Source organism: Balaenoptera ricei, chromosome 1 (assembly GCF_028023285.1).
Source record: "Balaenoptera ricei isolate mBalRic1 chromosome 1, mBalRic1.hap2, whole genome shotgun sequence".
In the NCBI taxonomy this organism is placed as follows: domain Eukaryota; kingdom Metazoa; phylum Chordata; class Mammalia; order Artiodactyla; family Balaenopteridae; genus Balaenoptera; species Balaenoptera ricei.
In genome coordinates, this window is record NC_082639.1 from 116,950,884 (window position 1) to 117,070,786 (window position 119,903).

Sequence of the window (119,903 nt, forward strand, 5' to 3'; positions counted from 1 at the left end):
TTAATATTCTACCACCTAAAACCTACTAATCATTTTTACAACACTGATAACACTTGATTAACTTAAGCTCTAAATGAAATATGTTTTTTAGCAATCAGCAAATTAAAGGGGTAAAAGAGAGTTCTAAAATGTCCTTACAGTGTGTGACCTCAAACATATAAAAGCAAGATGCTATTTTAAAATATGCTGAAAAGTTTAAAGATGGATGAATTTAAATTTAATCCTTTTTATAAAAAACCAAACAGCAGTCTATTACCACTGGGACTAAGCACTGAAAAACTAAGTTATAAAACAAATACATGAAACATGACAATTTAAATTCTTTGGATTCTTTATCTTCTAAGCCCCCACTTTTAATACAGAATTAACTTTCCCAACCTAAGCACAGCATCATTACTTAACACTTCATACCTAAAAGCTGTACTTTAGGAACATTTTATGAGTTTTCAGTTATCAAGAAAGCTTCAGAACGAAAAAGTGGGAGTTAAAAGATAAGACAGCTTCAGACAGTACCACAGTATAAATACTGGGACAAATACTGGCTTAGACTATGTTTTTTGACTTTATGTTTCCTCTATTTTCTACGAAAACCTTTTAGCATCTGATAATTTCATCAGCCCTTCTGTTTTCAAACTAGTAACCTTTACTTCCCATCATGTCCCTGATAAATAAGTCCTGAGATTTCCTAAAGGGTGGACCTCAGTTACTGAGTCCCCTTTATAAGGCAAACGTTCATTTAAATTTGTTGGAATAGGGCCTTATGCTCTAAACTGAAGTTTCACTAGAGTGCTTAGGATGTTCAAAAAAATTCTTTCCAAAGCTCTCTTTGGTCCATTCAGAACAATCAGAATGGAAGTTGCAGAAGAACTGGAGCATCTATCAGTCATATTTGGTTCTGTCTGTCAGGGGTTCCTCCTTGTAATGGGAAATGATTTGAATGAGGATGGAACAGTTGATAAGGAGGAAGAACAAACCAGCTAACCAGATAAACAGAAAGGTGTTCTTTCCTTGAAACTCAAGAACATAAGCAGGAGCCAGCCATAAGGCCTGCCCTATGAACCATAACGTCAGGAGAACCACAGCTCTTCTCCAAGGCATTCTCACTAGTGGCATCACAAGGGGCAGGAGGCAGAGGTACCAAAGAAAGTACTGGGAGGTGCAGACTTTGTTAAATGTCACAAAAATAGACGTATGAAGAAAACAACAAAAGGCAAGGTCTCTGTAATAAGCGAAAGACACTGCTGAAAGCAAGATGAATTGTGGCAGGAATGCGGCAATTCCCAGGGAAAAACTCCACTTGCTCTCTGCGGTCAAATACAGCATGTAGAAGTATGGAGAGAAGTTGTGACGGATATCCCGCCTGGTCAGGTGATACAGGTAGGTGTGCTCCAAAAACTCCCAACCATATTTGTAGTAAAAACCGAAGCTCAGGGCAAAAAACGTGAGTCCAGCAACGGCTACGAAGAGCAGCACAGCCCGATTACACAGCCTCTTCAGGAATTCATACAGACGAGCCTGGGAAGAATACCGGGATTGACGGAGGCCTTCGTCACTGTCGCGTTCCGGAAGCAAGTGGAGTGCTATGGGAAGGATATAGGTCGCCGGATACATCTTCAAATGCACTGCGAAACCATAGAATACAGCGGCACACGCGACGAGCCTTTTTTCTATTAGGTACAGGGTCATAAGCACCAGGGAGGAGACGATTGAGTCCGCATTGCCTCGGCTGGACACGGCCATAGGTAGGGGGTTAAGAAGCCAAAAGACACAGTAACCGCAAGCCTGGTGGCGACCCAGCCCCCTAAGAAGCAGTAGCCGGTATAAGAGGAAGGCGGTGAGGAGGTCGAAGCTGACGAAGAGAAACTTTCCAAAGAGCTCATTGACATAGATGTTGGGCGTGAGGAGCCACCCCAGCAGCGGAGTGTAACGGTACGTCGCCCTCAGGTAAGGGGAGCGCCCTTCCGTGACGAAACGCGCGGCGTCGGTGAAGACCTGGTAGTCGATGTCTGTATACCTCACGAGCAGGGTCCGGTCCTGGAAGAGCCCATAGAAAACCAGGGCCACTCGGGCAAGGAAGGCCACACCAAATACCCCGGCGGGGGGCACCCACAGATTCAGGAACCACTCTCCCCAGTGCCTGGTCGGGCTCATGACCTGACTGCACCACAGCAGCTCAGTCGCCAGCTCTAAACTGCCGTGGCAGTTCCTTGGCCGGCACTACTCCTACCAGCTAGACTGCCGACCGAAACAACTGCGGGACGACAACTTCCGGCAGGAAAGCCCGCCCCCGTCCTGTTTCCGGTCGCACGCCAGCGCTGGGTTCTCAGTGGCCCCAGCGGGAGAATTACCTTCCTTCTGGACAGGCTGTCTCGCGTCCTCTCCTCCTCCGGCGGGGGCGGGGTTTCCGGTCCGGCGACTTCAGTTTGCCCGGAAGGCCGGCGCTGGGAGGTATTTTTACAGAGCTGGGCGAGTGTTATTTGTGGGTGACCTCGTACTTCCCCCGCCTCAACTCCAGTTGATGGAGACTGACCCCTGAAGCGGAGCGAGCTTCGAGCTTCATCCCTCAGGCCTGGGCCGGTGACCCGAGAGTGAAAAAAAATAGGAGTGAAGGAAAAATAAACCTGTGATGGTTTCTCATGCTTTACCTCGCCAGCTCGTGGGTAATACCGAGGGGGTTTGTGGGCTCCGGGGGGGCCCGAGCTAGGATGAATTGAAGGGGGCCCAGAGTGTGTGCGATATTTGGGACATACTTGTATTTTGAAATTATTAGTTGTTTATCTAAATTTGAATTTAACTGGGCATCCTGTATTTTATCCGGCAAACCTTGGTGGAGGGATGGGAAGGGAGGACAGGAAGCTTCGTAGGGTTCCTAAATTCTATCACGCCCTCATGCCTCAGTGTCATTGCACTTGCTATTCTTTCTGTCAACGTTGCCTTCCCCTCAGCAGTCACTACTTAACCCTTCAGGCCCCGGCTCAAGTGTTAACTCCTAAAAGCATATCCTGGCTCTCAGCTCACTTTTTCATCATGCACTGCGATTTAGATGCCTTTCTGCTAACTGAGGGTAGACGAACAGAGGCCAAAGGGCTCTAAGCTCTAGAAAGCCACTCACACAGAAGCCCCTGCCCCTCTATGTAAATATAGAGTCCTGTCCATTGCCTGCCCTCCCATTGCTCCAAAATTCCCTTTGGGAATGACCATCCCTATAGTATAGCATTTGTCAGTGATAACTTTTTTGTTTCATTTTCCTAGTTTTCTGTCAGGACATTTTGAGTTCTTTGAGAACAGAGATTATTTTGTTCTTTTCTGTACCTCAGTATATAACACATTACCAGACACAGTAGGCATTCTGTACAAGTTGAATTGATTTTTGAGGTTCCTCTTACCAGGATACCTCTGGAGTGGCATCTTTGGGGTGCTCCCAACTCCCAGTCCTTTCCTCTTTCAAATATCCTTTATCTATTTCAAGTTCTTCCCCCTTCACGCATCCCACTCCAACCTTACTCCCATGAATTTCTCACCAAGGACTCTAACCCATTAGCTCTTTCCCTTCTGGGCACTTATTGAACTTACAGTCTGCAATTCAGAATTTCATAATTTATTTTAGATTGTATTCATAATCCTTTCAATGAGATTGTAGGGTTTTTGAGGTTAGGGGTTATATCTTATCCTTAATTTTTAAAAATTACTCATAATTTATTGCAGTCTTAGGCACATGGTACATGTTCAGTAACTGCTGACTTACTTGATTTTACAGATTGATCCTGCTTCCTCGGGGACGTCTTCTAAACTAGCATCTACTAGAGTAGGTGACTCCATCCAGTCTGAACATGCAGCTCCCAGGACTACCCTCCATTCATCCATCATACAATTTACATTTATCCTTTGTATGAACCAAGTTAATCTCACACATTCCATATTCATATTCTGATATCTCTTTGTCTTTATCTGTACCTTGGTATAAGTATATGCCTTATGTTGATAATTACTTTTAACCATTTTTTTTGCAGTACAGTAGCCATATATACAATGGCAGCACATCACCATTCAAATAATGATGATGATGATTTCTTTTTTTTTTAAACGCTATTCTCATATTTAGAAATCAAATCTTAAAGATTCATGAAAGCTGTAGGTTTTTTTTAAAAATTTACTTTATTTATTTATTTATGGCTGTGTTGGGTCGTTGTTGCGCACAGGCTTTCGCCAGTTGCGGTGAGCGGGGGCTACTCTTCATTGTGGTGCGCGGGCTTCTCATTGCGGTGGCTTCTCTTGTTGCGGAGCAGGGGCTCTAGGCACGAGGGCTTCAGTAGTTGTGGCTCGTGGGCTCTAGAGCGCAGGCTCAGTAGTTGTGGCGCACGGGCTTAGTTGCTCCGTGGCATGTGGGATCTTCCTGGACCAGGGCTCGAACCCGTGTCCCCTGCGTTAGCAGGCGGATTCTTTTTTTTTTTTTTTTTTAATAACCCAAGACTATTGGATATCCTCTTGGGTCTTACTAAGATTTCATTGTACTTGCTTTTCTTTTTTTTTTTTAATTTTATTTATTTATTTGTTTGTTTGTTTATTTATTTATTTATTTATGGCTGTGTTGGATCTTCGTTTCTGTGCGAGGGCTTTCTCTAGTTGTGGCAAGCGGGGGCCACTCTTCGTCGCGGTGCGCGGGCCTCTCACTATCGCGGCCTCTCTTGTTGCGGAGCACAGGCTCCAGACGCGCAGGCTCAGTAACTGTGGCTCACGGGCCCATTTGCTCCGCGGCATGTGGGATCCTCCCGGACCAGGGCTCGAACCCGTGTCCCCTGCACTGGCAGGCAGATTCTCAACCACTGCGCCACCAGGGAAGCCCAAGCAGGCGGATTCTTAACCACTGTGCCACCAGGGAAGTCCGTGATGATGATTTCTAATAGCCAGCTTTGTTGAGAACTTATTTGCAGTGTGTCAGTCAGTGTGCTAAATACTTACCATGTAAGGTAGATATTCCCACCTTCACAAATGAAGAAATCAAAGCTTATGGAGATTAAGTAATTTTCCTAAGTCATATAGTCAACTAGTGGCAGAGCTGGAACTCAAAAGCAGGTCTGTCTGGCCCAGAGTATTCTTAACTACTATGTGGCTAACCTGCAAATAAAATGTTGATGATGAATTCCAATTTCCCTCTCTGCTCCTCTCATTGATCTCTTGTTTGAATCTTTCTGATATTTTCTGTCACTGTAATTCTATATATTTATTCTTTTCTTCTGCCAGTGATAGATAAGTGAGGGTTAGTCCCAGAAGGTAGAGGATATGGGAGGTAGATGTCAGAAGATTAATTAAGTGAGGGTTCCTCTGGTTGGGTTGGTTTAGGTAGTATGACAGAAAGGCCTCAGCTAATTTGTCCCTATAGAGCCTACCTAGTAAATAGGTGAGAGGCACCAAATTTGGGCAAATAAGGAAACAGTAAACAACTAATCAAAAGAAACGAAGCTTGGATCAAAGTGAGATGCAGATAGTGTTTGTGGGACTGAAGAGGGGACGGAGTCCAGTAAAATTAATTGGACGTGGTGTGCCAACTATTGGTACTATTTCTAGGCGAGACAGAAGTATCACAAGGTCTAAGGACCCCATATTGAGCTTTTTGCATTGGGCGTAGGGGTTCTGTTTTCTCACTTCTCCCTGAAAGGGCTGCATTTTTTCAAATGCTCAACTGTTCATTACCTCTTGAATTACTACTTACAGTCCTTCCTCATTCTCCCTTTCACTGTGTGTCTCTAGGTTTCCATTCTTTTAGAGCCAGTGGCTAGGGAAGGCACACACATGCATACCTCATCCCTAGCATCCTTAGCCAGGACCTTGGCCTTGGTCACTATGCCATAATACGCTGTCATCACCTTTTTAGATCCATTCTCCATCTCTTCTGCCCTGTTCTGTGCAGCATCACGCAGTCTCCCTTGCCCTCTGGCTTCTCATTAGAATAAGCCAGTGGCAGGCACTAGCAGATCTTTGGCAGTGGCTGAGTTCCTCTACCTAAGGCCAAGGCTCCTGCTAAAGCTGTAGCCCTCTCCCTTCAGAAACTCTCACCAGGTTTCAATGATGGTCCCTTCAGATTTAATACCGGTAAAGGCTTCCTACTGTTGCAAGTCCCTGGGTGCTTCACCAGCCCTTGTTGGTTTATTGACCCTGCCCACACCTTTGTTAATACTCCCTTCATTAAGTCCTGTCCAGTTAGCCCTTTGAGTGTACCATCTGCTTTCTGCTGGCACTGTAATTCAATCACCTTCTTTTTTCTTTTTCTAGATCTTGCTTATATTTCCTGCTTTGTAATTTCTTTTGAATCTATCCCTAATTCTTTTTGTACTCAGCATCCTGCACCTTAGTTCAGACTTCAACAACTCAATTTGGTAACAGTATTGACACCTGTACTCAACTAGGATCTGTGGCAATTACCTTTCCCCTAAGGTTTTGCAAGTCTCTTAACTGGTTTAGTGTCTCCTGTCTCTCAATTCTACTGCCAGATTGTTATTCATAAACAGTACTATAATTAGATGCTTTCCTTTCTCAAACATCTTCAATAGCTCCCAAGCCTGTGGAAAAAAAAATAATTTAAACTGACATTTAATCCCTCCATGACCCTGCCTTTTCAACCTGTTCACCTAGAAAGCCCTCTATTCTAGGTTTTTTAAATTTAATTTTTATTTTATATTGGGGTATAGTTGATTTACAATGTTATGTTAGTTTCAGATGTACAGCAAAGTAGTTTAGTTATACATATACATAGATCCATTCTTTTTCAGATTCTTGTCCCATATAAGTTATTACAGAATATTGAGACAGTTCCCTGTGCTATACAGTAGGTCCTTGTTGATTATATTCTAATCTAATGGTTAGATGGTTAATCTCTTAAATATGCCTTTTGCTTTCTTACTGTGGTACTTTTGCCCATGCTGTCCCACCTACAAAGAATCCTATTTCTCATCACTTATTTGTATACTATTTGTCTCTCAATGCTAGGCTCAAACCTGAACTCTGTGGACTCTTCCTAAATCTTAACTAGTAGTGGAAATGATCTCTCCCCCAAAACATTGGTGTTTATTGTCTGTTCTATTTTTTTAAACAGTTAATTTTGTCATGCCTTATGAAATATGTTATCTAAACCTTTTACGGTTCTTTAACCAATATACCACCTCCACTGCATACTAGCTGTGTGAACTGTAGGCAAATTCCTTCCCTCCCTCTTTTCTTCCCTTCCTTCCTTCTACATTTATTGAGCATCATACGTGCAGGTGCTGTGCTAAGTGCCCAGCTGTACTGGTGACCCAACACTGACAGGAATCCCGGTTACAGTTACATGGCACTTAAACGCTAGTGAGCGAGGCAGACATTAGTCAAATAAATTCACAAGTAATATAAAATTGCATCTGTGACAAGTGTAATGAAAGACTGGTACATGATGCAATCACAGCTTTTAACAGGGTTTGGTCTAAGATGGGCATACTGAGAGTTAACTTGGGAGTTGGCAAGCAATATGGAGAATTCCCCAGAAGGAATAGCAGGTATAAAGCCAAAAAAACTGTACGTACCTTGCTGGCATGTATCATGTCTTCTGTTTCTTTGTCACTTGAATGGTACATTTCATGTAATAGGAACTCAGTTGATTTTTCTTGAGTCCTGTGTCAAATGTGTTCTAACCAGACCTCTTAGATTGATACCATCCCTTGCCTAGTACCTATCCCTGGGGAATGTTTTCCACAGAGATCTCACTGTTTAGAACATGTTGTTAATGGCATATCTGGCCCTAATGTATGCTACTTGTTATTTTATCTTATTTTCTTCACAAGTTGGCAAGTTTCTTCAAATGTTATGGGACTGTATATTTCATATATCTTATATATCTCTCATGTCTTATGACTCATCCCTAAAAAACAGTGTTTCCCAAATGTTGTAGATAAGTATTTACTGACGATGGTAAGAGACCCAATTTTCTCCCTCTGTCCTTCCATTTCTGGGGAACAAGAGTCAGTGACCATAGGGGTCTGTTACTTCAATTCAGGGCTGGATATTGATAGCCAGGCCTTTTTCAGGCTATTGATAGATAAGAATAGAAGAGAAACCCACTTCTTTGAGAACTGGGGCAGGAAATGCCCAGTGATTAAATGAATAGGCATATAGAGCCTTGAGGATATATAGGGAATGACCTGCACTGTAGTGTGGCAGGGAAGTTGGGTGCATGATCACTGGCTGAAAGGGACAGTGCCTGGGTTCCAAAGCAACTTGACTTTCCTGGATTAACCTGAGCCAATTTTCAGATGTCTAGGTCTTAACTTTTTTTGTAATCCTTTAAAAACTGAGTTTAACAGGTATTTGCTACAGGACCCTGAAGTTAATGAGGGGAGGTGTGGGAAAGGAGTTGGGGGAATGGATGATAGCACCAAAGGGGAAAGGCCTGGCTGTGTGGTCAGAAGCTGTTCCAGCACAACTCAGTTCCACCCTCCTTTCGCAAAGGTAGGTCAGTGAGTTCAGGCCTTAGTAACAGGATTAGTTTTGTTTTGTTTTTAATTTTTATTTATTTATTTATTTTTCTTTGGCTGTGTTGGATCTTCATTGCTGCGCGAGGGCCTTCTCTACTTGCGGCGAGCGGGGGCTACTGTTCATAGCGGTGCGCGGGCTCCTCATTGCGGTGGCTTCTCTTGTTGCGGAGCGCGGGCTCTAGGCGTGCGGGCTTCAGTAGTTGTGGCTCACGGGCTCTAGAGTGCAGGCTCAGTAGTTGTGGCGCACGGGCTTAGCTGCTCCTTGGCATGTGGGATCTTCCTAGACCAGGGATCGAACCCGTGTCCCCCGCATTGGCAGGCAGATTCTCAACCACTGTGCTACCAGGGAAGTCCCTAGGATTAGTTTTGATCTCTAAAAGAAGCTAGAGTGAAGAACAGAGATTCAGCCGTTTTATTTAGTAACTTGTTCTGAACAGACAAGAATAAAATAAACCAAAAAAACTCACATGTCTTTTTTCCTAGGTACATTTGACCTGGTTTAGTCTTTAATGCAATGAATGGAAAAAACATCCCTAGATATTTCTGCTTCAGTAGAGTTGGCCATTACTGAGCTGGAGCCCAGGCTAACTTTACAGCAAAGGTAGCGTGTTATTTTACAAATAAGCTAGGTTAACTAGCAAGGGTAAAGGACCAGGGTAGCAGCCTTGGGAGGGGGCGGTGTCCCTGGCTTGTAGCAATAGTATAACTGGCTTCCTTTCTCTTCTCAGGCCTCAGAGAGAAATCCCTGGATGGTCTTATTAGCTGACAGGTTGGGGTAGGAGGTTGGGCAGGTAATGAGGTGAAGCACAGAGCAGGGATTTCAGAAGCCTCTCCCCATCCCCTAGGGCAGCTGGTACCCCCACTCCTCATTTTCATACAGAGGTACAAAGCTAAAGCACCACGCCCTCCCCCATGCTCAGATGCCAGGATTGGGACTCTTCTAGCATAGAGGGCATTCTCTTTGGGCTGCTTGCAACCATACAGAAATCTGGTCCTCTGCCTTGGGAGTATCTTGGTCCCAACAGCCCTTTAGTCCTGGCATTTAGATTCTAGAATTGAGGCTTCCTTTTAGTGCCTCCCACACACTGAAGTGTTCAGCTTCTTGGTTGAATAGCCATCACCTCCCGGGGCTGGAGCTGCAGTTGCCCCACCGCTGTGGAGGAAGGGGAAATACAGTGTACCTTAAGAGAGGGAAACAGGATTTTTTCTTTTTAAGTGCTACAGTCACAGGACACTGCTAGGGATGGGAACACACAGCCTAAGTAGTAGATTCTCCTAGATTTCCACAGATGGAGTGTCTCCCCTCCTCATGTTCCTCTTATCTCCCCTCTTCCTGGTCCTGTCAGCAGCACAGGGTTTGTCAGAAGCCTCACTGGACGCCTCTTTATTTCTGAAGAGCAGCTTCCACCCCTTTCCCGTCATCAAACCTGAAAGCCTTAGTCAGGTATCTCACTTCCATGTTGAAACCAAGATCACTGGCTGTAAGTCTGGGAATCTGGGGAGTCCTACCCCCAAACCAGAGCAAGATATCTGCCCCCATGCTAAGCTCTCTGAATACTTTCTTTCTGTACATTCAGTATATTTGGTCCTATATACATATACATCTCTCTACATATATATATATTATCTGTTTCTCTTTCTTAGATAAACCTTTCATTTATATATCATAGCTTGATTCCCTGAGCCTCCACCTACCTCTTCCCTGCTAGCCCAAATAACACTCAAGGGTTTCATTGACTTCACCAGATCCCACAGCACCACCCTTCCTCATCTTCATACCCTGAGTATCCTCCCCCATCAGTTGTGTTGCCCATCCTCTGAAATCTCCTCCCTGAAGATCTGTGCCCGGTGCTCTCCTGACATTCCAAGTCCATGGTTGGTGTGGTCAGGGATCCCATTTCTCATCAGACCTGGCTGCTTCTAAAGCTTGCCTGATAGCCTGAAAGATGATTTCAGCTCAGAGGAGAGGGGGGCTGTAGTCTAAAGAATCACTTAGGGTTGAGGGAGAGGGGCATTGCTCTCTGATGGGGCTTATGGGAGAATAAGCCAGGTTGTATTAAGAGGAGAGTATGATTTAAAGTGCAATTTAGAGGAAAGTGTGGAATCGTGCAGGAGAATCAAAAAGGTTAAGTCAGAAAATGTTCTCTTCTCATTTTGTTATCCAAGAATCTGAGGATTCTGGAGGCTTGGAATAGACAGCAGGGGAATGGGAAGAGTGTTTCCCTCAGGAGGGAAGCAGCTCTGTGCAGAAGAAACTTGATGGAGGATAACTTGCTAATGGATAAGAAGATACACACACACGCATAAACACACACACACACACACACACACACACACACACACACGTTGAAAGAAATCAAGTGAGTCTAACATTTGAATAAAGTTGAGAGCCCAGAAGCTGGCTCTTTGCCTTCTGTTCTCTGTCTCAGATTTTCAAGTTGTTCCGGTTCTTGTTTTCTTGAGAGCTAGGGAGTAATGGTGGGGTTTACAGTAAGTGGAGAATGAAGGGTCTTCGTCTTCAAGACATAGTTAGTTGAGTACAAGGAGAGATCGATATAAGAGGATCTTGTGCAGTTGTAGTAAATGGTGACCATGGGTCCAGGCTCCGAATTTTGTGGGTTTCTCTGTGAGGCTCTGCACACAGATGCATGTACTCATTCTGTATAAATGCGTAGCTTATAACAACTGGCTGGTCCACCTTAAATAAACGGCCACTTGCTTCATACAGGGACTCTGTGCCAAACCATTTGGGGTGGGGGAGAGTGTCCCTTGGTACCTAAATGAGAACAGGAAGCACTCGTGGGATTTGGAGCTTTAGAGAAAGTTCTGGTGCCCATACACCCTTTCTGACCCCATACCACAGTCCCCTTCAGGGAACAAGGAGTGGCCTGAGTCTGATCTCGTAAAGTATGCCTTTTAACTTGCCTGAAACTGGCTTCATAGCAGAAGAGAGGAGAGATGAGACTGATATTCATTTTATACTGTCTCAGGAATGGCTGAGGGAGACCATGGTTATTTGATCAGGAGGTATAATTTCCTTCCCTCCCAGCACTGCCTAACAAAATAGCTGGCACTTTTCCGAAGGGCACTGGGAGGGGTAACAGGGTGAATAGTATCTGCCAGCCACAGAGTTCTGCCTCTGCCCAAACCTTAACAAAGCATTGCCAATTCCCAGGAGCTCTATACAGCAGTCTGGAAATCGGAGAATGTACTCATCCCATTTGGTTGGTTTAACTTGCCTGGGGACTCTGTGCCCTGTGAGTCTACTTTTAGTGGTAAGAGAGGAAGGCCCTTGCATTTTCCAAAGTTGGGTTTAGGTGAGAGTGGGCTGGGCAGGAAAGAATCAGAGAAGCCAGGGACAGTGTAATCTGGAACACCATTTCCAGACCTTTCTATGGGGCCTGGGCGTTGGACTTTTTCCAGGGGAACATATTCGGGAAGGTCATTACTTTCATGGGACACAAGGAAACAGATCCCCCCAGGGCTGCCTGGAGGATAGGTTCAAGGTTTTAGACAATAGCTCTGCATTAGTCACCCCACAATGAAGAGTTCAGTATTCAGGTCAGGAGCAGGTGTGGTGGTTGTGCCTGTATGCTTTATATCTCCCGGGTCAACTCCAGTTCTCTGGGAGCAGAGGCATCTATGTGGGAACTGGGTATCCTAAGAAAGTGTCCACTTGAGAAACTAGAAAGAGGAGAACAATGGGGACCAAGGTCCTAGGTTATAGTCAGGAGTTGCCAACAGAAATTAACTACACCGTGAAAAACCCTGGCTTCTTTCAACAGGTTTTGGTAGAGACTTCAGAATAAAATGATTCTGGATTCCTATATCTCTGAGGGCACAAACCCCAAAGGGACCATCCCAGAGAGAGTCTTGCCTTAGGGAGCTTGCTAGGTGGAAAGATAGGGGGCTCCAGCCTCAAAGCACCGAACTTTCTGGTGGTGGTGGTGAGAGGTGGGTGGGCGGGGGGAGCCTGTCCATCCAACTGCATGGTCCTCCTAATGTGAGTCTCCAGGCATGGCTGAGGCCTTCTAAGCCACTTCAGCCTAATCTTCCCTCGCCTTCCCCCATCCTGGCTTAAGGCAGGTGTGCATCTTGGGGTGGAAGTGCGGTGAGGTGAAGGGAACAACGGGAGGAAGTCCAGTTGGCCTAGACTACCCACAGGCCTCTGGGTTAAAGAAGAGGGAGTGGAGAAGGGTGCTTCTGGGGCTCTCCAGTAAACCTGGGTAATATCCCTCACCCAGGGTGCCAAAAGAGGAAAAGAGACCAGAGGGATGGGCAGGTGGGGAACGAAGCCATCAGACATTGCTGATGCGCACACTAATGGCACTGCCCTCCTTCTCATCCTGCTCCCTTAATGACTCCTCCAACTTGAGCTTTTCAGGGTCTCTGTAGCGTACAGTGGTGTCACGGAGGCCACTCGGAGAGGCTACTTTCACAACTTGGTCAAAAAGGCTAAAGTCTGCTATGTATTTGCCACTGGCTGACAGCGAGATGGCGGGTGTGAACTCGTAGCCCCAAAGGATCTCCTCCGGCAGGTAGGAAGTGCGCACCTGGCAGGTGGCACTGGTGGATTCCACTGTCCCACTTAGGATCAGCACCAGCTCGAAGTCACCCTCACCACTGCGGAGGGGGAGGTCTTTCAAGGGACTGGTCTCATCCACCACATGGTAGAAGGTAAGGGGTAGGATGAGGAAGGGGCTGTCAGAAGCCGTGTCCACTTGGAAAGTCACATTGACCTGGTTGAGCCGGATGTTCTCGCCCTCCTTTGTCTGGTGGGTCTGAAGCAGTTTGCCTGTCACCTGGCAGCCAATGAGGAGGCTCTTACGCATATTGGCGACTCGGATCATAAGACAGGGCTTTCCATTGTGTGCAGCTACAACCGCATGCTGGCTGAAACGGATGGTCTCCGCCCGCTTCTTGGGCCGGGCAATCTTTGCCAGGAAGGTACCCGTGATGAAGATTTCCAGGATGGTGGTGAGCACCAGCTGGGCAATAAGAAGCACGATGGCCAGTGGGCACTCCTCACTGATGTAGCGGAAGCCATAGCCAATGGTGGTCTGGGACTCAAGGGAGAAGAGGAAGGCCCCGGTGAGCGTGTGCACCTGTACCACACAGGGGGTATGGTTGGCTGAGGGTCCCAGCTCCAGCAGGTCCCCATGGGCCACAGCTACCAGATACCACACCACACCAAAGAGGAACCAGGTGCCTGCAAAGGTTGCAGAGAAGAGCAGAAGCTTGTAGCGCCACTGCATGTCAATGAAGGTTGTCCACAGGTCCTTGAGGTAGAGGAAGCGCTTGTCAGCAATGTGCTCCATTCTCACATTGCTGCGGCCATCTTTTGTCAGGACTCTCCTCCGTCGTATCCCTGGGCCCATTAGGGGCCGGCTTTCTGTCTGAGTGGTTTGGCTGTAATACACCTTGGCAACCGACGTCATCTGCAGAGAGCAAGACAGCATAATGAGCGGTATTGCAAAAATCCAGCAACTCCCAGCCACCACCCAATGGGAAGGAAGAAGAAACATTCATTTTAGTGCCACTGATTTGTCCTCTTATTAGCAAATGTTTACTGAGCACTTGCTATATGCCAGGCACTGTAGTGCAAGATGCTGGAAGGTCAAAGATGAATCTGACAGCATCCTTGCTCGCCAAGAACTCATAGCATAGTGAGAAAGATTCATATTCAGTAAGCAAACAATTACAGTACAGTCTGACATTTGTAATTCTTAGGAGAAGCAGAGAAGAAAGAGTAATAAGTTCACAGTTCCTTGAAGGTGGGAGTGAGACTAAAGAGGGCTCTACTGGTCTCCATTCACCACAAAACCAGTTCTGTGAAGATCTCTAATTCTGAAATAGGATCCCTCCCCACCCTCAAGAATGGCAGCAGCAAGAAAGACTATCCTGTTGAACTCCTTCCAAGCCAGTCCCCCTTAACACACACATGCCCTTAATTTCTCCATTCTCTCCCCTACCTCCACGTCTGTACTCACTGGTGATACAAAGATATTCGCCTGGCTCAGAAGATAGCAGAAACTACCCATTCTTCTACCCCTTAAGATGCTCTCTAAGCACCCAGCCCATTTCGCTATTATTATTATCATTGTTATTATCATTATTATTGTCATCATCTATTTGCATCTTCTGGGGAAATTAGGTCTGGGTTAGGGTCTGAAGTCTTGTTGGGAAGAGCACAGACAAAACTGAGCAAAAATAAACAAGTGATGGTGGGGGCTTCCCTGGTGGCACAGTGGTTAAGAATCTGCCAATGCAGGGGACACGGGTTCGAGCCCTGGTCCGGGAAGATCCCACATTCCGCGGAGCAACTAAGCCCATGCACCACAACTACTGAGCCTGCGCTCTGGAGCCCGCGAGCCACAACTACTGAGCCCACGTGCCACAACTACTGAAGCCCGTGCGCCTAGAGCCTGTGCTCCGCAACGAGAAGCCACTGCAATGAGAAGCCCGCGCACTGCAGTGAAGAGTAGTCCTGCTCTCCGCAACTAGAAAAAGCCCGCGTGCAGCAACGAAGACCCAACACAGCCAAAAATAAATAAATAAATAAATAAATTTATTAAATAAATAAATAAACAAGCGATGGTGGAGGAAAAACATCAAACTGAAGCCTCCTGGCAGCACAGGAACATTTTCCCAAGGACTGGGAGAAATGCCAGGTTGTAGGTGGCAAAATTGTCTTGACTGAGTGAAGCAGAAGAGTTAAGAGTGTATATTAGTTTGTGGCTATTTCTGCACAAGTTCAAATTCAGGATTGCTATTTATTCTGATAGTAGAAAGTGGGACAAGGCTCTGAAATAGGAGACAACTCACTTAATACAAAGTGCCTGGCACCCCTGCCCAAGGAATAACTTGTACTTTTCCATCAGAGAAAGAATTGCAATCACTTGAGCCCTTGGACTCTGGATCTGATGGCCAGACCTTCTGGGAAGGAGCAGGTGACCTCTGGGGAATTTAATTCTTCTTGGAGAACACAGAGTGGCTCATCACATTCTCCATTCCGAGAAGTCTATACCACTGCATTTTATCATTCTCCTTCACACTGCCCCTTATCCTATATGCCCATGGCCTTACCCCTGGGAAACTCTAAATTATTTGGGTCCATTTATATATCCACCCAAGCGGACACTAAATTGGAAATCACCAACAGACAAGAATCCCAGAATATTCAGAGGCAACCTGGAGCCCATTTGACACCACCCACTTGGAACTTCCATACACATGAGACTCCTTGGCCAGAACTGGATGCCATCCACTTCCCAATATCCTTGGCTACTTTGGAGCAAGAGGGAGGCTTTGTAATTCTGAAGTTTGAAGAATTCTTATTTAGAGCCCAAGTAAAGCCCCATTCAGTACTCAATAGTAGTAATATTAATAAAAGAAACAACCACCACAAAGCTTGCATCTATGTACCATTCAAAGTTTACACGTTAGCATGCCTTCTCATTTGACCTTCAAACTCGCGAAAAGATGTGAAACCTCTATAGGAGATTTTAAGGAACAGGGGACTCTAAAACAGATTCTGGAAAGTTGTGGATAAGTGAGCATAATTTTAAATTTCAAAAAGAAAAATGAAGTACATTTCACAAACTACAAACAGATAAGGTATCAACCACAGGCAAGATTCTAGAATGGAACATTAAGATAGTGAATTCTTGGGCAGAGTGGGGGAAAGGTAGTTATCAGTAGGACCCAGCATGGGGTTACTAAGAACAAGTAGCATCACATCACTCTAACTTAATTTCCTTCTATAACAAGGTTACTAAATTGGCAGATCCGAGAAATGCAACAGAGAAAGTGCATCTAAGCAAGATTTTGACAAGATCTCAAGTTATGTCCTTGGGGATACGACAGAGAAAAATGAACAGAATGCTTCTCTAATTAGGTGACTTAAAAATAAAAAATCAGTGTTACTGGTGAGTGGATCATGATAGCCTGGAATCAGTTTTCTAGCGATGTACCACAGAGCATTATCTTTGGCCTTGACCTAGTCGATGTTCTTAACACTAATTTTATTCAAAAATATAGAACACATGGCCATCAGTTATGCAGATGACACAGAGCTGGGACGGACTGCAAATGGAAGGTCTGAGGCAGAATTAGGATCCAAAAGGAGCCAGAGGAGTGGGCCAAATCGAGTAAAAAGGATAAATGTTGGATTACATTTGGGTCCAAAAATTACCTGAGCAAGTTCTGCGTTGGAAAGACGTGATCTCATAAGCAGAACCACGAAAATGAAATTAGGCATTTTAGCAGAAAGTAATCCAGTGTGAGTTATCTACGTGTTTTGGTTGCCAAAAAAAGCAATGCAATCTTAAGCTGCTTTAGTTGAATTAAAGTATCTAGAATAAAATAAGGATTCAGTTGATTCTGCCCTGTTGATCCCACATCTGCAGTATTGAGTCTCAAGGAACAATCAGGACATGAGAGGATTCAGAACCAAATCATATGAGACGTGTTTGAAGGAAACGGGGAAGTTTACTTGGGAGGAGAGACGATCTGAGGGTTATGAAGGCTATGTGAGAATATTTGGTTTGAAGGGCTGCCATGTGAACAAAGGTTTGGATTTGTTCTTTGAGCTCCAAGGGGAACAACCAGGACCAGTGAGTTCAAACCACGGAGAAAAAGATTCCAGACTGATATGAAGAACATTGTAACAAATGTAGAAAGAGCACCTCAAAAGGTAGAGAGTACCCTGCCCCCAGAGGTGTTCAAGGACAGGTTGGAGGAGTGCTTTGCAGAGATTCTAGAGAGGAGATTAAAGCTTTGGGTGGGAAGGTTAAAGATTGTCTTTAAGTTTCCAACTACATTCATAGAGGATCAAGATGCCTGCCTCCTCCCCATCTCTACCCCCCAACACCCGCCCTTCTACCATGACATCCAGAGATCCCACATCAAAGCCCTAGCTTTGTTTGTGCCGAGGAGAGACTCTGTATATCTGGGGAAATGGAAGCTCTTGGGGCCCAAGGAAAGTCTTGCTTATCATTCCCAAGATAATAGTCTATGATTATATATCATTTTACAGTTTATGAAACATGTAATTTGACCCCCACACCATGAGGTAAGTAGGAAAGGCATCATTAGAAACTAAGGTTCAGAGAGATTTGCTCCAAGTAGTTTTGGAACCAGAACCCAGGTCTTCTGGCTTCTGATCCAGAACTTTTAAATTGTAGCGACTGCTTCTGTGTATCCCAGGTTCATTCTCACAGTCTCATGTTTTCAGGAGGTGCCTCTGTGGTCCCCTGTATAGAGGATCACAGCTGAGACAGAGAAGACAGAGCCCGGAGCTTCCAGAGCCCAGCGTTAAGGCTACAGATTGGGGGCACTGGAGATTGTGGCCTCTGGCTAGACCTCTTCGTTGTGATTGCCCCCTCCAGCTGTGTGCCTGCTGTTGCCAGCCTTTGTATCTGCCTCCTCCAGCTATTCTCTGCTGCTCCCAGCTGCTGTGCCACCTCCCACAGCCAGGCAGCTTTGTTCTCCCGGGTAGTGAGAGTCAGCAGCAGATAAACAATCAGCCACACTCCACCCCCTGGGCCCCTGGGAAGGGAGCAGGCCAGAGTTCTGGAAATAGTTTGTTGCTGCCCCACCTGAAACACACATACTCTCTCCTCTAGAGGGTGCTGTTTCCCCCAAAACAGTCCCAGCCAGATACCAGGGACAGTTCTGAAAACAAAAGCAGCCTCTGAGTGGTCAAAAGAGACAGAAACAGACACAATCACCTTCTTTCTCCTCTAAAAATTAAACTAATGAGTCCCTAAAACAAAGGCCAGTCACACCTACAGTGACGTCCAGCACGTTGCCTCAGCAAATACCTCTCCCTCCTTCTGCTTCCTGCCTGCAGATTGACCTAGAGCTTTCTTTCTTTACCTGAGAGCTCGTGAGTCATTTGTTCTCCAGAATGAATGGATTTATCAGAGCCCTTCTTGAGTACAGGACTGCTCTGCAGTACAGATACTCCTCTTGTGACTAAAACCGATCCCTGGCTCCCCACTGCTCTGAGCATGGCATTCAAGGCCCTTCATGATTTGGTCTCTGCCTCCTTCTTGGCTTTGGTCTTGCCACTCTTCCACACGTATCCTAGACTCCAGCTCCACAAAGCACCTCGCTGTTCATCCCTTCTACCTTTGGACCCGCTTTTGCACTGGACCCGCTCCGTGCCCACCTGATGACCTCCAGCTTATCTTTCAAAACTCACTCAAGTGTTAGTTGCCCCTTTGGAAGCCTCCCTGACCCTCGAAGAAATAGCTCATCTTCTCTACCTCCCCGCCCCCAGCATGGGTTTTCTAAGCATGGTTTGTACACATTCCTATTTTCAAACATCATCGTGCTTTGCAATGGTTTGTTTACCATTGTTTGCCATCTGTGAGTTCTCAATTTAAGGCCACAGACTGTGAACGTCACCTGTTTCCCCAGTACCAAGTGCAGTTTGTTAAGAACGTCTGAGTAAAGAGATGACTGGAAGCCTGATTTAGAGAGACAGAGGCCTGAGTCAGAGCTGCAGCCTTGGTCTGCCTCACGGGCTCTGCTCACGTGCAGATGTTTGCAAATTCTTTTTTCTAAAGGTGGGAGAGAGCAAGCCCCAAGGCACTGCTCCCAGCTCCCTCTGGGTTCGCTGTCCCCTTTGCTGGAAGATGAAGGAGGAAAACAAGCCTTGTCTGGGAATAGCTGTGGGCATAGGGGCGGCCTCTGTCAAATTGAGTGACCAGAAAGGATGCTTCAGCCCCTCCGCGGGGCAGTGGTGGAGGGGGCAGGTTAGAGCCGTGCACCTTCTCCTGACCTGTCAGGCTGGGGTAGGGGGGGGTGGTGGGCAGGGAAGCAGCCCTGAGCAAAGAGCTTTATCTGTTCTTTCTGTGGCAAGAGCAACCTGAATGAAGATGCTATGGGGCATGAATCCTAAATGCATCCACCTCCACGTGTGAATGAATCCTTTCTTCTCTACCTCTGCCTCTCTTTGGTTTCCTAAATAGTTCACGGTGCCATCATCCTTTGAAAATCTAGGGATTATCTCAAACTCCCCTCCTTCCTCATCTCAATATTCATCGGATGCCACGAGCTGTGGATTTGTTATTTGTGTCTCTTCCCCTTCATTTCATTGTCTTACTTTAGGTCCTTCACACCTTTTGCCTGAATCATCAGCCTCCTACACATCTCCTGTCTCTATTCTTTCTCTCCCCAAATCCTTCCTACACTGCTACTGGATCACTCTTCCTCAGTTACACCTCTGATCACAAATCAGTGCACATGTATCCACCACTTCACAAAGCACTTTCACATTTTATTCTCATGGAATTCCTATAAGGTATTAAGGTTACAATCCTTATTTTATGAATGAAGAAACTGAAGCTCCGAGAGATGATGTGACTTGGTAAATCGAGATCTTCGGCCTCCCAAACCTCCCTGCCTCCAAACTCCACTTGTCATTATACTGTAACTATCTTAGATCCTTCCCCAACTCAATCCCTTCTACCTTTGGGTTTAGGTTTGACAGATAATGTGTCCACTAGCTATCAAAGAGAAGCCAGACTCAGTCTGGCACAGTTGCATGGTCTGCTTCTACACCTCATTCCAGCCTTATTTCCTGCCTCATCTCTCCTATGGCGAACTTCAGATAAACCAACTGTCCCCTGCTCCCTGTCGTATACACCCATGTTTTCCTGCCTTCACATGATTGTTCATGCTCGTCTCTTTTCCTGACCTCCCTTTCTCCTTGTCTCTACATAGCCATGATATCTTTCAGAGCCCAGTTCAAATGACTCCTCTTCCATGAAGCCTTCTCTGATCCCTACAGCCTTAAGTAAGGCCTCTCTTTTCTGAATATATATATTATATATATCTCCATCTATATCTCTTATGGCACATCTACTTGGTATAGCATGTGTCTTCTACTACAAAGAAGCTTATTAAAATAAGGATTCAGCCATAATATGTTTTGATTAGTCTGATATATGATTAACACAATGTATGACACATAGTAGGTGCTCAAGAAGTAGTTTATGAGTGAATAAATGAGCAGAAGGGGGCCCCCAAATCACTCCAGGTGTAGGGGCCAATCTAAGAGCACTGGGAACGGACTCCATCCTCCAGGAGGACTAAGGATGTGTGGAAGCTCTTGGCCTGGGTACAACAGATGGAACTTCACTCTGGCCCAGGGCCTCTCTCCCTTTGGGGCCTTCTCACTCCCCCCTTCTTGTTTGTGTCTTCTCTTGATTTTTCTTATGATGTTTTCTCTTTTTCCTTGTATCCACGGAAACCCCAATGACTAATTATAGACACTAATAGATAGGCAAACAAACCAAATGTCCTCATCTGTAATGATGCTGCCCACCACACAGGAAGACCCATGCAGTCTCAGTTGTGTTTTCATGCATTTATACAATAAACATTTACAGGGTGCCAGATTGCAAACAAGACACTTGAATTATGGAGGTGAATTAGGTGTGGATTCTGGCCTTGAGGACCTTACAATCTATTAAGGGAGACGACCACATAACAGGCAAGAAGTGATAAGTGCCATGGAATAGGGATCTGTGAAGTGCTGAGGGACTTTGCAAAGGGAAAGGTGACATCTAGCTCAAGGGGGTGGGGCTGAGGAGGTAACGAACGTGTATTGATTGAGAACCTGTTAGGTGCTAGGCACTGGGCTAAGTTGTTGGGGATATTTTAATGTTGGCTCATATAATTCCTCAAACAACCCTGTAGGAATGTTATTATCCCCATTTATTATCCCCATTTATTACCAGGTTGTTATGAGTAAGTAACAACCAGGAGTTGAGTTTTTTCCTCCATACCTGACTGTCTCACTCAGGGGAGATTTTATAGAGGAAGGTGACATTGGGACTGGGCCTGAAGGATAGGCAAGATTTGGACCCTTGGAGACTGGAGTTTGGGGGTGTCAAAGAGAAGGCACCTCCAGGGAAGGAAGCAGTACAAGCAAAAGGTATAGCATTGAGTAGATTCAGGGCCAGCAGGGGGTAGGAGCCAATCATTTTGGTTGAAGTGTTGGGAGCACATGAAAGACTTAACAGGACAAATTGGGAAAACAATGATGGGCTCTGATCCCACAACACCCTCCTGCCTTGTGGCCACTAGAATGAAGGGTGAGAGCCACACGGCGTGGGTGTGGAGCCCCGTGCCTCCCACAGGGATCAGATGCAGGGACTTGGCCTCCTCTTCATGGTGCTCTAGCCGCACACCCTTTCACAGAGCCACTGGGTGAGTTTTCTCTTTTGACCATGGAGTACTTCTTCCTGATGTTTGGTTCAGGGAAATGGAAGAAGAGAGAAGGAGAGCAACTATCATTTACTGAATGCCTAGTTTAGACCAGCACTTCACATTTCATCTTTGCAACAACTCTGGGGAACAGAGTTTTTATCTTCACAGTTACTTATGAAACTGGGGTTCAGAGAGCCCAGGCAATGCAACATATAAGTAGCAGAGCTGAGATTAGTACCTAGTTCTGGCTGCATTACAAAGTCCTTTCCACTATAGCTTCAGGTTAACACTATATACTGAATTTGCCTTGGATGAGCAAATTCCACACTCAACAAGCAGAGAAGATGGACACCTAGAGCATGATAGGGGTCTAGCAGGCACCAGCCAGGTGTGAAGAATTCACCAGCAGTGACACCCAGGGTGCATCTGATGGTTGGCGGTGATACTCTTTTTTTATGATTGTTCCATCCCAGTGCTCCTCTCCTAGGTTTGCATGGCAGGTCTTTCTCCTCCCCATTTCCTTCTCTTGGGCTCTGCTCCCAACTCTCTTCTCATCTCTTCTATCATCTGCACTGCCCTGCTCGTATTTCATGTTGGCTGTTACCAAAATGTGTCTCCCTGATTCTATCCTCCTTTTCACTGTCCTCTTTGTCTTTTCACTCCCTGCACATCTGTCTGGATCATCCCTTCTTCCCCTAAGAGTTTCTTCAGCTTCCTAGAAATCTGATTTTGGAAGATGGTGATATGGAAGAATACTATGCTATCCAACAAATCACAGCTCTGACCTTCAAATTCTGCATCTCACTGTATCTCCACCCATAACCCAAAGCCTAGGTGCCCACATTAGTAGAGGCATTCTAAGCCCTACAACCTTCTATCCTCCCTGCTTCTTCCCTCCAGAAAAGAGCTTCTTGATTTAGGGGTTTGGAAACAGGATCAGAAAGGGAGGCAGTTTCTAGGAAGACAGGAGGAGTTCCCACTATAGCTATGAACTAATCCAATTATTTTAGGTTTGAAGGTACAGGAATACCTGAACCAGTCACTGCGGGGTATAGATAGAAGTAGAAAGTGGTAGTACCAGCTCATTCTCTGTCCCAGTAACTGCCCATTATGCTCAAGTGCTACGTTTTGAGAGAGCCCTGCGCACAGAGGGGTTGTGAGCACGATCAACCTCTGGGCCTGAGGCTGGGCTGGTCTCTAAGCCCACACTCATCTTAGACAGCTGAGCTAGGCACGTGTCCAAGCCTAGCATCCTGGAGATAGAATGAGGGTATCAGGAACTAAGAGGCAGCATTACCTGGTGGAAAGTGGGCTCGACTGGGAAGCAAGAGACTTAGGTGCCAGCCTCAACTCTGCCTCTGACTAAAAGTGACCTTGGGTAAGTGTCTAAACCTCTTCAGCCATTATATCTTTAATTGTGGGAAAAGGGCATTGGATTAGCTCCACACTTCTCTAACTAGTGTGCCAGGAGGTGCTCGGAACCAGGGGATTAAACTTAATGTATTTTCCTGAGCTATCAGTTTTACTCAAAGGTTTTGAGGGAAAATCTTATTTTAATATTAAACAAACGATGTATGATGGCGTAGAATGAAAAATTTACATAATTTAAAAGACAAAACAGATTTCAAGGATGTCCAGTGTGGGGGAGCTTATGGCCCATCCCTGTATCTTCTGGGGTAAAATTCCCTCTGCCCTTCAGAACGTGTTTCTGGGTCAGTTTGGGAGGCTCTGTGCTTGAGGGTTATCAAGGTCATTTCCTGCTTTAAAAGTCCATGTCCAGCCCGTGTCCCTCCCAATGCAGATGCGTCTCAGCCCTCCCACTGGCCTTGGTGGAGAAAGGAGAATGCTACTCAGGTTCCTCTCACCAACCATATTATCTCTGTTTTGGATACCAACTCCAACGTGAAGAGCGGCCTTGGAGGCCTCCAGGAGGAGATCAGCTGCACTGGGGACTGAAAAGAAGCATTTCTGGGCTTCCAAGTGTTCTTAATGAGAGAGGGGGGAAGAGAGGAGAAAGGAGACGGGTGTCAAGGAAGGCCTGGAAGAAAAGCACTGCGGGATTATGTCAGCCCTCAAGGTTGGGAGAAGAATGGAGTCGGGTTTGGGGTTCTTTTTAAACTTAATGTCTTTGTTCATTAATCTCCCTTCTGTCCTGCCCCAAAGAAAATAAACAAATAGAAACAGAGCCAGATGCACACAAATCTTGAGGTGGGGACAAAAAGGGCCGTGTGTGTGTCGGGGGCCTGCCTTGCCAGCTGAGTCACTGCTGCCTCTGCCTCTCACCCTCCAGTCTCCTTCCCCTTCCCTCCCATCCTCTAGCCTCGGCCTGACACAAGGCCCTGGCCCAAGGAAGAATAGGCTTTTCTTCCCTTGTGTCAACGTTTGGAAAGTTCTCATAGACTGATCAAAAGAAAGGATAAAAGCCTTCAAAGCGTTTCCTGGGAGCCTGTGACCTCCATTTGGCCCTTCTGACCCCCCTGTGTGTTTTCCGGTCAAGAGAGGGAAGAACACAGAGATGGGGCCATGTCAGATGTTCGCCTCTGTCCAGACACCACCCGCCCTGTCAGTGTGGGCTGATTGGGACCACTGCCCCTTCTTCCGCCCCAATCCGCAGGCAGTGCCTTCTGTCCCCTGCGAGAAGGGAACAGTGTTCCTGCAGAGAACTGCCCAGAGTGGGGGTACCTCAGGGACCCCCCTTTCCCCAGCTGGAGAGGGAGGATGGCTTCCTGGCACACGCAGCCCATGGGGACTGCCTCTTTGATGCACCTGCCTCCTCACCCTCCAGCCACCACCCCCCCCCCCCCGCCCAGCACACTCCCCCTCTGAGTCACCACGGCGGCAACAGCGCCTGCTCCTACCCATTGTGTGGGGCTTCAGGGCTGCACATCCTGGTCCCGTCTGAGAAGCTTGGCACTGTGCAGAGTTCAGCTGAGGACAAAGGATGCACCACTGCCTCCTCAGCCCCAGCTCCAGCCATCCCAAGAGCCTGCAGGCCTGGCCCCACCTGGGTCCTCACCTCAGAGGAACACCTCAGAGATATTAACCCCTCCCTCCTCACCTTGACCGAAGAGCCAGAAAAATCAGTCCAGGTGCTAAGACACAGCTGGAAGCAATGGCATTAGTACAAATAACTTCCGTTGTCATTGTTATTCTACTGTTATCAGTAAGACCTGCGACACTGAAAAGGTTCCCAAGGATACTGGGGGAGATTTCAGAGGGGCTGGGCTGGAGATGACCAAGGGGTCTGTTGAAGACCTCTTGTTCGTGTGTCAGCCTGCTCTGACTATTTAATCAGTCACCACCTGGCCTAGGCTCCTGGATTCTCCATAGGGGAGAACCCAACTGATCCCCAAAGATACTGGTTGAGAGGATCACCCTAGTTGAGAGGTTAGAAGTATTCTTCCCGACAGAGCCCCCTAGGGAGAGTTCACCCCCATGCCCAGCTGGACTTAGTGGAGAGGGTGCTGGCAAGACTACAGATGGCTGGAGGGGAGCGGAGGAGATGAGAGGGACTCGTGCAAACTTCACGCCTCACCGATCCTCAGCCTGGTGCTGAAGATTACCTCCCCACCACCAGGGGGCAGGGCTCCCCAGCCCCACGGGACTGCCCTTGCCCTGGCGGCTTGCCTTCTCCTGCCTTCTCCTGCCCACCGACCCCAGCCCACCCCCTTTTACTGTTAGGTTGACCCATATGAAATCACCAGTTTTAAAGAATGGGTCCCATGTCAGCAATATCAAGTGGTCCAATTTACCAATATTTAGTAACAATAAAAATAACAGCATCAGCCTCCTTCAAACTACCAGGCTCTGCATCATATGAAGCACATTAGAAGCAATTCCGCTTGATCCGCACAGCCAGCTGGTGGCAGTTAGAGCCGCAAGAATCTCTCTCCAAGGTCACAGCTAACCTTCCAATCATCAAATCCAAGGGCGTTTTCTCAGTCCTCGACCCCAGCAGTCTCTCTGCGTCATGTGAGACTGATGGCCAGCCTGTCCGTTCTGGACACTCTCTCCTTTGGTTCTTATTGAGATGTGGTGGGGATCCCCTGATTCTGGAGACCTCGATTAGCTCTTTAGTGGCCCTGCCACTTCTAGGCTTTGGGATTTGGGGCAAATCACTTAAACTCTTTGAGTTTCCTTTTCCTTTACCTGCAAAAAAAGGAGCCTAATGATATCTACCTCACCAGGGTGTTGGGAGAATTAGATAAGTGCACAGATGTACCAAGAGCACTCGGTGGGGTCAGCACTAACACGGTGCAGAGTCTCATCATCACTCTCTGACGTGGTCCTCCAGGCTCTCTCCTCCCTGTCTCTTTACTTTTGGTCCATCTCTCTTGCTGTGGTCTCTCGCAGGCCCTGAATTGTTGGTGTTTCTCAGGGATCCCCCTTGGCATCTCTAACCACTCTGCTCTCCCTTCCTCGGCTGTTTCAACCGCTCCCACAGATTCCCCTCACCTCTGCCCTGTACAACCAACACTTCCAGGCTCCCTCTAACTGGAGAGTCTAGTTTTAACGTGTTCAGACTGATGTCCTCTCTACTCAGAAGGGAGTCTCTCCTGTGCTTCCCCTCTTGTTCCCAGCCTCACCATCCATTCAGTGCCCAGGTTGGAAACTTTAGAGTTGCCCTCGGTTTCTCTCTTGCCCCTCATCCAGTGGGTCACTAGCTCTTATCAATTCTGCCTTTGTGGGCTTCTCTCCAACTCCTTTGAGGCTGCCCTAGTTCTCTTTCACCTGAAGTGCTGCAATGATCTCCTGTCTTCCCACCCCCAGCCTCGCCTCCCTCACCTCCACCCCCTCAGCTGCCACAGTGCCTTTCAACAACACAATTACATCCCATCGCTCTGGCTTTCAATCCTTCAAGGAGTTCCACAGCTTCTGTAGTAAAACCCAAACTTCTAAATATAGCATTCAGAACCCTTCACCATCTGATGCCACCTTGATTTCCACAGCCTCTCCTTTTGGTACTTTTCCCTATGAACCCCATCTTCTAGCCATATAGAATTGCCATTGGCTCTTCAAATGCAGTCTGCACCCCACTTGCACGGCCCCATGCTTTTACCAAGCAGGTCTCTCTGCCTAAAATGCCCTCATTACTCTCTCTACGTTCCTGGGACAGTTTGCCACATCATCAATATAGCGCTCCTCTGTCCTTGAGAGACGGTGAGCTCTTTGAAGGCAGAGACTACACCTTAGTTCTCTTTTCAAGCTGGTGCCTTTGAATTTAACCTAATTGATTAGTATAGAGGAAGGACTTCTTAGATATGAAATCCCTGGTCTGATTCCAGGCTAGGGATGCCAACGACACCGCGTCTGGGCCGTCATTTACCCCACCTCCTGCCCTTAACAGATATCACTAATTCATCACAGTACTTTTTTCCTCACCGAACCTCAGAATCTTTCTCAGCATGGTGATACAGAGAGCCATTTTCAATCCAATGCAGTTAGCCTTACAAATGAAACCTATTTGTTATCCTGGCAGGTCTGGGTCATAGCCAAAGGTCCCTATCTATTCTTCTTTCCCACTATTTGCCATCCAGATCTGTGCCATCTACTTGCTATGGGAACTTCAGTCAATCTCTTCATCTCTCTAAGGCTCAGTTTCCTCACCTAAGGAGGCAATAAAACCTTCCATTGTTTGGTTGGGATTACAGGAGATAAAGTATGTGAAATCTGTAAGGCCTGTATGCAAATATAAGATATTATTATTAGCCTACTTTGCAGATGAAAGAAAAATATCTACCAAATTAGGGAAACTAAGGCTCAGAGAGGTAAAGTAACTTGCTGATGTTGATTTAATGGCAAAGCCGGACCCTCTGTCTCCAAGTCCCGCGGACCTTCACTCACGTTGCCTCTCCACACCCATGTGGGCTTGATGATGCTGCAGTTACCTCCTGCCTTATTTGTCCTTTCTCCAGGGTAACAGTGATTCATGCGGTAGGACTTCCTACAGCCCTGGCATTGGAGGAGGCTTCCAGCCCACCTCCTTCATCCTACCCCCCTATAATTCCTAAGGTGAAGCTCCCTCCAAAACCCATTCAACCTGCCAAGAGGTAGGAAAGGTGTTTAGTGAGGGATGCCACAAAGAACTCAGTTCCTACATCATGCCCTTCGGCCCCTTGCCCTCCTGCTTCCCCTTGGTGGCTCCAGCCAGCTGGCAGGCTGCTCAAAGCCCAGGATGAGGGGTAAAGCATGGAGACGTTTGGGATCGCAACTCTGAAAAGAGAGGGCATTGGAGTTCAGTTAAGTTCCTTCTTCCCCTGAAATTGTTTCCCTCTCATAGGGGGCAAATGAAAGTACCAGGCTCTACTAAAATCTGTAAGGACTGCAAAGTGTGGCCAGGGGGAAGTCAGGCTTGGGACCGGAGAGAAACAGGAACTGAGTGTTCTCCTGGTGTGCAGCCTGCAGATGTGCAGGAAGTTGTCGAGAAAGGCGTGCAGACCCTTGTTATTGGCCAGGGGATGAGTGAGGCCTCGAAGGTACCCTCATCAACTGTACCTCAGGAAACAAGGCATTGATGTGCGGGTCCTCCAGACAGAGCAGGCACTGAAGGAGGATAATGCTTTGGTTACCCAAGGCATCAGGGTGGGAGGGGTCTTCCATTCCACCTGCTGATGGAGCCTTAAGAGAATAAATCACTAAGAAATGATTAAAAAAAAAAATTTTTTTTTTAAATTTTTTAAAGAGCCCAGGATGGCCAGGCCCCAGAAGATAAGGTTTTTGGGGTGGAGGCCAGGGAGCCACTGAGCTGTCACCAGATCTGCTACCAGAATCTGAGAAACCAGAGAGAGGCCAACCTGATGGGACCGGTTCCTTAGGGTCCTGGAACCAGTGGGGCTCCCCAGCTGAGAGAAGAGAGGGAGGCTGACCTACCTCCCGGCTGAAGGTCCCTTCTCTATACCTTTTCTCGTCTGTGATCTTAGAAGCTGTGTGGCTGTGATGAGGGAGGCCTTGGACCTAGTCGGTGGAGGGTCCGAGAGGCAATGTAGGCGGCGGGGAGGCAGGAGAGGTACCCCCAGTGTGGAAGCACCCTCAGGGGCAGCTGCCAGAGGGGGCGTTTTATCTGCCTTACACCTTCCAGGAAGGATCATGCCCACCTCATCAATCAGGAGAATCATTTCTGAACTGCTTCCTAGCCTGTGTTTTGTTCATCTTTGTGACCTCCTCAGTGCCTAGTATAGAGCTTTGTCTAAGTATTTCTTGGCTTAAAAGAGCCCATAGGATTGATATTGTACATTTCTTTTCCCTCCCTCAGGCTCCCTTTTTGGTGTGTGACCTGCTTCATCCTTGGGAAGTCCTTCCTCCGAGCTTCCCATTAAAGCGTCAACTTTCAGACAGCTGCGCGCACTGACTCGGTCTCTCCATCCGCCTTTACTCCAGGCTGAAGAGCTGTATTCTCTCTAGTTTCCCTCAGTTCTCACTCCACACTGCCCTCAGCCCACTGCCATCAACACTCTTGCATCTCTCTCTCATGAGGCGCCAGGTTGGGGAGGGCCCACAGTGGGTACGCAGTGCTTAGCACGGAGCCTCAATGCCAGAAATCCAGAGTCTTCTGCAGGAGGCAGATCCCTCTTTCATCATGGGAAAGGAGAGAGGCGGAAAACTCCAGACCTGGACCCCAAACGTGACCAAAGACAAGAGGACTGAGCTTGGGAGAAAGAAAAGTAGGAAAAGGAAGATGGAGGGGAAGTGGAGAGATCCCAACTCACAAGCCCCTAGAATGACAGGTGGGACAGAGTATGTAATAAGCTGGCCTCTCCAGCATCAGCATTCTCGGCCCTCCACCCACCCCTCACACACAGCCTCTGCCCTCCAGCTACACTGAGCTTCTCCCAGTGCTTGAACGGGCCATGCTTTCTCTTACCAACAGTTCTCAGCAAACACTGGGGCCTCTTCCGTGAAGCACTCTTCCCCTCCCCACTCCACTTGGTCGATCTCTACCCCTCCTTCAAGCCTCGGCTTAGATGTCACTTTCTCTGAGAAGCCCTTCCAGACACCCACAGCCCCAGTGTGAGTTGCTGCCCCTCTGTGTCCCCGCGTGCTGCGGACTTCCCCACCTCAGCCCTTGTGCTGGGTTTCCATGTACCGCGTCATCCTATCCTCCCTGGGAGGTGGGTAATGCCATTGCCTTCATGTGAATGTGTGGAAACCAGACTCAGAAAGGTTAGCTGACTTGTCCAGAAGGACCACTAGTAAGGAAGAGGTGACTGCAAGTTGAACCCAGGCCCACTTAAACTGCACTTTTCATCTGGCCACCATACCATCATGGCATGTCGGCGCTGGGAGGCCCCCATGGTCACCCTGTTCAACCCCTTCATTTCACTGAAGAGGAAGCCAAGGTTTAGAAAAGTTGAGTAACTTTTCCACAATCACACAGCCGGCTCATAGCACCAGAATCAGAGCAATAACCCTGGCTTTCTTCCTCATCCCAAGCTCTCTCTTCCTACAAGATCTTTTCTTAACCCTGGGGTCCTGAAGGGCCAACCTAGGAGCATTATCCACTGAGCTCTTCCCCTCCAACCAAAGCCCCAGCCTAGGGGTGTCCAGTGTGCCCCTCCCATCAGCAGGCCTCAGGAATCTCCTTGCCCCACAGCAGCTGGCCCAGAAATATGACAACAAGAAGAGCTAGAAGAAACAGCAGGGGCTTCCCTGGTGGCGCAGTGGTTGAGAATCTGCCTGTTAATGCAGGGGACACGGGTTCGCGCCCTGGTCTGGGAGGATCCCACATGCCGTGGAGCAACTGGGCCCGTGAGCCACAACTACTGAGCCTGCGCATCTGGAGCCTGTGCTCCGCAACAAGAGAGGCCGCGATAGTGAGAGGCCCGCGCACCGCGATGAAGAGTGGCCCCCGCTTGCCGCAACTAGAGAAAGCCCTCGCACAGAAACGAAGACCCAACATAGCAATCAATCAATCAATCAATCAATAAATCTTTAAAAAAAAAAAAAAAGAAACAGCAGATAGCGGGCCCATTGGGAAGGGGCAGATTCAATGATGTTCTCTGCTAGGGGTTGTGGAAATGATCAAGGGAGTTACCTGAGACAGCTGGAAGTCCATGGCCCACAGGGGCTCTAAGCCCCTTTGGAAATGTCTCCTAGGCCACCCAACCTCTGTTCAATAGGCGGCTAAGCTGGGCCTCTCTTTCTCATCAGGGGGAGTGAGTCCTCCACCTCTTTCCATCCTTCCCCTTTGCCTGGTAATCCCTTATACCCAGGAAATGCTTCCTGCTAAGTCAAAATTTGCTTGTTGCTGCCTAAGCAATTTGTTCTTATTTTTACCCTTGGTGGAGATGGAGACCCATAGTCACCCTGTGCTTCTGATGCATATTCAGGGAATTGAGCCACCTTCCCTGACAGGGGTCCTCACCACTCCCTTTCCTTCTCAGGTTCCACGTTTGAAGAGCAACCTCTGACCCTCACACAGAGAAGCCTGGCGGCAGGGGGGGGTCTACTGTCACCCTGGGAGGGAATCTCTCTGCCCTTCCCCAACTTTCCACTTATTCCTTATCCACATTCCTCCTCTGAGTAGAAGGATGGGGGCAGGGGTGGCACAACGACACTGACTAGATGCAGAACTAGATTCAGAGGTCGCTGTCTCACTGTCCCCCACCCACCCAAGCCTGAGTGCAGCTGGAGGGGCTGAAATTGTCCTTTGGCCAGGCCTCCTTCTCCAACAGGGGACATTTGGAAGGGCACTTGGAGACAGAAGAATACACCAGAGAATAAGGGCTGGGAGAGGAGTGTTCCTGCATGGAGGAAGACAGATGGATGATGCAGCTTCAGCAGAATCTGGCAGCCAGCCGGGGAGCATTCTAGGTGAGCAGTGGGGTTAAGGCATAGAAGGGGCCTGCAAGGGTCTTTGCAATTCTGATGTAAGGGAAGCATCATGGAGATCGGCATTCGATAACATTTGCAGATGAGCAAATCAACATCAGCTTAGTTCTCCATCTAATGGGGTTTCTGCAACTGTGACCCCATCAACCACCCCAGGTCCCAGCACACAATCGTGCAAGCAGCCCTCAAATCCTCGGGGTCCTGGTCCTGGTAAGTCCTCCATCTCTTCCCTTTTTAGGGTACCTGCTCCAGGCTTCCAGAAGATGCCCCAAACCAGAATAGTAGGAGAGGCATAGACATGCCCTATAGATCCTTATACAGACATAGGATATTAACAGGGAAGGTCAGAGCCAGGTGTCGTGAAGGACTTACAATCAACAGAGATCTCAAACTCCAAACTCTAGCCAAGAAGGCCATGGGGCTCCTCTCTCCAGTGATCCGTCAGCAATGGGAATGGGGCCCATGGGAATGTAGGAAATGAAAGGAGGTAGGCTCACCCTGCCTAGAGGCAGTCAAGGGTCAAGGTGAACTTTTGAGTTTCTTTCTGGACACAGAATCCTGTTTAAGGTCCCTGTACCCATTGTTCTCCCTACTCCAACCCCAACATACCCCCACTCTTCCCAAAGAAGGTGGGCAAAAGATAATTCTGTGAAAATTCCACATGGGTTGGGTCATCTCAGTGAAGCCAAGAGGCAGATAGTGACCCCTGCCCCGCAAAAAAACAACCCAGGAAAACACCCAGCAGCAAGAGACTTCCATTCTAGAATGGAGTCCCAGTCTTGCCACCTGGATATGTCATGCACCTGTCAGAGCCCTACTATAAAACGGGGAAATGATAACGAGGCCATCTACCTCACAGGGTGGTGAGAGGCCGTGACCCTGAGTGCGCTGGGCAGATGCAAGGGCTGGTGGCCCTGGGCCGGTGCTGGGGCAGGCTGGGGTTGGTCATTCCCGCATCACTCCATTCAGTGTGTTTGGCTCCGCTCTGGGGCGGGGGTCCTGGCTCACCAAACCTCTCTGTGGTCTGTGGGAATGGGGGGGGGGAGGGGGCGGGCGTGCTCACGGTTCAGCAGAGACCATGTCCGTGGTTAACGTATAAGCAGGTGAGGTCTGGAGCAGCGGGACATTCCCCGCCCCAGGGCCACATTCTTGAGGTCACAACAAGTGCAAACTTGTTATAACCTGTGTTGGAGCAGCAGGGGCCAGCGAGGGCACGGGGTGGGGGGTGGTCGGGGGCTGGGGCGCTGGTGCTGAGCCTCTCGAGGCTGGAGGCTGGCGGAAGGGGTGCAAAGGGGATGGAGGGCAGGTGTGCTGGTGCATATGCGAGTGGCCGGTGCGGGTCTGTGTGCCTGAGTCGGCCTGCTGGGTCTGGGCACATCCGCTCCGGCGTGCGTCCGGGAGCCGTGTGTGGGGCCGCATGCATGAGCGTGTGCCTGTGTGTCTCTGCATATATGAGCCTCGTGGTGGGAGGAGGAGGAGAGGCGGGAAGGCACGGGCCGCGGCGGCGGGGCATGTGGAACCGAGGAGTGGGCAGGCTGAGTGCCCCTTCCCCTTGGCCGGCCTCACGGAACCTGCATTCCAAGTCCATCCACAGACTGCCCCGCCCCCGCCCCCTGTAAGCCGGGGCCTCTCCCTGCCTTGGGCCCATTTCCCCAGCCTGCCCGGGGTGGGGGGGGGCAGGGAGGGGTCGCCTCCTGCCCATCCCCCCTGGCTCTGGCCCCACTCCCCCAAGCTCGCTGGGCCCTCCGGACACTGGGGCGGGTGGGGGTGGGAGCGGGGGGGAGGCTCTGAAAGCAGGTGACTGTTTGGGGGAACTCGGGGACAGAGCCCCCATTGTGCCCGCCCCGGAGGCGCCTCAATGGAGCTCTGGGGCACAAAGGGGCTTTGACAATGGGCAGGACATTAGTATGCAGAGCCAGCCCCTCGGCCCTCTCCCTGTCCCACAGCCCAGGGGCGGGGGCTGGGGGGCTGCTGGCCTCGCGGGTGGAGGCAGGGGGTGGGGCAGGGCTGAGACTGAAGAGATCTCAGCCCCCGGGGGCTCCCCTGGGGACACTGCCCAGGAGACAGGGGAGGGAGACTAGACCAGGGCCCCCAAACCTGCCACGAGCCAGAAAGGGCTTTCCAAATGGAAAAAACCAGGGGGACTGGGAGGGATGGGGGAGGAGGGGCTGTGGGAGGCCAGGCCCCTTCCTCCCAACTGGACTCTGGAAAGAAGCACGTGGGCAGTCTGAGCCCACCCACTTTTGGCCTCAGTTTTCCCATCTATTCTAGGGAACTGTGTGGGTGGCAGAGGAAAAACTGAGCAATAGACAGCAAGGTCTCAAACCTAAGCCCGCCTCGACTTGTCAGGCTCGGCGGCTGCTGGTGGCATCTGACCCTCCAGAATGCTTCTGCTCAGGGTGTGTGCTTGGGGTTTGGAGTATTTAGGCTTCTGACAAGGTGGTGCCTGCAGCCCAGCTCAGGGGGATTTGGCTGACAGGCCAAAGAGCCAGGGCTGCCTCCCCCCGCCCCTGCCCCTGGTGTGTTTGTCTGTCTCCCCCATCTGCGTCATCCCCTTCCCCAGAGCTGTGGGGAGAGGCTTCTCCTCCTGGCCAGGGGACCCCCCAGCCCCTCCCCCACCCCCACTGGCACCACTGGCACCCTTCCTAAGGTGCATGCACTGCCCTGGCAGCACAGCACAAAGGGCAGGGTCAGGAGCCACTGGGAAAGGGACCCAGAGCCTGGAGTGCTGGGAGACTGAGAGGAGGGGATGATCCAGGAAGGGGCCGCAGGCAGTGAGCAGGAAAGGGGCACCCCAGGAGAAGCAGTGTTGCCCTATCACAGACTTCCTCTGCCCTGGGCCAGAAACCCTTAGGAGAGAGGGCTGGGGCCACTTTACAGAACTGCTCCCCACAAGGCAAGATGGAAAAACCTTCTGGGCTTAGGAATGTCTTCTCCTGGCTTGCTTTCTCCTTTTTCAGTTGCTGTTGAGGTCAGGAAGTTCCTCCCTGCTACCTGCCCTCAACTCAAGGCTTCCTGCTCTACTGCTGTTGGCCCTGGATGGCACACTTGGGATTGCTGGGGGAAAGGTAAGTTCTGCTCCCCTCCTCTCAGGACCTTGGGTTTTTTTCCCCCACTGAAAAAGTCTGGTGGGGAAAGTGTAGGGCTAAGAGTTAGAACTCCTGGGTTCAGGGCCCAACAACCCTGTTAACTTTTCCTGGGACCTCACACAAGTCACTTTTCCTCTCTGGTTCAAGAAACCCACATCTGCAATTTGGGAAAGGTCACTTCTGCATCGCACTGCCTTCTGGGCCCGTGGGCAGTGGATTCAGGGGCAAGGCTCTGGTATTTAATGAGAGCTCATATTATTCAGCACTATGCTAGGCCCTTTTCTAGCGTTACAACATCTAATTCTCAACAATTCTAAAAAGTAGGCACTTTTAAAAAGCTCGATTTTATAGATGAGACAACTGAAGCACAGAGATGTTAATAATCTGCCCAAAGTCACACAGCTAGTGAGTGGTAGAACTGAGATTCAAGCTCAAGTAGGTAGTCTGTCTCCAGGACCCACATGATTAACCACTACCCCATACTGCCTCCCTAGTGAAAACATTCAAAAGACCATGGGCAGCTAAGCGAGATCAACCAGGATGTTCAAATCACCTGGGGCTTTTCCAAACTGTTTTCTGACGTTCCTCTGGACTAGTAATTCTCAAAGTGTGGTCCAGGGACCCTGGGGGCTCCTGAGACCCTTTCAGAGGCTCTATGAGGTCAAACCTACCTTCATAATAATACTAATATGTTATTTGCTTCTTTTCACTTTCATTCTCTCATGAGTGTTCAATGGAGTTTTCCAGAAGCTACATTGCAATATGATATTGTAACATATTGAATGCAGAAGCAGATATGAAACACGAACTGTCTTCTATTAAGCCAGATATTAAAAAGATTTGTGAAAATGTGAGACAATGCCACTTACTAAACTTTTGTTTGTCTGTTTTTAAACATAGCTGTTTTTTTGTTAAAAATATGTCATCTAAATTGACATGCAAAACGGGTTTATTGCTGTTATTTTTAAATGAATTAATGCATATTTTAAGTTTCCTCTCATTTCTAACCTATCAATGTAATCCACATTAACAAAAGCTCTTTGCAGTCTTCAATAATTTTTAAGATGTGAAGGGGTCCTGAGACCAAAAAGTTTGAGAACCACTGCCCTAGACTCAGACATCCTCACCCTTTCCTCTTGCTGTTGCCCATGTCTTTTTTACAGAGGGTCAACCAGGGAGATTTAGATGTGGGGAGAAGGTGTGTGCCCGGGTCTTGTGGTTGGGACTAGGATGGGGGTGGAGCTGAGGATATAACTCTAAAAGGTCAGGCCTAACCCGACTTTAGAGCTATGCCCACGTGTCTCCCAGCTTGCAGGCTCCCACCCAGAGGTATGCTCCAGACAACGGGGCTGTCCCAGACTAGACTCTGGCCTCTGCCCCCTTTCCCATTCCAGACGCCCACTGACAAGCCCAGCATCAGGCAGGAGCAGACCTCCCTGGCGTGGAGAGAAAGGTTCTGTGGATACCCATGTGGATTTTTGTGTTTGGGCCAGCAGCGCTTAATCTGCTGCTTATAATCTTAGGGTAAAACTGTCTCCACAGGATGGGGAGTTTAGTAGGAGAGGAGTTTCTCTGGAGGTTCCCTAGAGAGTTGGATAACAGAGTCTTACATATACCCTAGTCTAGGACACTCCTAAACCTCTGAAGTCAGGGTCCTCCCACAGAATTAGCAACCAGAAAGGTTTCCTACCTAGTCAAGCTGGTCAGTAGGCAGTCTGTGCCCTGGGTGCAGAGGGGTCCAGGGAGGGAAGAGATGCCTTTGCTTCAGGGAGTCGACAGTCTGACAGGGGTGTAGGCCCCACCCTAGAGGAGCTCCTGTTATTGTAGGAGACAGGATGTCCCCTCCAACATTACCACTGCCCAGGTCATCCTGGGCAAATTCATAGACACGAAGGACAAGGAACAGGCAGGATGCTGAGGAGAAGGGGTACAAGATGACAGAGCAGATAGGGAAACAGAAGGATGGAGATTTGTAGGAGGGGCAGGACTTGGAGGGGTAGGCCTGCGTGAGGGCCCAGGGTGGAAGGGGTGTGGCTCAGGGATTGCCATGGGATATGCTCCCCCAGAACAAGGTCTGAATCGATGGGGGTCCCAAAAGATAGGAGAACTGGAGGGGATGGGAGAAAGGTTGATATAAAGTATCTTGAAGACTGTGATTGGGAGTTTTCACCTGAAAACCCACAGAGACGTCTGAGTAGCAAAGGGGCAAGATAAAACTGATGCTTCATGATGACAGTTCCAGTGATAATTCTGTGTGGAGTAAAGAGGGAATCAAGGAGAAAGAAAGGTGGAAGTTAGGAAGATCATTAAGGAGGCCGCTTTGGGCACCCAGGCTCACGGGATGAACAGGCTGATCAGGGGGCAGAGAAGAGGCAGACTCACACACCTGAGGGGAGTTGTGGGGGAAATGTGGGCAGGGAGGGAAGAGGCAGGGCCATGGAGGGACAGGGGCGAGATGTCGGGGTAGAGAGAAGCCGGCGTCTTTGGCTGGAAGACATAAGTCACCCAGACGGGGGAAGAGACTATTTTAGGGAAGCCCAGCAGCTCGGTTACATTTATCGAATCCGAGTTGCAGACAGCACACCTGCTTGGTGAAAACTCATGGAAAGAAGGGCCCAGGGGCGTGGAGACCCAGGCGACGCCCAGCTTGTTGGAATGAAGACAGGAAGCTCATGTTAAACGACTTGATAATTCTCCCACCTTCCCAAACTCTAGAAGGGTGGAGAGACAGAGACCTAGGACAGACCTCAGAAGAGCCACAGAGAAGGGCTGCAGCAGGCCCAGAAGCCAGGCGAGATGACGGAGTAGAAAGAGTCACAGAGGTGGGAGAACCATAACAGCCAACAACTGCACTTTTTATTTTTAACATGTTAAGCACCACTCCAAGCCCTTTACAAATATCGAGTCTTTTAATACACAACTATAATTAGCCCCATTGTAAGGATGAGGAGACATCTGTAGCTACTAAGCAGTGAAAGCAGGATTTTAAACCCAGGAAGTCTGACTCCAAGGCTGTGCTCTTAACCACTATGCCTCTGCCTCTCAGACAACAGAAAGGAGCCCTGAGACAGCACCGTGGGGTCGCACTTTCCCCCGAGAAGAGGCGTCTTGACAACTGTTGCAATAATCCGTGCGCTTCTCTGAGCTTCACAGCTCCCCCCTCACAAGCCTTAATGATGGGCTTTTTTGTTTGGGGGGGGGTGGGTTTGTTTTTATTTGGGTCCAGAAGGTGGTCTGCCTCTCTTTCCCAAACTCCATTTCAGATCTCTTTCCTTTTATGGACCTGCTTCCTGAAATCTAGCCTGAGTCCTTCAAGCTGCAGCCCCAATCCTTTCCCCAGGTCTTTTGCCATTGGAAGGGGAGCAGAATGGCCATATCCACTCCTTCTATGCTACACCTTTTTAGGGGCCTGAAGTGCTAATTCAGTCCTCTGAAGCCCATGTTTCTCCAGCCTCTTTCTCCAAGCCACGCAGTTCAGTTTTCACTTCTCTCCTGCATTCCAGAGCCAGCCCCTCCCTTCTCCCCACCACCTCAAATCCAGCTCCCAGCTGGCAGACACCCACGGGAGAGTTTTTCCCATAATCCTTTTCTCTGTGCCCTTTCAAGGTTCTGATGTGGGGAGGGGATGAAGAGGGGCCACTCAGATGCACTGCCTCCATGAAAATGGTGGCAACACGTATGTTAAACTTGGATGAAGGGAGAAAAGCATTGAACGCAGCCTGTGGAAGAGACAGGGTGATGTGGTAAACTCAGAAAGCTCGATTCCCAAGAGCCGCCCCTGCCAGCCACCCTTCACTGGATGCTAAAACACTTGGATTCCAGATCTCCCATTTCTCTAATCTTTCTGCAGTTTCATCTTAGCAGTGTGCCTCGGACTCTCCCTTCTCTCTGCCCCTTCCAGGGCCTCACCACCATCCTGGACAGTTTGGCATTAACCCGGACAGTAGCACTGACCATTCAGGCAAGAGAAGAATCTAGGCTGGGGAGGGGAGGGAGACTGGAGGTTTTTTCCTTCCGTCCTAAGTAACCCTTGGCAGGAAAGTTGAGGGGCTCCATTGCCCAACATCTCTTTCCCTCCCCACTGATGCCAGGAGGTTTGGCCTATCTTCCATCTTGTGTGCAGAAACCAAGCATTTTGCTAAAAGATGCAGGGGGTCTTTTCTCCTTTGTAGAAGTGGGTCTTTCTGCATGACTCACCCCCCCCCCCACCCCCCAGAGCCCTAATCCCCTTATTCCATCAATCTGGGCATGACCTCAGAGGACTTGATCTAAGCCCACCCAGATCCAAGTGTCCCAGCCTCTCTGGTCCCTAGGGAGGACCAGGGAAGGAGGCCCCTGGGTCTTCTGCCACGCCCTTCCCTTTTAGCCCAAGCCAACCAGGCTGGAGTTATAAACAAGCTCGTGCACAGAGGTGCAGGTGTGGGGATGGGGCACCGTTCAGTGGGACACAGGGAGGAGGTGAGGGATGCCAGGAGTCGGACAACTAACCCTCCCACACAAACGTATGTGTTCACAGACCACATGTAGGGCAGATGTTGGGCAGACAGATTTTTTTTCCCTCAGGGTAGGGGGCAGCAGTGGGATTCTGCATTAGAACCACAGAAGGATTGGGACCATAACCCTGCCCCCGCCACCCCTCTCCACTCAGTGGAGTCATTGCCATTTGATATCCACTGAGACAAGTTGGCTGCTCAGCTCCGGGTGCGGGGCGGGGGGATGGCTCAGAAAACAGCAGCTCCTTTCAGGACCCAGGTTGGCAAGGGCTTTGGGAGGCTGGACTGGCCCAGATCACCCCCCAACACCCCCTCTCTCCCTCCCTCGCCACCACCACCAAAGGACTGGAGGGCGGGGAAGAGGAGTTGGCACTGCCTGGGCCATGCCTATTGCCTCTGCAGACCAGCCCTGGCCCCTCTCCCTGGCATGATGCCTTCCCTCCCCCTCCTCCCTCGTTTCCTCCTCCCTGAAGAAGTAGCTATAAGCCAGGACACTCGGTTGCTTCTACACTTGGTCCCCCGTACCCAGCCTATACCGTGAGGAATTAACAAGCCCTGCACCCGATGGTGCCCACCGTCATGCCAGGAACATGTAACAGAACAGAAATCCTTGGAGATTAGGAACAGCTTTTCAAGATGAAACTGAATGGAATTCAGTGGTAGCTTCTGGTCCCTTCTCAGACTGGTTTCCTGATACCCACTGCAGGCCCTCGTCACGCCTAAACAAGTGTCATTCCTCACAGAAGGGCATCAAGTCTCCCATCATCATCTCCCTCCCACCCAGAAATGCCTAAAGCAGTCCTGGTGGGGAAAAAAAATTCAAGCACCATGGCCAAGGCAGACGGGCCAGAAATCTTTAGCTAGAATGTGTATCGATAAGCAACAGAATCAGGCTTTAAGCCTAGGCCTCCTTTGGGGTCCAAATCTGTACTGGCTTCTTCACCACCCCCACGTCCCCATCTGCCTCACTCTGCCTGGGGCCCTTCATTAACAAGAATGAGATCTCAAGGTACAAGAGGTCCTACTCCCACTCGTCCCCAGTTTTGTCCTTCCATGCATCCTGGAGCTCAACTCTTCTCCCTCCAATCAGGAAGTTCCAACCTGTCTCTTTCCTTACGCAGGTGCCCTTGGTTAGTTCCTGATGGGGAGAAGGGATGGGATGGGGAAGGGGCATCTCACCTGGAGGGTGGATGTTACGGAACCCAATCTGCCCTTCTTACTCTAGCAGAGGTGGCCCTGCTGCTCTCCTCCAGGTGATCTCAGTGTGAAACAGCTGTGGGGAGGGGAGGAGGGTTGTAATGGGGAGGGGTGTCTTGAAGTGGGAGGTAAGTTGGAATGAAGGGAAGAAACTGGGTGGGCAGGGGGTCCCAGTCACACCAGGCTACTACATCTCCCTCATCTGAGCTGTAGGTGTCTTCTTCCCCTGTGTGAACTAGTGATCAGTGGGTGTCACTGTGTGAATGTCACAGCATGGGGAGGGGGGAAAAGGGGCTGGGCATGGGAGTGGGAGTAACCTGATGATCCCGGGAAGAGGGGGCACTCTCTGGAGTGCCTGTGAGGGTGCATGGTTATATGTGGTGGTCACTGTATTTAGTTGGAGGGCTGTGATGCAACTGCAGGTCTGCCCAATAGGAAGGAGCATTAGGAAAGCCCCTTTCTCAGCTGAAAGTGCTGAGGTGACCAGTTTGGGAAAGTTTCCTTCTTGGTGAGCCCTTCCTAGAAGGTTCCGTTTGGGGCTGCCCAAGGTGGGAGGCTGGGGAATAGGACCGTACCACTGAGGCCAGTCAGGGTAGGGACCTAGGGGCTGGGGGCCCCGGTATCTCTGGAGAGTGAGGTGGACAGGACCCCGGCTGCGGCGGCAGCACTCCTTCATCAGGGCCAGGGTCTTACCTTGGGTCCGGGGTGGAGTGGCCCCTCGGATGGGCAGCGGGACAGACGGACAGACGGGGCGGGCAGGCGTGAGGAACGGAGCTGTGCGACGGGCAGGGCCAGGACTCTTAAACCCGGAGCTGGGATCAGATAAGGGCTGGTCCTGGGGCCGGGGCCGGGGTCGGGCCGGCCGGGGGCAGAGCTGGGCCGGGCCGGGCCGCCCCCTCCCTCCCTCCGCAGCGCAGAGCCAAACTTTGCGCGAACGGAGGGACCTGGAGGGGCCGGGCGGGCGGGGGCGGGGGGCTCCGGACAGGCCAATGGGAATGTGGAGCGCCAGGCCCGAGCTGCCGGGATTGGAGGGGCCTGGGCAGGGGGTGGGGCGTAGGGGCAACGAAGCGGAGCCCCAGACAGCTGGAGGAGCAGGACAGAGAGCAACACCCGAAGACAGAGACCCAGACAGACTCAGGGAGAAATAGATAGAGAGACGATAGGCGAAGCGATAGAAGCCGAGCTGGCAAGATGACAGGGGAAGAGAGAAGGAAGGAAAAGGAGGCTGTCGTGTCAGGGATGGCGAACGAGAGCGGGAGCAGGCGGGGGCGGACCTGGGGCCGAGTTAATGAGGTGGAAATGAATTCAGGACCGGCCCAGTGGCCCGACAAGCAGCGCCGAAGGGGCGGGCTCAGGGGACGACGGGGTTATATCCTTCAGCACCATTTCCATGCTGTTTGCCGTTTTCTAAGTGCTGGGTGAGGTCCTGGATGCGAAATGCGCAGACATCATTCCCACTTGCAGTGGCTTGGTCTGAGAGAGGGCAGAACATGCAGCCCAAGTGCCCAGGAGGCAGCAGAAAGGGAAAGATCACTCTACTTAGGGGGTCCTGCAGATGTGGGAGGACAGACGTGACATCCATCCGATAAGGCCCCTAAAGAATGCAGAGGATTCAGGTACGGGGAGACGGTGGGGAGGGCATTTAAGGCAGAGGTAACTGCATTCACAAAGTCCTGGGAGGACAGGAAAATACAAGTCTGCTTGGGAAACAGCAGCAAAGTGGTCCACTGGACCAGAATACGGAGTGGTGGTTCTCAACCTTTTCATCACGAAGGACTTCTTTCATTATCTGAATCCATGTTTTGAGAGGTTTTTATCCACAATCTCCCACTCTTGGCATGTATTAAGGAAGAAAACATTTATTTCCCCGTTTTTGCTCATCATAGATATTTAACTACTAATCAGTAACCAGTATTATCATATTGAGTTGATATACATAGTGGGGGAAAAAAGAGGAACGGCGCTTGACATTTTAGTTCAGTTCAGCCTCTAAACGCCCTATGATGGGTAAATGTCCATTTCAAATAGCCCCCATGGCGGGGGTGGGGGGGCACTGGGCTGAAGGTAAGCGTAGCATTTGTGGTGGGGGAAGACCTGGAGTAAATATAGAGCTATGCCCATTCATGGTCAGCTCTGAAGGCAATGGAGAGTAAATGAAGGTTTCTTGAGCAGAGGGGAGACAAAGGTAGAGCAGAATTTTAGGAACACTAATCTGCAGGTGAACACAGTGGTTTGACTCAAGAGGAAACATGACAGCAATCCTAGACTTCATTCTTCCTCACCCCATCTCCCTTATCTAATCAATGCATCTACTTTCTAAATCACCTAAATCCCACTCCCTTCCTCTCTATCTCATCATCATGCCAGTGGTCCAGGACCCCATCACCTCTCACCAGGATTACTACAGCAGCCTTCTAACGCCTACCTCTAGTCTTTCTCTACTCTAATAATCTGTCAGATCATAAAATCCTTCATTTAAGAAGAAACACCAATCTCTCTGAAACACAAATCTGACTGTGTCACTTCTCAATTTAAGCTTTCAATACACCGCCCATTGTCTATAAGTAAAGTCCAAATTCCTAACCATGGAACAGAAGGCCTCTTATGACCTGGACCTGGTGCCATTCCAGCCTCATCTTCTTCCACTGCCCCTACCTACAGCTGTTTCCTCCTCCAATACCCAAGGTTCAGTCTTATGTTCTCTTTCCATGTCCTGCTCCTGGACCCTTCATCACTTACATGGCTCCAACTATCGTTCCTGAGTTATACCCAAATCTCTATCTTCAGCCTTGGGCTCTCTTTACAGCATTACCTCCACAGTTCCAGCGGCTGGCAGGGGATTTCCACTCCAACTGGACAGGCCCCAAACTGAACTCATCCTCTTCCTCCTCAAGGCTGGGAGTTCTCATGACTTCCTTCCTTACTTCTGTGTTCCTCCCAGTTAATCAGATTAAAAAGCTAAAGATGATCTTCACTCTTCACCCTTACCCTATGTTCCATCCATTGACATGTCAACAAAACCACCAAATTCTGTCAAGTCTCCCTTTGTTCTATCTCTCTAGGATATCCTTTTTCATTTCATGGCCACCATCAGGATCAGGAAGGTCACTAGCAGCCCAGGACCTTGACCCACCCTGCACCCTTCTCTCTAGTCTCAAAGGAAGAGGTAACCTGTATTCACAATGTCAGTCCCTGTGCTCTTGGATCAAAACCCCAAACTGGTGGCCCTTGCTTACAGGTCACAGTGCAAACTCCTCAGCTCGACATTTGGAGTACTCCTCTGAGAGAGGAGGGAAGAAAGAATCACAGGGCAGGAGCAGGAAGAGATACCTGGTGGTGAAGAAGTCTCTGCAGAAGTTCCTTCCAAATGGTTTTCACTTTTCTGTAGTTCAGAAAAGTCATTCACTGAAACTCAGGGTGGCGGTGGGACTGAGCAATTAGAAAGCATTTAAAAGTTCCAGAACAGCAGGTGTGCAGAGGTTGTGGAAAAAGACACAGATAGCTTGAATGGCACTGTAAGTTTCTAATTTTACGAGAGTGATTTAAGTTGAGCTTTTGTTCTTAAATTATGTTTTATAGCATATACACAGATATCCATCATGTATACATTCCTTTGTACATATCAAATGTCAGTTTTTAATTTCTAAGTCTTTTTTTTTTTTAATATTTATTTATTTATTTATTTTTGGCTGTGTTGGGTCTTCGTCTCTGTGCGAGGACTTCCTCCAGCTGCGGCAAGCGGGGGCCACTCTTCATCGCGGTGCGCGGGCCTCTCACCATTGCGGCCTCTCCTATTGTGGAGCACAGGCTGCAGACGCACAGGCTCAGTAGCTGTGGCTCACGGGCCCAGCTGCCCCGCGGCACGTGGGATCCTCCCAGACCAGGGCCCGAACCTGTGTCCCCTGCATTGGCAGGCAGATTCTCAACCACTGCGCCACCAAGGAAGCCCATTTCTAAGTCTTTTTACAAAAAAAAAGAAGCCCTAGAACAGTCACTAGGAGCCCTATAGGGAATCAATAATAAATGGCATAGGAAATTCATATTTGTGAGTGTTTACTATGCAAGATATACATATTACTTGAGACGGAGAAACTGTGGTTCAGAGAGGTTCAGCAGCTCGCCTATGGTAACATAGCTAGAAAGTGTTCGATTTGGAATTTGAATCCACGTATGTTGAACTCCAAAGCTTGTCTCAAGGTGATACTAGAGTGATTTTGCATGGTTGAAACATAAACTTGTCAATATGAGCACACATCGGTATGAAAAATTTGCCAGGGTTGCGATGTCCAGTGTTCCCACACAAAATGGCAGTTAGGGGAACCATCTTTTTTTAAGGACACCCCTCTGTTTCCTCACTTTAGCAAGTTCTGTCTTTCTTATTCTCAATTGCTCCTTTCTAACTCACTCCTCCCAAGTTTGGCCTCATCTCTTCTTTTATCTCATTCGTAATAGGGCAGGGGCTCCTTCAGAGCACAGAGGACAGTAGGGGTGAGTAACTTGTTTGGGAAGGAGAATCCACAAGTGGGCAGCAGTATGAGGGGCTTCTGCTGGGAAAAGCCAGTGCGGACGGAAGGGATGAGGGAAGCTTTGGGTCAGGAGGCATGAGGAGGCTCAGAATAGGCAACATTTCACAGTCAGAGGGATCGGCTGGAAATAGAGATACTGACAACGCCCACCACAGGATTCCAAGGGGCATTTTAGTGTTCGGGCCCCACAAGGCTGAACAATTTCCATTAGTAGTAGTAGGGCACCTAATAGCTGGATAATCCAGACCACAGAGGAGAAATCCAAGAGAGGGACTGAGCTACACCCACCCCACCGAGTCATGAATGGATCATTATTTAGGTATACCACCTCCTTTCAGTAAATGCGATTTACAAAAACTCACATTTATAAGACATAAGTTAGGGGATGCTTAATCACATTACCAAAGGGTTCTATCCAGAATTTCTTTAACTAGGTGGTTTCTCTAGTACCTTTCTAATTGGGTCCAATGGACAGAAATTCTATTCACACCCAATATACTGTGGTAGGAGGGAGGCAACAGGGAATAAAGAAACAACCAGGGACCAGGAGCCAGGAGGCCTGGGTCTTAGTTCTGTCTATCCTCTTGGGACCCATCCCTTACCTGTAAATTACTTGGGACCCATCCTTGTCTGTAAAGTGCTTGGGATCCATCCCTTACCTGTAAAGTGAGGATTAATTCTGGACTACCTCTAAAGTCCATGACTTTTAAATCCTGGTCTACTTCCTCCAGTCCTATAAAGCAAGATAGACCTGTGTATGAGAAGGTTCTGATGCTCGTGCTCTCCTGAACTCAGCCAGAAGACCAGCAAAGCCCTCAGCCTCAGGAGCCCAGTGGGGCTCTGTCCGTCCTGGATCTGTGCTCTGCTTCTCCCCATTTCACTCTGATATCCAGCCACATTTCACTCCTGCAAACCTATGCTCCCTCTGCTCTGAGTTTCCTAGGGCCCCATCTCCCTTGAATTTATAGAAATTGTTATAATCTATCTGATTGGCCTCCCTGCTCCACTAAGTTCATATCCTCAGCCACCTCCTGTATTCCCCTTCATGCTTCCTCTCCCACCTCCAACCTTTTACCTAAGAAGTCTCATGATACTGCTCAAGGAAATCTTCCCAGATTGGTTGATCCCAAGGCTGCCACATACAGTTGTACAGTTTGTGCACTGCATAAAGGCACCCACTGAGGGGGCAAATTGAGGACTGAACCACGTTCAGTTTGCCATTCCTTGCATCATGGCTTGGAGCCGTGTCTACTGGAGGGATTCCCCTTTTTATTTTTTTTTTACGCCAAAGTATCACTTGCTACATGCCATAAGGAGTGCATCTGCCCACAGGGGGTTCCTTTTTTCTATTTTGTACCAAGGTTCTTTATAGACCAGCAATGTGGCCCCAGCTGTGCCCCTCCTGCCCTCAACATTCTCCAGTTCCAAACCCAATCTCCCATCGTCACAACTGTACTGACATGTTTCACTGACTCCTTGTAAAGTTGCTTTCTTTACCTCATAATACCTGAAAGCTAGGATCCTGCTTATTTTTCTGTATCCTGGTACCTAAGAAAACTTTTTCTTTCCCTCACTCTGTTCAAGTTCAATGATAAACAAAAATTGAGGTTAGATACCAGGTAAAGTCCAGGACCTGCCGGATCCATAAAGCAGGGGAGGGGGTGGTGGTCTCCTTTGTCAGGAAGGCCATGCTCAAGGCAGCCTGCACTGAGGCAGGGGTCTGGCTGATACATCTTCCGGAGGACGCTGCCAGCCCTGTGATTTCCCCCTCCAGGAAATGGGGCCAGTTCTATGCAAATACGTTCTTGCCCAGGAGTTTGGTTTCTTCTCTCTGAGCTCCTGGCACAGTGGAACCAACGTGAGCAGCTGCTTGGCAGGACAGAGAAGGGCAGGCTAGCAGTCCCAAGGCTCAGGTGACAGGGCCAGGCCCAGGAGACGGGGATGTTGACTGGGGCTTTAACAGCCCTCCTGATGCCAATCTCAGGCTGAAAACTCGATATTTCCACTTGGAACAAGAAACACAAGCGAGAGGGCTGGGAGAGGAGGGCAGTGTACCAGGAGTGCCCCCTGCAGGTCTCACTGGGTGGCACCAGAACAGAGGAAGGCGGCACAGGGTAAGTGGAGATTTCAGGAGATGCCTGGGATGAAGACGATGATGATGAGAAGAAAGAAGACCATAGCTAGCATCTACTGAGTACTTACAATGTGCCACCACTGCCTCATATAATCCTCATGACAATCCCCCAGAGATGGATAATACAGTTGTTCTCAGTTCTTAGATGAAGAAACTGGTCAGAGAGGTTAAGTAACTTGCTCAAAGTCACCCAGCTAATAGGGAACAGAGTTGGGACTTGAACCCAGGACACTGCCTCCTGACACTATATTACTCAGCACCACCTTTTCCACCTTGCCAGGCCATTCCAGGGACTTCTAACCTGCTGGTATCCATTTCTACATCGTCCTGCTTCTCTAGCTCACATCTTCCTGTTCCAACTTTAAGGCAGCTGGAGAACTGATCAATATCTTGGGTATAATAATGCTGATACTAGCAACACCTGGCATTCGTCTACCACTCTCTGCTTTTAATTATTTCCCTCGGGAAAATAAACATTGAAGTATTTCCATTTCTCCAATTTTTTTCCTGATTTTTATCAGTGTTCCTAAAGCTATTTCTATACAGTTCTGATCAGTTTATAAGAATACTTTGGGGAATTCCCTGGCGGTCCAGTGGTTAGGACTCCACGCTTCCACTGCAGGGGGCACAGGTTTGATCGCTGGTTGGGGAACTGGGATCCTGCAAGACGTGTGGTGCTGCGGCCAAAAATAAAAAAGAATACTTTCATGTTCTGGTTTTTATGTAACAGTGTGCCTGCATGCACATTTACATATATGAACATAGTAACTGATTATATTGCTTTGCCACAAATATTGCATTACCAAGGGAGCGGAGCATGGGGGTGTGACACAGGTGTGTGAGTGTGACTACTTCTCTGCCGATATCCAGCTCTGTGACATTTGGTAAATCACTTAACCTTTTTCAGTTTTAATTTTCTCATCTATAAATAGAGAAAATAATACCTGTCTCATAGGTATCCTCATAGGGTATCGCCCAGGTTTGTTGAATAAGGTGTGCGTCTAGCTCAGAGCTGATGCTCAATCAATTCTTAGTAGTAGTGTTAGTATTCTGTGCTTATGGATCTTTCTCCCTCACTGGACCATGAGCTCCTGGTGGGCAGGGACTTATCCATTTCTGTAACCAGCCCCACCTAGCACATTACCTGGCACATGGGCTCCACAAAAATTTGTTGAATGAAGAGTTAGTAAGCCCTAAACTAGCCTTTTCTCTCTGTTGGACACTGGGATTGTTTCTAGACCTTTTGCTGTTAGGAAACTACACCTCAAAGCCCTTCGATTTACATTGCCTCATTCGATCTGCACACCCTGTAAAGTAGGCAGAAAGGGCTATTTGCACATATCCACATCTTGTGAAAGATGGAGCGACTGTGGCTGAGGGAAGTGAAGTGATGCCTATGGGTCACAATCAGTGACAAAGATTAGAACCTCTGACCCTACCTCCCTTCCTTGCGTGGATCTCTTTTCCCTCTAGCTACCTTCTTCTGGATAAGGGTGGCCTCTCCAAAAACAGAGACTGTGATGGTAGGCCTGACCCGAGAGCAGCACATGCACCCAGAAGCCCGGCTGGAGGTGAATCCCTAGGAAACCAAATGCCTTATTCCCAAACACATCAAGGCCTGTATTTTCCCAGAGCAAGGAGCTTCTCAGGAAAGAGCCAGCATGCTAGCTTTTCTTTTTTTTTTTTTCCTGAGGGGGTGAGGAGGCGGGCGAGCTCTGAGTTGTCCAGGAGGAGGAACTTTGGCTAAAAATAGCTATGGCGTATGGATCAGCCTCTAGTGGTACCCAGGACTGGGGAGGGGAGGGGGATGCTCTAGAGCTGTCGCCAGACTGGTTGCTGTGGAAACAGGAGAGGAGCAGGGGAGCCTGGGAAGTGCGGATGACACAGATAGCAAGTCCTAGTCAGAGCTGCCGCTACATTTAGGAGAAACAGCGGTGCCTGCGGCTCCCACCCTCCAAGGGGGCTGGGGTGGGGGGGAGGCGGTGTCAGGGGCATGGACGCTACCCCCCCAGGGGTCTCTGCTGCCGGCTACTCTCCTCTCCACACGCTGTGAGTTGAGTTCCAGGGGACTTGGGTTTGGGCCCCTATTTCCAAGGCAAGTGGGGGTTTGGGAAGAGCTGGTTCCTGAGGGAGTTTTCGCCAGATCCCCTTCCAAAAAATAAGCCCCTTTGCTGGCCAGCACTCTCTAGCCAGAGAAAGGGAGATCCAGGAAAATGCAGCACTGGGGTCTTCTGGAAAGGGGGCACAGCATGCACATGAAATAAGGAGGAACAGGCTGGAGGAACAGGACTCTTTGGAGGGAAGGTGTAGAAATCGAGTCTTTGCTCTTGAGATAGAGGCAACGATTTCACACCTTCCCTTACCCATTGAGAAAGTGCAGCCCGAAGACAGGAGATAAAACACAATCAAAGTGAGGCTCACCTAGATTCCCGGGGCAATGGCGGGTGAGAGAGTTCTGGGGGCCATCAGACTCTGGCGTTTCTTCCCCACACCTGGGCAGAAAAATCTGCCTCAGCAGGCAGCTTGGGGGTCAGATTACCTAAGACCCTGAGAGAACATCTGAAAGCCCACCTTGGCAGAAGCTGGAATAAGTGGGCCCAGGTACTTCTCTGAATGACCTGTGATCTCTAAGCCAATCGAGGACATCGTGGGCTGCAGGAAGAGAAAAAGCAAGCTCATGGTTGGGGGAGGGGAAGACCCTAATCTGCCATTGCATTGGGGTTCCTGGGTCCTGTGTCCCCTGATTCCTCCTGGAAATGTAGGGGATACCCCTAAGCTCCAAGCCATCTCATTTTGGTTTTTCCTCCTGCCCTCTACCCCAACACACACACACACACACACACACACACACACACACACAGCCTCCAGAGGTCTGGCTGCAGAACGCCTCACTCCAGAACTTAAATTGGAGAGTGCTGGGCTTGGAGTTACATACCCAGGCAGTTTCTCCCCAGGACCTGGTCAAACGTCCAGGCCATCTGTGGTCCTTATGTCACACTCTTCCCCTCCGTCACCCCACCTCAGCCAGCCCAGGTGTCCTTGGAGTGGGGAAAGAGGATGATTCCCAAGAAGAAGGGAAAGTTGAAAAGTCCTGAATTCTTAACCTTTCCTCATACGAGCCATACCTCCTAGGGGCCCCTGGGTGCCTAGGGAAGGGCTCTGGGTCTCTCTCTCTCAGGGCAGCCTGCAGCTCAGAGAGCTCCTCACGGGGAAGAACTTAAAGCAAAATCAGGTAGGCTTCCCTTGGAATGTGAGCTTTGCGGCATATGGAGGGGGGCTGTTTAAGGATAGTCAAGGGAGGTGAGAGGCTGGGGAGGGAGGGGCGAACTGAAGGGAGGAAGGAGGTAAAGGTGTGTGCTTAAATCACTTATCTGATTTAATGGCTCATGAAGAATAGGATACTAGAGGGCTACAAGCCTATATTGAACTTTGTGCTTCCTTTACCCCGGCTGTCCGTGTTGATCTCATATTCTCCCGTCCTCCTGCCCATTTGCAGGCTGTCTCCACTGTGGAAATAACCTAGGGGATATGGGGCTGACGCTACAGCCGCAATGATCATGGTCAGTCCTCAGGGAGGATTTCCAGCGGGAATTTCGCAAGGTGGGAATGTTCAACCCTTGCCCACTGGAGATTTTTCACTCGTTTTCCACCACTTCCGTTTCTCCTCTGTAAGCTTGTTGAGAGGAAGAAGATGTGGGAGGGGGTAGAGTAAGCGAGGTCCAAGGAGGGAGGAATGGGAAAGACTTTTTGTGTCAGTCTCCAGGTGAACTTCAAAAGAGCCTGGTGAGACTGCAGGTTGAATTGCGGAGACAGGGATTAGGGGACTGCCTGATATTAGCCAGGGCGGAGTGGGGCGGGGGTGGCCTTCGGGCAGGGAGGGCTCTGCACAGGAGAGGAAGATTAAGCACCTGCCTCCAAGGAACCCACAGTCTAAGCGTTTCAGGGAACTCCCTCCTTGCCTGGGCCTCTCGCCTGGGGGTGGCCGTGAGGTGCTGCACAGCCCAGTTAGAGCAGAGGGACCAAGACCTCTGGTACCCCGTTTCCTTGAAAATAGTCGTGCAGAGTGCGATCCAGTTCATACACACTATCCCATTTGATCTTCACGGTGCTGCGAGCTGGGGGTGGGGGCGGCTAGGGTTGTGTGTATTGTTCCCATTCTATGGATGCCGAAAGCTGAGGCTGAGACGGCAAGGGACTCGCTCTGGGCCACCCGGCCCCTGGGCGCAGGCCCGGACGTCTCGGCCTCTCCCGCGGCTCGGCTAATCTGGCCCACCTCTCAGCCCCTCCAGGCCCCGCGCCTCCGCCCGGGCCGTGACCTCCCCGCCGCGGCCACGGCCATGGCGCAGGAGAACACCGCCCTCTCGCCGGGGCCCGAGGAGCAGCCGCGGCGCCGCGGCCGCCAGCGCTACGTGGAGAAGGACGGCCGCTGCAACGTGCAGCAGGGCAACGTGCGCGAGACGTACCGCTACCTGACCGACCTGTTCACCACGCTCGTGGACCTGCAGTGGCGCCTGAGCCTGCTCTTCTTCGTGCTGGCCTACGCGCTCACCTGGCTCTTCTTCGGCGCCATCTGGTGGCTGATCGCCTACGGCCGCGGCGACCTGGAGCACCTGGAGGACACGGCGTGGACGCCGTGCGTCAACAACCTCAACGGCTTCGTGGCCGCCTTCCTCTTCTCCATCGAGACGGAGACCACCATCGGCTACGGGCACCGCGTCATCACCGACCAGTGCCCCGAGGGCATCGTGCTGCTGCTGCTACAGGCCATCCTGGGCTCCATGGTGAACGCCTTCATGGTGGGCTGCATGTTCGTCAAGATCTCGCAGCCCAACAAGCGCGCCGCCACGCTCGTCTTCTCCTCGCACGCCGTGGTGTCGCTGCGCGACGGGCGCCTCTGCCTCATGTTCCGCGTGGGCGACCTGCGTTCGTCGCACATAGTCGAGGCTTCCATCCGCGCCAAGCTCATCCGCTCGCGCCAGACGCTCGAGGGCGAGTTCATCCCGCTGCACCAGACCGACCTCAGCGTGGGCTTTGAAACGGGCGACGACCGCCTCTTCCTCGTCTCACCGCTCGTCATCAGCCACGAGATCGACGCCGCCAGCCCCTTCTGGGAGGCGTCGCGCCGCGCCCTCGAGAGGGACGACTTCGAGATCGTCGTCATCCTCGAGGGCATGGTGGAAGCCACGGGTGCGGGCGGGCCGAAGGAGAAGGAAGAGGAGGAAAAGCAGGACAGAGGAGGGGAGCGGGTGGGCGGGGAATTGGACCTAGAGGGGCCAGGGCGGAGGAAGCCAGGGTGGGAGGGATGGAGAGGCTGGTGGAGGATGAGAGGCTGAGGTAAGATGGGTTGGGAGGGGTGTATGAAAAGAGTGACCCCCCCTCCCCACAGAGAGCCGAGAGAAAGCTGGGAGGAATCCTCCGAAGTGGCCCTGGCCTGGGACCCTGGGCCGAGAGGTCTGTGTCACTGGGAATAGGAGAGAGTAATGATAATAGACAACACCCAGTGCTTACTCTGTGCCCTGCACGGTTCCAAAGCACTTTATACCTCCTGGTTTATTTAATCTGAGCCCCATGAAGGTAATTTCTTGTTACTCTGCTCATTTTTCAGGGAGGAAATTGCCCCAGTGAAAGGTTAAGTTGTCCACAGTCATAGGCTAAATAAGCGGCCACAACTGGATTGGACCCAGGCAGTCTGGCTTCAGCATTTAGGGTGCAGAGTAGGAAGGGGGGGTTTAGGTTCCAGGTTTTTCTCAATACTGAGAGGTCCAGGCCCCTGGAATGTGATGGTGCAGGTTTTCCATGGCCTGAGTTATTCCTAGGCTGGACCTTAGGGAGAGGTCGATAGCTGGGCTCACTTCTGCCTCAGTTTCCCCATCCATCAGAAGATGCAGTTTCCACTGACAAAGGATAGATGATCTGCACATTTCAAGCCCCTTTCCAGAAGGAACTAGCAATGTACCTGTGATGTCAGAACCTCCAACTCAGGCCTGTACAGTGAAAGGTTTGGGAGCAGGTAGGACAAGACCAGTGCAGGGGCAGCAAATGAGTCCTTTGGGACTTGAGATCTAGAAGTGGGAGAAGAAAACTGCAAGTGGGATAACCAAAGGCCCACCAGGGGGCCCTGCAGTTCCTTCCACTGTTGCCAGTATTGCCCTCTGCTGGCTTCTCCCAGACTGGTGCCATCAAACCCCTTTCCTGGCCCTTCATGCTGAGCCTCTACTTCACCGCTCTCTGCCTCAGTGTTCCCCACTCCTTCTCCCCACCCCCATACTCCCCTAACTCCTTCCCCTTCCCCCACTCACCCTGCTTCCTTTCCTCTCATTTCACCAGCTAGCACATTTTTGCTGATACCTGAGAAGTCCCTGCCCAACCCTCTTCTCCCTTTGTACCTCCAGCCCTTCCCTTTCTTCCTTGCAGCCCCTCTCCCCAGTGTCCCTTTTGCCCCTTCTTCCCCTCCTTTACCGGACATTTCCTATGCCAGTTTTCACCAAAGGAACAAAGAATACCAAGGTCACCAAGTTGGCTCAGGGCAGAGCTTTCAATGTTGAGAGCCAGTCTCTGGTTAGCTAATGTTCACTCTTCCATTCCCCCTTGTTCGGAGGTGGATATGAACTGAGGGGAATATGAGAGATCTCAGGGTAGAAGGAAAATCACTTGCCCCGGTGGGTGTGCCCACCCCACAGGGAAAACAGGACACAGGCCCACAGCAAGGAGGACAAGGGAGGGTGGGGTGGAGGAGATAGGGAGGGGAGCTTGTTGGATTTTTCTAGAGAGACAAAGCTGGAAAGGATGGTAATATTTTGGGTGAGAGAGTCAGTATCCAAAATGCTTCTGAAAAGCGAGTATAATGAGCCAAAATCCAACAAGATGACATTTAAAACGAATAAATATAAAGTTCTACATTTAGGCTTTAAAAAATCACTTATGTAAGCACAGCATGGAAGAGCTCTGGTGAAAAAAGAATTGGGGGTTTTAGTTGGCCACAGGCAATGTGATACAGCTTCCAAAAATGTTTATGTAATGTAATCTTGGGCCCTATTAGCTAAAACATCATGGCCAGAAGAGAGAGGTGGTGAGCCCTCTCTTATGCATGGATCAGGCCACAGCTGGAGTATTTATCACACTCAGAGTGCTTAAAAGATCCTCCTTGGCCATTCTGGTTTGCAGTCAAAAAGTAAAATTTTTGGAAGCCAGGTCACATCAGGAATGGTCGAGGGAGGCACGGATGTTCAGCCTGAAGGAGAGAAGACATGATGAAACCTGAGACTCCTGCTTTCAGATACTTGAAGGGGTGTCATACAGCAGGAGAATGAAAATAAGGGTGGCAGATTTTAGCTCTGTATAAAGAACAACCCAAATATTAGAGCCGTCACACAAAGGAGTGGGCTCCTTGTGAGGTGGTGAGCTCTCAATCCTGGGAGGTAATCAAGTGCAAGCTAGATGCCCATTATTGGGAATGCTCCAGTGGGGAGCCCTGTATGGAGAGGAAAATTGGGCTAGATGATCCCCAAGGTCAGTTTCAAGGTTAAGTTTCTCTGACTGGCATCTCCAGTGGAGAGGAGGGGAGAATGTGGGCTGGAGGTTAAGAGGAGTTGGGGCAAATGGAGAGGAGGAGGGGGAGCTGGACAAGTACAAGAGTTGGGAAGGAAGAGAAAGTGGGCTGGACCAAATGGTGGGTGGGGGTCCTTGAGGCGGGCTCCAGGGAAGGGTTCTAGGAATAGGGTTGTGGAATGAGGCAGGGGAGGGAAGGCTGGGGCTGGGATCCCCCTTGACCCATGCCCTTACCCCCAGGAATGACATGCCAAGCTCGGAGCTCCTACCTGGTGGATGAGGTGCTGTGGGGTCACCGCTTCACGTCAGTGCTGACCCTGGAGGATGGCTTCTACGAGGTGGACTATGCCAGCTTCCACCAGACCTTTGAGGTGCCCACACCCTCATGCAGTGCCCGGGAGCTGGCCGAGGCCGCAGCCCGCCTTGACGCCCATCTCTACTGGTCCATCCCCAGCCGGCTGGACGAGAAGGTGGAGGAGGAGGGGTTGGGGGAGGGGGCGGGCGAAGAGGCTGGGGCTGACAAAGAGCAGAATGGCTGCCTGCCACCCGTGGAGAGTGAGTCCAAGGTGTGACCAGTTTCCTCCAGACCCCTGTGGCAGGGCCAGACACAGGTACCTGGGGAGCTGGTTATCGAAGGTGGAGGAGGGCGCAGGCAAGGTCCCTGGGAATGCACTAAAGCTGGAGAGCCTCCTCAGAATCTCAGGTCTGGGATCCAACATGGATGGGAGAGATCCTGATTTCAGGAGAATGGAGGGTGGGGAATGGGTAAACTTGCCAGCCTGTCTGTGTTTGACCTTCACTTCTGTTCATGCGTGGATGGATGGACAGAAGGATGGACCTATGTGGGTTGGATGAGAAGGTGGAAGCAGAGAGAGACAGCCAGCCAGTGGATAGGTGAATGGGCCACCAGACCAACAGACAGGTGGTGTGCTCAGGCCTGCCGCTAACTCATAGAGTGTCTTGGTGCAAATTCTAAAAAGGCGCCCTTTTCCTCCAGACTGACACTACCCCAAACTAGGGTGCATGGCTTGGGGAGCAGAGTGTGGGCTGGATTTTAGTCCCCACTCACCTCCTCAGCCAGCTTCCTTGAGTCTGGCGCACCTGTCTCACTGGACACAGTAGCCCAAGCTGACCCAGAGGTGAGAAAGCTGGACGGAGGCGGGCAGAGATGAGGAGGGTACCCTCCCAGCTCCACCCCTGCCACTGTGACAGGCTGAGAGGGAGGGTGAAAGGCTGCAGGGGCGGCTCCGCAGGGTGTGAATGACCTTGTCCATGTGTTCAGGGAAACCGGCAATGGGGGAGATGCCAGAGCTGGGGCCTGGGGCAGGGCCTAGGAAAGGCGAACCAGGGATGGCTATTTTCTGACAGTGAAGTGAGGTCTCGTAAGTACCACTGAGGGGTCAGGGAGGGATAGAGAGGTTCTGAGGAGGAAGAAGGGCCGGGGAGAGATGGAGAAACCTGAGTTCACTAGAGCTGGGACACGGGGCCCTCAGGAAAGCAGAATCAGCCTTAGGGCACAGTGAGAGGGAGTCATTCACGTGGTTCACTGGGTGCCCGTTGGGTCCAGAGCACTGACCCGGGCATGTGTGGGGAGGACAGTCAGAGACCCGATTCCTATTCTGGGAATACAGTACAAGTGGGAAAAACAGAGAAATATGCCTGTGACAACTGTTTCAAACTGAGAACCTGGGCGATCTCTCCGAGCAGGGGTTGGAAGGGCTTGGTAATCAGAAAGCTAGGGATTGAGTCAGGCCTGGAGAGTGACCTGAGCCAGCAGTCATGAACTTGGGTGGGCATCAGGGTCCCCTGGAGGGCTTGGGAACACATATGGCTGAGCCCCTCTCCCAGAGTTTCTGACTTAATGGGTCTGGGGTAGAGACCAAAACTTTGCATTTCTAACAAGTCCCAGGTCCTGCTGACACTGCTGGAACAGGGACCACGCTCTGAGAAGCCCTTCCCTAAGCAGACTTGGGGGTCCTGTCAGGAGGTGGGCATCAAGCTGAGGAGTAGCTGAGGGTCCTTGGGGAGGAGACTGAAATATAATGCGTATGGAGAACTGTGGTGGGGGGAAAGGAGACCATGAAACCAAGGCTGAAGAGTCTGACTCTGGGCCTAGGGCCTCACCCGTCAGTGGAAATAGGGCTGTGGCAAGCTAGAGATGGTGTTTGGGCAAGATGAGTAGGCAAGATAGATAGGACAAAGTAGTCGGGAGGGCTTCAGGGGAGTGCTGGCGAGGTGGTGGTGAGCTGGAGCAGGAAGGGCATCTGTGGCAAAGGATGGAATCCCACGTAGGACTTAAGAGGCAGGATTAAATGTGGGAGAAGATGTGAGAGAGAAGCGAGAGTCCAAATATCCGGATGTGACTGTGAACTGCTGTCTGCCCAGCTGGGGCAGGAGCCCCTGGAGAGGTGTCCCCATGCCACGTGCACCCCCTTCCTGGTGTCATCCCGGTCACCAGGGACACCCCCCACCCCAGGATTGTGAAGGGAGAGCAATGGCGAGTCGAGAAGGGGCAGAGGTAGGGGGACCTGCCTCTGGGAGAGACGTGTACACACAGGCAGGCGCACCCTCCCACCGCACCGGCCCAGCAGTGACCTCCAGCCCTTGGCCCTGGCTACACCCCATTCCTGTTCTTTAACAAAACTCTGAGCCCCTTGCGGGGAAGCACCCCACTGTGCTGCATTCCAGGCTGGGAAGCTGGGGTCCTGGGGGATGCCGTGCCTCCTGGAAGCAGGAAAGGGGGCTGCGGAGGGAGCCCATGCCAGCTTGGGTCCGCTCGGAGAGAACGTCTTTGCCTCAGGTCACAGGGTGACTTGGGTCACCATCACCCAAAGATGAGGTCCCTGAACCCTGGTGCTGGCTGTTCCCAAAGAACAAATGTTGGGGCGTGGGATGAGCAGCAGTTCTGGTTTAATTTGCTGAAACATCTGGAGTCTGGATAGGAGGGGGCGGGCTCTGGGTGTCCACACTCACTCACGCGGTAGTTCACCCATTGCAAGTGAACCCACCGTAGAGGAACTGAGGCTGGATGGAAGGCACTGAGACCCCGCCACCCCTCTCCTTGCCACTCAGCGACCACTCAGGGCCCCACTGTGTGCAGTGCAAGGAGTCTGGGGACCTGGGTTCTAGTCCTGACACTGTCACGAATTAGTTCTATGACTCTGGGCAAGTCGCATCACTACTCTGGGCCTCAGTTTCCCTATCTGTAAAAACAACACTTGGTAAACTGCTAATGCTCAATAAATGTTTAAATAACTGAGTTGAAAGAGGTAGACTGCGTGCCTCTCGAGGTGCAGTGCAGCTAAGAATCCTAGGATCCGAGAATCCTTAGGCAGAGACAAATTCAGGGAGCCCCGGGGGCACGGGAGGACGGGTGAGGCAAGGGGGCATGCGGTGGGGGCGGGTGTATGCAGGGGCCCCTCTGACTGCTGGCGTCCCCATCGCCCAGGTGGCTGTGTTCTGGGCCTTCCATTCTGCTGCTGTCAGGCAGAATAATGAAGATCAGGAGGAGAAAGGCTGAGGCCCCAGGGCCTGGGGGGAGGAGTCAGGTCCAAGATTAGCCTGACCAAGAGAATGAGACTGCGGAATAGCGTGGGGACTCAGAAAAGGGCACTGGGCCCTGGAAGCCCCTGCCTTGCAACCTAGGAGAAGTCTAGGGGCAGAACCCGTGCTCAACTGGAACTCATCCCCCTTTCTCTCTCCCCACCCCAAGGAGAAATCCCAACAGGAACTGGCTCTGCACTGACAGCTCAGACAGCAGATGGGACCCAGGTTTCCCCTCCTGGGGTGTGTGGCACGGCCCACGGAGGCCAGATGGTGTTTGTGGGGGGAAGAGAGGCATGGGTCGTCCAGAAGAGGCTGTCAGCCCCCAGTAGCCCACCTGCCACGCACCCCTGCCTCTTAGAGCCTCATAGCAGGGAAGACACAGCCAGCCCTGGATTTTATAAAACAAGTTTATTCACATTTTAGAAAAACTAATTCTAGGACAGGGAACGGCCTCCCTTTGGGCTATGTATGAGATCATGAACAGAAGGCCAGAGGGAGGAGCTTGGGAAGGAAGGAGCGGGGCATGGAGGCCGTGTCTCCCACTCTGGGTGGGAGTAGGTCAAATAAATTAAAGGAAGGGCAGGCAGAGGGAAAGGGTATTCAGACACCAGAGGCGGGCTTGCGGCTGGATTGGAAGATAGTCACACCTGCAGGAACGGGAGAGCGCACGTGGAGGGGGCTAAGGAGAGTGTGACTTCCTCCTGGCCCTGGACCGCAGAGCTGAGAGGGGCTGAGAGGGGCTGCTCCTTCTCCAGCTGGGACCAGGGAGGGAGGTGCTCATCTCAGGACTAGGGAAGACGGGGCTGGGGCTGGGGGTCCTTGCCCCTCACCTGGGGTGTCAGGGATCACCGTTTCCGCAGCCTCTTCATGAAGCAGCAGGTGATGGAGCCCAGGACGGTGGCTCCGATGGCTAGGGCAACCCCTGCACCCACCAGCAGGGGCACAACCAGGGTGTCCAGGGCTGGGCGAGAGAGGAGGGCTGTGTTCAGCCTGGGGTGTCACTGCCCTCCACCCACGTTCCCACCCGTGTGCCAGTACCTTCTCGGTCAGGCTGTCCACACCACCTCCTCCCGTTCACACACAGCTTTCCCCCGCCTGCTCCCCGCCCTCTCTGCGCTCAAGCCAGCCCCTACCCACCAGGACACCGGGGCAGCCGGGCACTGAAGGGCTGAAAGCTGGACTTTCAGACTTTCCGTGCGAAGCGAAGAGGAAGAGAAAGAGGAACCAGAGGCACCACCAGCAGGAGGATCAGAGGCAAAGGGGAGAACAAGAGCATGGGGGTGAGGGGGGCTGGGGGGGGGGCACCACTCACCATGCGTGTATGGGTAGACTGTGACAGGCCCCGAGCGGGCACTGCCCGCCTGGTACCAGCTGTAGTCAGCGTGCTGCACCCAGGCGCTGGGGGCACAGTGGTACACGCCTTCGTCCTCGGGCCCCAAGCCGTGGAGTCTCAGCCGATGGCTTCGGGGCCCCACCAGCTCCACGCTGATAGGGCCGCCTCCGGGCCGGACCCCCAGCTCTGCCACACCGTCCTGGCCCACGCCACCCACCAGCTGGGCAGGGGCAGAGCTCAGCTCCCCCTCCTCCGGCCGCTCCACCCACCAGCTGGCAGCCAGCCGCAGCCCGGGGGGGCCGCCCCGCACAGAGATGTTGCAGAGCAGGGAGGCCGTCTCCCCACGGTACACTGTGCCTCCCACTAGCCAGGCCACAGCCTCCAGCACCACACCTGCAGAACAAAGGTCAGAAGGTGAAAGGTCAGGGGGCATGGGGTTAGGACTGCTGTCCAAGCAACACCCCAGAAACTCCGGGTGTTCCCACAATCTTAGGAGTGTGAGACTGAGACACGGAGGCAGCCGACGGAGAGGGAGAGAGGCACAGAAACAGAAGGGAAAGGTTCTGCAGACCCCGTATCCTGTCCAGGGCAACCCGCCCCCTCTCACCTTCCTCACGCACGTGCACGGGGAGGGGCCGGGAGCGGGCACTGGCGGCTTCCCGAAGCCGGGCCCCAGATCCTCGGACATAGGCCTTGGCGAGGCAGCGGTAGGTGCCCGCATCCCCAGGCCGGGCAGCCTCCAGCCGTAGCCGGTAGGTTCTGGAAGCCACCTTCTCCATGGCAATGTGCCGGCCCTCGTAGCCAGGGCCCAGGCTGCCCACACCCTCCGTGTCCAGCTGGGCAACCAGGCGGCCAGGCCCAGGTGCCCCTGCAGGTGCCATCTCCCAGCCCACGGAGTACGCGGCATGACGGCCTGGTGGGGGCAGGGCCCCTGACACATTGCACAGCAGCTCCAAGGGCTCCCCTGGGCCGATCCGACGCTCACCAGGCCCCACTGTCACTGCCAGCTGGCTGGCTGAAACACAGGAAGGGAAGGGGTGTCAGGGAGGCAGGAGAGGGCACAGAGCGCCTCTCCTTCCTTGATAGCAGCAACTTCGAGGCCACCCTCTCCGCCACCGAGGGGCCTGGCTCTCACCCCTCAGCCATGGCCCTCCCATCCCCACACCCAATTTCTGAGCAGAGAAAGCCCGTCATGGGTACAGATGCTAACAGGAAGCGATACTAATGGGACTTCACTCTAGGGAAGGCGGGCTCCCTGGAGTCAGACGATGGCCACCTAGTGCCCATGGTGGCCATGGTGCCTACTGAGATACCAAGGCTCCCAGCTGGTGCCGTGGGACGCGTGGCACTCACACAGCGTCTGCACGTCCACGTGGGCCAGGACAGCCCTCTTCTCCGCGATCTGGGCCCAGCTGCCATCGGGATCCTGAATCCACTCAGCAGCAGTGCAGTGGTAGGTGCCCGCGTCGTCTGCCTGGGCACCTCCCACCACCATACGGTAGCGCTCAGTCCCCTCCTTGCCCAGCCGCAGCTCCCCTGCCGCCAGCCGCTCAGCATAGGGAGCTCCGGCCTCCACGGCCAGGTCGGGCCGGAGTCCCACCACTTCCTGCAGAGTTGCTCGCCCCACTGGCGCCTCGGGCACAGCTCGCCCAAAGGACACGGCCAGGTGTGTGTGCTTCTGCGTGCTCGTCTGTGCCAGGCAGCCCAGTGCCAGCTCCTGCCCCTCGTGCACCATCAGGCGAGGGGGTGAAGTCGGGGCCTGACGGCCCCGGGGCCCTGGGGGGGTAGCAGACACCTGCAGCATATCTGGAAGAACTGGAGAGAACAGCTGGAGTGAGGGAGGGCTGGGAGCTGTACAGTAACTAACCCTTGGTACTGTTTCCTACCTACAACCTATTTCCCTAAATAGACTGTGAGCTCCTAGAAGGCAGAGACTTCATGCTGTATTATTCCTTCTGTAACCCAATGGTGCCAAGCACAGTGCTGGGCACACAACAGGCACTCAATACTTGTTGAATTTCATAGAACCAGCCCATCGCCTACTCACCCTTATGCTTGAGACTGACCCCTGTTTGAAATACTCAGAAGAGTGGCTCTGTCTTCCTTCTCAGAAGACAAAGAAACTTAAGAGAGCAAGACTGTCATGTGGTCTCACTCCTCCTACCCTGCCTCTATTTCCCCCGCAACCCCCGCTCCCCCAGATCTGGATCCTGGAATCTCCAGGAATGGAGTCTGTTCAGCCTATCAGGCTCCCCTCCCCTATCAGGGAATGGAAAGGGGCTGGACAGCTTAAGGACACTTCTCCTCTCCCAGAAGTAGCTTGACAGAATAAGAGCAGTGGACTGGAATGAAGAGTTCTGGGTTAGAGTCTCAGGCCAGCCACTAACTTGTTGGGTAACTTCATGCAAGTCACTTAACTTCGTTGGGCCTCAGGTTCCTCTTAGGTCCCTGCTGGCCCTGACTTTCTGCCTTTTGGGAGGGCACAGCCCTGACCCCAACCCAGGGCCCAGTACCTCTCAGTTCCACTTTGCCGCTGTAGCTGCCCAGGTACTGGGCATCCGTGGAGGGTGTGTAGCACTCGTAAATGCCAGCATCCTGGGCCTGCAGGTGGGCAATCTTGAGCACCACGGCATCACCCTGCAGACGCTGTACCTGTACCTCACCAGCTGCCACTCGGGGCCCAAAGACAGCATAGGAGAATCGGGTATCCCTGGTACTGACAATGCCCAGGGCAGCCTCTGGGGCCTCAGGCCTGTACAGGAACCACTCGAAGTCCTGCTGGGCAGGGCCCTCGTAGCCAGTGACATTGCAGGAGATGGAGATGGCTGTGCCAGCCACGCGATACAGGGGCCCCTCAGGGACTAGCACCTCCCGGGCACAGCACCCGACTCCTATAGGGAAGGACAGGAGAAGTTAGGGATGCCTGGGTCCCTACTGCATCCCCCCGCCCCGCCCCTACATCACTCTTGACCTCTGCTTGTGAAAGGAAAGGAAACCTGAGGAAAGCTGGTATACACTTGGGCCCTGTTCCGAGAACAGGCAAAGGATGCTGGGAGGTAAGACACCTGGGTCTCAAGGAGGTGGTGGTATAGAGCCAGGTTTGCCTCAGAACCCAGAAACATCCCATTACTGGCAGGCCAGAAGCAGAGCACCTAAGGTCAGAAAGGAGTGTATCTGCTTCCTGATCTAACCATTCCTGATTCCGGCTGTGCCTTAGTTCCCCCTCCACTCCGTTTCCCCACATTTATGCCTGTTGAGCCTTCTAGCTAAGGGATCCTGAGACCACATGTCCCCCTCCTTTGTTTGAAGGGAGCTGGCAAAATCTTGATCAGAAGGGCTGGTTCGCTCAGCTGTGTCACCTGGACCAGGGGACTCCAGACAATGGAGCCAGTGGCCCGAGCAGGACAGGGCACAGGCCCAGTCAGTTCTCACCACACAATCCCTCCCCACTCCAGCTGTGCCATGAGCTCACTGCTTCTCTGCCCCACAGGGCTGCCGAGGCAGCTGAGGCTCAGGGGGTTAAGAGCCAGCCTCTGCCCTGGCCTCTGGGGGCAGAAGCTCCCCTCCCCCACCAGTGCCTGCCAATCTCCCGGGGCAGGCCCAGCTGACAAACAACCCTCACCCCACCCCCTCCAACTCCCTAAGGGAAGCCTTCATATGGTGTGCATTTATTTACATCCCGCTCCCTTTCAGTAGGAAGGCAATAACCCCCCAGCTGCCCCTTCCCATCTTTCTCAGAGAGGCCAAAATGCTTCTTCACCCCACCCTCACCCCTACCCTGCCCTCGCAGATACTCCTGGTGGCCTTGGAGGGCTCAGCTTCTTCCTTCTCTCCTTCCATCCTTCCACAGCCCCAGATCACAGAACCTCAGAACGTAAGAAGGGCTGGGTCAGCCCTCTGCCTCCATTTTACAGATGAGAAAGTTAAGGTACAAGAAGTATAATGTCTTGGCCAAGTTCCTGCTATCCTTGGCTAGCTTCCACACGCCCCTGCAGAGGGACAAAGCCAGAGAGGCGATGGGGAACTCCAAGGAGAGGCCTGAAGGCACTGACCTCACCAACCAGAATGTCACTCCCAGGGGCATAACCGTCACCTTTCTTCAGGGGCTGGAGGAAAACACCTAATCTGTAGTCAAACTGTCCTCCAGCTCCTCCAGAAGCACTACCCTTACCTTTCCGTTCTTCCTGCGGCTGAGTCACAGGGAAAACTTGCAGTTGCTCGGTTAGAGCACAGGCTGGGATCAGGAGGTCAGCTTCCAGCCCCATCCCCATCCCCATCCCCATCCCCATCCCCAGCTGTACCGTTTGGTCCAGCCCCTTCCACTCCCAGGCCTCAGTTTCTACACTGGCAGAGAGCTAAGAGCTTCCACCCTGACAGTGAGTGAGCCTGTGTCTCAGAAGGGCTCTGCCCGAGGATGTTTCATAATCAGAGTGATGGCGGAGACAAGAGAGCTGACACCTTCCCTGGGCTCCGGGCAGACTCTGCTCAGGAGGGTCCCCTCCCATCTTCCTGGCTCCACAACTGCTGATGCTTGGAGATACCCATGGGAAAGTCACCCCCACCGCCTTGGGAAACCAGCTGCCAGGCAACTCTCTCCCCAGCCAGGTCCCCTCCTCTGTGTTAGCGGAGAGGGAAAGGAGAGCAAAGAGACCTGCTTTGGAGTCAGATGGGAGTGGTTTCAAATCCAAGCCCCAACACTCACTAGATATGTTCTCTGGGGCAAGTGACTTCCTTTTCCTCATCTTCAAAATGAAAGTAAGCGCCTACACCCAGGGCGCTCAGATCTCGGCAAGCTTTTCTGTCTCTTTGCACCACCTTTACCCTGGGCTCCTCTCTGCTCCACGCTGCCCACTGGGGAAAACGGGCCAAGTACTAGGCTGCCAGGCCTCACAGCTCCTTCCTCTGTATATCCTCCTGCCTCCCACCCAGGGCCCCAAGGAGAGGACTCATTCTAGTCCCACAGGGCCCAGGGACCTATGCAGCACAGGGAGGCTCCTTGGCACTGCGATGGAGCTCTGGTCTAGAAACAGGCGGCTGGGGCTACGTCAGCCTCTGCCTTAACTATGGCAGCTCCAAATCCTGGCACCAAAGCCACCCCCTCACCGCCCTGTGTTCTTATTTCAAGGGTTTCCGTCTCCTGAACATCTGTACGGGCAGTCTCACTGCCTCGATCCCATACTCCTCCCCAGACCATCCCTACAGGGAACCCTCCCATTCACGCCCCAAACATTTCCACTGTCACTGTCCTCATGCATCCGTGCAGCGGTGGCCCAGAACATCCCACCATGAACACGCACCACAACAGATACAGGGTGCTTGGAGATCTCAGCATCAGTCTCCATGGAGCCTGGTTTCTCCTGAGGCAGGGAAGCTGGGACTAAGGGGGTGTGACAACCAGTGGGAGGCTACAGAGCCAAGTGCGGCTATCTGGGAGAGGGAAAGTGGGGGAAAGACGCAGCCCAGGACGGAGATGGAACTGCCTCCAACTTCAGATGATGAAGCGGGGTGGGGGGGGGGGTGTGCAATTAGGGGAGACGTACTTCAAAGACTGTGGGCAGAACCGGCCCCTGGGCCTCCAGCCAGCTCGGGCAATTATAAAGATGGACAGACACTGCCCACGCAGGGCGAGCACCCAAGGCTGGGCCTGAAGCTGAGTGAGGCAGAGAGGAGTCGCAGCATTTGGGCGCAGCGACCTCAGGACCTGAGTGTGCCGGCTGAGAAGTGGGGCCTGGCGGTTCCTAGGGGCGACACCTCGGTGGGTCCTCACTGTGCCCCAGCCCGGGGCCTAGAACTGGAGAGCCTTCACCGCTACCCCACCCCCCGCCGGCCCCAAGACTGGCTCGGAGCGCGGCCACACAGAGCAGCTGGGCGCCAGGCCCGGGGAGGCTGGGGGAGCCCCTGACGGAGAAAGGGGTGCGAGGGGCTCCGAAATGCTGGGGAGGCGGGCAGGGCTGGTCACCAGGTGTCAGGCACCTGCCGGGCGGGGCTGGGAGCCGGAGCCGGGGGCCGGGCTTACCCAGGATTAACAGCAGCAGCGGCGGCGGCGGCTTGGGACCGAGGGCGCCCATCCTGCGCAGCCGGCTCTGCGAAGGCTCTGGGGGGCGGCGCGGGCTCTGGGTGGCCGGGGGTTCGGGGGGCGCATGCCCGGGTGGGGGGCACGAAGCGGAGCAGCGAGGCGTGGGTGCGCGGAACGAAGCTGAGCGAAGCTGGAGCTGCCAAGTCACCGCCCTCTTCCCTCTGCCCTCTTCCCTCTGCCCTCCTCCCTTCTCCCCTCCTCCTCTCCTCCTCCTACTGCTTTCCCTCCCGCCTTGGCAACTCGGAAGACCATTCCCGCCCCGCCTTACCCGGGCCCCGCCCCCGCCCTGGGCTCCCGGCCCCGGCCCCACTCCGGTCCCCAACTCCGCCCTGACCCCTCCAGACCTTGACCCCGCTCAGGTCCCCGGGTGTGCCGCAACGGGGTACTGGACCTCGGCCCCGGCTCCCCCCGCCCCTGTTCCAGGCTCCGCCCGGACTCCAGCCCTAGCCCCGCCCCCTCTTCGGTACCCGGCTCCGCCCCGACCCCCACCCAGGCCCGCCCCCCTCAGCCCTGTCTCCGCCCCGACCCCGGTCCGGGGGCGGGCTGCACCTGGTCTTGGCCAAATCCCCGGCAGCGCCGCAGAGTGCACAGGTGCCCTGCACCTTCCGGCTTTTCCCTGAGAGTTGGGTGCAGGGGCCCTGGGGTCGGCGAGGTGACTGTGGCTTCTCACTTTGAATCCAGCCATTTGCTCTGGGCCTCTAGGCCTCGCCGCAAACCCTGCTGAAGTGGGAAAGGGCGGGATCTAGGAGTTAAGGAATGAGGAGGATCTGGTCTGAAGGGCGCTTCACGGCTCTGCAAGGTCACTGGAGACCTGTTTGCCACCCCCTTGGGGCAGAACCAGAAGAAGTGAGTTAGGAGGCTGGGCCGTTTGGATGCTGTCACTTCCTGGTTGGCGATCCTGGTCAACTTGCTTAACCTCCTCCAACCTGTTTTCTTGTTGGCAAATTGAGGTGGATGACATCCATCCCAAAGGATTTTTTTTTTTTAATTTGTAGAGATCTTTATCAGTCAAGCAAGAGAATCTACAGAGAAGTGATTACAGAAATTAAGTAATTTTGCTGGATATCAGACCAATGTAAGAGCAAATTATTTCTATACGCTAGTAGTAATGTACAAAACATATTTGGGATCTTAGAAGTATAAAACACAGAATCTTTAGAATTACAAACTTTTCCAGGACAAGAGAAATATATTAAAAGCATATAAGGAGAATGGAAAACAGTTGGCTCTTTTGGGAAAATACCACCCCAAACCCAGCAATAAAGTTAAACCATTTGCCAACCTGCTCATTCAAAAAGAGGAGGGCGCCTGGTCATTGTTCCCCATTCTGTGTTCTGTATCCAACAAAGATTTGTCCACATACAACTACTGGCTACATTCCCCCAAAAGGACTAGAGCTGCCATCCAGAAAAGGTCAAACTGGGTAGAGGGTTGCTGTAAACTAGTATGGACACTAGGTCCAAAACCCTAAACAAAACAAATTTAGCAATTACTCTATTAAGGGGGTAGGGGGAACAGGGGTATGGGCAGTGGTAGGGTGCCCGGAAAAGGATGGCTTTTGAGAGAAAAGTGCTGGCGCTTAGGTTTGAAGCGAATGGGAGGGGGGTAGAGCTGCTTAAGGGTGCCCTCCCTAGAGAAAATCTAAGGAGCAGTGTGGATCCCAAAGGATTTTTGTGACGTTAATTGAGATAATGTACAGAAGGTGCTTGGCACAGAATACACTAAATAGGAGATGGGGCCGGGGGATAAATTATTTAAACTCTTTGCTAAGAGGTTTAGTTGGGACCTAAGGAAAGGGTGAGCCTGGGTTTGGGTGAAGGAGTCTCTAGTTCCAGTGAGGAGAAGTGGACAACACTCTGCACTGAGAGGGGTGGGGCGTGCCCTGGAGGTCGGAGACAGGAAAAGGCATATTTCCTAGGCACTCTGTTTCTTTCTCAACTCTGGAGAATGTGGGGAGTGGGGAGGAGCTGGAAGGGTGGAGCCAAAACCAGGAAAAGGGACAGCCAGGTCTGCAAAGCTAAGGCTGTCAAAGTGGCCATCCGTAGGAGGTGACCCCAGAGCTCATCTAGCACCTTCATCCTCAAACTTCCATCAGTCCCCACTCATTCCCCCAACCCTCCCACTCACTCCTCACTCCCTTTTACAGAGGAGAAAATGGAGGCCCAGAGAGGGGAAGTGACACAGCCCAGACCAGACATTCCTTGACTTTGTCTTCCCGGAGCCTGGCACAGTGGCTACATCAGAGGAGGTGCTCAGTTGAAGCCACCTTCAGGAACCCTGGAGAGACTGGAGAAATTCTGAGACAGAATGCTGGGGACAGTTGACGGAATCAGAGGTCCAAATCTCCCCTCTCAATACTTCCACTTCTGGCCCAGGAACAGGGCAGCAGGGTGACTTTTTCCTCCTACTTTGTCATATCCACAGCCTGATATCTCCAGATTCATTCCATCTAAATTCATCCACAGGCCAGATTGAGCTGTGTGAAAACTGAAATGTATAGGGAAGCTTTTGGAGGAAAGCCACTCTCCCTTTATTTGGGAGTGGAGTGAACATGATGCCTTCCTGATGCTCAAGAGATGCGAGATGTTGCCAAACATCATCATCATCATCATCATCATCATCATCATCATAGATGCAGTTTATGGGACGTGTTGATCTTAAAAATAACAAGGTCTTAAGCTAGCCAAAATGAGTTTATTCAGGAATAGCAGAGGAATTACAATTTGAGAGAAACAAACTGGTGAACCATAGGCATGTCGGAGGAGACAAAGGGAAGGTCAGCTTTCATTAGGTTTTAGGAGGAAACTGGACAGGGCTGTGGCAGTTTTCTTTTTCGTTAGCTGCAATTGGTGAGCAGCTTGTTGTTGCTGAGTCAGAAGGAAACGCTTCTTCCTGCTGTGATCTGTAAGCTGCAGTGAGTGATATGTGTGTGAGAGCCCTCTCTTCATGGCTTCCTGACTCCATTTTGATTTAGGTTTCCTTTGTTCATTTTCACATTTTCCCCTTTTGATCAAACTCTTTCCTTGAAAGCATCGTGTTGAGTCAACATTCTGTTTGGTGCATAGTTTCTGCAGAGGTTGGGCAGGCAACAGGTGCAAAAATTTAAGATTATACAAAGCAAATTAAAAGTAATATGACTTTGTTTGTATGATGGCTTTAAATCATGATCCTAAAGTAGTCAACTGAACAAATAGCAAGTGCACTTGTTCCCTGATCTTGTATAATTGAGTTCCTACTTCTCCAGAGGCGTTTACCCACATGCAACAGGTGGTATATGCTAATGCCACCTTGTTCAAAATCAAGGCTACTGATTGTCTACAACTACTTTAGCCAAGGAATCAAGTGATCATTGTTAGGCTGCAGAATCAGCTAGCTCTTCTAATGTTAGGGAGAGATTTATGTTCATATTCTCATTGGCACTTTGACTCAAGGGGGAAAGCCTCTCGCTATGGAGGCAAGCCTGGAGTCATGTATGCCCCAGGTAGTTCCCATTTAAGATGCTTACGAAGATTTAATGGGGAAGATCAGTGGGAAGCTTCAGATTTATTATAGATATTAACAGGGATGATTAAATATCCCAATAAACACTGGCCTCCCATTTACCAGCTGTCCAAACATTCATAGGCTCATTGAGAGTTTCATTTGCCACAGACAAGGCTGAAGCCAGGTGGTGCACATAAGGCTTATTAACAGTGCCACTAACTGGAATTTACCAGTTGGTCCTTTAGAGCCAAGAGTCAATGATGTTTGGGGACGATTTAAGAAGAAACCATTCTGTTCTGTGGATTTTGTCCCTAAAGCCTGCAAAGAGAGGGGTTATTTCATTACATCAAGCAGACTTAATACCAGAGGGTCACCACTGTCGTGGACATATTGAGGTTTCTGGTAACATATTCAACAGTCAGAAGGTTTCCCCCTTTGGCAATGGATTAGGAAATATGGGTAAGAGTATTGTCTTTCCAAGAAAGAGAGGGAGAAGATAAGGCAAGAAGTAACAGTAGGGAAAAGATATACAGGCCGGTCATCATGGGAAAGCTGTTTCCTTAAGCTACTGTATGCTTCAATTCTTGGAAATCTTTACTTTTAGGTCACCAGTTGGGGTGTAAGTCCAGTCAGGGTTTGGTGCTTTCTTTAGATGTGACACATGGATCCAAGAGCCTATTCCTTGGAGTTTCGTGGCACAAGGGTTGGTTAACAGTACCTGATAGTGACCTTTCCAATGGGGTTGAAGAGAGTCTTTCTGGAGACGTCTTTTCCAATAGACAACTCTCCAGTTTGTAAGGTATGGTGCTTAAGGTCTTCATGTCCTGGGAGCATGCCATGGAAAGATTGTTCTAATATATGGTTAAGTATAGTTTGTGGGTTCCGAAAGGAGTGGTCCTAAGGTTCAGAAGGACCAATGGCAATGCTTTTGGCCAGGGTATTTGAAGGGTCTCTACAGATTTTTCCTGTTGGGTTTTGATGATGCCATTGGTACATTCGACTAGTCCTGGAGACTGGGCACGAGAACTGCAGTGAAAATGTTGTAGAACTGGCCATATGGCACAGACTTCTTGTCACACTTGACCAGTAAAGTGGGTTCCCCTATCACTATAAAGTTTGGAGGCGGTTCCCTCAGGTAGGAATGATCTTTTCCAATAGGTTCTTAGCCACGGAGGAGTCAGTAGCCTGTCTACATGGAAAAGCTTCAGTCCAGAAAGAAAACATGCAAATCGTTGCCGAGACATATTTACGCCCGTGAGGTGGGGGAAGCTGTATGAAATCCATTTGCCAAGCCTCAGATGGTCCATCAGGCAATGTAAAGTGCCTAGAAGCAGTGAGGACAGATTTTTCTGGGTTGTATTTTAGGAATAAACATCATCCCTGGATCCAGCATCTTCCTATGCAATGCTGCATAATATTGGTCTGATATCATCTGCTGAGAATTCATGACTTGGGAAAGCAACATTAAAGTCTGCACACTGGTGTTAAAATTCACAATATGCAACACTTTAAACAGTGTGTCAACCTGCTCCCTCACTTTGTCATCACCAGTCTGTTCACTCTTGTTCAAAGGGCACTAAGCATTTTTGATGCAATGGTTTTTTTTCTCTTGACTTGTTGAAGTTTATCAGAGATCCCCACTATATGAATCATTTTAGTATTCTGAAGCAGGGGCTGTTTTTTTTTGTTTGTTTTTTATTTTTTTTTAATTATTTATTTGTATTTATTTATTTAATTCCTGGCTGTGTTGGGTCTTCGTTTCTGTGCGAGGGCTTTCTCTAGTTGTGGCAAGCGGGGGCCACTCTTCATTGCGGTGCACGGGCCTCTCACTATCGTGGCCTCTCTTGCTGCGGAGCACAGGCTCCAGATGCGCAGGCTCAGCAATTGTGGCTCACGGGCCCAGTTGCTCTGCGGCATGTGGGATCTTCCCAGACCAGGGCTCGAACCCATGTCCCCTGCATTGGCAGGCAGATTCTCAACCACTGCGCCACCAGGGAAGCCCCCAGGGGCTGTTTAATAGTAGCTCCAGTGGAAAATCATTCCCAGCCTGGAGAAGGGTTGGGGAAAGCCCCTGTGATTCCTCGGAGTCCCATCACTGGGATGTGGAAGGACATTGGAAAGATTGGTTTGGTGATTGAAGACTCCTGGACCATTTAGTTTATAGCAGTCTTTTTTTCAGTGTCCTGACTTCTTACAGTAACAACAGGCCGGGGGGATTTTGCTTACAGGCCTCCATCTGCTGAAGCTAGAGATTAAGGATTTTAATGGTCTTTTTCTTAGTATAATCATCTAGGGTGCAGGCTAATTAGTTTGCCAAACTAAGTCTGCAATGGACATGGTTTCCCATTCTATTCTGGTTCTCTTAACCAAGAGAGAAAAGTCCTGGTTTAGCCCATTGATGAACACAGATTTGAAGCCTACCCAATTGGATTGGACATCCAGAGGGAGACCAGAAATCTCAAAAACATTTGGAGTTGACTGTAATAGTCGTGCACAAGTTCACTGGGTTTCTGAGTGTAAGCCTGAATCTTATTCCAGTTAACAGGTTTTTGGGATTTCCAGGTGAAGTCATTTAGCAACTGCCGAGCCTGATCCTATAAGTTCTAGAGATTTTTCAGGATTATCCCAATTAGCTGTTTTCATTCAATGTTGGGCTTGGCCTTTGCCAACAAGCATGTGAACTAGCTGGTATAAATCTGAGGAACCTGACTGGTAAGTCTGGGTAGCTGTATTAAATGCCTCTGCAAAATCTATAAGGATCTTCAGTAGCTCTAGGAAAATCCTTGACTATGGCTTTTAGTTTGGCCTTAGTCTAGAGGACATAGGAAATTAGGGGCTTAGCAATAGGATCCTCAGAGGGACTGATTTTAAAGGAGCAGGTTCTAAGAGGTTCGGATGAAGAGAAAGGAGGGAGAAGTTTGGAGAAAAAGGGAAATTCACTGGGAGGGTTGGAACGAGGATGTGGTGGGTACAAAGGAGGTGGAGTACGTGCAGTAGGGGAAGAGGATGAAGAGGCTTCCAATGCGTTTTAATCTTCTTGTAATGGTTTATTCACCTCTGTCAATTTAGAAAGGTTTTTTTGTAAAGCCTCAAGATGTCAACTGAAATAGGTACCCATTCAATCTGTTGTCTTTTAGAGTTGTGGTCCTCAAGTTTAGTTCTGAGAGAAACAAATTTGGGGAGATTGAAGCTTCGCCATAATGGCCATTGAAGTTCTAAATTATCTTTGGTTAGGTCAGTCCATGTCATTAAAAATGCAAATGAGGAGGGACCATAGTTTTTAAACACAGAATGGGGCCAGGGTCCCAAAGGAAGGGCCATCCTGAGAGTGTTTATGGGATCCCATAATGTTAACTTAGAAGTTCAGAAAAACAAACAAGTACTCACCAAAAGGACAATGCCTTCAGGAAAACAGATCCTGAATAAAGTCAGAGAACTCGACCAAAAAGAGGGAGCTCGAATCTGAGAGGAGGCTTGTGAACCAAAGAAGACATCTCACAGGAGCGGAGGGCATGCAGTTCCAGGGGGTTCATCTCCTTCGGATCCCTTAATGGTTGTCATGAAATGTCACCCTTAAAGATGAAACAATGTTTACAATAACCAGGACATGGAAGCAACTTAAGTGTCCATGGACAGATGAACGGATAAAAAAGATGTGGCACATATATACAATGGTGTATTATTCAGCCATAAAAAGAAACGAAATTGAGTTATTTGTAGTGAGGTGGATGGACCTAGAGTCTGTCATACAGAGTGAAGTGAGTCAGAAAGAGAAAAACAAATACCGTATGCTAACACATATATATGGAATCTAAAAAAAAAAAAAAATGGTTATGAAGAACCTAGGGGCAGGACAGGAATAAAGATGCAGACATAGAGAATGGACTTGAGGACATGGGGAGGGGGAAGGGTAAGCTAGGACGAAGTAAGAGAGTGGCATGGACATATGTACACTACCAAACGTAAAATAGATAGCTAGTGGGAAGCAGCCACGTAGCACAGGGAGATCAGCTCTGTGCTTTGTGACCACCTAGAGGGGTGGGATAGGGAGGGTGGGAGGGAGATGCAAGAGGGAGGAGATATGGGGATATATGTATATGTATAGCTGATTCACTTTGTTATAAAGCAGAAACTAACACACCATTGCAAAGCAATTATACTCCAATAAAGATGTTAAAAAATAAAACAAAATAAAAATGAAACAACAAGGTCTTAAGCTAACCAAAATAAGTTTATCCGTGAATAGCACAGGAATTGCAATTCGGGACAAGCAAACTATGGTGAACCACAGGCAAGTCCAAGGAGACAAAGGGAAGGTCAAGTTTTACTAGGTTTTAGGAAGAAATGGGAGGAGAGGAGGGCAGGCCGTGGCAGGGAATTTTTATTGGCTGCAAGTTGTGGGCAGCTTGTTGCTGGGTCAAAAGGAAGCCTTCCTTCTTCCTGCTGGGATCTGTAAGCTGTGGTGAGCAATGAGTGCATGAGAGACCTCCCTTCATGGCTTCCTGACTCCATTTTGATTTAGGTTTCCTTTGTTCAGTTTCACAGATGCCTGTACAATAAGGCCTTTTTGGACATTACTTCCAGTCTTTACAGCATATTGTGCCAGATGGTGTCATTTAACAGATGAGAAACTTGAGGTTCAGAGGGGTTAAGCATTTTGCCCAAGGCCACACAGCTTTTAAGTGGCCAAGGTATGACGAGCTCAGGCCTATCTGTCCCCAAAACCCCAAATCTTCCCTCACCCTCCCCTGTCTCTCTTCCCAAGCCTCTTCACCCTATAACCTTTTTATTGAACAAATACCGACTGGAAATAGATGACTAATGAGGACCTACTGTATAGCACAGGGAACGCTACTCAATACTCTGTAATGACCTATATGGGAAAAGAATCTAAAAAAGAGTAGATATATGTATGTGTATAACTGATTCACTTTGCTGTGCAGCAGAAACTAACACAACATTTTAAATCAATTATACTTCAATAAAATTTTTTCCAAAAAATGGACATGCTGTAGAAGCACACACGCACATACAAAAATACCGATGGGGCCACACCGCGTGCAGGGAACTGGAGATGCAGAGGTAAACAGGCAGAAATGTTTCCTTCAGGGAGCATACAGTCGTGCCAGAGAGTTGTACCACAAGCAAGTAATAACCAACCCCCAGAATGAGTGTCATGAGAGGGACACTCAGGGAGCAGAGAACACCCTAGGGCTTGGGGCTGGGAGGGAGCCGAGGGCAGGCAGCCGTTGAGGGCTGGGCTGGCCTCTCCAGTGGGAATGAGGCCCTGGGAGACCCGCTCTTGCACGTGCCCCTCCCCAGGCTGTGAGTTCCAGAGGCTGCCAGCAGGGGGAGCCCATTGCCCAGGCCTGAGTAGCCCCTCAGATGCTTATGTAACTGGGAAAACTGGGGGAGGAGAGCAAACCCCAGGCAGAGGCGCGTCACACAGTAGCACACGCATGTACCTACAATAACACAGAGAAGCTTCATACAGAAAGACGTCACACCCCCAACAGAGCGATGCACAGACACACAGCACACCCACATGCTGCAGAGGAGGGATATATCATCGGGAATGGAGAGCTCTCCTGTACCCTCCCGATCTGGTCCGTAAAAACTCCACCCAGGCTTACCCAGCACCGAGGCTGATGCCTGCGGTGGGGTGAGCAGAGAAAGGAGGAAGGCGGCCTTTCCATGAGTCTTGGGCCAGCCTCATCAGCCATAAGGGAGGGAGCCTGGGGTTGCAGAGATGTGAGTGAAGCGGGCAGTAGTGATCATGGGGGGCTGTTGTCACTATGCCATCACCAGCCAACTCTCCCTCCCTGTACCACCAGGGGTGGGCATTCATCAGACACCAGGCCTATGTTTCCCAGGCTTATTTAACTCACTTCCCCTAAGATGAAATATATACAAGGCACTGAGGTGTCCTGAGTCCTTAAAGATAATAAGACCCACACTGTGCCCTAAAGGAGTGGAGAATCTGGCTGAGATGTCATACTTTACAGTCACAACCGTGGAGACATTTTTCTCAGAGAGGCACATTCACAGATGGGGCTGTTGACATATTCTCACCTGTGCCAGGTGTGTAACATGATCTCATTTAATCCTCCCAGCACCTCGTGAGGTTAGTGCTATTATCACCCCTGTGGGGAGACTGAGGCTTACAGGAGTTTAGGAACGTGTCCAAAGTTAATGGATTAGTTACTGTCTAAACTCAGATTTGAACCTCGGGTTGTCTGAGTTTGAGGAGCCGGTGCTTCTTCTGTTAAATGGCTTCTTAAAGGCAAACATGGACCAGCACGTATGTGCAGACATACACCCGTCTATGGATACGGACAGTGCCTTGGGGACAGAGTGACAAACACATCCAAGAAACGAGCACACATACCCACCAGACATTAGACTTACAGAAGAGTCACAGACACACTCGTAGTCCTTGGCTTTCTTTCTCTTAAATGTGTATAAATCCCAGTTTGGTGGGAGCTTAGGATCACACACAAGAATGTCCTGTGCTTTGTGTGTGTTTATGAAAGCCTTGACCCCTACTCTGCCCCGATGAGCCATATTTTCCCACCCTCCCAAAAGGGAAAATTCTCTCTGCTGACTTGCTGAGAGCCTCAAGTAAAGAGACAAGACAGACATGGAGCAAAAAACCTACCTTTACCCTGACATCCAACTCACGCAGAGACACACTGAAACAGAGATGCAGACACAGGGACCTGGGTGCACCAAAAGAGAAACACTCAGACCCAGACCCACTCACACAACCACAAAGCTACCTCCCGCACCCACACACGTTCACACCAGACCCTCTCCCTCCTTCCTTCCTAGCCAGGCATCTGCACCCTCATGGGGGATCGTGTGTGTGTGTGTATGTGTGTGTATCTACTCCCTGAACCCTCCTCTAGCCCTGGCTGAGCCCACACTCCTTCCCCAGTTCTCGAACCCTATGCCAAGGGGGCGGCACAGCTGTTCAGGAGCAGGGAAACCACGGACTTCCCTGGCGGTACAGTGTTTAAGACTCCGAGCTTCCACTGCAGGGGGTGCAGGTTTGGTCCCTGGTCGGGAAACTAAGATCCCGCATGCCGCGTGGCATGGCCAAAAAATGGAGAAGACGAAGAAGAAGAAGAGAAAGAACAGAGAACCCACCACGCCATTGCTGGCCTAGCCCTGACTCCGGAGGAAGCCCTGCCATTTCTAAAGCCAGGATTAGTGCCAGCTGCCTCCCACTTTGGAAGGCCGTGGATGGATCCCTCTCCGCTGGAACCCCCTCATCCTCCCTCCCCTGACAAGTCCCTTGTTCCCCAGTCCCACAGGGCTGGGTGCCTGGGCTCCACCACAGATGCTCCCACATCTCTCTCCTCCATTCCCAGCCAGCTGAGAGGGGGCTGCCGGTGCAGACCTATGTCTGGAGGGTGGCACGGGGCTGAGGCAGCTCCCACGGTGTGACATCACTTCTTCCCCATCACAAGCAGCTGGGGTGGGGGAGTGGGACCGATCAAGGGCAGAAGATGGCAGCGGTATGGCTAGACAGAGGTTTGTAGGCTGCGTGTTGTAGATGAGCCTCCGGGGGCAGAAGGTGGTAAGCGCCTGCTGACTGCCTCTGAGTCAGTGAGCAGGAGACAGATTTGGAGAACAGGTCGTTCCCAAGTTTGCCCACACCCAGCTCTGAGCAAGGTGAGGAGGAGGCACCAGCGATTGCTAATACTTACTGAACACCTGCTGTGTGCCAGGCACTGCTCTGCACACGTTGCACACATGCACTCACTCCCTCGGCCCGCTCCTCACAACAGCGACGAGGGCTGAGTCCTGTTGCCACCTGTTTTGCAGATGGGAGCAGGAGGCCAGGAGAGGGTATATCCCCTACCCAAGGCCACCAGGCTAGCAAATGGTAGCACCCGGATGCAAGTGCAAGCCGCTTGTCTCCTGAACTCAAGCTGCTAACATTCTTCTCCCTCCTGCTCCCCTCACCCTCACACACTTGCTCATATACGCACATGTGCGCACACACACACACACACACATATGCACGCACTCCTGGTGCCTATGCAACCTTCTGAAATAACAGTCTTTTCCCACGAGTGTATCTCCAGCTCCTGGCACATAATGGGTGTTTAATAAATATTTGTTCGATGAATGAATGCAGTGCTGAGGCTCAGGAAAAGAGGAATCAATAAGAGGAGCGTGTGTGTGTGCGTGTGTGTGTGTGTGTGGTGTGGAGGGTGGGGTGAGGGGAGAAATGGGCGAGAGGGATTTCACACGCGTGCACACACGCACACATACACAGCCCTCGAGCTGCCGATATCAAAGGCTCACTTCCACCTCTGGGGCCCCAGCCCTTCCAAGCACCCTGGGTGGGGAAAGAGGACTGAAAGCGGGGTTCACAGGGATGGAGATGAGATGGACGGGGGCCTTAACTCTCCCCTCCAATCAGGACAGAGGATGGGGGATATGAGGCAAGCTCTGGGAAGAGGGTACCGGAGCGTGCAGCCCCTGCTTGTCACCATTCCCTGCCCCGGTGCTGCGTGCTCTCCAAGCCTCCCTCCCCACAGCCCCGGCACCCCACTGTCCACACCTGGACTCTCCAGGAACCTGGCACCCCTTGGTTCTCCTGGCCAAAGAGTAGACAAATGCCCTTTTCCCTAGTCCAACTGAAACAAGGGTGGAATTTTTCCAAAGGCTCTCTGTTGGAAAAGAGAAGGGAAAACAAAGCCAGAAATAAAGACTACAAAAACAAAGAAACAGATAGGATGGTGAGGATGAAGGAGCTCACCCCGGGGGGGGGGGAGCGGGCCGGGGGTCCTGATGCTGACGTGCCCTCCCCTGCTCCCACAGCACCTGTCCTCAGCCCTTTGATGGCGTTTTCCACTCTGCATTGTTGTCCCAGGCCTGGTTTATATTTGCCTCTCCATCCTGGCTGCGAGCCGCTCAAGGCCACCGTTGGCTCTTCTTGGCTCTGCCCCCATGCCTAGCGCAGTGCCTGGCAAGGAGGAGAAGCGCCACAGATAAGTGCCAAGCAACTGAGGAAGTGAGGGAGCAAATGGGTGACGGAGAGAGAGGGAAGCTGGGTCCTTTCTCTCGTGGCCAGATCGCCTCCACGGTGGGCGCTGTTGCCCCCTCTGGAGTTTGTCTGACACTCCACAGACAAACAGACCATCCACAGTTGACAGAAAGCTTCTCCTCCTATTTCGGAGCCCTAACCTTCCATCCCTCAGCAGACAACCCATCCTGGCTTCCTGGGCAGCCTGGGAAGGGCCGAGCTTTGTCCTCTGGGGAGAAAGTGTGCTGGAGACTGGACTCAGCTAAGGAAGAAACTGCAGTCCCAAGACCAGGACATGGAAAAGCAAGGGCAGAAAATATAGTAGCGACCATGCGTCGAGCATTTGAATTCTCAAAATAACCCTATGAATTAGAGCTGATAAGGAAACTGAAGCTCAGAGAAGCTAAACTTTTGTCCAGTGAGTGGTAGATTTGGGTTTCTTATCCAGGCATTCTGACTCCACAGTAGTTCCTGACTACGTTGCCATGCAGCTTCTGCATAGGACAAACGGCAATCCCGAGGAGCCAGTGTCTGGGGGAACGACAAGGGTGCGGGTCCTGTGTGATGGGAATCCAGGTGGGCAGGACTGCCTGCTCCAGAGGGCACTGAGGCACCGAGCGCTGGTGCTGAGGATGCCAGCTTCTGAACTAGATGTCCCTGGGGGCAGGTGACTAGACAGAGCCGACTCCCACGTTGGGGGATGAAGCCGCTTAGCTTCAGGCGTTCAGGCATATGAAGTAAAACTTCTGTGCTCTCAACTTAGTCAAAAGCTTTGGGGCTGAGATTCCAGAATCAGACAACATAGGTCTGGCTGAACTTGGTTCTACCAGCTGTGTTGCCTCCATCCTGTTACTGACTTCCTCTAGCCTTGGTTTCACCGTGTAGAATATGAGAATTAGTACAGTCTTGACCTTATGTTTTTTGAGGACTGTTGTGAAGATAAAGTGAGAATGTAGGTATCACGGTGCCTGGCTATGATCAAAGCTAGGGCACATGGCGGAGCAGGACCTGCAGCAAATAGAGGCGGGGAGATTCTTCTAAGTGAGCCGTGTCTGTCCCCTGGTTCCCACCCCCTCTGCTCTCTGTTTCCCACTGTCTTTTTCCCTCCACTTCCTGTATTCCTCTTGGAAGAGGGTAACCTCCATGCCTGCTTCAGTTTCCATACACTCCTTAGCCCTTCACAATTTTATCTCCAAACTCCACCCTCTATGGAAATGGTTTTCTCAAAGGTCACACCAGTAACTTCTTGAGTTCCCCCAAAAGCGAGCAGCTTTCATTTCCCCTTGGCCTCCTGTAGCATCTGAAGCTGTTAGTTCCTTGCCCCTTAAAACTTTTTCCTCTTTCGGTTTCCAAGCCTCCTACTTGGTCTAGTTCCCCCATCTCTCTGGCTTGTCTACTTCTCCATCTTTTGGATCCTCCTTCTCTACACCGGATGTTACCCAAGGTTCTGTCCAAGATAAGTTGGTGCTCCTGGTTCAGTGATCACCTCTGTGCAGGTGACTTCCACAGCCTGCCCTCTCTCCCAAGTTCCAATCCCCAATTCACCACCCACTGAGCGCCTTCACCTGGAAACCCTGCCAGTAACACCTCAAACTGAATATGCCCCGGGGCAAATGTGCATCTTCTCTCCCACACAACCTCCTTTCTTCCATACCCTTATCTTAGTTAACTCTGCACCAGTATCCACCCCCATCTCCAGCTCCTTTCTCTCTCATCCTGACGTACAATCAATTGCCAAATCCTGAAATTCTACCTCCCAAAGTCCCTTTCTCCTCATTGTCATTGCCACTCTCTTGCTCCAGACCCTATCACCTCTTGGCTAAATTTTTGCCGTAACCTCCTACCTGTCTCTCCCTTCCAGCCCAACACCTTGGTCCATGTACACACACCCCCCTCAATCAGTGAACCTTGCGAGAGCATCGCTCCCCTGCTCAAAAATCTGAAGTGGCTCCATGTTGCTTGTAACAATATTTTTCAAATTTGCTTGGCAGTAAAAATACAGATTCCCACTCTCCACCCCTGCCCTTATGGATCAGAATTTCTAAGAGATGTGCTTGCTCTCCTGTATTTGCAATAAGCCCCCGAAGTGATTATTATCATCAGAGGCTTTTAGGAAACACTGGCGTTTTAGAATGGCACTTAGTCTGGTGTTCAAGGCCCCCCCCATGAAATGGCTCCCACACCCATTCCCAGTATCAGCTCCCTTGTTTCTTTGCACACTAGGTGCTTCAGTCTTCTGTGCCTGCGCCCATTGTGTTTCCTCTACCCGGAACATGCTCTCTCTGGTTCTCTGAGCCAGAACTGGATCCTACCTATCCATCAAGACCCAACTAGAATGCCACCTCCTCCCTGCAGGCCTCCTAATTCTTCCAGCTGAGAACCATCTCTTCCTTCTCCAAGCTCCCACCACCCTCTAAACACAACAGTGTGCAGCCAGCAGACGTACAATCAATTGCCAAGTCCTGAACTGTACTTTTCCTTCCCTGTATCTTCTGGGGCATTCCTCTCTCTCGCCATTGCAGCCTGGAGGATTCTGCCCGTGTGCTCCTGGGGATAGAGCAGCTCCTCCTCTGCATCCTTATAACCCAGAAGTTATATGTGCAGGTTCTAGAACCAAACTGCTTGGGTTTGAATCCCAGTTGCCTTACTTGGGTAAGCGTCTTGGGATCTTCATGTCTCAGTTTCCCCATCTATAAAAGAGTTGTTATGAGAATTAAATGAAGTAACTCATGGGAAGTGCTAAAGTGCTTAGCATGGTGCCTCATTAACTGTTAGCTCTGATGAGCTAGAGCTCTTAGACATGATTGGTTCCAACTCTGCTTGCACATGGAATCATCTGGGAGCTTTTAAAAGTTACTGATGGCTGAATCCCACCTCAGACCAGCTAAAATGTAATCCCTGGGGTGAGGCCCAGGCGTGGGTTATTAGTATACAGCTAGAGGTGAGCTGTATACTACCCAGTACACCCCCTCACTCTAGTGATGGGAGGTAAAGGACTTATTCAGGTTCACACGTCTAGTTCATGGTGGAGTGAGTCCTATCTGGCAAGCTTCTGCTGTCCCTTTGGTCCAGCCCAGGGTGATGTCTAGTGCTCCATGGCCCAGCCTTTGCTCCTGCATCTTTGGGATGGGAGAATCACCCAGGTGGGAAGCAGAGCCCAGGCCCACCCAATCTCACTTAGCATAAATGAAAGTAAAGAAGTGAGGGGAGCTAGAGGAAATGAGGCATCCCCGAGGGCTCAGAGCTGCCCTTGGAAGACCAGGTCAAGGGATGGGGTAGAGGGATTTGGTGACTAAAAGGCCATGAGATTCTGACAAAAGGACCATGAGGGTGGGAACCTTATTTGCCTTGTTTGTAACAGTCTCTCCAGTACCTTGCACGGAACCTGGCACACAGTAAGTGCTCCAGAAATACTGGGAGAAAGTCTTGAAGGATGCAGTGGACTGACCGTGAGCCCACACCATTGACTGAATCATCCGTGGGGGCACTCGGGTTCCCCAAGGGACAAGGCTGAGAATATCCAGACAGGAGCACAAGAGTGAAAGGATCCTGGACTTGTAGAGAAACCAAGGCACAGTGGAGGCTGAGCTCCCCAAGGTCCCAAGGAGAGCTCGTGTGTGGAGCGAGCTTTCGGCCCTGCGTGCCAGATGTTTGCTGGCCATCTTGTCCTAGCCGGGAGTCTGGAACACCAAAGGGGACAGGCAGACAAGCAGAGCTGTATCCTGGGCCAAGTGGAGGGGGCCTGGTTAGGGAAGAAGGAGGTAGAAAGGAGGCTGGGGGGAACCGGGCTGCCTCTTGATAGGGGGAGCAGGGAGGTGGGGAGCTCTGGGCCGGTGGCTGGGTCAGATCTCGGGCCAAAGCAAACCTGCCTCCGGGGGCTGGGGGCCACTCCCTCCCTGCCCAGATGGAATCAAAGGCAAACAGGAACCCTAGAGGGCCCAGCTGTGACCCCTGCTCCCCACACTCAGCAGGGCCCATTAACCCCATCTTCCCCATGACCCCTAACAGACTTTTCCCAGCCTGAAGAATCTCTGGAAACAGACCCATCTGTTGTTTGTGGATCAAATGCCAGCCAAGAAATGTCAAGTTTCTCCAACCTCACTCCCAGCCCTGCCCTTCTCCCCAAAAGACAGTCAGACCCTTCCCCCTCCCACACAGGCTCTCTGTAAGAAGCCAGGGTAGTCTTTGCCCAAACCCTGAGCCATTCCTTGCTTCTAGGCTAAGAGTTGAAGGGATCAGACCCATTTCTGGGGGTCACACTGATAAACAAAATAGGAGTGCCTGCCCCCTTATATCTCCTTTTGAACCCTGGTCTCCAACGGGTGGTTGGAGATAGAACCACAGGTACATCTTCCCGTTTACCTGAGCTGAGCCATGAGCTGAGGAGGAAGTAGCCTGGAATTTGAGGGTCATCAGAGTTGCAAAAGGACCTCAGAGATTTTCTAGCTCTGCTCCTCGTTATTCAGAAGAAGAAGCAAAGCCAGAGTGGGGATGCCTCTTGCCCAAGGTCACATGAGTGGTCCCACTGAGACCAACCTCGCTGGCCTGTCTTGCAGACATGTGCCTTTTGCATTGGACCATGGTGTGGGCCGCAGGTAGGACAGTGGGAAGACGGGCACAGAGCAGCTCTGGGCCATCGTGCTCAAGGAGGAGGATTGACACGCTCCCCCTGGGCCACACCCCGGTCCTTTCCTTTTCCTCCCTCCGACTTCCACTGTGCGTCTAGGACACAGGTATGGAGCTATCCAAACCCAGAGAGCAGTAAAGGGGGCCAAAAGAGGTGGGCATGGAGCAGAGGCAGAGAGATGGAGGAAAATTCTTCTGGGTGCTCTTTTCTCTATTTTCTGAATTCTTTTTTTTTTTTTTTTTTAATTTTAAGAGTTTATTTGAGCAAAAATCCATTCCAATCCACCAAATTGGAAGTGGTTAGGAGTGTTTTGCTAAAAGAAGCTAAGAGAAAGACTTATATAAAGAAGCTGTGGAAGAAGAGGAAGGAAATTATTTAATGACCGTAGTTTAAAGCCTAGAATTGGTTGTCCTTAGCATTTTGATTTCATGATCTTGAGACATTTACATGTTTGGGTTTGGATTTTGGTCTGCTTACATAGGCTGCCACCTCAATCTAATGGCCTCCTTGTTTAGTTACTTTAATATGACAAACTTAATGAAAAAATTAAATTCAATCAGGAAGCATAATTTTACATTGAATCAAAAGGAAGAAAGACACTTAGTTATTTTTGTTTCCTTGTTACAATAAAACATGTAACCCGGGACTTCCTTTTGCGCTTTGGATCCTATCCTCACTCTGAAGGACTTAATTCCTGAATTTATCTCTGTCTCTTCTGAATTATCAGTTTCTTCTTCTCTACCAGATAATTACCATTGACATACAAACATAAGCCTTCATACCGGCCACAGGAAACCAAAGTACAACAAAACACCAACCTCCCATTTCTCTAGGCCAACCCCCCCCCCCGAATTCTTTATAATGTGGTTTTAACAATAAAAAAGATAATAAGAAAAATCTGGAGGAAAAATTAAAGATGACAGAAACAAGGAGAGACAGAGGAAGAGGCTTTTAGAATGCATTTTGTGTAGCTTGAAAAGAAAGACCAGAAAGAAAACAGGTGCAGATGTAAAGGGGGAGAGCAAGTGCAAGAGAAAATCCAACATGGTCCTTGTGGTCCAGTGGTGAAACGGAGGCAGCAGCAGGACCAGGACAGCCTCTCTGCCCACCACACGGTCACTGCAACCTGCGGGAAGTACAGGGAGGGAGGGCTGGAGAGGAAGATGCACCTTTCTGGGACACTTGTCACGGCCACTCCAGGCCTTTCCAGGCTCCCCGTCCATCCTACCACCTCAAGACGGCTTCCTCATGGAAGGAGAAGTTTTTCACTCACTCCCCCCAGAAGGCCCTGGGGGCCTGGCCGTGGTGGCAAGACCACAAGCCCTGAAGAAGAAGGGGAGGAGGGATTCAGAGGGAGTGACAGCGGGGAGAAGCGAGGCCGCCCAGAGCGGGCTGGCAGTGGGAAAGGAGGAAGAGGGAGAGCAGGGCTGGGGATCCGGGTCCAGATGGGGACCGGGGCAGAGAAGTGGGGTGAGGGGGCGGGCAGGGGGCCAGTGGGGTGGCAGTGCTAGAGCTCCCAGCGCTGCCTGCCCTCCCATTCTCCCTCCCTCGCTCTCTTTCATGATCTTGAAACAACCTTCAAGTCTGGGCTGGAGGCCCCAGGAGACCAGTCACTTAGGAAACAAAACTGTTTCTTGGAGACCTTGAAAGCCCATCTGCAGCTGAGCGGCGTCCCCACCCCCTCCCTGTGCACATACACATTCTCCCATGGCCTCTCACGTACACCCACCCGGCCCCACACGTCCTCCCCACCGGCCACACGTGCACACGTACGCACGCACCCACGCACACACACAGCGGGGTACTAACATGCACTGGTACACAAAGAACTGATTTTTACTACACTGACCACACATCCCCCCTCTGGAGTTACCTTGGTTCCTTCCCACGGTCTCTTCCCCACACACAGGACCCCACACAGTCACGTCCCCCTCAGTCAATGACGAGCACACAGGTGCATGCGCGTGCACACACACACACACGCAAGGATATGCCCTCCTCTGCCTCTCTCTGATGCGCTCTTGGTCTTTCTCTGTCTCTGTCTCTCTCTGTCTCTCTCACACACACACACACACGCACACACACACACACACACACACCTCCTTCCCAGATCCTCCCACACCAACCGAACACCTGATTCAGAGCCACCCACCCTGCCCTTTGCGGACCCCCTATCCGATCTATGACTTTCTCTCCAACCCACGCCCCAGCCCAGTCCCCCTGGCCGTCCCACCTCCTACTTTTAAGTCTTTCTCACTCTCTGCTTTGCTCTTCTTACCCCAAGGGCCTTGATCCAAGCTGGCACCACCGGCTGTGTTCAAAGGAAGCAGGAGCCCGACCAGGCCCCCCAGATCAAAGGACCAGGTGGTGTCTACACTGGCTGATGTCCTGGAGCCTGAGGTCCACGGTGGAGGAGAAGGAGGAGGAGGTAGACTCCCAGAGCCTCCACAATGTCCCGGGCAGGGAGGGTGGTCAGGGATGCAGGACACGGGTGAGGAATGGGCCCCAGGTGTCCTGTCCACCCTTTCCTTTGTCTGAGCCCTAGATGTGCATGCAGCAGTGCCCTTGGAGCTGCACACTAACCCAAATGCGGGGCGAGGCCGGGGACCCCCCCACTAGGCTGTGTGGGCAGAGGAAGGGCACAGTCCCTTCCAGTGTTGGGCCTGGCTACAGGGACCAGAGCCAGGGCATTGGAAGGACTGGGCAGTAGTGAGAGGTGCCAGGGTGGGTGAGGGTGGGCAGTGAAAACTAGGAGAGCCCTGTGCCAGAAGTCCGCAGACCCTCAAGTTCCGGGGGCTGTGTTCGACCTCACCTTGTGTCCTGCAGAGGGCAAGGCAGAAGATAACCCAGATACTCCAACTTAGGAACCGAGGAACAGGTGCTTCCTACATCCCAAGTCATCTCTCATCCACCCCTTCCCCAGGACAAGGCTGCCCTCTGTGTGGAGTGCCCCCCACACGTGGGTCACTCTTCCCCTGACTTCTTCAGGCAGCCTCTCCTGACGTCTAACCACCAGCCTTCTTGTTACATCTTCAGCTACTCCTCTCACTCTCCCCTCTACACACCTGGGCTTGAACTGGGATCTGTTTTCTCCTCGTTGTTTCCTCCCACTGCCTGTTCCCCCCAGGTCCAAATTCAAGGTCAGTTGAGGGGTCCATGTGGAGAAGGTGTCTACCCCATTCCACCCACCCTTCCTGCTGCAACCCAGGAGGAGAAGGGTGTGACCTACCGGATCCCTGTAATGGAAAATCCCAACTGCAGGCCCGGAGGGGGCCAGTTATTTGGGGAGTTCAGAGCCTTGTGCCCTGAGAGTGGACTTGCTGAGGAGAGGTTGATAATCCCTCTGTGGGGAGTTCCCTCTGGGGTCAGAGAGGGACCAGCCCAACCAGCAGACACCTCAGGCCTCTGGCCCAAGGGCCCCAAGCCTGCCCTCCTCTCCTAACTTCCTTTCAAGCTTCCCAGCCAAGGCTCAGACCTGCCCGCTATCGGCTGGCTTCCCTCCACCAGGAGAACCCTGCCCTCTGAGTGCTCCCACGAGAAGGCAGGCGCAGGATCTTTTCTTCACTCTCTGCCCCTTCGGGCTCCCCGCTTCCTCCCTTTGCCCCAATTCTTTGGCTCTTTTAACAAACAAGCAGCAACACCACCTCTAGACCAGAGGGTCGTTTCCTGGCTATCTCCTCTACTGCTGTTTCTGGCTGATGTCAGGTTCCAGACCCCCTTCCTGCCAGAGGTGAGGGCCCACCTCTCTCCCCAGGCACTTCCTCAGTTTCTCCCATGCTTCCCTGAAGAGCGGCCCCTTGTCTACTACCCTCCATCCTGCCGGCTGCAGACTTGCCTTCCCTTCCCCACCAGAAGAAGGAAGCTTGTAGCCCTCCTTTCTAGTTCACAGGTCTGGTACTTGTTAAGATATTGATCTCCATACATCTCTTAGAAGCTCTGAATTTGCCTCTTTTGGGGCTTCTCCCCACGCACCCACAAACCCCAGGCACAATTTCAGCCTAGAGCTCCTCAACTAAGGGAGTGGCGTGTCCTGCCTGTAACAAAGGTGAACGAAACTCAGAGATATTATCTGGGAAGCCTGCTGGGCTGTCTCCTCTGTGCCCAGCCTGTCCCTCCGCCAGCCACCTCCCAGGCCCCAAGAGTCTTGATTCTCAAACTTTGGAGAGGCTACATCTGGAGGGCTTGGGAGACCCTCTCCCCTCCATCTCCAAGCAGACTTCATGCTGCTCCTTGAGCTGCCTTTGACTCTCACCAGGGCCCCCCTCATACACAAGGGCTGGCCTGGGGTTCCACCACTACCTTTTCCTGGCTTCGGTATCCCCACCACCTCTACAGTTGGAAGGAACAGTCTCTGCTTCTTTCTCTGGGAGGTTGGATGTAGACTCAGGAGACCCAGATTCTGACTCTGTTTTATCAGCTCAAATTGTTCAATCTCCCTGGACCTCAGTTTCCCCATCAGGAAAACAAGAAGAAGGGTCAGATCTCATGGCATCTGGCCTCCGGGATGCTGAGGGGACTGCACCCCCTCCGCCTGTCCCTAAGGGGCATGTTCCCAACCCGGCACGGCCTCTCCCTGCTCTCAGCAGCGGTGGCCCCAGGCCAGGGCTTGGAGGGTGAGGGGAGCCCAGGGGGAGCACTCAGCGGGACAAACGGACCTTCCACAGGCCAGTTGCTTAAGGGACGGGAGGGGAGGAGTCCTCAGAGATCCTGTTTCAACAAACGTTTCTTTCCCGAGAAGGGGAAGGCGGGGGGAGAGGGGGAGAGGGACCTATTTAAAGCTCCCCTGTTGCTCACTGTCTCTGTCTGTCTGCCGGGGTCTCTGGCCACCCCAGGCTGGCGGTGTGAGCTTGGGATCCTCCTGGTGACCTCCCCCATCCAGGTCCCTCAGCCACTCTGCCCCAAGATGGGCCGTGGGGTGAGTATCCCCAAAGAGCAGGGGCCTCTCTGGGGGGAGCAGTAGTGCTCTCTGGACGGTGAGGGGGGCTGGAGGGAAAGGATGAGGTGGAGATGGGATACGGAGGGAGGAGCAGTGGGCTGGTTTGAACTTGGAACTGACAGTGTCCCAGCTACGACTGTGTGCACAGCCCCACAGCACAGACCCATAGCGCTCAGCCGCCCAAGCGCTGTCCTCTCCACCAGCAGCCCCAGCACTAGCCCCGCAGCCCACCACTCGCATCCCCTCCGGCCCTCCCTCCACCCCCTCCCTCATCTCTGTCCCTGCTCCTCCAGCCACATCCCCACGGTTCCTCCTCTCTCACCGCATCTCCCAGCCTCCCAGCTGAAGGGACATTTGGTACTGTTAATCCTCCCCGCCTTCGCCACCCTCTGAAAGTATCCATTCCTCTGGGAGTCCCAGCCTGAGAGGATGGGGGTCCAATCTGAGGTTGGACAGAGGGGCAGGGACAGCTGGGCGGAGGGTGCGGAGGAAGAGTGATGTGTCCCCAGCCCCCCGTCCAGCGCCCCCGGATGTCCCGGGCAGCATTGTCCTCTGGCTGCAAGCCATGTGCTTTGAGGACTTTCCCAGAGGCTGGTGAGAGCCGCCGGCACCCCCCTCAGTCCACCCCAGCCTGTGGCATTCTGCAGCACTGGGTATGCCAAGGGGAAGATTAACAACCGCCAGGGAAGGGGGGTGGGGGGCAGGGCCAGGGCTTTGAATTCTTTGAAATGAAATTTCCATATGGAGGAAAGTGACCCAGTCCCTTTACATCCTGCGCCTGGCGGCTTTCCTTTTGTGGAATGCTGGCAGAAGAGAGCAGGGAGGGAAAGGGCCTGGGGAGCGATGGGAGGGTGCTGAGGAAAGAAGGCGCCTGTGGGGAGATGCAGGGCTCTTTGGGCCCAGGGGGGTCAGGCAAGGACATGGTATCACACTGAGTTTAGCAGCTGAGAAAACTCGGAGCTTGGACACCAGGGTTCCTGAGCTAGGGTGGGAGCTATAAATAGAACTGGTGTGTGAGTGTGTGTGTGTGTGTGTGTGTGTGTGTGTGTGTGTGTGTGTGGTTTTCATGTGTTCTCCATAGGCTGCAGTTGATACAGACATTCATGGGTTAGCACCTGTGTCTGTGTCTCAGCAGACAAATTTGCAAACGTGCAGACCTTCAAGCATGAGTGAGCATAGATGTCACGGTGTGAGGGCACGTGAGGTCTGTGAAGAGCTATGTCTGACGTGCGGGCTTCACAGAGGAAGAGCTCACAACCATGGGAAGATACTGTCTGGGGACCTTCAGCTGCACCTTGACATCTTTTGTTCCCCCAGGGAACGGGAGTCCCCAGCTGAGGCACAGGACCTCTGACCTCTCCCCTCCTCCACCTTAGCACAGGGTGGACCCAGCTCAAGAGGTCCTGCTTGAGAAATGATTTGACCTTGACTTCTTCAGGGGTCTGTGCTTCTCCCCCAGCATCCCTGAACTCCCTTCCCATCTACTCCCAGTAGCGAGTCAGCGAGCAGGTCTGGTTCTGTCCAGACTGAGGCTGGGGAGAGTGGGGGGACTTAGGGAGGGAGCTTGGAGTTCACCCGGCCAGGAGACCCCTGAAGAGGGAAGGCACCCCCCATCCAAATCCCCCTTTTCCCTGCAGAGCAAGGGCTCACTGTCACCTCATCACCCTGTGACTGTGAAGGGCAGCATGGGAGTTGGGGGAAGGGACAACCCTGGTGGGAGGGAGCCCAGCCTGCTCCAGCTGCCACCGAAGGGCAGCAGTGGGGGGAGGGCTGGCTGATTTCCAGCTGCCCCGACTCTGTCCCAGCCCTGGGCTTTCTCAGAAAGAACTCTCTGTTCTCCTTCAGCACTCAAGGCCCAGAGAGGGGGACTTTGGACTTGTGGATGGGGGAGGGAGGAGGGGAGGGGAGTGGTCCTTGCTTCCTCTCTTTCTTGCCTGGGCAGCCCGCTGGCCCCGAATCTCCGCAGGCTCCTGGCTGCAGAGCCTGAGATCCCTGCCAGGACAGGAGGTGGGACGGAGCAGTGTGTCCCCAGCTCTGTGCCTGCCTGCAGGAAAGCAGGATGGGCACTTAGGGAAAGGGGCTGCTGCTCAGAGCTTCCTTGCTTAGCCACCATCTGTACATGCCAGACGTACATATGTGGGCTGGGAAATTTTTTAAACCATGCCTTTGATTCTAATTTTCATGAACTTTACTTCATGTATCCAACCCAATCTCTGGCCTCTTGTCTCTTCGCTGCTTTTCATCCATTTCTCAGTGCTGTCCCATCAAGGACAGAATCCAAAACATTAGATTTGTGAATCCAGGACGTTTCAATCCATTCAGTTAAATGAGCCCCCCTGAGTCACCTGGGGAAGCAAGAGGTAACACTACTCACAGCCCTTCCCCACTCCTACTGTTGGGCTGCCCAGGAAGATCAGCCTTCAGGAAGCCAAAAATAGCCTTGATTCATAGATGTTTCACATGGAAACAAATGCAAGATTTACTGATCACCTTTGCTGAGAAGAGCACTTCTGAGCAACACAGACTGCAAAGAGGCTAGATCATTCTAATGATCCTTCTAGATCTTTAGTTTCTGGGCTATAACGGTGTCCACCTCTCACTGCACCTCCCCCACCCCAGTTCCTGATTTCACTGGTCAGACTTCTATATCTCCAGGTGCTAGATGCGTGATCTCTTGTGATCAGGGCAGCTGCCACATTCCTTGGATGGCTCCTCTTTGCTGGTAAAAAAATGTATCATCCCCAAGCACAGTGGATTTTTAGGGCAGTGAAACTACTCTGTACACTATAATAATGGATATATGTTATTATGCATTCATCCAAATCCACAGAAGGTGCAACACCAAGAATGAACCCTAATGTAAACTATGGACTTTGAGTGATAATGATGTGTCAACATAGGTTCATCCATTGTAACAAATATACCACTCTGGTGCCAGATGTAGATGGTGGGGAGGCTGTGCAGGGTGGGGTAGGAGGTATATGGGAGCCTGTCATTTTTGCTCAATTTTGCTGTGAACCTAAAACTGCTCTGAAAGAAAAAGTCTGTTTTTAAAAAATAAATTATCCTGCAAAAAAAAAAAAAAAGGGCAAACACCTTGACTGTAGATCCCACCCAGGTGTTCCCTCTTTACAGAAAAAAAAAAAAAATGAATTTCATCATAGTATAGAAAAGCTCATTCTTGAAACCCTGGCATGGCCCTTAGGGTCCAGTGGAAAAGTGGAGGCGCAGGACAGGAACTGAACAGTCCCTCTGTGACAAGGACACGACATCCTGAGGGAGGTGGGGGGAGGAGAGGAGCCTGGGGAGGTAGAGGGGGTGGGAAGGCACTTGTCACGTCACCCCAGGCCTCCCCAGCTCCCTCCTATCCTATCACCCAAGACCCCTTGGAAGGAGAAATTCCCCACCCTCTCCCCCAGAAGGCCCCTGTGAGGCCCTGGAAGCCTGGTGGCGGTGAGGAGACCACAGACCTGTAAGAGGAGGGGGAAATGGTAGCCTCACGAGGCCCCTGTTAAAATGTTCACCTGACTTCACTAAAGGACCCAGGAATGCCTGGACCTAAGAGTTCCATGCATTTTCAGTTTTAGATTTATCCTCAGAGACAATTTCTTTTTTTTTTAAGTTAAGAACCTGATGCTCTTTTTTTTTTTTTTTTTTAATTTATTTATTTATGGCTGTGTTGGGTCTTCGTTTCTGTGCGAGGGCTTTCTCTAGTTGTGGCGAGCGGGGGCCACTCTTCATCGCGGTGCGCGGACCTCTCTTGTTGCGGAGCACAGGCTCCAGACGCACAGGCTCAGTAACTGTGGCTCACGGGCCCAGCCGCTCCGCGGCACGTGGGATCTTCCCAGACCAGGGCTCGAACCCGTGTCCCCTGCATTGGCAGGCAGACTCTCAACCGCTGCACCTCCAGCGAAGCCCCAAGAGAGACAATTTCTTTTTTTTTTTTTTTTTAACGTCTTTATTGGAGTATAATTGTTTTACAATGGTGTGTTAGTTTCTGCTGTATAACAAAGTGAATCAGCTATACATATACATATATCCCCATATCTCCTCCCTCTTGTGTCTCCCTCCCTCCCACCCTCCCTATCCCACCCCTCTAGGTGATCACAAAGCTCCGGAGCTGATCTCCCTGTGCTATGCGGCTGCTTCCCACTAGCTGTTTTACATTTGGTAGTGTGTATATGTCCATGCCTCTCTCTCACTTCGTCCCAGCTTACCCTTCCCCCTCCCCGTGTCCTCAAGTCCATTCTCCACGCTCAGAGACAATTTCTTATATTTTTAGACAAACAGGGCCCAGTCCCCTCCTCACGCAATTGTGCTCGGGGGCTTCAAATCCTGTGAATTGCCTCTTACCCAGTCGCAATTTATTTTTTAAGCTCTGAGGTCAACTTTTATTTCTTGGCTGACAGGACCTGCAGACACATGATCTTCCAGCACCTTTCATCCTGCCCAAGCAGCGGCAGCCTAGTCCCAAAAGTGCCGTGGCCAAAGGGGTTGGGGAGTCACTTCACATTCCAGGCTGGAGGCGAGGGGGGGCTTGGGGGTACTCCCCCACAAACCTTTGCCAGCAAGAGGTCATGACTCACCCCAGCCCCAAATCCTGCATTCTGGTGGGAGGTGGCAGCAGGATGGGGAGGGCTCCCAGGACGCTCTGCGCGCCCATTTCCTGGACGCACTGATCCTCCGACTACTGATTTCTCCGTCCGTGAGCCCTGCTCATCCCATTTCCACGCTCCACCACCAGACCCTGTGGCTCCCCTCCTCCTCCAGGCACTTCCCTGCCCTGACCCCTGACTCCCCAAAGACTCTTAACTGCCTCCCCCCATTCCTAACTGTCTCGACTCCTCTCTGAGTAAAGCAGCCATGGTGTTGGGACAAAGACATCCTACTGCTTCCTCAACGACCCCCCTACCCTGTCCAGTCCCTTCTACAATTCTAAGTAGTGTAGGATGGTGGTTTTCAAGGTTTCTGTTTACTATGCTTTAAGAGCAGGCTTCTTTCAACAAACAAAATCTTAGCATGAGCCCGACTGCTCAAAAGCTAAGAGTGGGATCCTGAGTCCTGAGCCCCTCAGCCTTTCCCGAAGTTCAAAGGTAGAGCCCTGGGGCTCTGCTAATAGTTTTCAAACTGAGGGCCTGGGGTCCCCGCCACCCTGCAACCCCCTTTCCTCCCCTGGGATGACCACTGACTTCGAATCCACTGGCCCCCCACTCCCAATGCCTGGGGTCCCAGGCTATCCAGTGGGAATAGAGGCTCCAGCCTCCGTCCTCCCTGACTCCTCGGGCTCTCCCTTCCTCTTGCAGGCCGGCCGCGAGTACTCACCTGCAGCCACCACTGCGGAAAATGGGGGCGGCAAGAAAAAACAGAAAGAGAAGGAGCTGGATGAGCTGAAGAAGGAGGTGACCATGGTGAGCCCACAGCCAGCCCAGCCAGGCCATGGAAAAGGGCTCCCATGTTGGGAAAGCTGCCCCTCAGGGAAGCTCGTGCCCACCCCCCATGCTCCTTGCCTCACTGCTGTGCTCTCAGTGCCCGCAGATGCATTCTAGACACACACACACACTCTGCCTCCTTCCCCAAAGCAACTTGCTTTCCCTTCTCCAGGACGACCACAAGCTGTCCTTGGATGAGCTGGGCCGCAAGTACCAAGTGGATCTGTCCAAGGTCAGTGAAGGGGCTTCTAGGGAGGGCACCAAAGAGGTGAGAGAACCACGCAGCCTCAGGGTAGAAGGGGCCTTAAAACTCAAATCCAACCATCTTTACAGTTAAGGAAACCGAGGCCCAGAGACAAGGGACTAGTTGGTGGCAAGGCCGAAGCTAGAACACAGATCCCCTGCTTCCTGGTCTACAGCTCCTTTCCTGAGTGCCTGGAAGCCAGAACTCCTTAAAACCCAGGCCCTGGAGGGCCTCTGGGCCGGGCTGTATCCCAAGCAGCTTCAGTGACACACCTCCTCTCGTGGAACTGACATACATGCAATAGTGGGGGAACCCATGGCTATTATCAGAGTAATGCGTTGGGTGCTGCTATGCATGTAGCACTGGGGTAGATGCTTTACATACTTTCCTCTGATCCTTACAACAAGCCAGGTGTGGAGACCTGTTCATTAAAACAAGGAGACTCAGAGAGAGAGTAGCTTCCCACGTTCATATCAACAGGTAGTGGCACAGTCACATTGCCAAGCCCATCATTGTGAAAAGTAAAAAAATCATTCATCAGAAATGTAATGGGTGCATACCTACTCCTGTAGGCCTTCCTTGACTGCCTTTTTGAAAATTCTACACCCCCTTCCTTTACTTTATTTTTTTAAATAACACTTTTCACTCTCCGGCAGTAATGTCTATTTATAGTGTGTTACCTCACGAGATCATAAGCTGTACAAGGCAGGAGCTTGTGGGTCTTGTCCATCTCTGGATCCCCAGCACTGACCGTATTGCCTGGCATGTAGTAGGTGCTCAATACACATTTATTAAATAAATGAGGGGACAGATAAAAAGAGAAGTAAGAAGTGGCCTCTGCATTCAAGGAGCTCAAAGTCTAGCAGCAGAAAGGAAGGCAAACAGAATTCCAATGCCATATAGTGAGTACAGCTCTAGAATCATGCCTGGGATACAATGGGACCCAGAGAGGGGACATGTGAGCCAGCCTGGGGCTAGGGGAACAGGGTCAGGCAAAGCTCTCTGGGGAAAGAGATGGATGGTGACCAAAGCTGTGTGACATTCATGGTCAATAATGTAGGACTCTTCTTGAATCCTTGGTGAAGGGGGGAATCTGAAGGCAGAGAGATGGGGTGGGGGGTGGAGATCAATTGAGATGTCTTTCCAGGGAGTCTTGTCAAGGCTGCCTCCAGAGGAGATTATTGTGGCCCTAACCAAAATGTGTCTCAACCCAAGGCTGACCAGAGGTGGGGGGACCACAGCCAAAATCCTACTCAGCCTTCAAGTCCTCCAACACCCACTGCAAATGCCACCTCCTCCGTGTGGCCTCTCCTGATGGTCCCCTACCCCTTCCGACCAGGTGGGAGTTTCCTCTCCACCTGGACATTATTCCGCTGCCAGGGAGATGGTGGGAAGTGGTGAGGGGCCTGGCTGGTTCCAGATGCGAGCTCAGCTCCCACACCTCTCCTTGCCTCCCTCAGGGCCTCACCAACCAGCGGGCCCAGGACATTCTGGCTCGGGATGGACCCAATGCCCTCACCCCACCCCCGACCACCCCTGAGTGGGTCAAGTTCTGTCGCCAGCTTTTCGGGGGCTTCTCCATCCTGCTGTGGATTGGGGCCATCCTCTGCTTCCTGGCCTACGGCATCCAGGCTGCCATGGAGGATGAACCGTCCAATGACAATGTGAGCCAGCACGCCTGACCCCTGGACCAGCCCATGATTCTGTCTGCCAGCCCTGAATCTCCAGTACAGTGGGTGGGGGTCAGGGAGCAAGACCTTCCTGTACAGTCTGACAGCCCCTCTGCTCTTTAGGCTGAAACGGGATGAGACTTCTATACATATCTACAGACACTCCTCCTCCAACACAAACATACACAATCATTCACGATTGAGACAGCCCCTCCCTGTTCCTTCACACTTGAGTGGGCTTGTCTGCATCCCTGGGTCTTTAACCCCTAGAGAGGTCCTAGTCTTGGGAACTCCTTATGATTTTCCCCACCCCCTTTGGTCTTAGGAGGTTGGGGATTAGGAGGTTGAAGGAGAGGTGGGAGAGAAGGACTTTCTTCCACCATTCTCACTCCCAGATGCAGACAAAGGGGGGCATTGAATGCTCATCCTGAGTGGCAGCTGCCCCTCTAGGGTTGGGAAAAGGGCAGGTCCCTCAAAACCTTTCTCCTTACCAGCTGTATCTGGGCGTGGTGCTGGCAGCTGTGGTCATCGTCACTGGCTGCTTCTCCTACTACCAGGAGGCCAAGAGCTCCAAGATCATGGATTCCTTCAAGAACATGGTGCCTCAGGTAGATGGCGGAGCTGGGCTCCAGGCTGGGGCATAAGGTTTCTGGGAGACTCATCTCTTCACCTCCTTGGGCTCTGAGATGGAGGCTTGGGCAGAAAAGACCCTCCAGCTCTTCACGCCAGGACCTATTTTGTTGCTAAGGGTGCAAGGTCTGTCCTCCTTGGTGGGGTTGGAGGCGAGGTGGGACACCAGCAAAAGAGGAAGGTAGGGGTAGAGGTGAGCATCTCCTGAGATCCCCGGGGCCTCCCCACAGCAAGCCCTCGTGGTGCGGGAAGGAGAGAAGATGCAGATCAATGCGGAGGAGGTGGTGGTGGGAGACCTGGTGGAGGTGAAGGGTGGAGACCGAGTGCCTGCCGACCTCCGGATCATCTCTTCTCACGGCTGTAAGGTGAGGGGGCCAGGCCAGAGCCACTGGCTGAGTCCACAGAGTAAGCTGTATAAAGCTGAGAGGGGCCCGTTGGAAGTTTGAAGTTTGGGAGGCCCAGGTCCAGATGTCAACACCTGCCCCACACTGCCCAGCCACACCTTGTCTCACATATTACACGTATGCATCCTTGTATCTGTGTGTCATGAATGCTCTGCACCCCCGGTGTTTCTTTGATATCCACTTTATAGCAATCATGTATTGAGTATTATTATGCGTCAGATGCTTTATATACATTCACGCAGGCTACCTAATTTAACTCTGCAAGAATGGTATAATCGTGCCGGGTGGTTGCATGTGGCCACACGAGTCATGCCATGCACAACCCTAGACGGTGCCATTTTCATCGACTACGGTGTTAATGGCACCCCCTGTAGTTGTGCAATGCAGAGATTCTACTTCCATTCTCCATTTTACAGATGAGTGAAGGGAGGCAATGTTGGTTAAATAACTTGCCCAAGGTCACAGAAGAAGCCAGTGAGAGCCCAGATTCCAAACCAGAGCAGGGACAATAGCTGAGTAATGCTATAAATATGTGATGAGGGCAAGTGTAATTCTGTCTTGGGTGTCATGGAGACTGAGTGTGGCTGGAGTCAGGACACAGCTGTACGTGCATGAATGCGCCTGCCCATCTGATGACTCCACACTGCCTTCCTCCTCAGGTGGATAACTCATCCCTAACAGGCGAGTCGGAGCCCCAGACCCGCTCCCCCGAGTTCACCCACGAGAACCCCCTGGAGACCCGCAATATCTGTTTCTTCTCTACCAACTGCGTGGAAGGTGAGAGGCTAGCCTGGTGGGGAGCCCCTGGTCCCAGCATCAGCTGAGGGAAGAGACTGCATCCTGAGCCTCCAGGCAGGACTGGGGGCTATGGCTGTACTTACTTGTCAAAAGCCCGGCTATAGAGGAGGGAATTGAAGGGGCAGAGAGCCCTGAGTGTTACAGAACTAGTCCCCTCCAGAGAGCAGGGAATTGGCTGGGGCGGCATGATTCCAGGGAAAAGTCACCTCCTCACAGAAAGAGCTCTGTTCTGTCCACCCCAGGACAGCGCAGATTCCCAAGCCTTCAGATATGGGCCAAGACCCGTACACACATACACAGACGCACACACGTGCATGCACACACACACGCACACGCCCCAAACCATCCTTGATTCCTAGAAGTCTCTGGTTTGACTGATGGCTTCCATCTCTCCTGGTTCTGGAACTAGTTGCTTCGTTCGACCCTTGCTTTGACCAGGGCCCAGGCTGGGGAAGGGACAGGAAAGCTTTCAGTCCAGGTGAACATTCAGGCCTTCCTTCAGGCTGCATCCTGGCCTGCGCTTCACCAAAAGAAACTGTTGGTCATGCACAGGCTGCCTGGTGTGCCCCACCACTGCTCTGGGTTCTAGAGATGACCAAAGTCCAGGAAGAGCTCCCAGAGCTGCCGCCACTGAGTGGCCAGAGTCCAAGCACAACCGAAACCCTTGCCCTCTTTGGTTGTGCCAGTGAGCAGAGTTGGGCTGACTCAGAGAGGGAGGCCGGAGACAGAGCTGGTGGGAGGAAGAGTCTGAGTAGACCCTGGGCCTCAGAAAGTGGGTCAGAGGAGGCCTTGCACCCCCCTCCTCACACATACCTTTCCCTTCCCGTTTCTCATTTCTCTTCAGTGTGTATTCTGTTTCTCTGGGCTTTCCCCCTCCTTCAGCAAATTAGAATCATAGTGAAAATCACCACACATTGTTTCCTAACTTTTTAATGTACTGAGATTCTGAAATTTGCTCTACATTTCCCACAATTGATAAAAATGCCTAGTAAAACATGTCCATTGCTTACTCTGAACTGGCTTTGAAGAGAGGAGAGGAAATGAATGGAACTAACATTTGTTGAGTGCCTACTATGTGCCAGGCACTGCTCTAGGTGTATGACAGCACTGTCTCATTTCATGATTAAAACAATCCCTAGGTAGAAATTCAAAGATGGATGCAAACCCAGGTTTGGCTGGTTCCGATGCATGCTCTTTCCACCCCAGCACACTTCCTCCCCTGAAGACCCGTGGAATGTCTACATAAGTGCTAGAGATTGCCTAGCTTCTTCTATAGAGATTCGTGCCTAGTGTTGAGAAAGAAAAACTTCAGACTACAGGGAAAGTGCTTTACTTTGTGTTTGTGATATATTTTTGGATGATAACAAGTATGAGATTGATCTTACTGAAATACCACAGGCAATACTTTTATTTCATTTACTGAATCTCCTCAGTTTGAACCTTGAGTTTATTTGCAAGGTTTCTCCCCAGGCCCAGGTATAAGAGAAAATAATTTGCTGTTGTATTGAGTCTGGGATTGGCCATCTATGCTGGGAGAGGAAGCCAAGGGAGGTACGATCTAATGACAGTGACCCACCAGGATTGGAGTCTTTGGCTTGTTTACTCTGTGATGGTTTTCCTCTCCCAGGAAGTAGGATGAGACTTCAGTTCCTGGGACCCCAAGGCACCCAACCTGGTGTCCCTTCCTGTGTTGTAGGCACTGCCAGGGGCATCGTGATTGCCACAGGTGACCGGACGGTGATGGGCCGCATAGCCACTCTGGCCTCAGGCCTGGAGGTCGGGCGGACACCCATAGCCATGGAGATTGAGCATTTCATCCAGCTGATCACGGGGGTGGCTGTGTTCCTGGGGGTATCCTTCTTCGTGCTGTCCCTCATCCTGGGCTACAGCTGGCTGGAGGCAGTCATCTTCCTCATCGGCATCATCGTGGCCAATGTGCCTGAGGGGCTGCTGGCCACTGTCACTGTGAGTGGGTCAGGCCAAAGGGCCTCCAGGGGAGGGCTTTGCTACCCTGCCTCAAAAGCAAGAGAGGCTATAGCTTCTCTGCAAATTTTTTACTTCCATCCCCTAAAATCACATATTCGATTCTCCTTTAATACATGGCTTAGAATGTGAGTCTGAAAAAGATCATTTAATACATGGCTCAGAGTTTGAGTCTGAAAGGTTTCAGGTTGGGCTGTGCCTTCACTCTCAGTTTCTCTCCCAGAGCTTGTCCTGGTTGCCTTTTCTCACAACCCTTGTACTAGTCATCTCCCCACTGCCCTCTGGAGCTCATCCTGGCTAACCCTCCCGTCAATGCTCTCTCCAAGGTCACCAGTGACTAGCTAGCAAATCCAGTGACATTTCCTCAGCTCCCGTCCTTAACTCTGCTGCTGAAATGGATACTGCTGTCCACCCCCCTAGCATTCTCTCCTTCATTGATGACTGTGACTCATCACTACCCTGATTCTCCTCTCCCCAGTCCCCTGCACTGTCTCCTCCTCCCCACCTCCACCGATCCTCAGTCCTCAGTGCTCTGCTTTCCTCCTGATGCCCCTGAGTAAGCTCATCTCCTCCCAGTTTCTGGTGCCTGTTCGGTGGTGATGACTCACACATACCTACACCCTGTTCTACTCTGGCCCTCTCTGGAGCTCTGGCCAAATATCTTCAACTCCCTACTGGACACTTCACCTAAATATACACTCATGATCTCAGCTCAACACGTCTAAAATGGAACACATTCATGACTTACACCTAGGTCTCTCTCAGTGTTCGTGCAGTAGGATCAAGGGAGGAGGGACAGAGCCATGGTCTGGGGTAAGGACATGGATATCTCCAGCTTCAGGCTGAGCCCTTTTTATTGCCCTCTCTCTCTACCAGGTGTGTCTGACCCTGACAGCCAAGCGCATGGCTCGGAAGAACTGCCTGGTGAAGAACCTGGAGGCAGTGGAGACGCTGGGCTCCACCTCCACCATCTGCTCCGACAAGACGGGCACCCTCACCCAGAACCGCATGACCGTCGCCCACATGTGGTTTGACAACCAGATCCATGAGGCCGACACCACAGAAGATCAGTCTGGTGATTGAGTGCTCTACCCAGAGTGGGTGGAGGGGACCAGAGGATGTTCAGGGCATTGGAGTGGCGGGGCGGGTGGGGTGAGATAAGAGGTCTAAAGGAGAGCCAAACTCCTGCTTCTCTCTCCTTTCCTCCCAGGGGCCACTTTCGACAAACGATCCCCCACGTGGACCGCCCTGTCCCGGATTGCTGGTCTCTGCAACCGTGCTGTCTTCAAGGCAGGGCAGGAGAACATCTCTGTGTCTAAGGTAGGGGGTCGGGGGATCGCCACAGCCTGCTCACTTTGCTGACGCCCACCTTCCCCTCTTGCACCCTGTGGCTGCCTCGGGGACGTCAGTGCCCTCCCTCCTTGGTCCTCCACTGTGACACTGAATTCTCCTTGTTGGCAGCGGGACACAGCTGGTGATGCCTCCGAATCAGCTCTGCTCAAGTGCATTGAGCTGTCCTGCGGCTCCGTGAGGAAGATGAGGGATAGAAACCCCAAGGTGGCGGAGATCCCTTTCAACTCAACCAATAAGTACCAGGTCTGGTTTGGGTGCCAGGTCAAGGGAAGAGGGAGAGATGGAAGTGAGGGGCACACAGAGTCAAAGGGGAATCAACAGCAGGAGAGAGAGCATCTGAGCACCCTGTCACCCCTGCCTCAACCCCTGGGGCAACGTGGGTGACCAGATGTCTGGTTGCAACGACCAACCCCACACCCAGCTCCCAAACCTTCATTCCTTTACTACAACCTGTCACCTTCTCAACTCTTCTTCCCAGGGCTCCACATCCTCTGGCTCCAGTCCCCCAACCCTTCCATCCCATTCAGTTGAACCATACGTCAGAAATTTCCTTAGGGTATCCCTCAGCCTGCGGGCATCTGTTAAATGCCAAGAATGCAGTCTCAGCTATGTCCTGTAAAAGCCATAGGGGTAAAGCTCCCCTAAGGCCAGTGTGGTGATGGGGCGTGGTGATGACAAAGCCACCTCTCCCCTAGCACAGGGCCTGTCCTAACTGATTGGAGTAAATATTTGCTGAGTGAATGAATGTCCTATGGGAAGATGACTCTCAGGTTACAGAGTTAGGACTACGAGGTCCAAACACCCATCCACACACGGAGACTCTCCCTATGTTGACAACGGTTGATGGATCAGGGGTTATTTTATTAAGGGAGTTTTCCTTACCAGCCTCTGCTCTGTCCCAGGCCCCGTGCTGGGCACTGGAGCTTCAAGACAAGTGTGGCCCCTCTGTAACTGCCTTTCCTCTTTCTCCAGCTGTCCATCCACGAGAGAGAAGACAGCCCCCAGAGCCACGTGCTGGTGATGAAGGGGGCCCCCGAGCGCATCCTGGACCGGTGCTCCTCCATCTTGGTGCAGGGCAAGGAGGTCCCTCTGGACAAGGAGATGCAAGACGCCTTCCAGAATGCCTACCTGGAGCTGGGAGGACTGGGGGAGCGAGTGCTAGGTGAGGGGCCAGAAGCAGGGAGCAGGGCTGAGAAAGGCTTCCCTGGGATGAGGGGCTCTGGGGGCAGCCCGGGAGCCACCTTGCTGCTCTCACTCCTCCCTTCTGTCCCCTTCAGGCTTCTGTCAACTGAATCTGCCCTCTGGAAAGTTTCCTCGGGGCTTCAAATTCGACACAGATGAGCTGAACTTTCCCACGGAGAAGCTCTGCTTCGTGGGGCTCATGTCCATGATTGACCCTCCACGGGCTGCCGTGCCGGATGCTGTGGGCAAGTGCCGGAGTGCAGGCATCAAGGTAGCAACCTCACTTCGTCCCTCCTCTCAAACACCAAAAGTCCAGGGGCCGCAGAGGCTGCTTCCCTGGGGAGACCTGGGCCACTGGTGGCCTCCTTCCTGCTGACTGAGAGGAGAAGCTGTCCATCTGCAAGGAAAGGTCGGTCCCTGCCTTGGAGCTCTCACCCTTGTCCCTTTTGCTCAGAGTGACCAGTCTCCCACACCCATCCTCTCTCTCTGGGGCACGGCTCCTTCCATTCTGGTTTCAAGCCGATTAGTCACCCTTATCGTGGAGATCTGGTTGTCCTCCCTTTCCCAGCTACTGCCCAGTCTCTCTAGCCGTCTAGGATGAGATTAGTAGGCTCTCGCCTGCAGCCACTCACCTCCGCCCCATAACCCCGTAGACTAGCTCTGGCCCTCATTCCACCAAGCATACCTCTCCCACCTTCTCTTCTCCAACTGCAATTCCTTCTCAATGACCACTCCCTTCTCTGTAGGACATTTGTGCTTCATTCAACAAATATTTATTGTTTACCGAGCACTGTTCAAGGTGCTGGAGTTCAACAAACAAACAAAAATCCCTTCCATCTTGGTTACTTTCCTGTTTCCAAGATACAGCTCTTTACAACTCTTAACCTGTCCAGTTACCAATTCTGGTGCCATCGCTTGTTCCACCTTTTTCAACTTCTCACCTACTTCCAAATCAGTTCAACTCAACCTGTCTACTGAGGGCCAGGGACTGCACCAGGCACTGGGGATAAAAAAGACAAATGAGATGCAGTGCCTGGCCTCCGGAGCTCATGATCCCTCAGGGGAAACAAATGCCTTTAAATTAATCACAGAACAATTTTAACAGATAGGGTCTTTGAGCACCCGCTAAGGGTCAGATACTTTAATAATAAAACAAGCCTATTGTTTTGTGAGGTTTTATATGCATCAAGCACTATTCTAAGCACCAGACCTGTATGATCTCATTTGATTTTCACAACAACCCTACAAGTAGGCACTAGTATTTTCCCTTATCTACAGAGACGAAAACTGAGACGCAAAGTAACATGCCCAAGGCCACAGGGCTGATAAGTGGCAGAGCCAGGATTTGAACTGAGGTATCTGCTATTTTTTAACCATCACACTAGAGGGCTTATATGTATATATGCACATATATGTGATTTCTGAACCCTGCAACCACTCTAATGTCTCCAAGGTAGGCATCATTATCCCCATTTAAAAATAAAACAAGCTGAGACTCAGAGTGGGTAAGTAGCTTTCCCAAAATAAAACTGCTCGTAAAAGGGAGACTGGCTATAGGAAGCCAGGCCAGCTCATCCAGAAAGCCCGTGCTCCCCTTCTCGCCAGGCAGCCTGTTACCATGATCAGAACAGTCACCGAGGCCTGGGGAAAGCATGTCCAGGGAACACAGAGCAGCAGGGAGCAGTTAAGTCCACCCCGCAGAACTGGACAATATTTTACAGAGGGCATGATATTTGATCTGGGCCCCGAAGGGTGAAGAGCCTTTTGTAAGGCAGGGAGGGAGTGGAAGGCGTGTCAATAGCAGGGAACAGTGTGTACCCAGCCGTGGTTGGACTGCACGGGGCATGTGCATGTGGCAGTGGGAGGTGGCCGAGGGGCGCCGGAGATGGAGACTGCAATCAGGGCCAGGGCCAGTTGGAAGGATTTTGCTTAAATGCCAGACTTGGGTTTTATCCTGAGAGCCACAGAGAGCCGCAGGTGTCACAGGGCAGAGCTAGCCCTTAGGAGGCTACCTGGATGGGGGAGGGGCTGGATTTGGAGAAGAACTGGGGCTGGGGAGACAGCATAAGAGGCTATTGCAATAGCTCAGGCAAGATGATGACCCAAATGAGGGCAGCGACAAAAGGAGTGGAGTAGTTACTTTTGAGAGATGTTTTGAGAACTTGGTGACCATACTCAAATGGGGAGGCGAGAAGATCCAGGAGATAAAGGGACTGAATGAATCGAATGGATAGTATCTCAGGTGGGGAGCAGAGGAGAAGGCTCAGTGGGGGTGGGGAGCAGAGATAAGGAGTTCACTTCGCCCTGAGATCGGAAGGTCTGTAAGATGCCCAGGGGGAGAGGTTTCAGGGAAAGTAGGAATATGGCTGAGAGCCCAAGAAAGGGGGCCAGGACAGGAGAGTTCAGTCTCATTCCCATGTGAGTACAGATTAAAGACACGCTAGTATGCTTGAGTCTATTGCTCAGGAAAAGAGCAGGGGTGAAGAAAGGGGAGGGGAAGGAAACCCTGGGCCACACCAATAGGAAGGGCAAGTGGAGAAGGAGGAACCAGTGATGAGGGGGAAGGCGGTGACAGGTAACCCTTAGTGAGTGTCCACCTAAGGCCACTAACTCCTCAAGACGAACTTGAAGGAAAGACTCATCATCTCCATTCTGCTGAGACTCAGTGAAGGCACTTGGGGAAGGTCAGTGTTTCACCTTAGGTCTGCTAGGAGACACCAAAGCTGCTTCCTCGCTCAGGTGGGAAAGAGCACGAAGAGGGATGGAGGGGAACTGGGAATGAAGGAGTCCATGGGAGCCAAGGGAGGACAGGGCTTCAAGGAGGGGGTGGTAGACAGTGCCAAACCCCTCAGAGGGTTGAGTAGGATGAAGACTGCTAAGATGCTTTTGTCTTTCAGCTGGGAGGCCCATGTGGCTTTTAGGGGTGGAAGAGAAGGCAGCGGGGCATGAAGAGGCTTCCTTCTCAGCATCTGTGGGATTTGTCCCACAAACCCCTACATGCAAATGGTCTCCTAAGCCAGCTCTGACCTCCTGATGCTTGCAACATCCTCTTTACCAGCCTCTCAGATGCTGACCACCTCCCCCATCCAGCTCCATCCATTCTGCAACAGCAGCAATGAATGTCATGGTTCAGGCAGGAATTACCTTCTTCCCACATTGGGAAGGGATGTCAGAGGCAGAGGAACAGGTGGTGGAAGGCAGCAGGGAGGGATGGGAGGGAATGTCTCCCTCCCATCCCTGCCCTGTCTGATTAGGATGTCGGCAGACATCACACTGGGCACTAAGAAAACCATGTCCGTCTGGTTCCCTGGGACCCGGAGCAAATCATGGGCCCCTTGCTAAGCCTTTGTTTCCTCACTGGTAAAATGAAGGAGCTGTTAGGGGTCCTTCCAGGTGTGACAAACTCATATCCCATGAAATTCAAACTCCTAAACAATCCTTGAGGCTGCTCTTCCAAGGGACCCTCATTAACTTGTTACTCTGTCAGAGAGGCTTTCCTCCAGTTAGGCAAACTATCTCTGATCTCCTGAACACAACTTGTCGTTGTCTCTCCCCCTCACCCACTCTCTCTCTCTCTCTCTCTCACACACACACACACACACACACACACACACAGAGTTCCATTATTTTGGCTGGGATCTTCCAGTCCCACCATCTAGAGGTCTAGCTCTTCCGACTTTGGGAAAGGAATAAAAGGAGAAAAAAAAAAAACCTTAATGCTGCTTTCCTTTTCCCTTTTCTCCTTCCTGCCAGGTGATCATGGTGACCGGGGACCACCCTATCACAGCCAAGGCCATTGCCAAAGGTGTGGGTATCATATCAGAGGGCAACGAGACGGTGGAGGACATTGCAGCCCGGCTCAACATTCCTGTCAGCCAAGTCAACCCCCGGTGAGGCTCTGCAGGACCCCTCCCCCATCAACTCAGCCTCTCCCACAGGACGCTTGAGCATCCCCTGAGGGTATCTGGTCCTAACTGCCGGTGCCCTGGTCCCGAGTCTGTGGCCAGACTGTGCCACTGATTAGCTGTGTAACCTTGGACCTGTCACTTTACCTTCCCGAGCCTCCATTTTCTCCACTTCAAAATTAGGGTAGTATCCACGCTGCTGGTTGCTATAGGAGCGAGATGCAAATAAAGGAAGTAGCACCTGGCCCAGCACACTGTACTGACGACTGTGATGCTGCCGCGTGGTGAGGACTGAGCACCACCCCCTCAAAGAGAGAAATGGGACAGGCAGGTCGCTGAGTGTCAGGGAGAGGAAGACTGAAGCTGTTGGGGAAGCCCCGGCAGTGGCGAGGAGGGCTGGTGGGGTACCAGGGAATCAACCGGCTCTGCCTCTGCCTCCAGAGAAGCCAAGGCGTGTGTGGTGCACGGCTCTGACCTGAAGGACATGACGTCAGAGCAGCTGGACGAGATCCTCAAGAACCACACGGAGATTGTCTTTGCCCGGACGTCTCCTCAGCAGAAGCTCATCATCGTGGAGGGCTGTCAGAGGCAGGTGAGCAAGGGGGTAAGGGTCAAGGCCAGGGCCAGGGCCAGGCGCGTGCAGGGGCTGCACCCCCAGCCTGGCTGTACCTTCTCCCCAGGGAGCCATTGTGGCGGTGACAGGGGACGGGGTGAACGACTCCCCCGCACTGAAGAAGGCGGACATCGGCATTGCCATGGGCATCGCTGGCTCTGACGTGTCTAAGCAGGCAGCCGACATGATCCTGCTGGACGACAACTTTGCCTCCATCGTCACGGGTGTGGAGGAGGGTGAGGGGGCTACACGGGCTGGGATGCCGTCCAGGATGTCTGAGCTGGCACATCTGCTTCCCTGCCTTTTACCCCAATTACAGACTCAACTCAGGATTTCAGGCACCCACCGCCTGCTTTAGCTTCCCTCTAACACAAAATCTCCCTTTGTTGGGTAGACGAGCGGCCATGCTTCAGGGGCTAGGGGTGGGGAGGGTCCCTCTGATCTCTCTGATGCCCTCAGAACCTCCCCACAGGCCGCCTGATCTTTGACAACCTGAAGAAATCCATCGCCTACACCCTGACCAGCAACATCCCCGAGATCACCCCCTTCCTGCTGTTCATCATCGCCAACATCCCCCTGCCTCTGGGCACTGTGACCATCCTCTGCATTGACTTGGGCACTGACATGGTGAGGTCATGGGTTGGAGGAGGGGACAGGCAAGGCAGTCATGGGGGCGCAGCGGGTAGGGGTGGGCCACAGATGGAAGGAAAGGTGCATCAGGGACAGCTGAGCAGGCTGTGAGGGTTGCAGAGAAAATGAGCACAAAGCCTGGAAGATGATAGGGTCTTGGGTCTCTTTTTTTTTTGGCTGCGCTGGGTCTTCGTTGCTGTGCACTGGCTTTCTCTAGTTGTGACGAGCGGGGGCTACTCTTCATTGCGGTGCACGGGCTTCTCATTGCAGTGGCTTCTCTTGTTGCGGAGCACAGGCTCTAGGCACGTGGGCTTCAGTAGTTGTGGCACGTGGGCTCAGTAACTGTGGCTTGCGGGCTCCAGAGCGCAGGCTCAGTAGTTGTGGCACACGGGCTTAGTTGCTCCACGGCATATGGGATCTTCCCGGACCAAGGATCGAACCCGTGTCCCCTGCATTGGCAGGTGGATTCTTAACCACTGCGCCACCAGGGATGTCCAGGGTCTTGGGTCTTTATAAGTGTTTGAATTGTGTCAAAGATTCTTCACTGTTGATCATCCTCTGCTCCCACCCTCTCCCTTCAAATGCTGTCCTCTCCCCAACTGCCCCCTTGCACAGGTCCCTGCCATCTCCTTGGCCTATGAGGCAGCTGAGAGTGACATCATGAAGCGGCAGCCGAGAAACCCGCAGACAGACAAGCTGGTGAACGAGAGGCTAATCAGCATGGCCTATGGACAGATCGGTGCGGCCGGGCCCGGGGCTCAGGAGGGAACCCCAAGAAGTTGCTTTTCCCAGCCTTTGGAGCGATGATCCCCCTGCAGAATTCCAGGATAGGGGCCAACTCCCCAAGGGTCAGGGATGTCCTTCTCTGGCCCGTAGGGGCTGGCCCCATCCTGTTACCTTCTATGACCCAGGCCCTGCCCTTTGTCCTTTGCCCACCACCCACAGGGATGATCCAGGCGCTGGGTGGCTTCTTCACCTACTTCGTGATCCTGGCAGAGAATGGTTTCCTGCCTTCACGGCTGCTGGGAATCCGCCTCGACTGGGACGACCGGTCCATGAATGACCTGGAGGACAGCTACGGACAGGAGTGGGTAAGTGGGGCTGTGTAAGTGCAGATGCACACATATGAGAGGGTGGGGCTGAACGTCTGGCAGGAGCGGTCAGTCGTGGCCAGTGGGATTGGGGACTAAGGGTGGAGTAGGTGCCCAGGGTTTAACATCTGCCCTGGACCACGCGGGACCCTGTTCCTACCCTTTCCTCTCACACTCTCACCTCTCTCTGCCCGCCCTCCCCCAGACCTATGAGCAGCGGAAGGTGGTGGAGTTCACTTGCCACACGGCCTTCTTTGCCAGCATCGTGGTCGTGCAGTGGGCTGACCTCATCATCTGCAAGACCCGCCGCAACTCAGTCTTCCAGCAGGGCATGAAGTGAGCACCGCCCACTGGCCCTGCCCACCAAGCAGAGCGCATTCAGGGCGCACTCACCCACCCACTCCGGCTGGGGTCTCTGATTGTAGTTGCCCGGCTGTATATCCGTAGCCTTTTTGGAAATAGATGAGAGAAGAGGAAGGAGGGCTATGACTCTTTCTGATGAGTTTTAATTTGCTCCTAAAATCTCCTTCATTATGGTCTCCTTCCATTGTCCTTCCTTTTCATCTTCTCCCTATACCTCTTCCCTCCCTCCCTTCTTCCTTCCTCACTTCCTTCCTCTATCTTATACTCTATACTCACCCCACCCCTTGGCCCAGCCCTAAACACAGGGTCTCCTGTGCTCCCCTCCACTCGGCAGGTAGCTCTAGTTTCTAGCACTTGCCTTGTGGTGGTGATGTTGTCTTTGTGGGATCTGTGAGCTGCTCAGGGTCAAGTTCTTATAGTGTGAGTTACACATGCCAGTCACTGCGCTAAGTGATTCACAGACATCGTCAAACCTCACAGTAGCTCTGTGAGGGAGGTATTATTTTCATTCTATGGATAAGAGACCCCCACAAAAAGTTAAATGGTGTGCCTGAGGTCACCCAGGTGGAAATAGCTCAGCCAGCTCTGTTTCTGAAGCCCAAGCTCGGGGCTACTACACTGGGTGGCTCACCTGTCACAGAGCCTGGCACCTGGGGGGTACCCAGTGATTCCTCTGCAGCTCCAGCCTGGATGGTGGTCAGTGCCGAAGCTATCACTCCCATTATCTTTCTTTTCTTCTACTGCAAACAATGGGCACAATTCCCCACGTGAGTTTTGTCACAATTTCTTAGTTTGAGAAAAAAAAAAAAAAAATGCCAAAACTCCAGTGAAGTTAATAGTGTTTGAGATCCTAGGGAGAGGAAAGGGAAAAGTCTGTTAGATGAAGGAAGGAGATTCCACTGAGCTAAAAACACCAATGGGGACAAGGCAGTGAGAAGAGAACAAGGACCAGAGGGTCCAAGACATGGGGTGACTGACCGTGCAGGGCATGGGTGACAGAGCAAGCAGGGGACATAACCAGCCCAGCTAAATCCTGCCCATCTGAGAGGCAAGTGGAAAAGAAACTAAACAGAAGTCAGACTGGGAAAGGGAAGGAGTACTAATACCAACAAGTAACCTGGCCCGAGGCAGCCTTAGCACCTTATGCCCCACCCTGGGGTGTCTGGACCCTCAGGGGTCCTCAGAGATGCTCTGTGCATTATTCAAACAGCTTTATGGAAATTAACCACTTCCTCTAAGAAGATTGCCAAGCTTACCAAAGTGTCATTGTCAGGCAGAAGCCTAAGTATGAACTATAGCGATCACATGTTAATGCACGATTCTCTTTGGAAGCCGTGTGTATTGCTAATTAATTTTTTAATTGGGAAAATATATTCATTCCTTTTATTTTGGCCTCGCTGTGGAGCATGCGGGATCTTAGTTCCCCAACCAGGGATCGAACCCGTGCCCCCTGCCATGGAAGCGCGGGACCCCAACCACTGGACTGCCAGGGAATTCCCTATATTCATCACTTATGAACAAATGCAGCTGGAGAGACAAAAACCAATTAAAATGTGGCCTTTATAGAAGAAAAATAAGAGGTATCCTTAATGAGTGAAAAGTTTGGGAACCACTGGCTTAAGCCATGAAGAGGTGCAGTGCATGAGATTATAAAATACAGCTAAGAACGTTCCACGTTCAAGAGCTCTCCATGCATTATCTCCCACAATCTTGCCAGCAATCGTAGGATATAAAGGTACTATCTCCTCCAGAGAAGGAGCATGAGACTCAGAGACGTTAAGCAACATTGCTTACAACCAGAAGCTAGTAAGCGGCCCGGCTGGGACTAGACCCCGCCTGTCCGACTCCAGACACTGTCCTCAGAGCCTTATTCTCTCCTGTTCTTCAGTTCTGATGTGGTGAATATATATTCAGCACTTTTTATCCAGTGAGCTTTCCCTTTCTGAGTACTTTACAAACATTCCCTTCTTTATTGAATATCTATGACCAACAACTACCTGGGGCTGTAGGAGACACTGAGAGGGTAGAAGACATAATTGGGTCCTGAAGTGAAGGAGCAAGCATCTTGCTGGGGAGACGACACTTTCAAAGGCCACGTGCCTAGAGCAATAACAAGATTATAAGCTGCGTGAGGGCAGGTTCCCGGGTCTCCAGCAGGAAGCTCGCATTGACCACAGCATCTCCAGCACAGAGCGTATCACCCAACACATAGGAAACATTTATTTGATGAATGAAAGTATGTGTTATAGACAATCATCGGAGGTAAAATCAGTAAGCAGAAAAATTAAAGACAATCTTTCTTTGGTTACATTTAGCATGAGGAGAAGCATTTGAAGAAGACATGGGAAGACGTCATTTATAGCCTTTCCCCAGCGTTTCTTCCCGCCTCTTTCCCTTCCACCACCAGGGGTCACCCTGGATCTCTGCCCCTCCTTGCCCTCCCCTCCAACGCTACCTAACCTCTTTTCTTTGCCTTTCCAGGAACAAGATTCTGATTTTTGGGCTCCTAGAGGAGACAGCACTGGCAGCCTTTCTGTCTTACTGCCCGGGCATGGGTGTGGCCCTGCGCATGTACCCGCTCAAGTGAGTGTCTCTTTAGAAGGGCCCCCTGCTAGGATCCAAGTTCTGGTCCCTTTGAAGCAACCTCTGATGGTCCTGACACTCTCCATTGTTTCCTCAGGGTCACTTGGTGGTTCTGCGCCTTCCCCTACAGTCTCCTCATCTTCATCTACGATGAGGTCCGAAAGCTGATCCTGCGGCGATATCCAGGTGGTAAGCACCTCGGCGCTGCACCCCGACCCCAGCAAAGTGCAACTCCCCACTGTGGCTACCTCCCCCTCCAGGGCTCCAAACCCGAACTCCATTCCTACTACGGATCCTTGCTCCTTTTCCTCAGTGCCCTCAGAGCCTCGGGTCCGGGGTCCTAGGAGCCCTGACTCTGCTGAAGCTCTCCCTCTCAGATTCCCGTCCCACCTAACACACAACTGGTCTCTGAGGCCCTCCGCCTTCCACCTGAAATCACAGAACATCAGAACTAGAAGGGCCCTCCGAGGTCATCTAGTCCCACCTCCACATTTTACAGACAAAGAGAGGGGCAGAGGTGAATTTATTCGTTCAGGGTCAGAAAGCCGGAAGCAGCAGAACCAGCGCTACAACCCAGCCCTCCTAATTCCCAGTCACCAACCAAGTATTTTTTTTTTCCCAACAAGCATTTTTGATCACTTACTGGAGGTTGAAAATGGATGGCCCACAAGCCAAATATGGTCCATGGATATTGTTTGGTTTGGCTGCCCTATCTTGCACAGGTGTTTTTTGTTTTTTGTTTTTCAATTGGCCTAATAGCTAAAACTTAGGGGCTTTCACATAAAATCCAAGTTTCTGGCTTCTCTTGAAAAATCACAGGCGCTGTCGACCCCAGGGCCCCATTTCTGGACAGCAACAACGGACGGCTGCCCTTTAGAAACTCACTTGTTACCTGAACAGCCCCTGTTGCCATTTGTATTTTCACTTCCAACCAAACCACTCCGGGCCCACCGTCCCCTGTGCTAAATGCAAGTCTCTCCTTTCCCCTAATCCATGGCCTCATGGAGTCCCCTCCCCCACCCCTTCACCTTCCACAGCTGCTTTCCTCAGCCCCTTCCCCAGGCCTCAACCACCAAGCCCCTAGGACATTTATCTCTTGCCTCCTCTTAAGCTCACCCTGCAACCCCTGTGCCTAATCTTTCTAACAGGCTGGGTGGAGAAGGAGACATACTACTGAGCCCGTTGGAAAGAAGAACCAAGCATGGGAAAGACGGGGGGGCCCTGAAGGTGTCTCAGGGATGGCATTGGGGAGGGGTGGAAAACAGTGGGGTGGCATTTGGGGAGAAGACTTGGGGCAAGAGAATGAGGCAACTCAGCAGGCCGAGTTGCGGGGAGTGGGTAATTCAGCTTGGGGTGATTGCCCCAGAGGCCTATCTAGGAGCAATCAGCTCAGACACTACATGTCAGGGGTCCCTCCCCAGATCCTGCTCCACTCCACTCCACATGCTGTCTACCTTACCTGAGGAACCAAGGGGTACCCCAGCCCTCCCCGATCCCTGTTCCTTCACCCCCACCTCCCACTAGAACAGATCAACACCGAAAGGCAGGGGTCTGTCTAGACCAGGAGGGGAACTGTCTCAAATCACCCGTGTCCCTTTATCTCTCCAACCTCACCCCACTTCCCACCTTCACCCCTCATTTGCTTCCTGCCCAACTCTGTCCCCTGCTTCCCCCTCAGACCTGGAAATCACAAATGGTGCCTCCTGGTGATGGCTAGGGCCTGAGGCCAGAAAGGGAAGCCAGCCAGTTGGAGAAGCTGGCCCGTCTCCCAGTCAAAGCCATTTAGGAAGCGCCAGAGCAGAGCTGGGCGGGCAGGTGGGAGAGTGGGGTGTGGCAGAGCAGGGGGACATGAAAGGAGAAAGAATGTCAATACAGGATGTCTGACATAGATCTCTGGGCTCCAGCTCTGTGACCTGCCCTTCAGAGCAGCGGTCCCCAACCTTTTTGGTGCCAGGGACTGGTTCCGTGGAAGACAATTTTTCCACGGATGGGGAGGGGGTGGTGCAGGGGGATGGTTCAGGAGGTAATGCAAGCGATGGGGAGCAATGGGGAGCTGCAGATGAAGCTTTGGTCGCTCACAACCACTCACCTCCTGCTATGTGGCCCAGTTCCTAACAGGCTGCAGATCTGTATCAGTCGGAGGCCCGGGTGTTGGGGACCCCTGCTTTAGAGCACCCCGACAGTAGAACCAATTCCAATGTCACCAGAGTAGCAGCAGAGGCAGGACCAGGAGGCAATCTCAGGAGTTTCACTGAGATTCCCATGGAGCTTCACTGAGATTCCCATTCCCATGGTATTCCCCACTGACCCTTGGTTTGTGGTCTGTTGGTCCCCGAGGCCTAGGTGTCACAGATGCTCCAGTTCTCTCCATCACGTGTGCTTGGTAACACCCCGCCCTTTAGAATGCTGAGTCCTCAGAAGTTCCATGTGGTGCTGAGAGGGGGAGCTGCCAGCTCATTCCCTGCCCCTCCCCCCTTCCCCTTCATGCCCATCCGGATGAACCTGCGTCACTCCCAGGCACTGCCAAGCGAGCCCTGGAAAAGGAGGTCCCTGGCCATAAGCTGGAATTGGGGTAGAGAAGTTCCCAGAAACTTCCTCTCTTCCAGGGACATGAAGAATCAGCTTAGGTCATGGATGTGGTTAGAACCTCTGGACAACAAGAGAGAGCGTTAGGAGACCTGCCTTTGACCTTCTTTGACAGCAGGGCTGTTCCTCCCAGACAAACGCCCTTCACGCTGGTGATCATTGTGCCCACTTTCCCCTGAGACGAGGAGTTGGTTTCAGGTTCCTAGAGGAAGATGCTTTTCCCTCCCTAACCCCCTCCCCACCTCCACTTTGCTCTGCAGGCAGCTCTGCCCATTCTCTAAGCCTGGCTTAGAAGGCTTAGGGAATGTCCTGTAGAGAGAATCCTAGATGAACCAAGCAAGTGTGAGAGACACCTAAGGAAAATGGAAGACCTAAGGCAGTAAGGAAGGAAGCAAAAAAGACAAACATCAGGCCCATAAACAACCTCCCAAGGGCTATTACTTCATTACACTGGAATTTTACTTTATCAGAAGTACCTTGAAATAATGAGTCATTGCCTTGGGCTTGGAAAGCTAAATGGGAAACCATATTAATTTGGGCCTGATTAATTTGAGATTTATTGACCATGGACAAAAGTTTATCTTTGTACAATCAATAAAATGGCATTTGTTTAGTAAATTAAGAGCATAAACAATATTGCTAGGGTGGCATATGTAGTCTCCTAAAACAATACTTTTGGGGCACTTTAGGAATATCCATTTAGAAATAGTGAATGCATGGGCTAATTGTCATCAGTTCTTATGTATTTGTTAAGAAACATCTACAAGACCTTTACTTGGTGACCTTTTGTAAGACATTAGTTTGAGGCACTACGTATGTACTTGAAAATAATAAAGTTGCATTTCTTTATGAAAGAAGAAATCCCTTCCATAATTCAGATTTCTGTCCTTAATACTTGCCTCCCTCCCAAACTGTGGTATTGAAATGTGTGCTGTGGCAAGACTTGGCTTGCAGAGGAAGCAATAAAGAGAGGGCAGGAGATAAGGACAGGAGGGAAACAATCTGGGAACAGACGATGTCAGTGGAGCAAGAGAGAGGGGAAGAAATTAGGTTGCAAAACAACCTAGACGAAAATAGAGTGGGGCCTTCCTTCCTCACAGGTGAACCCCCCCAAAAAACCATAAAGGTTTTTCTAGGACAGGGAACAGCCCATGAATCTATGGGCCCAAACCCTCAGGGCCACTTCTGCTTTTTTCTGTGCCAGACCAAAATCAGGCCACTCTCAATATGAGCAGGTAGGGGAAGGAGATGGTGGGCTGAGGGGGCCCGGATAGCCAACACCAATTAACAGTCTATACTGTTCTGGGTGCTGTCTTTAGCGGGGGATGGAGGGAAAAGTAGATGCAGTCCTTGAAATTCATCTAAGTAGCAGACATCGAAAACCTTCACGGACAGGGTGTGATGGGAAGTAAGGAGGAATGCTTCTATGCTGGGGATGGAGGGGTGGCTGGGTGGTGTGCATTTCTCCCTAATAACTAGAGAAAGGAAGACACCAAGCGTACAGCCCTGTGCCAGGATCTTGGAATACCAGTCAGGAGTCAGTTCTTGGCCCCTTTATTACAAGTCTAGCAGCGGTGGTGATGGTGATTGTAATAGGAGTTGTAGGAGAATTAACTGCAGCTCACTCTGTGCCATAACTACGTCAGACCTTTAGTTGTATAGTCTCATTTAATCCCACCTCAGGACCTTTATTCTTGATGGTCCCTCTACCAGGAACACTTTTCCCTAGTTAACTCACATGCCTGGCTTCCTCGCTTTACACAGATCACTCCTTAAATATTACCTCCTCAGCAAGGCCCTCACAGACCTCACCAAATAAAATAACACTTCTGGCACCTCTTGCCCCATTCTCTTTGTTTCTAGTCATAAACACTAACTTCTGCAAATTTAGATAGATAGGTAAATATAGATAATATATTAAAATATATACATATACTTCATATGTATATAAATATATATATAGTTTTTTGCTTATACTTTATTTGCCTGACTCCTTCTCCAGAATAAGTTCCACGTACACAGGGATTTTTTTTCTCTTCACCACCTTTATTTACCACCTAAAACGATGCCTGACATGTATTGGGCAATTAATAAATATTGGTTGGATGACTGAAAGAATCCTCTTAATCCAGTAAGAGGGAGACGATTATTATCTTTAATTTACAGATAAGAAAACTAGGGCTTGGAAAGGCAGAAGTATGCATTCAGTTTCAAAGATGGTAAGCATCAGAATCAGGATTCAAACCCAAGACCAGTCTGGCTACCGGGCAGCCCTCTTCACCACCATGCCATACTTACCGGCAACTGTGGCAACAGAAAACCTGCGGGCACGGAGGGAGCCTGATTAGCACAACGGTTTAGTGAACTGGGGAGGCTGCAAGGGGAGCCAGGAATCTGTGGACAATGAACATTTGACCAGTAGGGGGTGGGCAGACCCAAGTGGTTAGAACCAGAGAAAGGGAGAGGGCGTGACCTTAAAGATGCGGTAGGGGATTAAGAGTCAACCATCTTCGAGGATCTTACTGAAAAGGTGAGAGGGGGGCTTCCGTGGTGGCGCAGTGGTTGAGAATCTGCCTGCCAATGCAGGCGACACAGGTTCGAGCCCTGGTCTGGGAAGATCCCACATGCCGCGGAGCAACTGGGCCCGTGAGCCACAACTGCTGAGCCTGCGCGTCTGGAGCCTGTGCCCCGCAACAAGAGAGGCCGCGATGGTGAGAGGCCCGCGCACCGCGATGAAGAGTGGCCCCCGCTTGCCGCAACTAGAGAAAGCCCTCGCGCAGAAACGAAGACCCAACACAGCCATAAATAAAATAAATAAATAAATAAAATAAACAAAAAAAAAGAAAAGGTGAGACAATCTTACTATGGGATGTAGTGTTAGAGGTTAAGGCCAACCTGTGACCCAGGCAGACATGCTTTCCATGCCATTTCCTTTTTACCTACAGAATAGGAAATATGGTGATTCATCAGAGACAGGCAACAAGCTAAATATTCATAATGCTAAGAATGCAGGACGAAATAGAACAAATGATTAGATCAATATTCAAGGAAGACATTTAAAATAAAATGAGTCTTTCAAAGACATCCTCAGCTCCAGTGAATTCAGTGGAGAATTTTTTCCAAATACCTCAAAGAACATTCTTATATTATTTCAACTGTACTACAATGTAGAAGAAAATTTTGTATGGCCCAGCCTATTTAATGAGACAAATAGTTTTGATAAAATTTAATAAAATAAAAGCAAATATATATATTTGTTTATATATACATTCGTTAGTATATATATATATAACTTTATTACCAAATAGTGAAATTCAAGAACAGTATATTATAAAGAAAACTAACCACGAATATTCACTAGAAAAATGATTAAATAATCATTTCAAAAGATGTTAGAAGGTTATCAGTAAAATTTAACATTTATTCCTGATTAAAATGTTGGAGGAAAAAGCATATAGGAAACTGTAATCATGTTCAGAGAAGCAAGGAAGGGATGCATAAGTCTAGAAAACAATAATAGGGGCTTCCCTGGTGGCGCAGTGGTTGAGAATCTGCCTGCCAATGCAGGGGACACGGGTTCGAGCCCTGGTCTGGGAAGATCCCACATGCCGCGGAGCAGCTGGGCCCGTGAGCCACAATTACTGAGCCTGCGCGTCTGGAGCCTGTGCTCCCCAACAGGAGAGGCCGCGATAGTGAGAGGCCCGCGCACCGCGATGAAGAGTGGCCCCCGCTTGCCGCAACTGGAGAAAACCTTAAAAAGAAACGAAGACCCAACACAGCCATAAATAAATAAATAAATAAATAAATAAATAAATAAATAAATAAATAAAAAGCAACAGTCTTTAAAAAAAAAGAAAAGAAAACAATAATAACAACAACTATAACAAAAGCAATAGCAGCAACATTTGAAATCTTGGATAAGAAGTTTGTATTTATATGGTCTAAATAAAGAGACAAACTGGAAGAAATAAAAACATATTTTTTTGGTACAGGACATGATTAAATACCTAAAAAAATCCACGGAAGTCAACCAAAACAAAGCAACAGCAGCAACAACAAAAAAAAAGTCCTAGAAGTAATGAGTTCAAAGTTACAAGGTACAAGATATCGATTTTTTAAAAATCAAATTTATCCCTAAATATTAGAAAATACAGTACAAAGAGCTTTTATTTACAACAGAACCAGAACAAATTATACTCAAGATTTAGTGTGTGTGACATATGGTACTTATTAAAGAAGATTAAAAGCACGATGAGGGACTTCCCTGGTGGTCCAGTGGTTAAGACTCCACAGTCCCCATGCAGGGGGCCCGGGTTCGATCTCTGATCAGGAAACTAGATCCCGCAGGCCACAATTAAAGATCCCGTGTGCCGCAACGAAGATCCCGCACGAGGCAACGAAAATCCCACATGCCACAACTAAAAAAGGTCCCGAGTGCTGCAACTAAGACCCAGCGCAGCTAAATAAATAAATAAAATAAAAATATTAGGAAAAAAAGAAAAAAGCACAATGAGAGTACTAAAAAAAAATACAAGAATACATGGAGAGCTAAACTTAACTGCTGTTTGGGAAGACAGAATGTAGTAAAGATAAAAATAAGTTACTATAAAGAGCCAATCCAGTATCAATTAAAAGCCTCATTGTAGTTTTATAAAACATGACATGTTGATTGTGACATTCCACAGCAAGTGTGATGACGCAAGAATATCAGAGGTTTTTATAAGTGATTATGAAGCAAATGAGTAGATAACTGTGATGCTAGCATATTTACCCTAATAGGTTTTAAAACATAGCAGACCAAAATGATGGGTATCAAACCTTATAACATTAAGATAAAACCTGAAAATTCATCGTTCAACTTATTTTTAGGAACTATTTGTGGATGAACCACTCTGTGCTATTCTAAGGGCTGGGTGTAAAGCCATGAATAAGCCAGAAAAGGTCCCCACTGTCATGGAGAAACAGACAACAAGTCAAAAGATAAATGGGCAGGATAATTTCAGAGGGTAAAAGGTGCAGTGAAGCCCACAAGTGATGGATTGAGGGCTGCGTGTGAGAGTGGCTATTTTGGATTTAGCAATTAGAGAAGGCCTCTCTGAAGAGGTAGACTTTTGAGCTAAGAACTGTGGAACAGAACGGGGTTTCCAAAAATAATTTCACTTGATTTTATGTCAATAAAGTTGCCTTGAGGGATCTCCTATATTCAAGGCTGGGCTAAATGCTATTGTCACATAGATGATGCATAGATTAATTTAACAATTTTAACTTTAATCCTAACCTCGTTCTTAGGGATTTTATGATCTACATTAAACACAAAGGCTGGGAGAAAATATTTGTAATGTATATGACAAGGCATTGGAACCCCTTCAAACACATCAATAAGGAAAAGAAAACAATGGAAAATTGGGCAAATGATAAGAACAACAATTCAGAAAAAGGAAAATGAAGTCCAGAAAGCCAATAAATATAAGGAAACAAGTGCTACCTAGACAATAAAGAAATGCAAATTAAAACTGTAAGATACCAAATTTCACCAATTATAATAGTAAAAATGAAAACGGTCAAGGTCATCCAATATAATCAAAGGTGTGGGGAGTGGACATTTTTGCATCTTGTTGCTGAGATACGGATAAGAAAAGCTCTTTTGAAGAGCAATTTGGTAGAACATTTTAAGGTTTTAAACAAGAGGATCTTATGATTCAGCAACAGGAATCGATTCTACATAAACTGAAGCTCAAGTGCCGAAAGGTACTATATATAAGGATGCCACTGCAGCAGTGCTTTCAGTGGTTAAAAAAAGAAAAAATGGAAAATATCCTGTAAATCCATCCGTAGTGAGAATAATTGAATAGACCGCCGTCAATACAGAATATGGCATGCCTTGTGGCCATTAAAAAGCAAGTCTTTACATAAATGAAAGGGGAGCTGAATGATGCTGCAAAAGGTAAGACTCTACCTCCTTATAGATACTATTGGTATAAATGTAGAAAAACGACTGGAAGGATACCCAGCCAACAGCAGTAACATCAATGGTGGGGGATCTGAGTCTGGGGGGAGAGAAAGTGGGACTTTCCATTTTTATTTGGTACACTTTTAATAGAGAAGAAAAATCTTATCCAATCTATTAAAGAAACAGACTATTATTTGTCCCAGCTGGGAAGGGAAAGTTTCTATTTCTGAATACTGAAGGAGGGTTACATCAGCACCAAGATGGATGTTTTCTGATCCAGTCATATTTTTTAAAAGCATGCCAAGACAAAATGCAATTAAATAAATACCCAAAAATAGAAAGGGAAAATGTATGTGACATGCATAACTGGAAAAAAATGTGTACATTATAGAAATATACAGCTGCTTCAGATCCTTTTTCAGAAGGAGGGAGAGTATAATTTACATGTAAAACATATAAAGTTAATACAGTCAAACCACTTACTGAGATGTCAAAGAACGTGAATGGAAGAGAGAAATACGTCATACTAAAGTGAGGAAATTCAGGGTTATTACATGAAAAGCGTATTTTTACTCTCACTGAGAAGAGCTGCACATTAAGCTGCAAGTAAGACTTATAATACTTAATTCAAGCTATATATTGAGCCCATACTATATAAGTCAGACATGGTGTTTTACATGGAGCACCCCGCTTTGATCCTTACTTTTGCCACCTTACAATGTAGATGGTATCCCCCTTTACCAATGAAGAAAGAGAGGCACAGAGAGGTCAGGTAACTTGCCCAAAGCCACACAGTCAGTAAGCAGAGGAGTCAGGACCCAAACCCAGGACAGATTCAAAAGTCCAAGATCTGACCTATTCTGCTATCTGATCTCCTACAACCAAAAGCTCAAAGTCAATGTCTGTGG

At 50.9% G+C, this 119,903-nt stretch overlaps 5 protein-coding genes and 1 pseudogene across 14 annotated transcripts in view; 3 read left to right on the forward strand and 3 right to left on the reverse strand.

Annotated features, from left to right (window-relative positions):
* PIGM (phosphatidylinositol glycan anchor biosynthesis class M) overlaps positions 1–2,251 on the reverse strand; it is a 3,833-nt gene extending 1,582 nt beyond the window's left edge. Inside the window, exon 1 of the mRNA XM_059902730.1 lies at positions 1–2,251. This exon is cut by the window's left edge and continues 1,582 nt beyond it. Within this exon, the coding sequence (XP_059758713.1) occupies positions 880–2,151 (1,272 nt within the window). The 5' untranslated portion in view covers positions 2,152–2,251 and the 3' untranslated portion in view covers positions 1–879.
* A 6,647-nt stretch (positions 2,252–8,898) lies between these two features.
* On the reverse strand, positions 8,899–41,152 carry KCNJ10 (potassium inwardly rectifying channel subfamily J member 10). Of its 3 annotated transcripts, none has more exons than XM_059934469.1 (3): positions 41,026–41,152; positions 40,315–40,408; positions 8,899–13,939 (listed from the first exon to the last, which is right to left on the reverse strand). In XM_059934469.1, exon 3 carries the CDS (start codon positions 13,937–13,939, stop codon positions 12,800–12,802), a length of 1,140 nt encoding a protein of 379 aa, XP_059790452.1. In that variant the 5' UTR covers positions 40,315–40,408; positions 41,026–41,152; the 3' UTR covers positions 8,899–12,799. The 3 variants fall into 3 exon arrangements, 2 of the variants coding, with proteins under 2 accessions (XP_059790452.1, XP_059790443.1); XR_009505184.1 differs by lacking the exon at positions 8,899–13,939 and adding an exon at positions 20,866–21,760; XM_059934460.1 differs by lacking the exon at positions 40,315–40,408.
* Positions 17,570–28,337, forward strand: LOC132366981 (mth938 domain-containing protein-like; annotated as a pseudogene).
* Positions 41,153–41,753: 601 nt separating the features above from the next.
* On the forward strand, positions 41,754–57,764 carry KCNJ9 (potassium inwardly rectifying channel subfamily J member 9). 3 transcript variants are annotated; one of them, XM_059934525.1, is made up of 4 exons: positions 41,754–41,948; positions 50,489–50,592; positions 51,273–52,179; positions 54,781–57,764. In XM_059934525.1, the coding sequence occupies exons 3-4, from the start codon at positions 51,330–51,332 to the stop codon at positions 55,110–55,112; spliced, it is 1,182 nt and encodes a 393-aa protein (XP_059790508.1). In that variant the 5' UTR covers positions 41,754–41,948; positions 50,489–50,592; positions 51,273–51,329; the 3' UTR covers positions 55,113–57,764. The 3 variants fall into 3 exon arrangements, with proteins under 3 accessions (XP_059790508.1, XP_059790501.1, XP_059790497.1); XM_059934518.1 differs by lacking the exon at positions 50,489–50,592; XM_059934514.1 differs by lacking the exons at positions 41,754–41,948; positions 50,489–50,592 and having other exon boundaries at positions 51,123–52,179.
* Positions 57,765–58,479: 715 nt separating this feature from the next.
* On the reverse strand, positions 58,480–65,910 carry IGSF8 (immunoglobulin superfamily member 8). 4 transcript variants are annotated; one of them, XM_059934496.1, is made up of 7 exons: positions 65,840–65,910; positions 65,436–65,625; positions 61,933–62,310; positions 60,773–61,234; positions 60,027–60,434; positions 59,399–59,812; positions 58,480–59,047 (listed from the first exon to the last, which is right to left on the reverse strand). In XM_059934496.1, the coding sequence occupies exons 2-7, from the start codon at positions 65,485–65,487 to the stop codon at positions 58,932–58,934; spliced, it is 1,830 nt and encodes a 609-aa protein (XP_059790479.1). In that variant the 5' UTR covers positions 65,488–65,625; positions 65,840–65,910; the 3' UTR covers positions 58,480–58,931. The 4 variants fall into 4 exon arrangements, with proteins under 4 accessions (XP_059790479.1, XP_059790486.1, XP_059790475.1 ...); XM_059934503.1 differs by having other exon boundaries at positions 65,436–65,532; positions 65,840–65,899; XM_059934492.1 differs by having other exon boundaries at positions 65,436–65,631; positions 65,840–65,889.
* Positions 65,911–87,447: 21,537 nt separating this feature from the next.
* On the forward strand, positions 87,448–113,906 carry ATP1A2 (ATPase Na+/K+ transporting subunit alpha 2). 3 transcript variants are annotated; one of them, XM_059934534.1, is made up of 23 exons: positions 87,448–87,560; positions 92,885–92,989; positions 93,183–93,242; positions 94,715–94,918; positions 95,419–95,532; positions 95,785–95,919; positions 96,618–96,735; positions 98,453–98,721; positions 99,616–99,814; positions 99,950–100,059; positions 100,201–100,335; positions 101,065–101,254; positions 101,370–101,545; positions 105,028–105,164; positions 105,621–105,771; positions 105,860–106,028; positions 106,265–106,419; positions 107,038–107,161; positions 107,368–107,513; positions 107,719–107,849; positions 110,358–110,459; positions 110,557–110,648; positions 111,608–113,906. In XM_059934534.1, the coding sequence occupies exons 1-23, from the start codon at positions 87,549–87,551 to the stop codon at positions 111,634–111,636; spliced, it is 3,063 nt and encodes a 1,020-aa protein (XP_059790517.1). In that variant the 5' UTR covers positions 87,448–87,548; the 3' UTR covers positions 111,637–113,906. The 3 variants fall into 3 exon arrangements, with proteins under 3 accessions (XP_059790517.1, XP_059790522.1, XP_059790524.1); XM_059934539.1 differs by having other exon boundaries at positions 105,860–106,016; XM_059934541.1 differs by lacking the exons at positions 87,448–87,560; positions 92,885–92,989; positions 93,183–93,242; ... (2 more) ...; positions 95,785–95,919; positions 98,453–98,721 and having other exon boundaries at positions 96,642–96,735.
* Positions 113,907–119,903: the final 5,997 nt, after the last annotated feature.

Coding starts and splice junctions, on each gene's coding strand:
- KCNJ10 (XM_059934460.1), bottom strand. CDS start 13,939: ATGACGTCGGTTGCCAAGGTGTATTACAGCCAAACCACTCAGACAGAA.
- KCNJ9 (XM_059934514.1), top strand. CDS start 51,156: ATGCCGAAAGCTGAGGCTGAGACGGCAAGGGACTCGCTCTGGGCCACC. Junction 52,180..54,780: donor GGGCATGGTGGAAGCCACGG/GTGCGGGCGGGC, acceptor CCTTACCCCCAG/GAATGACATGCCAAGCTCGG.
- IGSF8 (XM_059934496.1), bottom strand. CDS start 65,487: ATGGGCGCCCTCGGTCCCAAGCCGCCGCCGCCGCTGCTGCTGTTAATC. Junction 62,311..65,435: donor GCTGCTGCTGTTAATCCTGG/GTAAGCCCGGCC, acceptor CCTTCCCTATAG/GAGTCGGGTGCTGTGCCCGG. Junction 61,235..61,932: donor CGGCAAAGTGGAACTGAGAG/GTACTGGGCCCT, acceptor TGTTCTCTCCAG/TTCTTCCAGATATGCTGCAG.
- ATP1A2 (XM_059934534.1), top strand. Junction 99,815..99,949: donor CACCACAGAAGATCAGTCTG/GTGATTGAGTGC, acceptor CTTTCCTCCCAG/GGGCCACTTTCGACAAACGA. Junction 110,460..110,556: donor CTGCGCATGTACCCGCTCAA/GTGAGTGTCTCT, acceptor TTGTTTCCTCAG/GGTCACTTGGTGGTTCTGCG.